This window comes from Melospiza melodia (genome assembly GCF_035770615.1).
Source record: "Melospiza melodia melodia isolate bMelMel2 chromosome 7 unlocalized genomic scaffold, bMelMel2.pri SUPER_7_unloc_1, whole genome shotgun sequence".
NCBI lineage: Eukaryota > Metazoa > Chordata > Aves > Passeriformes > Passerellidae > Melospiza > Melospiza melodia.
Window position 1 is genome coordinate 4,681,456 of NW_026948497.1, and position 121,255 is coordinate 4,802,710.

The 121,255-nt window shown below is 49.7% G+C and overlaps 1 protein-coding gene and 1 pseudogene across 2 annotated transcripts; one reads left to right on the forward strand and one right to left on the reverse strand.

Moving 5' to 3' along the window:
- Positions 1–7,145: 7,145 nt before the first annotated feature.
- On the reverse strand, positions 7,146–112,999 carry LOC134432724 (zinc finger protein 850-like; annotated as a pseudogene).
- On the forward strand, positions 100,734–103,021 carry LOC134432738 (zinc finger protein 391-like). Of its 2 annotated transcripts, none has more exons than XR_010031392.1 (3): positions 100,734–101,489; positions 101,643–102,659; positions 102,762–102,891. XR_010031392.1 is itself a non-coding variant. In XM_063181631.1 (3 exons), the coding sequence occupies exons 1-3, from the start codon at positions 101,381–101,383 to the stop codon at positions 102,946–102,948; spliced, it is 1,215 nt and encodes a 404-aa protein (XP_063037701.1). In that variant the 5' UTR covers positions 101,366–101,380; the 3' UTR covers positions 102,949–103,021. The 2 variants fall into 2 exon arrangements, 1 of the variants encoding a protein (XP_063037701.1); XM_063181631.1 differs by having other exon boundaries at positions 101,366–101,489; positions 101,643–102,561; positions 102,762–103,021.
- Positions 113,000–121,255: the final 8,256 nt, after the last annotated feature.

Below are 121,255 nucleotides of genomic sequence, written 5' to 3' on the forward strand. Positions count from 1 at the left end.
TGGTTCAGCAGCAGAACCCACAGATATTACAAATGTCCAGGTTCCAGCTGAACTGCAAAGGCAGACACAGCCAGAAGCAGTTGCCCCTGTAGAAACAAGGAGATCTAAGATGAAAGCAGAGCACTCAGATCAGGGAGGGTCCTCACAACCCTCAGGAGACCCAGAGGTTACAATCATCACCAAGTCCCTGACCTACAAAATCTCTGAAATCTGCACAAAGACATTGTATGAAGGGGATGTGAGACTTATACAACCTGGCTACTTTGCATCTGGGACCTTATGGGTACAGGTGTGCAACTGGATGGTGGTGAGGCAAGGAATTTGGGACCCCTGACCCAGGACTCAGGTATCAATCAGATTTTTGTAAGGGAGCCAGGGTCCCTTTCCCTCTGGGAGCAGCTTTTAATAAGTGTCAGAGAAAGGTTTGTCCACAGGGAGAGAATGCAGGACCAGCACCATAGAATGTGCTGAAAAACTCTTGAGGAAGGGATCCAACACCTGAGAGAAGTGGCAGTATTGGAGGGACTCTTTGGGAGGGATGGAGAGCATGAAAATGACCCCGACAAGTTCAGGTGCACAGGGCAAATGTTGTGGAGTCTGGCAAATCTGGGGCCATCCCAATACACCACCTTCATTGCAATGATTAATGCTGATACCAACCAAGAGACAGTGGGTTCTGTGGCCAAGAAGCTTAGGAATTATGAAAGTATGATCAGTGGCCCAATGTTGGCTCATGTCTCTTCCGTGGTCAAGGAACTCGAAGAGGAGATTTAGGGAGATGGTGAGGGAGGAGGAACAATTCCCACATCCCACCAGTGCAAGTCACAGGCCCCAGAGTCAGAGCTCAACGTCCCCCAGCTAGACAGAGAGGGTGCACCCCAGAGACTGACCTGTGGTTCTCCCTGCATGACCATGGGGAAGACATGGGAAGGTGGGATGGGAAACCCACTTCTGTCCTGGCATCATGGGTGCATCAACTCAAGGAGGGAAACACTAACCAAGGGAGTTCCACTAAAGTGAAGGTACCATTTATGCTCAGGAAAGAAATAATAACCAGAGTTAGGGGGGCCCTGCCTGTAGCCAGGAAGAGGCACAGTGTCATGGTTTGACACTGGCACAATGCCAGTGCCCCCATGAAAATACACTCTCCCTGGTGTCTGCTGTGAGATGTGACCAGGAATAAGCAAAGCAGGCTCCCACTTAGAAATAAAGAAGACTTTATTAGCTAAACTACAAGAAAATAACTACAAGTGAAGGGAAAAAAAAAAAAAAAAACCACACAAGGACAATAAAAACGTTACAAAAGCATTTTCCTCCTCCCCCCCCCCATGTTTCCAATACAATACATCTCCCAAATCACCAACTCTTGGTCCGGCACCACCCTTTAGAATACTCAATCCTCAGTTCATCAAGAGGAGGAATCCTTCTTTGTGCCATGGTGACCTCTTCCTTCATGTCCAGTGCTCTCACCACTGTGCATGGACCAGAGCTGCTTCCAGGATCGTCTTTCAAGGATGCCTCGTCCCACTCCAAAAAAGGCACAGTCTCGACTTTGGGACATCTGTCTCCCCCCATATTTTTTAACCCCCTGGGGCTAAGGGGTACCCACACTGAACCCTCCTGGCTCTGGGGCGTTGCCCTCCCTGGACACAGTCTCTGTATCACAGGAAACATGGCTTTGTCCATAGCTATACAAAAAAAGAGTCCACCAAAAATGCCACTCCACCTTCTCCATTGCTCCAACATCTCTCTTACTTGCCCAGACCTTCACCACTCGCCCATTTCCTTCTTCATCCTCTACTCTTATCTCTCCTTTAAGAAGGGTTAATGTTCTGTAAAGTTTACATTGTCCACAAAGGGTTAAAAGCTGCTACAAACTGCCAGGTGGGACAGCAGCCGACTCCTCACTGCACCTTGCCCCCCTCTTCCTCACAGGCCCAGCTGTGCCGACAGCACATGATATCAAGTTTCAAGATAACAGTCCCCAGCAGGGCTCTCTCCTCTCTCTCTCTCCGAGGGGGTTTACCTGGTACATGGCTATACAAATTCCCGGTGCTTCTCTCTCTCCTCCACCCTTGGGCCGGGCCCACCTCATGGCTATGTGGCTTCCCCTGCCCTGCCCAGCAGCAGACAGCTGGGCAGGGGAGGCTTGACCTGCTTCCGTCACTGAAATCCCAAGAGGGCTTCCCAGGGGAGCAGCTCTGCTTTTAACCCCTGTGTGTTCTCAGAGGCAGATCCAAATCCCAGTGGTCAAACCAGGTGCCAGTATTAAAATCTGAACACCTATTGGGCTGACCACAGCATCCCAGAAATCCCATTTCCTGTCAAACCACCATACACAGGAAAACCGGATTTTTGGACGGTGTAGATCCGATGGCCTGGTACATCAGAGCCACAAAAATACGACGCCTTAGTTGATTCTGGTGCACAGTGTACCCTGATACCATTGGGGCATGTGGGGGCAGAACCTGTTTCCATTGCCGAGGTGAGGGGGGATCCCAGCAATTGACCCCGTTGGAAGCTGAGGTGAGCCTGACTGGGAAAGAGTGGCAGAAACATCCTATTGTGACTGGCCTAGAGGCCCCGTGGATTCTGGGCATTGACTTCCTCTGGAAAAGCTTTACAAAGACCCAAAGGGACTCAGGTGGACTTTTGGAATAGCTGCTGCAGAGACAGAGAACATGAAGCAGTTGAACACTTTGCCTGGACTATCAGAAAACCCATCTGCAGTAGGACTTCTGAGGGTAGAACAGCAACAAATACCAATTGCCACCTCGACAGTGCACCTCTGGAAGTATCAGACAAATCGGGATGCCGTGATCCCCATCCACAAAATGATCTGCAAGCTGGACAGCCAAGAAGTAGTAATCAGCAAAACCCACTCACCCTTCAACAGTCCCATCTGGCCTGTGCACAAGTCTGACAGAGAATGGAGATTGACTGTGGACTATCGTGCATTGAATGAAGTGACTCCACTGCTGAGCTCTGCCGTGCCGGACATGCTGGAACTCCAGTACGAGCTGAAGTCCAAGGCAGCAAAGTGCTTTGCCACCATTGACATTGCTAACGCGTTTTTCTCCATTCCTCAGGCAGCAGAAGGCAGGCCTCAGTTTGCTTCACCTGGAGGGGAGTGCAGTACACCTGGAACCGACTGCCCCAGGGGTGGAAGCACAGCCCCACCATCTGCCAGGGACTGATCCAGGCTGCACTGGAAAAGGGTGAAGCTCCAGAACACCTGCAGTATATTGATGACATCATTGTGTGGGGGAACATGGCGATGGAAGTGTTTGAGAAAGGAGAGAAAATCACCCAGATTCTCCTGAAAGCCGGCTTCTCCATCAAGAAGAGCAAAGTAAAGGGACCTGCTCAAGAGATCCAGTTTCTGGGAGTGAAGTGGCAAGACGGATGGCGTCAGATTCCCACCAATGCTATCAAGAAGATCACAGCGATGTCTCCACCCACCAATAAGAAAGAAACACAAGATTTCCTAGGTGCCATAGGCTTTTGGAGAATGCACATTGCTGAGTACAGTCAGATCGTGAGCCCTCTTTACCTGGTCACCTGCAAGAAGAACGAGTTCCACTGGGGCCCTGAGCAGCAACAAGCCTTTGCCCAGATCAAGCAAGAGATTGCTCATGCAGTAGCCCTTGCCCAGTCAGGACAGGACCAGAGGTGAAGAACGTGCTCTACTCTGCAGCCGGGAACCATGGCTTGTCCTGGAGCCTTTGGCAGAAGGTGCCTGGGGAGACTCGAGGCCGACCACTGGGATTTTGGAGTCGAAGCTACAGAGGGTGAGAAGCCAACTACACTCCCACAGAGAAGGAAATCTTGGCTGCCTATGAAGGAGTCCAGGCTGCCTCAGAGGTGATTGGCACGGAAGCACAACTCCTCCTGGCACCCCGACTACCGGTGCTAGGGTGGATGTTCAAAGGAAAGGTTCCCACCCCCCACCACACCACTGACACTACATGGAGTAAACGGATTGCTCTTATCCCACAGTGCGCCCGTATTGGAAACCTGAATCGCCCTGGGATTTTGGAGATAATTACAAACTGGCCAGAAGGTGAGAACTTTGGTCTTACTGATGAAGAGCAACAAGAACCAGTGACATGGGCTGAAGAGGCTCCTCCCTATAACCAACTGCCCCCAGAGGAAACGCGCTACGCTCTTTTCACTGACAGTTCCTGTCACATCACAGGGATGGACCAGAAGTGGAAAGCAGCCGTACGGAGCCCCACACGACAGGTGGCAGAGGCTGCTGAAGGAGAAGGTGGATCAAGTCAACTTACAGAACTCAGAGATGTTCAGCTGGCCCTGGACAATGCTAAGGGAGAGAAATGGCCAAAGCTCTACCTCTACACTGATTCATGGATGGTAGCCAATGCTCTGTGGGGATGGCTGGAGAGGTGCAAAAAGGCCAACTGGCAGCGTAGGTGTCACGGTTGGATGCTGGCACAATGCCAGTGCCCCGATGAAAATACATTCTCCCTGGTGTCTGCTGTGAGATGTGACCAGGAATAAGCAAAGCAGGCCCCCACTCAGAAATAAAGAAAAGAAACCTTTATTAACTAAACTAAAACTCTAAGTAACAAGAAACACACAGGGAAAATGAAAACTTTCCAAAAACATTTCCTCCCCCTCCTATGAAATTTCCAATACATCTACCCCCAAATCTCCAACTCTCGGTCCATCACCACGCTTTAGGTAATCAATTCTCAGTTCATCAAGGGGAGAGGAATCCTTCTTGTGCCATAGGCTTCCCCAGGAAACACCGCTGAAACTTCGTGTGTTTCCATGTCACTTGTGGCACCACCTGGAGAACATCTGCCATTGTGACATCTTCCTTCCATGCCCAGTGCTCTCACCACTGCACATGGACCAGAGCTGCTTCTAGGGTTGTCCTTTTAAGGATGCTTTGTCCCGTTCCAAAATGAGCACAGTCTCGCACCTTTGGGACACCTGTGCCCCCCAAATTTCAACCCCTGGGGCCCCAGGGTACCAACACTGAACCCTCTTGGCTCTGAGCCATTGCCTCCCCCTGGATGCAGTCTCTGTGTCACAGGAAACATGGTTCTGTCCATGGCTACACAAGAAAAGTCCAGCTAAGGCCACTCCATCATCTCTTCCCACCTAAGATTATTCTCTACTCTCCCGACATCTTTCACTTGCCCAGACCTTCACACTTGCACATTTTCTTCCTCCATTTCATCTCTTATCTCTCTTCTAGGAAAGGTTAATGTTCTGCAAAGATTTCCTTGTCCAAAAAAGGGTTAAAAGCTCAGGCTCTACCCGCCCAAAGCTCTCACAGCTGCCGGACCCAGGCTGTGCTGCCAGCACAGGATATCAAATTTCACCGTGGCACAGGCGCTCTGTCTCCCTCTCTCTGTCTCCTTGGGGGGAGGTGTGGCTGCCCGATGCCTCTCGGGGCTCTTCCACCCTTCCATCCTCGGGCCAGGCCTACCTCACCCAGCCCCAAACCAGCCAGGAGCTGGGCAGGGGAGATCCGACCTGCTTCCCTCGCTGGAACTCAAGAGAGCTTCCCCCGGGAGTGCTCTGCTTTTTAACCCCTGTGTTCTCAGAGGCGTATCCAATGTCCCCAGTGGCCAAACCAGGTGCCAGTATTCAAATGTGAGCACCTATTGGCCTGACCACTTCATATCCCAGAAAACTAACTTCCTCTCAAACCACGACATCTATATAATCTCAGTCCAGTTTATCCCAGTCTGTAGGAACCCAGTCCATTTGATCCCAATCCATATTTGATCCCAGTCCATATTTAATCCCTGTCCATAGTTTATCCTAGTCCATATTTGATCCCAGTCCATAAAATCTGTCATATTTGATCCAGGCCATATTTGATTCCAGTCCAAATTGATCCGAGTCCAAAGTTGATCCCTGTCCTGATTTGATCCCAGTCCAGTTTATCCCAGTCCACAGTTGATTTTAGTCCATATTTGATACCAGTCCATTTTTATCCCAATTCATATTTGATCCCATCCCGTGTTTGATCTCAGTCTATATAAGCTCAGTCCAGTTTATCTCACACTGTAGGATTCCAATCAATACTTGAGCCCAGTCCATATTTGATCCCAGTCCATATTTGATCCAAGTCCATATTTGATCCCAGTCCCTATTTGATCCCAGTCCCTATTTGATCCCAACCCCTATTTGATCCTAGTCCATGTTTGATCCCAGTCCGTGTTGCCCTGCACACATTCCAAAAGTCTGCAATTCCATCTTCCAGCCAGGAAAAGATGTTCATGCCCTTGAAGGGAAATGGAGCAAAATTCTACAGAGACATTTCCCTGCCAGCCTTCAGGACTTCAGATCCTGGGACTGGGAATTGAAATAGTAATTGGGAAATAAAATAATAAATAATCAGGGGAGGGTCTGTGGGGACATCTAAATCAGGGCAGGGGTCAATTAAATCAGGCAAGGGGACAGCTAAATCAGGGCAGGGGTCAATTAAATCAGGAGAAGGGGAATTAAAACAGGGAAAGGCTAAATTAAATCAGGGGAGGCGTCAATTAAATCAGGAAAAGGTCAGCTAAATCAGGGGAGGGTCTTTGGTGGCAGGGGTCAAGTAAATCAGGGGAGGGGTCAATTTAATCAGGGGAGGGTCTTCGGTGGTCACTGGGGCAATTAAATATAGGGAGGGTCTCTGGTGGTCCATGGGTCCACCATGGAGACACTGAGAGAGAAACAGAGCAGGCAAAGAGAGGCAGGAGAGAAAAGGGACACAAAGACAATGAGCTGAAAAGGCGGCACTCTGCAAACAGAACTGCAACAGACTGAACATGAACGGGAGAGAAATCAGGAAGTCTCAGAGTTTTTTTTGCTGTCAAATACATCCCACACACCCAAACCCACACAATCTCCATCCCACCACTCTAATTGAGATCCCACAACTCTAAATCACTTCCCAACCTCATGTCAGCCTGATGGCTGCAGAATCGAGTGAGTTTGGCATGGGATTGAGTTTTTTTTAGGTGGGTTTGAGCTCTTTTTGGGGTAAGATTGAGCTGTTTTCACTGGGATTTGAGTGGTTTGGAGGTGACAGATCCATTCCTCTTGGCTTTTGCAGTGCAAAGAGATGGAGAATAGAAAAAATTAAGGTGAAATTAAAAGGAGAAGAAGCCAGGTGTGTTCCCAACATGGATCACAGGGAATGTGAGTGACCAGGGCTGTGCCCAAAGTGCCTCCTCCAGTGGGGGATGGAGCTGGAGCAGCGCACGAAGCTCTGCCCGCACTCGGGGCACTCACAGGGCTTCCCTTACCGGTGCCTCCGTTGGTGTTGGGTCAAGTTAGACCTCCAGGAGAAGCTCTTCCCACACTGGGGACACTCGTAGGGCCTCTCCCCAGTGTGGATGCGCCGGTGGATGATGAGGTCGGAGTTCCACTTGAATCCCTTCCCGCAGTTGGGGCATTGGAAGGGCCTCTCCTCTCTGTGAATCCAATAGTGCTTGAGGAGATGGGAGCTGGTCTTAAACCTCTTCCCACACTTGGAACACTCGTAGGGCCTCTCCTCAGTGTGGGTCCTCTGGTGCGTGACCAGGCTGGAGTTCTGGCTGAAGCACATCCCACACTCGGAACACTTGTACGGCCTTTCTCCAGTGTGGATCCTCTGGTGGCTGATCAGGTGGGAGCTCACGCTGAAGCTCTTCCCACACTTGGAACACTCATAGGACTTCTCTCCAGTGTGGATACTCTGGTGCCTCATCAGGTTGGAGCTCAACCTGAAGCTCTTCCCACACTCCCCACACTCGTAGGGCCGTTCCCCAGTGTGGGTCCTCTGGTGCACAATCAGGTCGCAGTTCCACCTGAAGCTCTTCCCACACTCCACACACGTGTGGGGCTTCTCCCCATCATGGAGCTGCTCACGGAGCACCAGCTCCGAGCTCTGGCTCCGTCTCCGGCCGCCTTCCCGGCCCAGGGTGGCTCTTTCCCCGTCAGATCCCTGCCAGCTGCGTTTGCAGCCCCTCCTTGTGCGGCATCTCCGGGGCTTTTCCTCCCCGTTGGCTTCCTGCGCTGTGGAGCCGCTCAAAACGGCCTCTTCCACCAGGTTCTGCCGCGGGCATTTGTCCTCCCTGCTCTCCATGCTCACCTCCTGCTCTGGGGGAGGAAGGACAAGGACAGGATGGGATTCGCCTCCGTGCCACAGGCAAGGGCAAGGAGATCCCCCCAGGGCTGAGCTGCAGCCGGGGCCGTGCTGGGCTGGGAGATGGAGCAGCACAGAGGGGAAAGGGGCACTGACTTCCTCCTCACCTGCCTCAGTGTCCCAGGGCATCTTCCTCTTCCTCGCAGCCTCCCTGGGGCTGGCAATGGGAAATCCTGGTTTGGGGAAAACAAGGGATGAGAGCGTTTGTAGGAGTGTCGGGGGGTAGGACGGTCGGGACAGACGGAGACGAGAGAGCTCTGCAGCCAGGTCGTGGAACTTGGGGTTTATTGCAAAGGGCCTGGGTGCAGGGCCCTGCTTGGAGCTGCCAGGCACAGCTCGGAGCAGGCTCGAGAGAAGAGAGGGGTAGAGAGGATGAGAGGGTAAGAGAGTAAGAGGAGAAGAGCATATGAGAGTAAGGGTCCCGTTACAATACAATAAATCTTCTTCTGTGTTGAATATTCTATTTCTCACTAGCCAATCAAGTACCAGATACAAATCCTATTGCCTTTACAAACAGCCTATAAAAATCATTACATCACCATACTGTGTTACATTTTACACACTAAAAACTCCTCTTTGGACCCTTTCTATTGAGCTAGTGGGGTCTGCACTGACCCTTGGACCTGTCTGCAAACAGAGGGAATTGTTTCATCAAAAGGGGAATTACCTTCAGTTTGGGACACCATTGTTTTCCAGTTGTTCACTAAATGAAGTATCTCAGAACTTGCTTTCATTTCAATCTTCCTTACACTTTTTATGTTCACAAAATCTTTTGCCAGACAATCGTATTTATAAGGCTTTCCTGTTTCATCTTCTCTAAAACACATCGAGTTTGAAGGTCCCTCCGCCCGAGTCCATCTCTACAAGTCACTGGCCATCTGGGCTCCAGAAAAACCTCCCAAACACCAAGTTTCAGCCCTGAAAAAGCCTCCCAGGAGTTCCCCAACCCTGGTCCCTCCCCTCTGGTGTTCGGGGGTTCCCTCATGTCCCAGCTGCTTGGGGTCACGCTTGGATTGGGGGTCCCCATTCTCCTCGGTGCCTGCCCTGCCCAGGCTGCTGGCAGTCCCAGCAATGTCAAAAGCTCCCCCTGCTTCACTCTCCCCATTTCAGGATGCCGGGGCTGTTTGGGCTCCCGAGCTCCCTTCTCCCCTCATTCTCTGCTCTGGGTTGTGAATGAGACGAGGGCTGGTTGTCCCAGACCTGCCAAGTGAGTGCTGGAGTCTCCCACGCTGCGTTTCCAACTTTCCTCGAGGGAAGCAGCCAGTAAAGAGACACAGCGAGTGATAAGAGGAGTGAGAGAATCCCCCGGGTAACTGGGACTGGGTCTCAGAGAGGGGCTGGACCCCTCGGAGAAGGGAGCAGAGGAGTTTCCGAGCCCAATCCACTAGGAAATGGGAGAAAAGGGAACCCTAAAAATTCTGTTGGTTTGAGGGATAAGAGAGCCCAAGAGCATCCAGAATTAAAACCTGCTGGGTTGAGGAATTAACATTCCAAGAGCATCCACGGTTGAGGAAAATTCTACCGGATTGAGGATATGCTCAAGAGCATCTGGGGTTGGACAGCACAGCTGGGTTGAGAGATATCCAAGAGCACCAGGACTGGCCAGAAACACCTAAATTTGTAATAGGTGATTTTAAAGTGTAGTATATGGTAGAGATAATTCATGCTAATAATGTATAAAATATTGTAAAATCCACACTATGTCTTTTCAACACAAGAGCAGTGTCTTATTCATATACATCCAGTTCCTGGACTTGGTTGAGATAAACATCGGGGTTTTTAATGAAAGAATAGAAGCTTCCAGGGCGATAATCGCTGGCTTCCCCGGGTCACAAGGTCCACCCAAGAGTGATTATTGCCTCCATGATTACATCTACCACAATGAGCCACAGCCCCACCCTGATGCATGTGAATGCTGACTTCCCTGGAGTCTACTGACAACACCAGACACTTGGACTGAGTCTTTGTCCACCTCTGCTCAGGTAAAGACACGGTTATGGATGGGAAGAGACACAAAGAACATTCGGTCATCTCTGCCTTGAGCAGAATAAATTGTAAAAGAACTCGCTGCGTCAGGCAGCATTTGTGAACAGGGGGAGACTGACATTCGGAGCTCAGATCCGTGTTCACCCAGCACTGAACCCGGGCTCGACGCTGACCCTTGGCTGTGGTGGTTTTGACGACCAAACTTCAGTCTCACAGACAAATTAATAAATCTTTGCTAAATTTTCCTATAGGTTTGGCTCTCAATTTGATCATTTATAACAAAAGGTACCTTATTGTTTTCTTGTTGTGTGTGAGAGTGAGTCACACACAAAATCAGCCTCAGCTTCCCGGGCGGGTGGGAAGGGGGGCTGTGGAAAGAGGAGTGTGTGAGCCACAAATAAGCCATTGTTGTCCTGGGTGTGTGGGGGCTGTGGCATAAGGTACAGGTGACCTGCAAACGGGCCATTGTCCCCAGGGCGTGTGAGGGGGCCGTGGCTAAAGAGTGTGAGTGACACACAAATCAGCCTCACAGGTGAACGGCACCGGAGGCAGCAGAGTCAGGGCCCTCCCAGGAGGCCCAGAGATACTGAGACCCAGAGGCCACCCCCAAGGTGAGGGGGGGCCACAGGGACCCGCGATTCTCTGTCAACAGGGATCCACTCTGTGTCCTGAGGGTGGGAAAGAATGTGTGGAAGAGAATGGGAAATAAAAGTGAGTGAATGCAGATGAATGAAAGTGTAGGCAATGTGGATTGTGCATTTTAAGCTTCACTATATCTCCTTGGAGGGAGGTGTATTGTACTGAAAGTAGTGTGAGAAAAAAGTTTTTTATTTTTCTGTGTGTAGTTGAAAGAAAAGTGGTATTTAGGTTGTTAGTGAATGTGAAAAACAGTGGCAGAAGATGAATAGATAAGATCTTGAAAAATGAGACAGAAAACCAGTAGGCTGGATACAGGGGAAAAAAAGAAAAAAAACCAGTCCTTTGGGAGTTATGTTAGCTAACAGAGATACAACTCCTTGCAAAAGGAGAAAATACAGGGTATGTAGTAGTCGATGGTAAAAACATGCAAACTATGGAAAAAGGGAAATTAACCTTAAACTAGTAAGCTCAAACTTGTGAATTATATACTTTAAAAAGAGCACTAGAATATTTAACACAAAATAAAAGGAACTATATATACTGATTCAAGGTATGCCTTTAGAGTAGTACATACCTGTAAAAAATTTGGAAAGGAAAAAGATTACTTAATTCAAGAAGAAAAGGACTAGGACATGAGGAACTTATTTTACAGGCATTACAATTACCTAAAAGAGACAGCTACAGTACATATTATGGAACTCTGAAAGGGAAAGAGCCCAGAAAGAAGCAGAAATATTTTGGCAGATCACAAGACTAAGGATGCAGCAGAATATGGAGCTGAGTGAGTTATGTTAATATTAACTCCAAACGAGGAAAAACTGGAAATTCCACAGTTTAGGGAAGTTGAGAAAAAAGAATTAAACAAGACAGGAAATGAACAAGATAAATCAGGGAAATGGAAATTTTTGATGGAAGACAATTATTTAAGAAAATGTACTTCTAGGAAAATATTAGAAGACATGCATCAGAAAACGTACTGGGGTAGTCAAGCTTTGTGTGATCATTTTTTAAGGAACTATGGGTGCAGTGGCATTTTTGGATTTAGGATGTATCTGTAATTTGCCAAAGGATAAATAAAAAAGTGATGAGAAAAACAACATTAGGAGGTTGTGAATTAGCCCATTGGCCATTTAAAAGTATCCAAGCAGAAGTTTAGTTCTGTTAGGTTCTGGGTTTATTTGTAAAAAAAACTCCATTTAATCCAGAAGAAAGGAATATGCCATATGTTAGAAAGGAGATTTCAGGAGAATAAAAATCTTTGAAGTATCAGAATGCCCCGAGAAAAAACAAGAAAAGAAAAAGGGGAAATGAAACGGAAGGGAACAAGAGGAAAAATCAGAGAGTGGGATCCTCTGCAGGTCTTGCCCCCTCCGTTCGCGGCCCAGGCGCCTGTCCCGGGTCCTGGCTCGCTGCCCGCCTCAGCTCCGCCTGCCCCGGTTTCCATCCCAGGTGCCGCCTCACTGCCCAGGGCAGCTCCACCTGCCCCGGCGCTGTCGCTCAATTTGTGTGCCCTGCTCCCACTGCCTGGCCCGCGGCCGCTCTGCCGGCCATGCTGGGGAAGATGGGGGTTGCTCTGTCCTGCCGCCTGCTCCGAGGTCACCGCGCCCATCGCACCCAGGGGGGGTCCCAGCCATCCCATCCCCGGCTGCCCTGCCCGTGCCACCTGCGCTGGGCACCGCCGCTGCTGCCGGGCTCTCCCACCTGCTTTTGCTCTGCCGGCAGCTGCCGGATCAGCCGCCATCAGCCATGTGGGGGCTACGCACGCTCCGGTTCGGGCTCCACGGGAAGATCCCCCTCTGCCGATTCCGGCAGCAGACCCTGCCCACACTCCCACCGACCCTCGGCGGGATATCCTCCCCTGACACCGTCCTGCTCTGAGTTACGGCCCCTTGGTAACCACAGCTCCGGCTGTTCAGGGAAACTCTCTCTCTCCACAGGAAGCACGTTATCGAAACACTAGGAGCTCAGTTAAAAGGCAGCCCTCTCCAAATTCTTTCTCAAAACACGGGAGAAAGGCTAGAGAAGGTAAAAAAGTGAAAGAGTTAGATGAAGGGATTGCTCTATTTCCGTTCAGAGAGGTTCCCATGGGAGGGATGCGCTGCCCCGCCCCGCGGGAGCCACCAGCGCCCCTGCCGGCCATGCCCGGAACTGCACCCAAGGGCAAAGCGCCGCAGCCCAAAGGCCGGGACTGGGTCCGGGCTCTGTTTGCTGTCAGTGCCGCAGCTGTTGGTGTTTGTTTGCTTTATTATACACACTAGTAAAGAACTGGTATTCCTATTCCCATATCTTTGCCTGAGAGCCCCTTGATTTCACTAGTCTAAAAATGAAGAGGGATGGGGCTTCCATTCTCCATTCCAAGAGAGGCCTTTTTCTGCCTTCCCGAGCAGACACCTCTCTTGTAAAGCAAGACAAGCACCCACAGGCACTGAGGGGGCTGCAGGAGGGGCACAAGAAGGCCCTGCAGCACTTGGGCACAAAGGCACAGCAGGTGAATGCAAGAAGGGAGCAGCAAAAGGCCAAGCTGAAGGCAAAGGCCAGGGCACAGTTCCTACAGCCCCTGAGAGATCAACCCCAGGGCCCAAGGGGGCCCCAGCACCCAGGGCACGGCTCGGCCACAAGCACCTGGCAGAGGCATTGCCCTCCTCGGCAGGGGAGAGCCCACCCAAACAGCCCCTGGCAAGGAACCAGGGCTCCAGCTGCAGGGCACAAGGACACTGCAAGCACAGACAGCAGCACCCTCAGCACCAGCAAGTCCACCCCTTGATGGACATGGATTGGCAGGGCTGTCACAGCTCCCATCACACCAGGGACCCTCCATACTGGAGCCCTTGAGAACATTCAGGGTGGGTCTGCACTGAGAGGAGGCATTTCCTGATGGACACAGGGGCCTCTCAATCCACTGTGAATCTTAGACCTAAGGGGGAAAATAGTAAAGGAATATTTTAATTGTTAAGGGAATGAGTGGGAAAGATGAGCAGGTATGATTTGTTCAACCACTATTAGAAGCTGTGGGGGATAGGTCAGAAATAAATGAATTGCTTTTTCTTCCTCCTGTGATTGTAATTAAATAGGAAGGAATTTGAGAGCTGGATTTTAATACTGTAAAAGGGATACAGAGGCCAGTTCTGTTCTGCCTTTGTGCCAAAATCGGACAAGGCCCATACTGAAGTGAACCCCAAAGTGTGGGCAGCCCCAGGGAAAGAGGGAAAATTAGATATGGAGCCTCTACAAATTACTTTAAAGCAACCAGGACAAGCAATACCCTGTTCCAAGAGAGGGAAGGAAGGGCTCACAGCCTGGTATTGAGTCCATGTTAAAGGCAGGGCTTTTGGAGCCAGGGATGTCTCCCTAGAACACTCCTATCCTGCCAGTCAACAAACTGGATGGATGGACAGGAGCAGGAAACACAGAATTTGCAAGTGTTAAAATGAAGATTAACTAAGGCGGCTGGCCTGGGCCTTCCAGACAGGGAAAAAGAATTTCAATTACAGGTGGATGTTAAACAGGGTCTTGCCTAAGGAATTCTTGTGCTAAAATGTTTAACCTTATACAGGACCTCCTAGAGATCAAGTCTGGCATCAAGTTAAAGGTCTGACAACCAAAAGAGCCTCTAAATGGATGAGCAGGGCTCGGTTATTACAGTATGAAACTTGTTCAATGGCACAGGAGGATTTAGAACTGAGGACAGGGAAAGGGTTTAACCCAGCCTCCTGTCTGAACAGCCTGGAGAGGGGCTGGCAAGGAACCCAAGACTGCACTCAAGGGACAGAGCTCCAGACCCAGGTTGGGACAGATTGATGATGGAACATTCCCTGGCCTGAGGGAGAAAATGTGTTTGTGGATGGCTCTGCAAGGGCAGCAGAAGGGAAAAGAGCTACAAGACAGGCTGTTATTAAGGAAGGGGAATCAGACACAGTGCAGGTCACCGCCCCATGCTCAGCTCAACCCGCGGAGCTGTGGGTGCCTGTGAGAGCCTGGCACTGAAATGCCCCGAGCAGGAAGGCTTCAATATCTTCTGCTGACACCATGGCACCTAACAGGGGGGCAAAAGCAATTCTCACTGCTTCAGCAACCACTGGAGCAGATATCAAGGCACATTCTCCCACAGGAAGATGTGCTGGCACTGAGCCTGCCCTGGCCCTTTGCTGCTGCCAACACCCAGCCAGGACATCGGCTCCTGCCCAAGGAGTGCAAAGCAGCACCACTGGTGGCCAAGGGGCCCATGCCAAGTGTCCCTGAGGCCAGAAACAGCCGCCAGCACAGCTCAACACAGGGGGACCCCTCAGCCTGGCCTCAAGGGCTCTGAAGCCCCAGAGATTTGCACTTCCCGTCCGCAGCAGGAGGATGGGAGGCCGCCCCTGAGCCTGCCCTGAAGGCAACGCAGCAGCAGCCAGGGCTCCACAGCGGGCCAAGCCCCTGCACCTGCCCACAGATCCTCGCCTGGAATCCTCTGCAATCCTGGCCACCCTCCTCTGCCATCTCCAGCCACTGGGGCCAAGCCTTGCTGCCACTGCTGCAGCTTCAGCGCTGGCTGGGCCTGCACTGCCACAGCTGCTGGGGAACACCACGGCACAATTCCACTCTGGGGCTCACTGACACCCACACTCTGGGCTGCCTGCCATTGCACTGCTGCAAAATGTACCAATTTTGCTCCTTTTAAATCTTATTTCTCTGCTCAGAAAGGTTTCTGTACACAAAGGTTTGCCTTTGGGAAAGGAATTTTAAAGGTTTTATTTAAGGAGTGTTACACCACTCAATAGAGATGAGTTTAACATCCCAACAGACTGGGAACAGCCCAAAAGACACCCACAGAGATAACGACCAGCAACAAAACATCAACATTGCCCAGCAGCAAACAGCAACCAACAGCTACCCCAGACACTGCCCCAGCAGAGCTGGAGACACCTGGGCTGGAACAGGCTGAGAAGGAAATCCAGGAGTGTGGAGACCGAATTCACATCAGAGTCAAAGAAATCCGGGTCCAAAAGGAAACCAAATACTAACAACTTACACAACTTGGAAGCAAGGAACATTAAAGCAGTGGATTTAGATTGGTTCTACATAAAGTTTAGGAAAAATCGAGTAAAACTCACATGGCATGGAATGATTTTCTCTGCACAGCCGTGCTATTTGGAATAAAATTAATTCTGTTGCACATCCAGGCCAGAACCAAGTAATGCCTTGACTCTCTAACACTAAAGAGATTCTTGCAGAGTTTTTGTTTTCCCTGCAGTTTCAGTGACAAAATTACAACATGAGAAAAAATTTTCATTACATTCCCACTTAATGTTGTCAGGTAGGTTTGGGACAGAAGTGTGAGAATCAAGTTTTGGTCAGGGTTTTCCATGTTCTCCTTTATGTAGCTGTTGCAAAATTGAAGAGCTTTACCCGTAATATTTTGAACTCATAAAAATTAATACTCCTTAAAAAAATCAGATTCTGGGGGGGCCACATGTGACTCACCAGATGGCTGCCCTGGAAGAGAAGCTCCATTCCAGGCAGCCTGCATAGGAGATTTAGAAATGCAAATGAACACTGCTGGGCAAAGGGTGGACAATGCACCTGGGTCTCTTGCCCGGGGCAGGAATTGGGCTGATTCCCTCTGCCCCTCACCCCAAGCTCTGCCTGCTGGCACTGATGGAATTTGCACAGCTCAAGGCAGAGCCCAGGGGGAGGATATCTGACCCTGCAACACAAACGGGTGAAGCTGCAAAGGGAAACAGCAAATGGAGAATGTTGGGAAAACTTCATATTAAATAATTGGGGGGAATCATCCCTCTGCCCACTCCAACATGTGCTGTCACTGTCTGTGTTATATAGGGTATATTAGAGCACTGGGGATTTTTTGCTACCAAAAATTCAGGAAAATCAGTTGGGAATCCAAGGATTTGATGATTTAATTAGACAAAAGCTGTCAATTGATGCAGCCCTGGCTGGAGAGAGCGGCCAAAAATGGAGAAAAGATGAACAGCCAGCAGAACAAATCCTACAACACCATGGACCAGCCCCTGGGAACTCGAACCAATTCATATCAGGAGCCACAGAACCCATTCCTCATTTCAATGGCATCATTAGATTACAAGCTGTCCTCGCAATAACCAACCAGACAGCTCCAGCTCCTGACCTTCCTGCCGACCAATCCACTGAAATGAGGAACACAACACTTAACCATGGGATGGGATCAGATCATCTGTTAGCAGAAAAAAGAGGAGTTTGTGGAAAAGTAAACGACTCAAGCTGCTGTTGGCAAATAGATGACAAAGGAAACGTGGAGAAACAGATAACAAAGGAAATAAGAAAGCAGCTCATGTACCAGTCCAAACGTGGAAAGGACAGGAATGGGACACGATTTTGTGGCTCCCTGGCAGACCATGGCTTAAAAGAATACTGCTTCTCCTCTGATGTGCTACAGGAACTCTCACCTTTTTACCATGCTCTACACCTTGAGAGTGCAGCTCATTCGGCAGCGGAGCGAGGGGACGCAGGTGGCAGCCAGGCCTCCTGATCCGGAAACGGCTACAGAAGGGCAGGGAATGAGGGCACTGAGAATAATCCAAAAACCAAAGAAGACTCGGTAATGAATATGAAAAAAAAAAAAAAAAAAAAAAAAAAAGAAAGAAAAAAGGAAAACATAAAAAAAATTCAGTGAGTGAATCTGCCTGGAGATTGGGTCTGCGACTCGTAGAGAAGGAAGGGAGAAACCATCAGTTTCAATAAACCTTACTAATTAACATGGACTGCTGCTCAGACAAAGTCCCGCTGAATTCATGTACTTCCAAAAGAACAATGACTTAACAGAGCCATGAATGTGGGCTGTTCTACAAAAGTGGGGATGCACATTAACGAGGACATGCAGTTGGCGGATCGGGAGGTCGGAACCTTCCAAGCACCTCAGCCAGTGGGCAAAGGGAGAGGGAGATGAAGCCGGGAAAATGAGGATAAAAAGGAGGCTGCGAACTACAACAATGGCAGAGAGCGCACGGCAAATGCCCCACGGCCTCTCCCTCTGCCCGGCAATAAAGTCACTTTTACAGGACTCCTCTGTCTCTTCCGGGCACAGAAACCTCCGGCCACGGCAATTTCCCCGCACAGCCCCGGGCACGGGGCAGCCCCCTCTGTCCCAGCCACAGCAACCGCGCCGAGCCAGCGCTGCTCCGGCAGCGGCTCCTGCCGAGGCAGCGGCCGCAAGGAGACCGCGGGCAGCCGCTCCCGCAGCGCCCTCACGCCAGCGGCAGCACGGGCAGGACACGGCACAACGAACCCGCCCGAGACCCCTGCCGCCCCCGAGGCCCGCAGCCAGCCCCGAGCCCCCGCACAACCCAGCGCGGCTCCCACCTGCGCTGCGGCCGCCTCCGAGCTCCGCCGCCGCCTCACCGCGCTCCGGCCGCTGCCGCCGCTCACGGCACCGCACACACGCTCCGACAATGGCGCCGCTGCCCAGCCACGGCCGCCCTCAGCCCGCCACCGGGGCCCTGCTCCGCCCCGCTCCCACCAATCAGCGCGCCACAACCACGACTGACGGCACCATCGCCCAATCCCAGCCAGGGGCGGGCTCTGCACACGGCACAGCCCCGCCCCGCGCTCTCACGGTCCCCGGGGCTGCGTGAGGGCAGAGCCGGAGCTGAGGAACAGCCCTGGAACGGGCCCGGGCCCGAGGGGATTGAGCTGAAAACACAAACAAACTTCTCCGCAGCGCCCGCCACGGCTTTCCCGGCACTGCGGCTCCGGTGGCTCCGGTTCAGCCGGAAGCCCTGGAGCCTGATTTCTCCTACCCCTAATTAGGAGCATCAGTGCATCGCTTTGATTTCCCCCAAAAAGAGAAAACCACCCCAAACCCTGTGGATGAGTGGGGGAGAGGAGAGATTTCTGACAGAAAACTCCAAAAACTCAGAGTAGGATAATGAGAAGTAAGTGAAGACTCTTAAATGCAGCTTTCCCCCGCGCCTCCCTCCTTCCAGCTGCACCTCCTGCCCCGGCAGTGCCGCAGACAGGGAATGGGGCCGGGCTCAGTTCATGCCCCGGGGCTTCTGCCTCTCCTCAGGGACAGGAGTCGTTCCCCTGCTGCACCCTGGGCTCTCTCCCACCGGAGTCTTCTCCAGGAACTTCTCCAAGCTGAGTCTATCCCACGGGGCACAGCCCCCTCCAAGTGCTGCAGCGTGGGTCACTGTGCCCCGGGGTCAGTCCTGCCAGGACAGGCTGCTCCAGCGGGGCCCTCTGGCCGCGGGGTCACAGCCTCCTCTCAGGCATCGCCGTGCTCAGCGTGGCTGCTCCGGGGGCTGCAGGGGGATCTGTGCATCCCCAGGGATCTGAAGGGGGATCTCTGCTGCCCTGTGGATCTCTGTATCTGGCACCGCCGGTTTTGGAGGCACCAGGAATAGGCTGAGCTCTGTCTGAAGCTCTTCTCACATTCCCCACACCCTTCCCAGCACAGGGAGGCTTTTACCTCCTCTCAGCTCCCCAGGCTGGGTTTGCAGCCCCTCCTCGTTGGGATCTCTGGGCCTTGTCCTCCCCGGTGGAGATGGGAAAGGAACGTGGATGGATGAAGGACAGAATGAGAAGAGGAAGGAGGGCAGACAAGGAGAAGATGGGATTTGCCTCCATGCCAGAGGGAAGGGGAAGGAGATCCCCCCAGTCCATCCCTGGCAGGATGGCGTTGGCAGTGAGGCTGTCCTGCAGCGATGCTGGGCTGGGAGATGGAGCAGCAGAGAGGGGAAAGGGGCAGTGATTCCTCCTGCCCTGCCTGGCTGTCCCAGCCTGGAGTGTCCTGGCGCTGCCGAGGCCCTTGGAGCGTCCGGCACTCCGGAGCCCGAAGCTCACGGCTGCTTTATAAAGCTGACAAAGTCGGCAGGATGGGTCTGGGTATGATCCGCAGCAAACTGGGTTTATTGGTACAGGAAGAGGGCACAGAGCTGAACAGGGCCCAGGGACAAAGACAGGGTGCAAGCTGAGGGCACAGGGGGTTTTTATATGGGGCAGTGAGGGTGGAGCTGAGGGTCAGGTCCAATGGATATGGGGGAAAATGGTGCCAAAGAGGGGTTAAGGGTGGGGTCAGCTAATAGGGAAACAGGGGCAGAGGAATGCAGGAAATTAGGGCCAATGGAGGGACAGAGAGGGAGAACATTCTAGGGACTAACCAAAGATGGGTAACAGGGGGTGAACTAGGGTATTTAGGCCAATGGGGTAACATAACTTTCCATAAATCAGCATGTGCCTGCAAAGGTCTATGGGAGAAGCAAATTTCTTGCCATAACCTTGACATCTATTCTTCTTATTGGGGACCAGTCCTCCACGGGTGGGAGATTGAGACTCCCATGGGCCTCCACACCAGTGCATCTTCCTTTTCCTCGCAGCCTTCTTCTCCTCCATCCAGACAAAGTTTAGGATTGACAAATCCTGGCTTTGGGGAAAGAACAAGGGGTGAGCACCTTGGGTTTTGTGAGAAAGGAGCCTCACTCTTTAGAATTTTTGAAAGTTTAATAAGGAATAATAAGGGGCAAATCAGTAACAGCACTGGGTGCTCGGCAATGGCCAGAGGCACACCAGTTAACCACAGCAACTCTTCTTGTCTCGTTTTCCCATTGTATTGTTCAAATTCATATTCATAATGATTATACATATTCAAACATTTCTTTGAAGTCGTTTACATGTTCCAGGAATTCTTTAGGTTGGTTTGACCCCCAACCTGTCTTTTTAGAGCACGTGCAGGAATCGTGGATTGCTGTTCTGGGGTTGTGTGTCACTCCCTCACAAGGGCCCCTGTTCTGTGGTTTCAGCAGGTGACAGTTATTGACAGTGGAAGGGTCAGTGGCAGGGCTCCTCATCACATCCCTTCCTTAAATGTTATCTGACCATGCAGATGGTTTTAGCTATTTCCACAAGTACTTGACATGAACATTAGCTATTTCACAAATATTTCTGAAGTGTTATTGTCAGTTATTTACAAAAATAAAAGCATTGATTATTATTTCACAACTACAGCTACTTCTGCAAAAGTTAACATTCTAATGTACAACACATGGCATCCACTGTAATATTTTTTAAAAGCCAAAACTATAATGTATGTTTTTCACACTCTCCACAAACTAAAATATCATCCATAAATGATGTTCTGAGGATATGAGCTACACAGGGGCCAGGGCATTGGCCAAAAAAAGCTGGCAAATTATACTATAGCAAAAGCAGTTAAAAGTGATTACAAACTGCACTCTATCAAAATCAGTGTGATTAAGAATAGATTGCAGAAGTCAATACATAATAGCAAAAGCCAACACTACCCAGTTATTTATAACAATCCCAGGGCAGGTTTTTCCCTTGCATGGAGCACTTGGGCCTTCCCCGGGCCCCTTCTGCCCTCGTGCAGAGCCGGTGGCATTTTCCAGCACACCCAGTTTGTAACCAAGAGCCGGGTGCAGCCGAGAAGGCTCCAAGCGCCTCCTTCCAGGCTGACTCTGCAGGGCCCGAGGCTGCTCTGGGCTCTGCCAGGGCTCTGCTGGGGCTCAGCTCTGGGCCAGGCTGGGCCCGCTCTCCCCTCACATTGCTCCGGGCAGCTGAGGCACAGCGGGAGAAGGAAGGGACACGGCAAGGCAGTTGAGGGTTAAGAGAGTTTTTATTCAAACAATTGCCATAACAAACAGGCTGTCCTAACTCCCATAACTAACTACCAGTGCTAACTACCCTAACCAACTACCAGTGCTAACTACCCCAACGAACTACCAGTGCTAACTACCACTGCTAACTAGCATAACTAACTAGTTGTCCTGACTACTGTAACAGAAAGCTGTCCTCAAGTGCTTCATCTCCTCCGCTGCTCCCTCAGTTGCTTTGCTGCAGTGATCAGAGGGGTCAGGCTGGAGAGAGGCTTGGCTGATGATAAAAATGGGTGCTGCCCAAAGGATACAAAGGAAAGAAATGAACTGTTACTTTCCAGAGTCAAGTTCCTCACAGGCTCTGTTGCAACAGGACAAAGGGAAATGCTTTCAAACTCAGGAGAGGGAAGCAGGCTCAGATTAGATCTAAGGAAGAATTTTTTAACCAGGAGAGTGGGGAAACACTGACAGAAGGTGCCCAGAGATGTGGGAGGTGCCTCCTCCCTGGAAACATCCAAGCTCAGGTCAGGCAGGGCTCTGGGCCCCCTGAGCTGCTCGAAGATGTCCCTGCTCGCTGTGGGGCACCAGGCCCAGATGAGCTCCAAAGGAGCCTGCCAAGCCACAGCAGGCGAGGATTCTGCTTGCTCTGCGTGTGGAACGCAGCCAGACTGGAGACTGTGGGAGGGGGCCCCACAAGAAAACCCCTCCCTGGCGCTGCTGCTTCCCCTGCAGCCCCTGGCCCTCAGCTGCAGCAGCTCCTGGGCAGCCCAGCGCCGCTCCTCGTCCGGCTCCAGGCTGCACTCGAGGCAGTCCCGCAGCAGAGCCGACAGGCGCCGGGGCTCCTGCAGCTGCGGGGTCCCGTTCTGCCGGATCAGAGCGCGAGCCTGCAGGGAAAGCAAACTCAGCGCTCTGCCAGCTCCCTTCACACCCACACGGGCTCACATCCACCCCGGGGCCTCAGCCCCAGCTCCAGGGGCACTTTCCTCCCTGCCACAGATGCTGCTCAGAGCTCATTTTGCTATGCCAGCCAAAAAACCCAAACCCTGGGGCTGCCACAGCCACGGCAACATCCAAATGATCTCGCCTTGAGAGCCAGTTTCATTGGCTGACTCTGTCAGTAGGAACCTCCTTCAGAAATAGCCCATTTTGCTTCTCCAAATGGGGACACCAGCTTTACAGGCCATTTTCCAGAGTCAGTGTGGTCTGCCTGTGTTATTTCAGAGGATTCTTACATCAAGTGCATCTCTGCAGTCCCACTGACACTCAGGTAAATGCATTCCTGATGCCCCATCCCAGACACTGCCAGGCAAGAAACAGGAGGTTTGTGATGCTGAAAGCTCAGGCTTGGTGACACAGAGAAAGTAGCTTGGACTAGGAAAGAAATATGTTAGACTATGGGGATGTTAAACAATCATCTTCAGATTTTAGACAAATTTCCCTGTGAGAAGAATCAGGGTGGAGATCAACTTGCAAAATGGCTTTTAGAAACTCCTGCAGAAAGCTTGTTTTTGGGACTGGGATTTGCGGGTGGTTTGGGGTTTTCTTGCAAGGTAACATTAGACCTGATGCTCTTGCTTCACATTTCCAGGTCATTCCCACAGCCAGATGAGCTGCAACAACATAAATCCCAAAGCAAATTGTTGCTGGAGACTGAGGAATATTCTCCTGTGTGGAGGCTGGAGTCCTCTGGGAATTCCCTTCCCATGTACAGAAATCTCCAGCTGCAGCTCCCAGTGCAGGGTCCCCCTGTGCTCACAGGCCTCTGCAGCCACTGCAGAATTTGCCTCTTACCATGGCCGCCGTTTCCCTGAAGTAAGGAGGTTCTCCTTCCACCATCCCGATGGTCACAATGCCAAAGGCCCAATGTCCACCTTGGGGCCATAAGGAGATCTGGTCACAACTTCTGGGGCCATCCAGTGAGCAGTGCCCACCATGGAGCTGCGCTGGTCCTGCTCAGGCCTGAGCTGAGCACAGAGGCCAAAATCAGCTGAGGACAGAAACAAACCCTGTCAAAGGCAGCTGGAATGAGGAAACCAAGCACCAAGATTCCCCACGCCCAGTCTGAGAGTGCAGTAGTGAAGTCAGCTGGAAAAGCCCTCAGGGCTGTAGCCAAGGAAAGATGGAACTGGACCCTTCAAGAAACCCTCAGCTTTCATGCAGTGGCATTTACTGATTCCCTTGGAGCTTTAGATTCCCACTGCAGCCCCTCTGGCAGGGCCATAGGCAGAGCAAAGGCACTGCTGGCACCCTGCTCCTCTGCTGAGCTCTCTGCAGGGGCAGCCGCTCTCAGCTGGCACCCGGGGCCGGGCAGTGCCCCCAGCAGCCCGTGTGGGGCTCTGGCCCTCCCTGGGAAGCAGCCCCACACCCGCAGCCCGGGAGCGCCGTGCCTGGCCAGGAACACCCACCCAGCCTGACAGAGCCGTCTGTGCCCAGGAGGATGTTGGAGCTCTTCAGATCCCTGTGGATCACCCGCTTGGAATGGAGGAAATCCAGGCCCTGCAGACACTGAGAGAGAACAATGTGATAAAGAGGTGTGATTCATGCTGATAAAATTGAAACAGTCATCAATATTGATACAGTAATTAATATTTGGAAATTATAAAACAGATAAAAGTTGTAATGCCAAAGAAGAAAGGGAGAGGAGGGGCTCCACCCCCTCTCCTGGCAGATGTTCAAGGATAGGAGGAAAAAGCAAGAGAGAACAGTTACTAAAAATTAACAGAGAGAAGGGAAAATCTGATTGGGTCCCAGGAAAATGCTCGCTATAAGAGATTTATTGCTTTGATGCTAAAATGTAGTAATATGTTAATTTTGGCTTACATTATACTGGCTTGGTGCACATGTGTAACCCAAAGGTGAATTAAAGGACAAAGAGGAAGAGGAGAGGTCTTCATCCAAAACGACCCCCAAAGACGGGTGCGACCACCAAACCGAGTGGTGGAGCATGCACGGTAAAGGTGGTGATGAGGGTGGAGGTAAAAATGTGATGAATTGAAAATGGGAGGAGATGGCATTGACACATGACATATAAGGGGGGAATCTTCACTTGGCAAGCTCGTACATGAGGTGGCAAGGGTCCAAGAGCCCTGCATTCCGTACCCCATGGTTATCTTTTACTTATGCGCTATTATTTGAACGAAATTATCCCTTATTTTTAATCAAATTATATTGTCGATATATATTTTCTAAACTATTCAATGAAAATTGTTGCTATCTCAAATATTGTTTGGTTTTTTTTATGATGGGATAATTGGGCAAACATAACAACAAGAAACACAAGGGCAAAACCAATGGCCAGAATATGTCACACAAGAAAGGACAGTTCAGAATTCTGCCAGCAGCAGCTTTGCTGTGACAGGCCAGGAGTGCAGTGCACACAAGCTCCAGGCAAACGGTTCAAGGCAAAGCTGAGAACAGCAAATCAAATCCAAAACAAAGAGTACCACAACAGCAGGAGAGAGAACAAGAACAGAGCAGAAGTGCAGTGATGCTGGCAGGCTGTTCACTGCAGAGGCTCTTTCTTCTCCAGCTCACAAAAACAACACAGAAACAAAGCCCTGAGCATGGAGCCACTCCTGTTCTCACGCCCTGTTTGGAAGGATCATCGTGTCTCAGCCATGGAGTGACAAGCAGGATACCTCACCTCCCGACTGACAGCTGCCATCTCTCCTTCAGCCATGCGTGTCTGTCTGACAACGTCCTGCAAAGTTCCTCCATCCATGTATTCCATCAGCCAGAGATCTCCATCAACAAGGAAGCTGGAAGAGGAAAGCAATGGCATGGAGATGAAAGAGCAGAGCTCAATTCCCCCATGGAAAAGCCTGGAGTGCAGTTTTGTTTCCAAGTCACTTGTCAGTGAGGACAGAATCAGAATCATCCCCTTCCACCATTCCCTCCAGAACAAGGACACGCGGTTGTCCGGTGGAGCTCCGTGCACCGCTCCAGGTCCATCCCCCGTGGGAGGATCCACGCTGGATAACCCCGGGCGGCCCCCAGGGTGAAAGCCCCCCGGCTTGAGAACACACCCGGCTGGGGGCTCCGCATCTTCCTCGCCCCCCCTGGAGACACCATGATGAAGGCCGGAGCATCCCCGCTACTTTTCTTGTTTCTGGTCCTCTCCTTATGTCCCCCCCTCCTCTCCCTCCCGCCTCTCCTTCCCCGGTTCAATCGCTCCTCCCGCTCCTCGTTCCTCATCCGCCTCCTTCCCCTCTTCTCTCTCACGACCCCCGCCCCTTCCTCCTCCTCCTCCCGCTCCCCCCGGGCCCAGCCCCCACCCTCTGTCCCCCTCCCTTTGCCCAAATCCGTCCCATCGGCCCCCCCCTCAAACCCCTCCCCATCGCCCCCCAATAAACGGGCCCGGGGCCAACTGGGAAGCTTTACTGGGAGCGCTGGGAGCAGGCACTGGGCGGGGGCAGAGCGCCAGCGGGGCTGGGGGGAACACGGGACCCCCCAAAATCAGCGGAGCGGGGACGGAGCGGGGGGTCCCGGCCGGGCCCGAGCCCACGGGGAGGGGCTGCGGCCGCCGCCGGCTCAGGAGCTCTGTGGGCAGAGAAAAGGGGGTGACACCGGGCTGGGGGCCCCGGCGGGAGCGCACACGCTCCGCCACGGCGGGGACGCCACCCCCGGCACCCGCCCTGACCTTCTTGCGCAGGGAGAAGCCGAGCCCCAGCGCCAGGAAGACGAAGCCCAGGATGAAGCCCCCGATGCCCGTCAGCATCTTGCTGCTGGCGGCGTCCGGCGGCATCTCTGGGGGGTCCGCAGGGCTCAGCACCCCCAAAACCTCGCACCGACACCCCGAGCCCCTCCCAGCGCCCTCCCTGTGGCCCCCAGCCCAGTCAGGGCCCCCTGAAACCTCCCCCCGATCCCTTTTTGGCCTGGCCAGGAGCCACCAAAGCCCCTCCCGTCCCTCTCAGCATCCCACAGCCCCCTCCCAGGTGCCCCCAGCGCCCCAGGACCCCCAAAGCCTCTCGCAGTCCCTTGGCAGCCCCAGCAGGACTCAGCCAGAGCCCTCCCAGGTTGTGCCGAGCACAACCGAGCTCATGGCGAGCCCCGCTTTGCCATCGCCGATCTCCTTCCAGCCCCTCGGGGCTCACTGCGATCCCTCCCAGTCACACCCAGCACCCCAAACTCCCTCCCAGTCACACCCAGCACCCCCAAACTCCCTCCCAGTGCCCACCAGGACCCCCCCAAGCCCATCCCACCCTCTCCAGCATCCCCCAAACCCATCCCACCCCTTGCCCAGCCCCTAGCCCCTCTCCCACTTCCAGCCCGGCTCTCTCCAGCTCCCTCCCAGTGGCTCCCAGCACAGCCCAGCGCCTCTGCCAGCGCCCCCAGGGGCTCCCCCGTACCCCAGTGCCGCCTCAGGGGCTGCTCCAGGCTGACGTGCTCCACCTGGCAGCTGTAGCTGAGCCCGCACCGGGGGGGGGCGGTTTCCAGCAGGACCAGCAGCTGGTAGGTGCAGTCCCCGTTGGGGACCACGTCGGTGGCCACCACGTGCTCCAAGAGCTCCTGCTGGCCCTGGAACCACCTCACCTGGATGGCAGCAGGGTAGAAATCCATCACGGAGCAGAGCAGGCGGCCGGGGCCGGGCTGGGAACTCGAGGGGGCACCAGCGAGATGGACATGCTGGGGGGCACTGGGAGAGACAGAGAAAGAGAGAGCGGGGACACACTGGGATCAGCTGCGGGGCGCTGGGAAAGAGAAGGCAAGGCTGGGATGGGCTGGAGAGAGACTGGGAACGGACTGAAATGGACTCGGAGTGACAGGGAATGGATTGGGGAATGTGGTGGGAGGGACTGGGAATGTGCTGGGAGGGAGTGGGAGAGACTGGGAGGGAGTTGGGTGACACAGAGAGATGGGAAGGAATGGGGGAACTGGGAGAGAGGGTGGAGGTCTGAGAGTGAACTGTGAATGAACTGGGAGGAGACTGGGAATGGACTGGGAGAGACTGGGGAGGAACTGGGCATGGTCTTGGAGGGACTGGAATGGCACTGGGAGGGATCTTGGTGGCACTGGGAGGAACTGGGAATGAAGTGCGCGGCACTGGGAGGTCGAGTCCGGCGCGAGGCGCTCGGCGATGCAGATCTGCCTGGCAACAGATGAGTCATGAACAGGATGCGATCTCATTGGTTGCCAAGCGTCAACTTTAGCGGTTGCTGAAATGGACGCGCAGGGGGGCACTGGGAGGGACTGGAAGGATCTGGAGACCCCGGGGGTGGGCACAAGAAGGGCTGAGGGCTCTGGGCCGATGCCCATGGAGATTTTGAGGGGCTCCAGGGTCACTGGCAGGGCAGGCCCCGAGGGTACACGCTCTGCCTCGCGCTCACCTCGGCGCTCCGTGATGAACGGGGTAAAATTCTTGTACCAGCACCAGCAGAACCAGTCCACCGCAGTCCGTCTGTCCTCCATGAATACCGCGTTGCTGTTCCAGCGCTTGGCCAACTTCTCCCCATAGGGAGTGAACCCCACAAAGTGCCTCACGTCGCTGTCGAACATTATGAACCGATCCCGGTTGTAGATGGATCTCTGGACGTACCTCACCTTCTCCGTGCCGTTAATGAAGTAACACTCGGACTTTGTCATCCTTTGGAACACCCCTGTGCAGAACATAGATTGGGGGGTGCCTCTCCAACACCCTCCCCCAGCACCCCCAGAGCTCCGGGGCCACCCCGGATCCCCACTCCGCACCCCCTGTGCCCCACGGTCGCCATGGGACCCGCCTGCCCGCGCTGCCGCTTCCTCTTTGCCGCCCTTCCCCCATTTCCCCTTCCACATCCTCTCCCCTCCCACCTCTGGCCGCTCCCCAAATCACTTTTGGGGTCCCATTTCCCCATTTTCCCAAAAATTCCCCAATCCCCAGTCCCCATTGCGATCAGTTTTGGGGTCCCCCCCTCCCCTTTTCCCCCCTTCCCCACCCTCTCCCACCCCTCCCTCCCCTTTCCTCCCCCCACCCCTCAGCCCCTCCCGTTCTCCCTTTCGGGGTCCCCTCCTCCTCCCCCTCCATTCCGGGCTCCCCCCTTCGCCCCCTTTTCCCCCTTCTCCCCCCTGTCCCAGCGCCTCCCGCCCCCCGCTCACCCGAGAGCTCCCCGCCCGCAGCCGGGGGGGCTCCCAGCATCACCAGTGCCACCAGCAGGGCCCCAGCTGCCGCCCCTCGCCCCATGGCCGGGGCCGGGCAGGGAGCTGATGCCGAATTTTGCCCCAAAAGGCGAGAATAACTGCTTGAGAGACTCAGTCTAAGTCAGATAAGCAGGAGGTATTTTATTGCGATGCGTCGGAGAAATCACAAAATGGATTTCTGAGCTATGCACAGCAAAAGCGGGTTTTTATACAATTTTAAACAAGGATAACATCATTTATTACATGCATATTCATAGGCAGGCGGAGTCTTCCGGGAATTCCTGGTCTTCCTTAGTTAAATTTTAAGCTTTTCCTAATTTGGACTTCTTCCTGCTATCCTTGGCATGTTTTTCCATGGCTTGGCTGAAGTTACTGTTGTACTTGGCTTGATTCTAACGGCTTGGCAGGTCACTTTAACTTATTGGCTTCCACTTCTGTTTCTTCAAATATTCTAATTCCAAAGTTTCTTCTGTGAGTGTATTTTGGATTACCTTATCTAAATATCTGATCAAAGTTCTTCCTGATAGTGTATTTTAGGTTATTTATTAACTTCTGCAATTCCCTTGATATACTTTTGAGTGTCTTTTAATTCTTTTATTTCTCAGAAGCTATTGTTCATTATAATAAATGGCTTCATTCCCCCCTTTTCTTATAACTTACGAATTCTTTCGTCAAATTCTAACCCTGTAGGGCGCTGATATGCTCGTACCATAGCCCAAATCATTTGGGTTCTTTTCATTATGATTCTTAGTCTCCACCACATACAAATATTTGTGAGAGTTAATAGTAACAGAACTACGATTATTATTAGCGTTGGGTGCACCAGGTAGTTAAAGACCTGTGTAGCTGTTGGGGAGTATCCTATAAAGATATCCCAACAATGATGCTGGCCTACTTGTTCTACTTCAGTCAGGACATTCTTTATTTTTTCTGAATTATGTTCTACCTGCCATACAATTCGTTTGGTTGTTTGATTCACCTTTTGTATCAATTCCTTTACTTTAGGATGTGTGAGCATTGCTTTAAGAACTTCGACGTCCATCCCTATTTGTAATTTCGATATCTCTTGATATAGGTCGAAATCTGCGTTAATTAGCTGTTGAGTAGTTATTGGGACAGTATAATGAAAATCACAACCTACTATCTTGGTGAAGTTGCATACACAGAAGTTAGTATTGTTAGTCTTTTCTTGGCAATTATCTATAGTGACGTTGTCACAAGCTGTCCTCACGCAAGCGCACCCATTCCCTATATAATAAACTTGTGATTGTGTTCTATTATGCGGAAGCATTTCAAAGGTACATACACTATTTTCGGCATCTAAGCATAGATCTTCTGCTTCTACTACAGCGTTTTCGCAGACATAGCCTAATTGTCCTCTAGGAATACATGCTTCTGTGCTAACCGATTGCCACCTATTATCATAACTAGCCCAGACATTATGGTCTATTGGCTTGACAATAACATCTTGATGTATTGTCCCTAGAGTGAGGATAGGAAAGATAGCTCTTTCCTCTGCTGCACTAATGGTGAGGACATAGGCTTCAATGTGTTCCTGTTGAGGCTCATAAGTGAAATTTACTAATTGCCACCAGGCTTGGTGGTCCTTCTCAAATTGTGTAGTATGATTGTCCTTTAATATTGTTTCTCTTATTTCTTGAGGTAATATACCTGACGTTCCTTCTCTCATTATTCCTGCCGCTACTGATTGTACCCATTGTTGTGTCTGAGGGCACTGGATAGCTAGTGCAATTTCTTTGCTAAGTTCCCCTGTATAGTTAGCGAACTTCAAAAAATCCTCTTCAGTGTGGTTTGCTACCATGGTTAGCAATTTTACTACTAGCGATTGTGTTTCTGCTAATGTAAGCATGGATGAACTGAGGGGCATTTTAAGCTTTCCTAAGTTCGACGTGACGGTACTTAATTTGTTCACTAATACTTCTTGATCTATCGTGTTTAATATACCAAATCCAGTGCCAATCCATCCACTTAAATCTCTTTGTGCTCTTCTATGATGAGACCTTGTTGCTAGCCATGCATTCCATCCCTTAAGGCTTTGCTGTATAAATGGTTGGCAATCCTTCTGCAAATACGTAATATCGGTGTGAAGGTTCATCTGCACCTTTTTCAGGGAATAAGTGGGGTCTAACAATAATTTTTGTTCATTAGATTTTCTTATCACCTGAGGCCCTATAAAGGTTAGGTTATGTACTACTTTACATACCACCGGTGGAGTGGTTTCTTGGGGCAAGTCTAGATCTGGATACAATGGAATCACGTCTTCCGGTAATGCCACCTTATATGCGACAGCACGCTTAGGGAAGCTAAAACCCAGTTCCAGCGCTTTCAGCTCCCTTTCACATGTGAACGTCATCGACTGATCCAATCTAAATGCCATCTCACACTGTGCTTTCCCTTCCTCAGGACCATTAGATGCTACAATCTTTCCCACAGAGAAGAGAAGAGGGTGAAAGTCAAGGGTTATGTTTTGAGGATGTAGTTCCCCAAGCGGATCTTCTGTATAAATTACTGAATTTCGGGGTTGTGATCCGGGTGGATCTTCCCTGAAGTCACTCCACTGACATGAAATTGGGCCCTTTTGCTGAATCCAGACAGTGGGCTTCCCCATTTTCACTGGACTAAAGGTAATTAGGTTGTGTTCAGAGGCTGCCATCAAGGGTTGAATTGTTAATACTAGCCACCTTGTTTTTCCTTCTACTGGGTCAAGCTCTCGACACCCAATTTGGATTTGGTCTCCCTCGTATGCTACCATGGAGGGGCTGATCCCATACTTTACTCGCGTATGGCTGATTGTTACGTAAGGCATAAACCTCAAAATAGGGCCCCTTCGGTCCCGTTTCCAACTCCGGGTGGATACACTGGTGTGCATTAGACCATGGGTCTATTGAGGCAGAGCCTTGGGGAAGAACTATACTTATCATTAGTCCAATGATCAGGGTTGTAAAGATCTGAGGTGGAGTCAGGATCATGATGTCTGCTCCTCTTGTTTATTCTCCGGAGCTTTCTTGACTCGTGAGTAATGGATCCACGTAGGTCGCTCCTTGATCCGAACCGCGGTGAAGGTAGTCAGCAGCACTTGGAAAGGTCCCTCCCACTTCTCTTGTAGGGGTTTTCCTAAAAGATTCTTAACATACACCCAATCACCGGGATTAAACGGATGCAATTTGCAATCAGGTTGTTTAGGTTGGTGCCCTATCACCACAGTAGCATTCTTATCGAACTGTTTCCCCACCATAATTACATAATCATAAATGTATTGATTACCGATTTGGTCTATAGCGTCCCCATTTACAACTTGCATAGCATAAGGTCTACCATACAAAATTTCAAATGGGCTTAACTTTTCTTTTGATCTTGGTTTGACTCTCAGCCTAAGCAGAGCAATAGGCAAAGCCTGATACCACTGCAAATTAGTCTCCTGGCATATTTTGGCAATTTGCTGTTTGATGAGATGATTCATCTTTTCCACTTGCCCACTGGCCTGTGGACGGTAAGGCGTGTGTAATTGCCATTTGATTTGTAATGCTTTGCTTATTGCTCTCACCACTTTTGCACAGAAATGTGTAGCCCTATCCAAAGAAATGCTTTTCGGTACCCCAAACCGTGGAATAATTTCATTCAACAGTACTTTAGTCACCTCTCTTTCCTTATTTGTCCTACAAGGGAATGCTTCAGGCCACCCAGAAAATGTATCAGTTAATACCAACAAATACTGAAACCCCCCTTTTCTTGGGAGTTCAGAAAAATCAATTTGCCAGACTTCACCTGGGAATTTACCTCGATTTATGGCTCCTTGGTGTACCTTGGTTCCCGTATTCGGGTTGTTTTTCAGACACCACTCGCACTGGGATGTAACGTGCTTTACAGTAGTAAATAATTTCGGTCCTGCTATCCTGGCTCGCAAATGTTGGTAAAGCGGATCTAGACCCCAATGGGCCTTTTCATGCTCCGTCTTTACAATCTGCCACATTAGGTTCCCTGGTATTACCAACTGTCCTGTCTCTAATTGTCCCCACCCACTGTCTAACAATTTACGTTTATTCCTTTGAATCCATCTATGATCTGATTCCTGATAATCTGGCTGGATATTGGTATCCAGCTCTCCTGGTATTAGGGCCACTATTTCCACTTCCCTAGTTCTTGTGGCAGCCAATTTAGCTTCTGTATCTGCCTTCCTGTTCCCTATTTCTGGAATAGTGTTACCTTTCAGATGTCCTTTACAATGCATTATGGCCACTTGTGCTGGGAGTTGGACCGCCTCTAGCAATCGCAGAATCTCTTCTGCATGTTTGACTGTTTTTCCTTGTGTAGTCAATAGTCCTCTTTCTTTCCAGATGGCCCCATGAGCATGTACAACGGAAAAGGCATATTTAGAGTCTGTCCATATATTAATTTGCATGTTTTCCACCAATTCCAGGGCTCGAGTCAGAGCTATCAGCTCTGCCTTTTGGGCTGAAGTCCCTGCAGGCAAGGGGTTCGACTCAATTACCCTTTCTGTAGTAGTGACTGCATAGCCAGCCATTCTTACTCCTCGCTTCACGAAGCTGCTGCCATCCGAGAACCAGTTGTCCGCATCTTCGAGCATCTCTTCTTTGAGATCTGGGTGACTGGAGTAGACGGCTTCAATTGTTTCCAGGCAGTCGTGTTCAATGGGTTCTGCTGGGGCTCTCCCTTCTAGAAATGAAGCTGGGTTCACAATGTTAGTTACCTGAATGGTTACGTCATCTGATTCAGCCAAGATGGCCTGGTATTTTAGGAATCTGGAAGGCGACAACCAATGGTTGCCTTTCTGTTCCAGCACAGCCGATACAGTGTGAGATACTAACACAGTCATCTTTTGGCCCAGCGTGAGCTTTCTGGCCTCTTCTATGTTAATTATCACTGCGGCCACTGCCCTCAGACAGCCTGGCCATCCTTTACTTACTTCATCCAATCGCTTGGAGAAGTAGGCCACAGCTCTCTTGTGTGGTCCCAACTGCTGTGCTAGGACTCCTAGGGCCATCCCTTGTCGTTCATGGGAGAACAGCCAGAATGGTTTTGATACATCTGGAAGACCCAAGGCCAGTGCTCTCATTAGCTCCAGCTTCAACTTCTTGAAGGCCCCTTCTGCCTCGGGAGTCCAAACTACAACATCCTTAGTTTCCTTCAACAAATCGTACAGTGGTTTAGCGAGTATCCCGTACTGGTAGATCCATAGCCGACACCAACCTGTCATCCCCAGAAAGGCGCGCAGATCTCTCACTGTCTCTGGTTTAGGCATCTGACAGATGGCCTCTTTTCTAGCTGCTCCCAGGGATCGCTGTCCTCTGGAGACTTTGTATCCCAGGTACACCACTTCTTTTTGCACCAGCTGTGCTTTCTGTTGAGAGACTCGATATCCACTTAAACCCAGGAAATTTAACAAGGAAATAGTCCATTCAATGCATTCTTCCTCTGTCACTGTTGCTATTAGGAGGTCGTCTACGTATTGCGGAAGGGTGCCGTCTCCCAGCGGCCTTTCCCACTGTTCTAATTCTTTGGCTAACTGATTCCCAAAAATCGTAGGAGAATTGCTCCATCCTTGGGGCAATACTGTCCAGGTAAGTTGGGTCTTTTTTCCTCTATCTACAGATTCCCATTCAAAGGCAAAAATCTTTTGATTCTTGGGAGCTAAGGGAAGGCAGAAGAATGCGTCTTTCAAGTCTAATACGGTGAACCAGGCCAAATTATCCTTCAGTCTAGTTAAAAGCGTGTATGGATTAGCAACTAACGGATGTAATGTCTTGGTTATTTCATTTACTGCTCTCAGATCCTGAACTAGTCTATAAGCTCCATTAGGTTTCTTTACTGGCAGGATTGGTGTATTAAAATCCGATTCACATTCTATCAATAACCCTAATTCTAAAAACCTTTTGATTATGGGTTCAATTCCCTTTCTATCTTCTAACCTCAGTGGGTATTGTTTCCTAACTACCGGCCTCGCTCCAGGTATAAGTTCAATAATGATAGGTGTTGCTTGTTTTGATTTCCCAGGTATATCGGTAGCCCATACTAATGGATATGTTTCACTCAGGATACGCTCAATATTGTGACTTTTAGGCTTCGGTTCTATACAGCTGATTGTTAGGCTTAGGGCTGTAATCAGTTGCTCTTCACTTACTTGAAATTCCAATTTGTCTTTGTTGAATTTTATTATGGCTCCCAAGTTCTCCAGTAAGTCTCTTCCTAGTAGAGGCTTTGGTGAATTTGGCAAATACAGAAACTGGTGAATTCCCATTTGTTTCCCAATTTTGTATTTGATAGGTTTCAAAAAGTAAGCTTTTTCTGGTTGGCCTGTTGCTCCCACAACTTGTACGAATTCATCACTCTTAGGTACCAATTCTTGATTTAAAACCGAAAAAGTTGCTCCCATATCAATCAAAAAGTCCAATTCCTTTTTACCTTCCCCTAGCTCCATTTTAACCAGTGGGTCTGCTAGGGTACGGCCCACCGGTCCCCCTCATTCACTGTCCTGATGTGCGATAGTAGTAGTGTCCATTGATCTTTCTCTTGATTGAGGGCACTCACATCTCCAGTGTCCCGTTTGGAAGCAATAGGCACACTGGTTTGGCCCTATTCTAGCTGGGTGGGGTTGGAACCTCCCTCCCCCTCTCACTGGGTAGCCTCTACCCCTACCCCTGGTATTAGGTCCCAAATGGTTTGTATTTTGAGCTGCTACTGCTACAGCCACTATTCGAGCTAGCCTCTTATCTTCCTTTTTCTTTTCCTCTATTTCTCTATTATTATATACCTTCCATGCCTCATTCAGCAACGCCTCCAGGTTTTTATTTGCTGGATGTTCAAGCTTTTGTAATTTCTTCCTGATGTCTGGGTTACTTTGTCCCATCATTAATCCTAACAGGTGTTGTTTCCCTTCTTCCGTTGCTGGGTCCAGGGGTGTGTATTGTCTCATGGCTGCCCTAAGTCTATCCAAAAACTCTGATGGGGTCTCATCCTTTCCCTGCCTGATGTCATATAGCATCGCCCAATTGATAGCCTTAGGGATCGCATTACGCAAGCCCATCGCTATCAGTTTTCTATACTGCACCAGTCGCCGATAGTGTTCTTCGTTGCCCAGGTCCCATTCTGGTTTACTGCTGGGGAAATTATCTTCTAGTCTCCCTGATAATACTTGAGCATGTCGTTTTCCTGTTTCCAATATGAGTTCCCTTTCTGTATCTGTCAATTCTGACAGCATCACCTCTATATCTTCCCAATCAATATCTAAATTCTTTGCCATTAATTCAAACCTCTTCGCTACTCCCTCTGGATTCCTCCTGAAGTTCCTTGCCTCATCCCTCCAATTGTTCAGGTCACTCGTGGAGAACAGCACCTTTACCCTAGTCCTTTCTCCTACCATTGGCATAAGTTGTCGGAGAGGAGCTATCGTATGGTTCCCTTCCTCTTTTTGCTTTGTTTCCCTCCATGCCACAGATCTGGTATAATACGAGTGACTGGTCCCCTCCCCGGGATCTTCTTCCTGTGCCTCAATGTCTTCCCTATTCTTTCTCTTCTCTTTTCTCTTTCCCTTTCCCTGTTCTTCATCTTCACCTTCTATTTCTGTTAACTCTTTTCCTACTACTCCCCTAGCATGGTTTACACAGTCCAACCGCCTCTCGCTCTGCATCTGTTGCCTTTCTTCCCGCATCTGCTGGCACCTATCCTGTTCCGGGCTACTGTCCTCATCTTCTGTTCCTCTTCCATCCCTCTTATCCTCTATCTGAATTACTATATTCAGCTTCTGTGAGTTGTTCTCTGCCTCCCTTTCACATGTCTCATTGTCATTCTTCTCACTATACTTCAACTTAGAGACGTCGCCTCCTAGTGAGTTACTTTTATCCCCAGTCCTCGGTGTGCTGGTTTCTATTCTACAGGTACCTGATTTCCTAAAACTTCCATTCCTGGGTGTGCTACTATCCCCATATGGACTTAGTTCGGGCAGGCTGCGTGTCTCCCCTCGACTCTCTGCTCCATGTGGACTGCCTTCTTCCCTCTCAGCTTCTAGTCTGGGTGGGTTGTCAGCATCCCTGTAGCTCCCCGACCCCTGTAGACTATCTGGTCCCTGTGGGCTGCTTTCCCTCTTGTCAATCCCCGATTTTAATGGACTATCCTCCTCCCAAGAGTTGTCTAGTTTCTGAGGGCTGTGCCCAAACTTAGATTTCCACCATCGTTCCAGCTCCTTTAATGGGCTAGGATCCCCTTGTTCCTCCTTTGGCCTGGGAAGAGGCCCTTCCCGTCCTGGGGCGAATGGATGGTATTCCCACAGGCTTATTTCGCTCTCCTTTCCACTATCCCTTCTTGTTAACTTAAGACATTGTTGCCCAATGCTACATGCATCACAGCAACGTTCTTTAGGCTTTGAACCTTTCTTATCTTTTTCCAGGGCTAGTACTAGGGGGTCCTGAGGTGCTACGTTTACCCTGCACTCTTTTTGCCTCTCCGGTTTATTTCTTAGGGTAAAGAACATGTCAGCATACATCACTTCGTCCCATTTATTAAGTCGGCGGAGGAAAAGCATCAGTTGTAAAATAGTGTTATAATTAGTTGTTCCCTCCGGCGGCCATTTCTCATTGTCATCTAACTTATACAACGGCCACCACTGTGTACAATATTTAAGGAGTGTCTTTTTACTTATGTTTCCCCCCAGGATCCCTCCCAAGTCCTTCCAGTGCTTTAGGATACATCCTAAGGGGGTTTTCATATTTACGTCCTTACTCTGTTGGCCTCCCATTGCTATTCCCTGTGTCTGTCTAACCAGATCAGTCTCTTTCTCACATGTACTGCATACCAATTTATTTTAACACTTCATACACACAATTTCCAATCGCTTTGTCCTTTTCCGACCTGGCTTCTCGCGAAGAACAGGAAATGCAGAGTGGGACTCCCTCTCGCTTCGCAGCGATGCTGCGTCTCATTCACTCTCACCCATACCCACACACCTTTATGAAATAGTTCCTACCTTAAAATCTATATCAGAACAGACTGTTTTACCAGGTTTGGTCACGAGAGGTCGCCTACAGACCGTGAGATACCGGTTTGCCAGACTCATGCAATCGCAACTGTAGACAGTATAACAATTGCAGGGGGTGACAAATTTCTTCCCAGACGTCTATCAACTTATTCTCTTCCAAAAGATTACAGAGAGAGCGACAAGATGTTTCCTGTAAGATTTTGCAACAGACACATAGAACAGACACAAGAAGATCACCGGCTGACAGACCTCTCAGAGAGCAATCTTAGTTCTTGATCCTTAATTCACAGTACTATAACATTAAACACAATGTTAAAAACAGTTTCTCACACAATAAAAACAAACCAAAGATACCAAGATAAACAAATACTCCTTCCAGCAGGACTTTATGCCAGGACTCTAACCCAGCAGCAGGACTTTAACCTGCGTTTCTATTACTGGGACTCTAACCCAGCTGGGATTCTTTACCGGGGCGTCCCCCAGCTTTCCCTCTGGGCGTCTGACCCCCGTTTCCCAACAAAGCGCTTTATCCCAAAACCAATAAACAATTAAAATACCTCTTAATTGGAGTAGGAGATGTAGGGAACCCTTCGTCCACCGAAAAGCTGTGGTCCGGGGGGGAGTCTCTTCTGACAAAAATTTGTCAGGGGCGCCCAGAGGATCCCGACCCCGGACTCGGCTCGGGAGGACCCCTCAGGGCCTGGATCTCCTGTCTGGTCCCATCTGGGTCGCCAGAAAATGATGCCGAATTTTGCCCCAAAAGGCGAGAATAACTGCTTAAGAGACTCAGTCTAAGTCAGATAAGCAGGAGGTATTTTATTGCGACACATCGGAGAAATCACAAAATGGATTTCTGAGCTATGCACAGCAAAAGCAGGTTTTTATACAATTTTAAACAAGGATTACATCATTTATTACATGCATATTCATAGGCAGGCGGAGTCTTCCGGGAATTCCTGGTCTTCCTTAGTTAAATTTTAAGCTTTTCCTAATTTGGACTTCTTCCTGTTATCCTTGGCATGTTTTTCCATGGCTTGGCTGAAGTTACTGTTGTACTTGGCTTGATTCTAACGGCTTGGCAGGTCACTTTAACTTATTGGCTTGATTCTAACGGCTTGGCAGGTCACTTTAACTTATTGGCTTCCACTTCTGTTTCTTCAAATATTCTAATTCCAAAGTTTCTTCTGTGAGTGTATTTTGGATTACCTTATCTAAATATCTGATCAAAGTCCTTCCTGATAGTGTATTTTAGGTTATTTATTAACTTCTGCAATTCCCTTGATATACTTTTGAGTGTCTTTTAATTCTTTTATTTCTCAGAAGCTATTGTTCATTATAATAAATGGCTTCAGAGCAGCAGCCCCAAAGCAGCCGCGCTGCGCTGGGAGCGCCAGTCCGGAGCAGGGCGGGCTCGGCAGCGCCGATTGGCTCCTGCCAATTGGCTCCTACAATCTTCCATCAGGAACCTGGCCTGATGAGTTTCGTGTGCAAGGAACAATGGTGGCGTTGGTGTTCGGGTGCCTGTGGTGCTGAGTGCCCGGCCGTCTGCTGGGGTTCTGAAATCCAGGTCACTCCTGCCCCGTCCCTCACTTCCCCCACTGCCCACTGGTGACTCCCTGCAGCAGCTCGTGGGATCCTGAACGTGGCTCTGGGAGACACACAGACATTGCTGAGGAGCAAAGATGGGAGGGCTGGACAGCTGGAGAGCTGACCCTGAGGGTTGGGGTGCACAGGACACGGGGTAGCAGGGAGGGTTAGGGTACACATGCCACCCTCATAGTGGGACAGCCCCAGAGCCCTCCCAGCAGGTGCAGGCAGTTACCCCAATTGGAAGGCAGAGATGAGGTTTGGAGGCCACAGAGTTACAGGTAGGAGTTGAACAGATGTTTAGGGGTTTTATTAGGGTTTTTTTCAGGATTTTTAAAGGATATTTTAGTGGGCTTTTTGCAGGAGTTTTTTAGGAATTCTCTGGGAATGTTTAGGAACCTTTAGGGCTTTTTCAGGACTTCTTTTAAAAGAACTTTTTAGGGCATTTTAAGGGCAGTCTTACTACTAATTGGAATTGTTAGGGGTGTTTTGGGATATTTTGGGGGTTTGTTTTAGGACTACTTAAAAGGTTTTAGGGCTTTTTGAGGAGTATTGAGGGTATATGGAGAACTTTTTTATAACTAGGGTATTTCTAGGGTTTTTGGGGGAATTTTTTCAGGCTTTTTTAGGGTCTTATAGGGCATTTTCAAGATTTTAGGGGTATTCTCAGAGCTCTTTAAAAAATCTCTAAGTAGTCCCAAAAGGTTCTTTGGGGATTTTCTAGGGGTGTTTTCAGGGCTTTTTAAAAGCAGGATGTATTACTGTGGCCTGATAAGGTCTTCAGGTGAGAGAAGGACGAGAATCTTGTTTGATGATCAGAAGGCTGGATTTATTGATATAAGATATATAATACATTATAACTATACTAAAAAGAATAGGGAGAGAAGTTGCAGAGGCTGCTAAGCTAAGAATAGAATAGAAAGAATGAATAACAAAGTTCTGTGTCCAGGGAATCTGTCCTCAAGCTTGGTCCCGTGATTGGCCCTTAATTGTAAACACGGAACATGAACCAATCACGGGGGCACCTGCTACATTTCACAGCAGCCGATAACAATTGTTTACATTCTTCTTCTGGGGCCTCAGCTTCCCAGAAGATGAACAAATCCCAAAGAAAGGATTTCTATGAAAAAATGTCTGCGACACAGGATGTTTTTAGTGTATTCTGATGCTATTTCTATGTTTTTGAGGGGTGTTTAGGACACTTTGAAAACTATGCCTATTTTAGGGAATTGAGAGGGGTTTTTTAGGGTCCTTTCAGGGCTGAGGGGCACCTTGAGGGATACTGTGGGGGCTGGAGGGTGGCAGAGGCTGGGAGCTGAGGGAGGAGCAGGGAGAGGGGAGAGTGGGTGACACACAGAGATGCTGAGGGTGGCAGGGGCAGCTGGAGGGTGACACTGAGAAGCTGGGGGCTGAGGGGCAAAGGAGAGGGATTAAGGGTGACACACAGGAGCTGAGGGGCAGCTGAGAGGGGCCTTGAGGGGCATAGGGGGGGCTCGAGGGTGACAGACAGAGCCTGAGGGGTTGAGGGAGGGCTTGAGCGGTCAAGAGAGAAGAATTGAGGGCTGCACAGTGCACTGGAGATCAGGGCTACAGGGAACAGTTTAGGAGGTAAGTTAGGGTACAGGTGCACCAGCCCTCAGCCCAGCCCTAAGCTCAGCCTAAGCAGCCCCCCTAACAACAGCACAGCCTTTTCCTCAACAGCAGCACAACACAGCAACCCTGACAGCAAGACCAGAGTGGAACCCTCCCGGTGGGACAGGACAGCAACCCTCACACCAGGACAAGGACAGAACTCTCAGAGGACAAGATCCACAGCAGAAAGGTATGCAAGGCATCTGAGGGTTAGAGGGATAGGTGGGGTGTCACAGACATCTTTTCATAAAAATCCTTTCTTTAGGATTTTTCTCCCTTCTGAGAAGCTGTGGCCTCAACAACAAAGTGTAAACAGTGGTTATCTGCCGCTGTGGAATGCAACAGGTGCATCCGTGATTGGTCTCCTGTGGATGTTTGGATTTACTGACCATTCCTGGCAGAGCTGCTCTCACTTTCTGCCGGGGCACAGACCTTTGTTATTCATTCTTTTCTATTCTTAGCTTAGCTAGCCTTCTGAGAACTTTTCCTTCTATTCTTTGTAGTATAGTAATAACGTAATATATATCAAAAAATAATAAATCAAGCCTTCTGAACATGAGGTCAACATTCTCGTCTCTCTTTACACCCTGAAGACCCATGTGACCACTGTGACAATTGGTGAACCCTGAGTGAGTGAGGAGGACAAAACCATCAATTGGTGACCCCTCGTCTGAAGAGCAAATTACTTGGAGAGACCCCCAGAGGAACAATTGCTGCACTGGGTAAACCCTGAATGTGTGGCATTGATGGTTGCTTCACAAGTGACCACAGAAGTGGATTCTAGCCAGGAGATGAAGAACTGAAGATCCTGATTTGGAGTTCACAGCAAGGCTGACCACAAAGAGAACCTTCTGAAAAGCCTCCAGGAAGATGTTCGGAAAGCACAGTAGCGCAATGGAGCTGGCCAGAGCATGCTGGACTCTTTCAAAAGGTACTGTTGGCTTTTCCCTTCCTGAAAATGCGGCCCTTTGTAGTTTGTGGCTGCTGATGTGGAGGGCTTCCCCCATAGAGGAGGAGGTTCGGTTCTCCCCTTCAGAGGAGAAGCTTATTGCCCTCAGTAAAAAATTAGATGAAGAGGACGGACTTTGCCTGTTGGAGACAGATTTCTGTGAGTTTTTTCGATGGGCAAAGCTTTTTGGGTTCTTTATGAATGTGCTCTGTGCACTTGATGCTTTCTTATGGGAGTGCATGGACTCCATTTTCCAATTCGTTTTGGACCGCGGGTTTGGATACCCCCAGATTTATCCAGCATTTAGGATGTTCTTTCCAGTTTTGAACCAGAGAGCAGCTGTTTTTCCCTGGATTGCCAACTGCAATGGGCTTGTCCCATTTCCTTTGACTCCAGCGGGAGAAGATCCTGTGGAGGGGGATGATCTGTTCCTTCCCACCCCCCCTGCATCCCGGCAGTGGGGGGAAGTTTCGCCAGGAGCCAAAGATTTTTCTACTGCGTCTTCGGAGCATGGTCAGAGGCAGCCATCCCTTCCCTCCTTCTCTCTCTCCGGGGGGATGGGAGTGGGCTGCACCGCCCCTTACAGCCCTGGCCGGCCTCCTGGTCCCTGCCCCGCTCAGAGATGGGGGCAGCACCGGTCTCCGAGGTCCCGCCTGCCAGGCCTGCAGGGCCTCCTCCTGGACCCGCCCCACGGCCGCCTTCCCGGGTGGTCCTGCCCGTGGCTTCACCGGCTTCCCCGCCTGCGCCTGAGAGCTCAGGAACACCGCTCCCTGCGGCTGCGTCGCTGTTGGTAGGAGACGCCCTCGGCGACAACAGCGACTCGGCACCGCCCCCCCGGCTGTCCTGCTGCGTCCACCAGCCCCCTCTCCGGCCCCGCCGCCTCAAACCGAGCCGGTGCCTGTTCAGGATGATGCTGAAGACGACGCTGAACCCACGGGACCCTCGGAGCAGCCCGCAGCTGCTCCTGCACCCAGCGTGGCTTCTCCCCCGAGTTTTTCGGGCTGTCCCGGGGCTGCCCCTGCGGGGGAAGCTGAGACAGGGGAAGAGGGCGCCGGCCTCCCTTTCCGTGGAGGAGGCATGGCCCGACAGCTGGCTGTGGGTGCAGCCCGTCTGCCTGCGTTCAAAATCAGCATTCTTGGCGGGCTGGGAGGTGTTTGGTCAGTTGCTTTCCCTTGGGGGGTGCGAATCTCTCTGCTGCCCCTCTCGCGCCCCAGCGGCGAGGGGCAGGTGGGTGCCGAGAGTTCTGCCTTTGGTCCCCAGCCCAGAGGGGGTGGTGCTGTGAGGCAGATGCGAGACACACCTGTTGCATTTGCATTGCAGAGGGCACAGCAGGAAGCGATCGTGGCTTGTTTGCTGTGGAGAAAAAACATTCCTAGACACGAGATGAGGGTTCTTGGGGCTTCTTCTATTTCCCTGCTGCTGGCATGCCTTGGTGATTTTGGGGAAAAGAAGCGTTTGGTCACCATTCCATTGGCAGCGTGGGGCCAGGCTGTGGGAAGGCAGAGCCCGCCTGCCATGTTGGGCCTGGGCTGTTGGGCTCGGGTCCCTGGGCCAGGGCCACCTCCCGGCCTCCTGATGGGTTCCACATGGGCCAGGGCCCCCCAGGGACTTTCTTTGGCTGCTCTGCTGGTGCTGCTCTTTTTGATCACCAAAAAAAAAAAAAAAAAAAAAAAGAGAAGCATTGAAATAGCTGGCAGCAGCTCTGAAGCATTGAAGGGCCTACAAAAATTAGCTTCAGCCCAAAGTTATTCAATAAAGGGCTGTGGCAGGACATTCCAGAAGTTGTCTCAAATTGTTTGAAATTGTTTGATGACTGTCAATGGCTTTTGATAACTATTGATGGACTTTTCTGCAGCAAGCCTGTTTCAGGACCAAAAGGGACTTTCAGAGATTGCAAAGAGGAACATCTTCAGTCCATGGACTTTTTCCTGAAACTCAGCTGTTTGGGCTTGAACTTTCTTTGCATTGTTTTTGCATTTTCTTATATTGTAAAATTGTTTTGGTGATTTGATAGAATTGTATGTTCTACAGGTGAAGAAATTCCCTGTTATTCCACACCAGCACTTGAGTGAAGTTTTGATTGGCAACAGATAACCACAATTTTCTCTGCTGTGCAGAGAAAATTACAAACACTTTTTCTTTTTATTTAAACTAAGTTTAAAAACTGACATGTCACAGACCTCTTTTCATTAAAATCCTTTCGTTAGGATTTTTCCTGCTGAAGCTCAGAAGTTTCAGCAACAAATGTAAACAATTGTTATCTGCTGCTGTGGAATGCAACAGGTGGATCCATGATTGGCCTCTGGTGGGTGTTTGGATTTACTGACTACTCACAGCAGAGCTGTTCTCACTTTCTGCCGGGACACAGCTCCTTTGTTATTCATTCCTTTTCTGTTCTTGGCTTAGCTAGCCTTCTGAGAACTCTCTTTCTATTCTTTTTAGTATAGTCATAATGTCATATTTATCATAAAATAATAAATCAAGCCTTCTGAACATGAGGTCAACATTCTCGCCTCTCTCTTCATCCTGCAACCCTTGTGACCACTGTCACACACCATTTCTCCCATACAAGCACTGAGCAAAGAAGCTGGGTTCCCAATGTTAGTTACCGCAATTTCTACATCATCCTGTTCCCCCATTATGGATTGGTATTTCAGGAATCTCTGTGGGGAGAGCCAATGTCCCTCCTTTACTTCCAGCACGGCAGACACTGTGTGGGACACCAGCACTGTCATCTTCGGGCCCAGGGTGAACTTGTGTGCTTCCTGGATGTTCACTGCCACTGCCACAACAGCTCTGGGGCGTCCTGGCCACCCCTTAGCCACTGCATCCAGCTGCTTAGAGAGGTAGGGTGTCACAATACTACACAAAATGAACGACACTCACACCCTGAGATGTCCAAGGCAAAAAAGGCACTATTTTTTCTGGACCTCGATATTTATAAAATTCCAAAAGCATCCATGGATTGGAGGATGAAATTGCCACCTCTCCAACCACACTGGTCAAACCAACAGTCCATCAATTTTCTCCTCCTCCAGAAAGGACTGCAAAACAATCATTATTTACATGGAAAGTGTGTAAGAAACTCCATTACAAAAATGTAAACATCAGAAGGCTTAGAAGAACCTTCAAAGAACAGGGTGACATCTCACCCTTTTTCCTTTAAAAAAAAAAAAAGAAAGAAATATGAACAATGTTAAAAGGAACAATGAACAATGTTCAGTGTCCACTCATGAAGGAATCATCGGAGTGATCACTCACACCATCTGTATCTGAGTCATCACTCAACGATTCATCCACTTGATGACTTTCAGTTTGGTCACGGTTTCCATTTTGCCCGTGTGCTGGATTCTGTCTCTGCAGTCGCAGGTCAGGATGAACACACTTCAAAGGTACCCAGCGTAGCCCAGTATCTGTGGATACACAAGCATACCCACGCCCTGAAGTGATAAGGTCACAGAGACCTTCCCACTGTTTGGTGACTAAATTCCACATCTGAACCTTTGCTTGAGGCTGACGTGTCTCGTCCAGAGCCTGCAACGAAAGGTGATGATTCAAAATGACAAGATTTTTTGAGTTCTGTGGCACAGTAAGATGATTGATGGTGTACAAAGCTGTTGCCAACTGACTGTGTGGGGTTTTACCCTACATTCCCCATTTTTGTTTCTGAAGAATCCGCTTCACAGTACCACAAGCATCTTCTACAATAGCCTGACCAGTCAGAGCATGAGGGATACCAAACCTGTGTGACACACCCCACAACTGCAGGAACTGCCACATCTTCTGTGATGCATAAGCAGGACCATTGTCTCCTTTCCACAAATCATACAGAGGAGACAGTTGTGTGTTGGTCAGTCCCAAGTACAGACTTGGGACTGATGATGACACCTACCAATTTCTGGGCATCATTCAGTGTCTTCACCAAATGTACAAATTGCACCTCCTGGTGTCGGATTGTCTATTCCAGAATTTTGACCCCCAAATACTTCCAAGGAGGTAGTTGTTGAACCTTTTCTGGAGCCACCTGCAGCCCATGAGAATACAAAGCATTGAGCAACTGAGGCTTAATCCTCAGCAGCTCGTCCTGGATGCAGCCACTAAAATGTCGTCCATATAATGATACAGATGTGCATCAGAAAACTGCTTGTGAACTCCAGACAAGACACAGGCCACATACCATTGGCATATGGCCGGAGAATTTTGCATTCCTTGGCGCAAAACTTTCCACTGATATCACTGTGTGGGCTCAGCATTGTTAATTGCTGGCACCAAGAAGGCAAATTTTGGTCTGTCATCAGGATGCAAAGAAATTGCAAAAAACAATCCTTCAGATCCACGATGAGGACTGGCCAATTTGTGGGAAGCATGGTAGGCGACGGCATGCCTGCCTGCAATGTTCCCATGCTTTCCATCATGGCATTGACCTTTCGGAGGCCTTGTAACAACTTCCATTTCCCGTATTTTTCTTGATGCAGAAGACAGGAGTGTTACAGGGACTGGTAGAAGTGTCCAGATGACCCTGGTCCAACTGCTCCTGGACCAGATTTTGAAGGTGTCCTAGGGTGACGTTATGATGCTTGTGTCCCCATTCATATGTTCTGTTAATGCTGGATATCATGTTCTGTTCCTTTAAGACTGGCTCTGAAGACTGAAAGTTTTGTTTGGGTATTCTTATCAGTCTGGCGGGACACAGAGAGACTGCGGTTCTTGATTTTGCTGCTTTTGCTTTTTGCTTCGCTCTCTCTCTCTCTGCTCTCGCTTCTGCTTGCTTTTGCTCCTGCTCATTAACTAGTTTAGCTAAACAGTCCAAATTCCTTCCTGGACTGTTTGTCCTCTCCTCTTTTTCGACCATCTCGAACCTGCTCCGGACTGGGACCTGGGAACACCGAAAGTTTGCACCTTGTGGCTGCAGCAGCTGCCCCAGCACCGGAGGGACTGAGAACAGAGCAACCACCCCCAAGAGAGACTTTCTGAATTTGTCACCTTTTTCAGAGTGGTGTCATCCGGTATTGTTCATTCTGTGGCTGGGGGTGCTGCGCCTGTTAAATAAACAGGTTCTTTCCACTTCTCTCTGAAGAATCCTTCCCAAACCGGTTGGGGGGAGGGGCCGTGTGGGTTTTGCTTTCTGGAGGGGCCCCCTTTGGAGATTCTCTACCAAATTTGCCCTAAACCAGGACAAAATTTGGCACCCAACACGTGGGGCTCGAGCGAGAGTGGAAAAACCCTGTTTTGAGTGCATTTTGGTTGCCATTACTCTGTGTTTGTATAAAGCAGCTAATAGCCATGCTTTTTGAATTCATAATGTCTGTTGGGGTGAAGGCTTGCATGCATTTCTGGTCCCTAAGGTTTTTTGAGATTTTAATACCTCTGTGGACCCTAGGTTTATTTTCTTACCCAGAAATAGCTTTAGTATTGTCCCTAATATGTAGTTTTTATAGCAGAGGGGCAGTGACCAGAATAGCTATCCTGCTGGGCTTGGTGGTAATCATGAATAAAAAGTTTATAAACATGCTGAGGTCTGCCCCAGGTATGAATGGTTCATGGCCATGGTTATGCATCCAGTTTATTAGAGGAGGAGCAGCAGGGGATCAGGCATTTCAGCCTTTGCTTTCCTTCTCCTATGAATCTGTTGCATCACTATTGCAACAGATGTTGAGTTGATGTTGAGTTTTCCCTGAACGTTAAAGACACCATCTTTCTGGTATTCAATCTGGTAACCTTCCTCTATACAGCCTGCTGCTTCTCTAGGATGAGGGCTGAGATTTCTAGACGGGCTGATGAGACTCCTGACTCAGGAGTTGACCCCGGTGTGGAAAATCCTAAGTGGTGTGGGAAATGGAAGGATATGGTCAAAATCCTGAAGGAATTCTCTGACCCTATAGTCTGGGATTTTCCCCATGAGCAAATTCAGAACCCAGCTGAGATGGGAAAATATCTGAAAGAGAAGTACCAGGATGAGCCTAAGGAGAGGAAGTCATTGCAGTGAGCTGGGCCCTGGCTTGTGCTCATCGCTCACTGCTAGATCCTGTTGGGCAGCAGACAGAGGCAGGGGGGCAGGGAGATAAATCAGCAGCTATCCTGGTGACTCAGGCTGCAGCCAACAGCCCAGGCTCGAAGCCAGCAGCCAAACCAGATAGTGAGCCTAAGCCAGCAGCTAAACCAGAAAATAAGCCTCAACCAATGGCTGTTGCTGCCACTACTAGAAGTGGGAAATGCATGGACAAGACCAATCGACCAGTGGATGACGAGGATGATGATGATGAAGGAGAAGGAATCTCAATGCCTCCTGACATAAAATCAGGAGTCAAAGCAGCAGGTGTAAGATCAGATGCAAATATTGAGTCCTTTTCCCTGAAGGACCTTCGTGGCTTATGGAAGGATTACATGTGGGGACGGGGTTTGTTTCTATTGCTGGTGTGACAGGGGGATCACAGGATTTTACTTTGGTGGAAGCTGAGGTGAGCCTGACTGGAAATGAGTGGAAGAAACACCCTATTGTGACTGGCCTAGAAGCCCCATGCATTTTAGGTATAGACTTCCTCCGAAGTGGCTATTTCAAAGACCCAAAGGGACTCAGATGGGCATTTGGAATAGCTGCTGTAGAGACAGAGGGTGTCAAGCAATTGAACAGCTTGCCTGGACTGTCAGAAAACCCATGTGCAGTAGGACTCCTGAAGGGAGAAGAGCAACAGGTGCCAATTGCCACTTCCATAGTGCATCAACGACAGTATAGAACCACTCGAGATGCTGTGATCCCCATCCAAAAGATGATCCAAGAGCTGGAGAGCCAAGGGGTGGTCAGCAAGACCCACTCACCCTTCAACAGCCCTATTTGGCCTGTGCGAAAATGTGAAGGAGAGTGGAGATTGACTGTGGACTATCGTGCATTGAATGAAGTGACTCCACCACTGAGCTCTGCCGTGCCAGACATATTAGAGCTCCAGTATGAGCTGGAGTCCAAGGCAGCAAAGTGCTTTGCCACTATAGACATTGCCAATACATTTTTCTCCAGTCCTCTGGCAGCACAATGCACCTCATTTTGCTTTCACATGGAGGGGAGTGCAGTACACCTGGAACCAACTGCCCCAGGGGTGGAAGCACAGCCCCACCATCTGCCATGGACTGATCCAGGCTGCACTGGAAAGGGGTGAGGCTCCAGAACATCTGCAGTATATTGATGACATCATTGTGTGAGGGGAACACAGCTGCAGAAGTGTTTGAGAAAGGGAAGGAAATCATCCAAATCCTCCTGGGAGCTGGTTTTGCCATGAAAAAGTCAAGGTAAAGGGACCAGCTCGTGAGATTCAGTTCCTGGGAGGGAAGTGGCAAGATCGACTGTAGTAAACCCCATACATTTAGCAAAAGCACCATGGAGAATCTAACAAAAGGAATGCTGACACAGCAGCAAGGAAGCTTCCTGACTCCATGGACATCTGCCCTATAAACTGTCTCTATAACCATGTAAGGCAATGCCGTGGTAGCCTTTACCTATCGGTCATTTTATGGTCCCCCTACTCCCTTGCCATTGGTCAAGTTTGGATACTTGCCAAGCCTATAAAAGTAGCATACTGTACCTACTAGCTCAGAAGAAGAAGAGCTGAGACCCTTTGCGGACCCCCAAATAAAGCCTTCTCTGTGGAACAGCTTCTGCCTTCTCCTTCTCCTCTCTCCGTCTGCTGCTGCCTCAAGCCCGGGGCTCCACTACCCAGCAAGCAAAGAGCTGAGGTCCTAAGAGCTGCTAATCACTATAGAGCTGAATATCACTAGGCTTGCTAGAAAGGTAGCCCCGCAGCATTGGCCTGAGCTGGCTTCGGGACCCGGTCCCGCCTCAGGGACTGAGATCCTGAGCACCAAGGCTCTGCTTCATGATAAGGCTGATCAGAGGCCTTATTAATGGACGGCATCAGATTCCTACAGACGTAATCAACAAGATCACAGCAATGTCTCCACCCACCAATAAGAAAGAAACACAAGCTTTCCTAGGTGCCATAGGCTTTTGGAGAATGCACATTCCTGAGTACAGTCAGATGGTGAGCCCTCTTTACCTGGTCACCTGCAAGAAGAACGAGTTCCACTGGGGCCCTGAGCAGCAACAAGCCATTGCCCAGATCAAGCAGGAGATTGTTCATGCAGTTGCCCTCAGCCCAGTCAGGACAGGACCAGAGGTGAAGAACGTGCTCTACTCTGCAGCCAGGAACCATGGCTTGTCCTGGAGCCTTTGGCAGAAGGTGCCTGGGGAGACTCGAGGCCGACCACTGGGATTTTGGAGTCGAAGCTACAGAGGGTGAGAAGCCAACTACACTCCCACAGAGAAGGAAATCTTGGCTGCCTATGAAGGAGTCCAGGCTGCCTCAGAGGTGATTGGCACAGAAGCACAACTCCTCCTGGCACCCCGACTACCGGTGCTGGGGTGGATGTTCAAAGGAAAGGTTCCCACCCCCCACCACACAACTGACGCTACATGGAGTAAACGGATTGCTCTTATCCCACAGTGCGCCAATATTGGAAACCTGAATCGCCCTGGGATTTTGGAGATAATTACAAACTGGCCAGATGGTGAGAACTTTGATCTTACTGATGAAGAGCCACAAGAACCAGTGACACGGGCTGAAGAGGCTCCTCCCTATAACCAACTGCCCCCAGAGGAAACGTGCTACGCTCTTTTCACTGACGGTTCCTGTCGCATTGCAGGGATGAACCAGAAGTGGAAAGCAGCCATATGGAGCCCCACACGACAGGTTGCAGAGGCTGCTGAAGGAGAAGGTGGATCAAGTCAACTTACAGAACTCAGAGATGTTCAGCTGGCCCTGGACATTGCTAAGGGAGAGAAATGGCCAAAGCTCTACCTCTACACTGATTCATGGATGGTAGCCAATGCTCTGTGGGGATGGCTGGAGTGGTGGAAAAAGGCCAACTGGCAGCGTAGGTGTCATGGTTTGATGCTGGCACAATGCCAGTGTCCCCATGAAAATATATGCTCCCTGGTGTCTGCTGTGAGATGTGACCAGGAATAAGCAAAGCAGGCCCCCACTTAGAAATAAAGAAAAGAAACCTTTATTAACTAAACTACAACTCTAAGTAACAAGAAACACACAGGGAAAATGAAAACTTTCCAAAAACATTTCCTCCCCCTCCTATGAAATTTCCAATACATCTACCCCCAAATCTCCAACTCTCGGTCCATCACCACGCTTTAGGTAATCAATTCTCAGTTCATCAAGAGGGGAGGAGTCCCTCTTGTGCCATAGGCTTCCCCAGGAAACACCGCTGAAACTTCGTGTGTTTCCACGTCACTTGTGGCACCACCTGGAGAACATCTGCCATTGTGACATCTTCCTTCCATGCCCAGTGCTCTCACCACTGCACATGGACCAGAGCTGCTTCTAGGGTTGTCCTTTTAAGGATGCTTTGTCCCGTTCCAAAAAGGGCACAGTCTCGCACCTTTGGGACACCTGTGCCCCCCAAATTTCACCCCTTGGGGCCGAGGGGTACCAACATTGAACCCTCTTGGCTCTGAGCCATTGCCTCCCCCTGGATGCAGTCTCTGTGTCACAGGAAACATGGTTCTGTCCATGGCCATACAGGAAAACTCCAGCTAAGGCCACTCCATCATCTCTTCCCACCTAAGATTCTTCTCTACTCTCCCGACATCTTTCACTTGCCCAGACCTTCACACTTGCACATTTCCTTCCTCCATTTCATCTCTTATCTCTCTTCTAGGAAAGGTTAATGTTCTGCAAAGATTTCCTTGTCCAAAAAAGGGTAAAAAGCTCGGGCTCTGCCCGCCCAAAGCTCCCACAGCTGCCGGACCCTTCTCCGCCAGCCGGGCTGTGCTGCCAGCACAGGATATCAAATTTCACAGTGGCACAGGCGCTCTGTCTCTCTCTGTCGCCTGGGGGAGGAGGTGTGGTTGCCCGATGCCTCTCGGTGCTCTTCCACCCTTCCATCCTCGGGCCAGGCCTACCTCACCCAGCCCCAAACCAGCCAGGAGCTGGGCAGGGGAGGTCCGACCTGCTTCCCTCGCTGGAACCCTAGAGAGCTTCCCTTGGGAGTGCTCTGCTTTTTAACCCCTGAGTTCTCAGAGGCGTATCCAATGTCCCCAGTGGCCAAACCAGGTGTCAGTATTCAAATGTGAGCCCAACTGGCCTGACCACTTCATATCCCAGAAAACTAACTTCCTCTCAAACCACGACATCTATATAATCTCAGTCCAGTTTATCCCAGTCTGTAGGAACCCAGTCCATTTGATCCCAATCCATATATTTGATCCCAGTCCATATTTGATCCCTGTCCATAGCTTATCCTAGTCCACATTTGATCCCAGTCCATAAAATCTGTCGTATTTGATCCAGGCCATATTTGATCCCAGTCCAAAGTTGATCGCAGCCCTGATTTGATCCCAGTCCAGTTTGTCCCAGTCCATAGTTGATTTTAGTCCATATTTGATCCCAGTCCATTTTTGATCCCAATTCATATTTGATCCCAGCCCGTATTTGATCTCAGTCTGTATAAGCTCAGTCCAGTTTATCTCACCCTGTAGGATTCCAATCAATAATTGATCCCAGTCCATATTTGATCCCAGTCCCTATTTGCTCCCAGTCGCTATTTGATCCAAGTCCCTGTTTGATCCTAGTCCATATTTGATCCCAACCCCTATTTGATCCTAGTCCATGTTTGATCCCAGTCCGTGTTGCCCTGCACACATTCCAAAAGTCTGCAATTCCAGCTCCCAGCCAGGAAAAGATGTTCCTGCCCTTGAAGGGAAATGGAGCAAAATCCTACAGAGACATTTCCCTGCCAGCCTTCAGGACTTCAGCTCCTGGGACTGGGAAATAAAATAATAATTGGGAAATAAATAATAAATAATCAGGGGAGGGTCTGTGGGGACAGAGGGGTCATCTATATCAGGGCAGGGGTCAATTAAATCAGGGGAGGGGTCAATTAAATCAGGGAAGGGGACAGCTAAATCACAGGAGGGGTCAATTAAATCATGGGAGGGTCTCTGGTGGTCCGTGGGTCCAGGGAGACACTGAGAGAGAAACAGAGCAGGCAAAGAGAGGCAGGAGAGAAAAGGGGACACAAAGACAATGAGCTGAGAAGGCGGCACTCTGCAAACAGAACTGCAACAGACTGAACATGAACGGGAGAGAAATCAGTAAGTCTCAGAGTTTTATTTGCTGTCAAATACATCCCACACACCCAGCCCCACACTATCTCCATCCCACCACTCTAATTGAGATCCCACGACTCTAAATCACTTCCCAACATAATCTCAGCCTGATGGCTGTGGAATCGAGTGAGTTTGGCATGGGATTGAGTTCTTTGAGGTGGGTTTGAGCTCTTTTTGGGGTAAGGTTGAGCTTTTTTCACTGGGATTTGAGTGGTTTGGAGGTGACAGATCCATTCCTCTTGGCTTTTGCAGTGCAAAGAGATGAAGAATAGAAAAAACTTGGGGTGAAATTAAAAGTAGAAGAAGCCAGGTGTGTTCTCAACATGGATCAAAGGGAATGTGGCTCACCTGGGCTGTGGCCAAAGTGCCTCCTCCAGTGGGGGATGGAGCTGGAGCAGCGCACAAAGCTCTGCCCGCACTCGGGGCACTCACAGGACTTCCCTTAGTGGTGCCTCCGTTGGTGTCGGGTCAAGTTAGAGTTCCTGGAGAAGCTCTTCCCACACTGGGGACACTTACAGGGCCTCTCCCCAGTGTAGGTGCGCCGGTGCGTGACGAGGGTGGAGTTGTGCCTGAATGCCTTCCCGCAGTCGGGGCATTGGAAGGGCCTCTACTCTGTATGAATCCGATAGTGGTGGAGCAGATGGCTGCTTGTCTTAAACCTCTTCCCACACTTGGAACACTCATGGGGCCTCTCCCCAGTGTGGGTCCTCTGGTGCGTGATCAGGCTGGAGCTCAGGCTGAAGCACATCCCACACTCTGAGCACTTGTACGGGTTCTCCCTAGTATGGGTCCTCTGGTGCACGATCAAGTGGGAGCTCAGGCTGAAGCTCTTCCCACACTCCCCACACTCGTAGGGCCGTTCCCCAGTGTGGGTCCTCTGGTGCACAATCAGGTTGGAGTTCCACCTGAAGCTCTTCCCACACTCCACGCACGTGTGGGGCTTCTCCCCATCATGGAGCTGCTCATGGAGCACCAGCTCCGAGCTCTGGCTCCGTCTCCGGCCGCCTTCCCGGCCCAGGCTGGCTCTTTCCCCCAGATCCCCGCCAACTGCATTTGCAGCCCCTCCTTGTGTGGCATCTCCGGGGCTTTTCCTTCCCGTTGGCTTCCTGTGCCGTGGAGCCGCTCAAAACGGCCTCTTCCACCAGGTTCTGCCGCGGGCATTTGTCTTCCCTGCTCTCCATGCTCAGCTCCTGCTCTGGGGGAGGAAGGACAAGGACAGGATGGGATTTGCCTCCGTGCCACAGGCAAGGGCAAGGAGATCCCCCCAGGGCTGAGCTGCAGCTGGGGCCGTGCTGGGCTGGGAGATGGAGCAGCACAGAGGGGAAAGGGGCACTGACTTCCTCCTCACCTGCCTCAGTGTCCCGGGGCATCTTCCTCATCCTCACAGCCTCCCCGGGGTTGGCAATGGGCAATCCTGGTTTGGTGAAAACAAGGGATGAGCGCGTTTGTAGGAGTGTCGGGGGATTGGATGGTTGGGACGGACAGAGACAAGAGATCTCTGCAGCCAGATCGTGGAACTTGCGGTTTATTGCAAAGCGCCTGGGTGCAGGGCCCAGCTTGGAGCTGCCAGGCACAGCTCGGAGCAGGCCCAAGAGAAGAGAGGGGTAGAGAGGGTGAGAGGGTAAAAGACAAAGACAGGCAAGAGCATAAGAGAGTAACGTTCCCATTACAACACAATAAATTTTCTTCTGTGTTAAATATTCTATTACTCACCAATCAATCTAGTACAAGATACAAATCCTACAGCATTTACATACAGCCTGTAAGAATCATTACATCACCATACTGTGTTACATTTTAAACCCTAAAAACTCCTCTTTGGAGTTTTTCTGCTGAGCTAGTAGGGTCTGGATCTGTCTGCGAGCAGAGGGAATTGTTTCATCAAAAGGGGATTACCTTCACTCAGGCCACACATTGTTTCCAGTTGTTCACTAACTAAGGTATCGTAAAGCTTGCTTTCATTTCAATCTTCCTTATTCTTACTATATTCTCAAAATCTTCTGCCAGACAATTGTATTTAAAAGGCTTTCCTGTTTCATCTTCCCCAGCACACATTGAGTTTGAAGGTCCCTCTGCCCAAGTCCATCTCTACAAGTCACTGGCCATGTGTGCTCCAGAAAAACCTCCCAAACACCAAGATTCAACCCTGAAAAAGCCTGCCATGAGTTCCCCATCCCCGGTCCCTCCCCTCTGGTGTTCTGGGGTTCCCTCCTGTCCCAGCTGCTGGGGGTCATGCTTAGATTGGGGGACCCCTTCTCCTCGGTGCCCGCCCTGCCCAGGCTGCTGGCAGTCCCAGCAATGCCAAAAGCTCCCCCTGCTTCGCTGTCCCCATTTCGGGATGCTGGGGCTTTTTGGGCTCCCGGGCTCCCTTCTCCCCTCATTCTCTGCTCTGGGCTGCAGCAGCTCCAAGGAGTCCCCCCTGCCCCTCTCCAGGCTCTTGAGGCTCCCGCCAATGGTGGCGCTCCCCCCTCTCTGGGCTCCCCCCTTTGGGCTCCTGGGGGACACAGGGCTCTGCTCCTCCAGGCTGCCTCTGCCGGCAGCCGCCACTGCCACCCCCCAATGTCCCCCTGAGGGGCCTTTTCTGCTTAGCCATGGCATTCTTCATTCTCCAGATATCGCCCCAAAACCCCAACCCAGGGAACCCCCGGGATATCTGGGTCAAGCTCCCCCACCCTGCTAACTGGTTCGATGGGGGGGCGATGATCCCACAGGTGGGGGCTGCGAATTCAGGCAGGGATCAACGGCTTGGTTCCCTCACCTCAGCCTTGATCCACCTTTGTAGCTCCTCTTCCTCTTCCTCCCACTCCTCCTTTTCCATCCCCTCTCCTCCTCCTCCTCTGTTATCTGTACTTCCTTCTCCTCTTCCATCCCTCCCCTTCCATCCCTTCTCCTCCTTCTTAGTAACCCCACCTCCTTCTCCTCCTTCCATCGCTGCTCTCCTCCTTCATCCCTCCTCTTCATCCCTCCTCCCCCTTCTCCTCCTCCCTAACCCCTCCTCCTCCTCCCCCTTCATCCCTGCCCTTCCCTCCCTTCTCCTTCTCCCCCAGCAGCAGCCACACCCTTGGTGCCCCCTTCCCGCAGCCCTCGCAGCCCGCGGCAGGAGCGGGGATGGAGCCGGGACAGGTTGGGATGGGCAGCGCGGGGCTCTCGGCTGCTCCCAGCCGCTGCAGGCAGGGGGAACCCGGCCCAGGCCAAAGGAAAGGCAAACTGGGCAAACTGGGGGCACATTACAAAGCTAAAGATGCAGCGGAAAATGGAGCTGAAAGAGTTATGTTAATATTAACTCAAAACAAGGAAAACCAGGAAATTCCAAAGTTTAGGGAAGCCGAGAAAAAAGAATGAAACAAGTTAGGAAGTGAACAAGATAAATCGGGGAAATGGAAATTCCTTGATGGAATACAATTACTTATTAAAATGTGCTTCTGGGAAAATATTAGAAGACATGCATCAGAACACCCACTGGGGTAGTCAAGCTTTGTGTGATCATTTTTAAGAAACTATGGGTGCACTGGGATTTTTGGAGTAGCAAAGTAAGTAACTCAAAGATGCTTAATTTGTCAAAAGATAAATAAAAAAGCGATGAGAAAAACAACATTAGGAGGTCGTGAGTTAGCTCGTTGACCATTTCAAAGTATCCAAGCAAAAGTTTAGATTTGTTAGGCTCTGGATTTATTGTAAAAAAATCCCATTTAATCTAGAAGAAAGAGAATATGCCGTATGTCAGACAGGAGATTTTAGGAGAATAAAATCTTTAAAATATCAGTAACACAAAATACAAAACAAGAAAAGAAAAAGGGGAAATGAAAGGGAAGGGAACAAGAGGAAAAATCAGAAAGAGAGTGTGATCCTTTGCAGGTATTGCCCCCTCCGTTTGCGGCCCAAGCTCCTGTCCCAGGTCCTGGCTCGCTGCCCGCCTCGGCTCCGCCTGCCCCGGTTTCCATCCCAGGTGTGGCCTCACTGCCCAGGGCAGCTCCACCTGCCCGGGCGCTGTCGCTCAATTTGTGTGCCCTGCTCCCACTGCCTGGCCCGCGGCCGCTCTGCCGGCCATGCTGGGGAAGATGGGCTTGCTCTGTCCTGCCTCGTGCTCTGAGGTCCCTGCGCCCACTGCACCCGGGGGGGTCGCAACCATCCCATCCCCGGCTGCCCTGCCCGTGCCACCTGCGCTGGGCACTGCCACTGCTGCCGGGCTCTCCCACCTGCCTTTGCTCTGCCGGGAGCTGCCAGATCAGCCACCATCAGCCATGTGGGGGCTACTCACGCTCCGCCTCGGGCTCCATGGGAAGATCCCCCTCTGGCGATTCCAGCAGCAGACCCTGCCCACACTCCGACCGAGCCTCAGCAGGATTTCCTCCCCTGACCCCGTCCTGCTCTGAGTTACGTCCCCTTGGTAACCACAGCTCCGGCTGTTCAGGAAACTCTCTCGCTCTTTATCAAAACACTAGGAGCTCAGTTAAAAGGCAGCCCTCTCCAAATTCTTTCCCAAAACACAGCAGAAAGGCTATAGAAGGTAAAAAAGTGAAAGAGTTAGCTGAAGGGATTGCTCTATTTCTGTTCAGAGAGGTTCCCATGGGAGGGATGCGCTGCCCCACCCTGCGGGAGACACCAGCGCCCCTGCCGGCCGTGCCCGGAACTGCACCCAAGGGCAAAGCGCCGCAGCCCAAAGGCCAGGACTGGGTCCGGGCTCTGTTTGCTGTCAGTGCCGCAGCTGTTGGTGGTTGTTTGCTTTATTATACACACTAGTAAAGAGCTGGTATTCCTACTCCCATGTCATTGCCTGAGAGCCCCTTGATTTCACTATTCTAAAAATTAAGAGGGACGGGGTTTGCATTCTCCATTTCAAGAGAGGCTTTTTCTGCCTTCCCGAGCAGACACCTCTCTTGTAAAGCAAGACAAGCACCCACAGGCACTGAGGGGCACTGCAGGAGGGGCACAAGAAGGCCCTGCAGCACTTGGGCACAAAGGCACAGCAGGTGAGTGCAAGAAGGGAGCAGCAAAAGGCCAAGCTGAAGGCAAAGGCCAGGGCACAGTTCCTACAGCCCCTAAGGGATCAACCCCAGGGCCCAAGGGGGCCCCAGCACCCAGGGCACGGGCTCAGTCACAAGCACCTGGCATTGCCCTGCTCGGCAGGGGAGAGCCCACCCAAACAGCCCCTGGCAAGGAACCAGGGCTCCAGCTGCAGGGCACAAGGACACTGCAAGCACAGACAGCAGCAACCTCAGGACCAGCAAGTCCACCCCTTGATGGACATGGATTGGCAAGGCTGTCATAGTTCCCATCACACCAGGGACCCTCCACACTGCAGCCCTTGAGAACATTCAGGATGGGTCTGTGTGAAAAATGCATGTATTTTATGATTGGCTTTTCGCAAATATTTAAATGAATATTATATGTGTTGTGTTAGAAAGTAATGCTGTATTAATTCTCTTAAGTACTGTGTTAAATATAGTTTTAGGTTATAAAAATTGTTAAAGTAGAAACTATGCTATGTAAGATGCTTTGTTTAAAAGAAAGGACTTGCAGCGAGATAGCAGCCGCAGGACACGTAGATCTTTCAGAGAAAAAGAATTTATTGCCTTCTTATTGGAAGGATCTAACTTCTTCTTGCCTTAAGGGTGCTTTTAGGGTTAGAGCGAAAAAGCTGATGAAGACCAGATGGAGTCCCGTATTTGAATGGAATTTATGCATCATTTGTTAAGAGTATGAATATGCAACGGGCTATTGTTCTTAAGGGTTCGTCCTTTGTTAGTGGTTGTCCTTTTTCGGGCTTGTGCTGCCCAGAAAAAGGTACCCGAACGTCTGTAACTCTTTGTTTTTATTGTCTCATATTGTCTTAATTCATTTTATCCAAATTGTTATTACTCTAATTGTGTTACTATTCTTTTTAACCATTTTATTTCTTTTAGACTTCTAAAAATGTTAAAAACAAGTGGTTGGCGTTTTTCACAATTTGGTAGCACAGGATGGTTACCAACACCTGTCTGCCGGTGCTTTAGGAGAGTCAGAGCGGGAAAGGCGCGCCCTGCTCTATTTGGCAGCCTCGCTCTATTTCCCCTGGAGTGACCGACAGACGACAGACGCAGGTTACGATCTGTGGACAAAAGGAGACAATAAAACAAGGAGAAGGGAAAAAGCCTCCCTACAACCGGGGTAATTGGCCCCCTAAGAGTAGTAATGGGCACAAAGACCCCAGGAAGGAAAAGGGATTGGTAAGTATTTCTCAGGGGGCAGGTACAGGGGATGAATGTGTGTGAATGAGAGGAGGGCTGGTTGTCCCAGACCTGCCAAGTGAGTGCTGGAGTCTCCCACGCTGCGTTTCCAACTTTCTGCGGTAAGTGGCCAGGAAAGAGAAGAAGTGAATGTTAACAGGAGTGAGAGAATCCCCCAGCGTAACTGGGACTGGGTCTCCAAGAGGGGTTGGACCCCTCAGAGGAACGGTGAGACAGAGTAAAGATCCATTCTGAATTAGGTGAAGTGCCTGGGAGAGGTGAGAGGTCTGTAGGGCCAAAGCTGAAGGAAAGGCCGCATTCCAGAGACAGCAAGGAGACAGAGAAAGGAAAACAGAAATTACCGCAAGGTCGATCTGCCCCAGACCTAGGAATTCCTCTGATAAAGAAGAACTAGTGCTAAATGTCACGCGGAATGAATATGTATGAACTTATTGTGAAACTGTATGCATATGCATTTGGGAGGGGGATAAAAGACGACCTGAGGTCTTCAGAGGTACGCATGCCTTGTTGGGGGACTTGCGTCCGGCGCGCCGTAAATAAACATACCGGGCTTTACAACTTTTATAAAGTTGTGAGGTTTCTTCTTTTCTCCGCAAAACATTATGGCGAGCCAGGCAGGAGTTCTCTGTCCCCGCAGGGGCAGGGGGGATAGACAGACCTCCAAGGCGCACCCTAGGATTTTTTCCTGGTGGGGCTCCGCTCGTCTCAACTTGCCACCTGCGAGGCCAGACAAGGACCTGCTGGCCTGCGGAGGAAGATACGGTATGTACTGAGGGGCCCCCGGGGGAGGGAAAGGAGAGCAAGGGAGTAAACCACCCGGAGACGTCTGGGTTCAGCTGATAGAGCAGCTGTATTAGAGACGGGGTTCATCGTTCTGATAGAGCAGAACCGCTAGAGGCTCTGGGGGTGAGCCGGGTGAACCCGTGTATGTGTGTTGGGGGTTCATAGTTCTGATAGAGCAGAACTGTTGAGCCCGTGTGTGCTTTGTTTGTGTGTGTGTGATGTCCGGACACTGTGCTGCTGTATGGTTAATGTGTGCATTGTGTGGTTGGTGCACTGTGTTTCTAATCGTGCAAGTGTATAAGTGTATGGTGTATAAAAGAGAATAAATCTACAGTGCGGGGGGGTCAGTACTACCCGTGTTTGAAGCAGCCGAGTGAGGCCTGAGGCGCCGGCTGCAGCAGGCTGCGGGGGCAGGGACAGAAGTGCCCCACAGAGAAACGAGTGGAAGAATGTCAGTGATGGTATTTATCGTGTTTAAATGTAGTGATTTGTGTAGATCTGGTACATTTTAACCGTGAGTATGAGTATGAGCTCAGAGAGTTCCTTTGCCTTGGATGTTTGATTTTGATTGTGTCCAAGAAAATTGATGTGAGTAAATGCTGAATTATGGTATGCTGTGTTGTGTTGAGAAAAGCAAGCACTTTGAGAGATATGCCCTTTCCCAGTGGTTTTGTGTGGTGATTTTCTTCCGCTGCATTGTGGTAATTTGATTCTCATTGTATAGTAGTGTTTGTGGAGATTTTAAGATTTTGTTGCAACAAGAGTGGCATTTTACATAGGAGAACTATAGTACAGTGATTTATGCTTAATTATGATAGAGTTAAAGGAATTCCAAGAATTCCCCCCCTCACAGCAATTCAAGCCTTGGCTCTAGCGAATTTGAGATAAAGGGGGGTGCGGGTGCGAGTGTTTGTGTCTGAGGGCATATCAGAATTTCGGCTGTGACTAGCACAGCCTTTTTGCAAGGCAGTAAAACAAGTGTAAGTAGACACCGGGCTTAATTAGATTGTGCAAGAAGAGAACTAGAAAAGACTGATATTTTGTTTGATCAGAATATAGTGTCTATATCACGTTTTTGATTAGCATGCTGTGTGAGGTGACAGTGGCTGTCCCCTGGGCACAGGGACAGCTCTGGCTGCCCCGTCTCCCCAGGGAACACGGGAATGGCCTGTGGGCAAAAGCTGGATGTGTAGTTATTATTGCAGTGCGGTGTTTATGAGAAACACTGGTTTTGCTGTTCTAATAAGTGTCAGGGCACATGTAAATTAGAGGTTTCTGGTCAAGCGGATTCAGAACCTAAGGTCTTAGAACTTGTGTGTGGGAACCACATCTGATACCTGCCACCTGGAGCTGTGTGTATAGGAGGAAAGTTGAGAAACTACTGTGAAGGTCTGTAAAAAGGTTTGAGTGGAAGCGAGATAGGGCAAGGAGAAATAAATAATGAGAACTGACCAGAGCAAAAAGGTTCCTAAATTAGCCCCTTTTGGGAGGGGCTCACTGGGAGAAGGCTGCCAGTAGGAGCAGCTCAGAAAATAAAAAGATTTATAATACTTCATTGCTGTTAGTACTGTTTTAAAATAGGAGGATAAATGGGATAGAGTTTTGTATGCTGAAATGTCTTTGTGTTTTAAGAAATCACCCAGATTTCTTGAAAAGGGAAAACAAGGCAAAGAGAAAGCAAATCAAACATGTTGTTCAGCATGCAGCATAAGATAGCAACATATGAAATCAGGCAAGGGTTATCGTGCTGAAATGCAAAGCAATCACAGTTCACAAAATGAGTACATATGATTTGCTAAAGGCTCCTCCCAAGGTAAGGGAGGAAGGGTAAAGATGACCTCCCCAAAAGGGAAGAATTTTGTTGACACAAGAGCCATATATTCAGTTTTAAATAAAGCTTTAGTACCTGTGGAGAATGTTTATGTTGCAGTGTGGGGAACAACTGAACAACTGGCCAGTCTGAGAAGGCATCCTGGCATCCTTGTGCAAACCTTTAAAGTAATATGTGTACTATGTGTACCTAAAAGCTTTTGTACAATTCGCTCAATTTGCTAAACATTCTCAAATGAGAAAGGTTACTCTGGAGGCAAATGATATAAAGATGTTAGGCTTAACATTAACAGACACTGAAATTAAGAAAGACATTAGTAAGGAGATATTAGAATAAGTAAACAAGTGTTTTCAAGGGTATGGGCCTCTGCTGTACCAGGGAGAGTGAAAGATGCTCCCCCATGAGCATCAAGTTTAAGGAAAGAATACAACTAGTGAGAACTGAGTAGTACCCTCAAAAGGAAGATAAGGAAGGAATCAGCCCAATAATTGATAGTACTGGACTAAGGGCTGTCAATAAGATAACACAGAATTTATACCCTGTGGTAGCAAATCCATATACCTTACTGACTTGTTTAACACCTGAGCTAACCTGGTTCACTGTTTTAGGCCTAAGAGATGCCTTCTTTTGCCTCCCTATCCACAAAGCCAGCCAGGAAATTTTTGCATTCAAACTCAAGCTCACATAGTCCATGTGCCTGAAAGCTTCAAGATTCCCCACTCCGATTTGAGAACAGCTTGCAAAGACCCAGAGTCCCAGGAAGCTCCACAAGAGGAAAGGAGGCTGTTGCAGTACGTGGACGATCTTCTAGTAGCCACTCGGATGAGGGAAGCGAGAGAAGCCTGGAAGGAATTGCCCAGGGAATACTGGCTCAGGACTTGGACCCTTACTGAAAGGCAGTTGCTTACTTCTCCAAGCAACTAGATGTAACAGCCAAAGGATGGCCAGGTTGCCTCAGAGCTATAGCAGCAGTTGTGCTGAATATTCAAGAGGCACGCAAGTTTACCCTGGGACAAAAATGACTGTGCTAGTGTCCCACACAGTGTCCGCAGCACTGGAAGTAAAGGGTGGCCACTGGCTCTCACCACAGAGGTTTCTGAAATACCAGGCCATCATGGTAGAGCAAGACGATGTAGAGATAGTGGTGACTAATATTGTCAACTCAGCTTCTTTTCTCAGTGGACACCAGAGTTGCCTAGAGACCACCGAAGCTACCTACTCCCGCCGCCCAGACTTAAGGGACACTCCTCCGGATGATGCAGAGACCTGGTTCACTGACAGGAAGGCGACATTGCAAAGTTCATGGTGACTACCTGCAGAGAGGTAATCGAGTCTGGACCCTTACCAACAGGTACCTCTGCGCAGAAGGCTGAGATAATTGCCCTGACCCGTGCCCTGGAAAGGGCAAAAGGGAGGAGAATAACCATCTACATAGACCCAAGGAATGCATTTGGAGTCATACATGCACATGGAGCCATCTGGAAAGAGAGGGGACTGCTGACCTCACAGGGAAAGAAGAGACAATCCAGCTGCTGGAAGCAGTTCAGCTACCTGAAAAGGCATATTAAGGCACACTAGAGAGTGAGCTTAAAATTGGAGGAAAGAAATGAGCTGGCGGATGGAGAGGCAAAGAAAGCAGCAAAGGGTGAGGTACAGATTTTCCTCGAAGGAAAGCCATAATACAATAATACTAACCAAAAGAGACGTACAACTGCGAGGGGTGGGCTACCATTGAAAGAGAGCTAGTAATCCCTTCCCATTTTCGTGGTTACTAGTGAAGGAAGGGCACTAGAAAACACACTAGGGCCTAACTACTTAGAAGCCTTTTATAGAGTGTGGCCCCTTTTTGAAATGACCAAGGCTGCGAGTGATACAGAGTGCATTGAAATGAAGTGTTGACTTTGAAGCAGTAATTTCCACAGGCTTTCTAGAACACACATCTGATTGAAACAATCGTATCGTTGTCAGGAATTTATATGCCACTATCACTCAGGTAAGCCGACAATGTGATCCTTGCCTCCAGACTAACCCCAAAATACCCCCCGGCCAAAACTCGGTCAGACTGGGAGAGGCCATGGGCCTGTACAGCAGTGGCAAATTAACTTTTCAGAACTCCCAAGGAAAGGGGGGTATCAGTATTTACTGGTATTGATAGATACATTTTCAGGGTGGCCAGAAACATTCCCCACCAGAACTGTCAAAGCTCAAGAGGTGACCAGATTATTTTTATAAGGAATAATACCACGCTTCAGAGTTCCAGCCACGATATCCTCAGATAAAGAATTACATTTCATTTCCAAAATAGTGCAACAGATTAGTAGCCATCTGGGCATAGATCAGGAACTTCACACCCCATACCGCCCCCAATCAAGCGGCCAGGGGGAGAGAATGAATCAGCAGCAAATTGATTAAGCAGCAAATCATAAGACTGGGGCAAGAAGTTAATCTACCCTAGCCCAAGCTCTTCCACTAGCACTATTGCAAATTCAAACTAAACCTTGAGCTAAAGGAATGCTGAGTCCTTTTGGAATGCCTTATAGAAGACCATATAGAATACAAGGGGAATGTCCAGAATGTCCACCTACATGGTGGCATTAAGCAAACAGTTCAGAGTAATTGAGAAACATGTGGCTGGAACTCGGAGCAGGGAGTTAGATAGCCTGGGGATGATGTAAATGTTAAGTCTCTTACAGAGAAGACTTCGGAACCACAGTGGGACAGACCACTGCGAGTACTTCTCACCACCTTCACTGCAATCAAAATCAAGGAGCAGAATGCCTGGATCCATCACTCTCGGGTGAAGAAGGCCCAGAAACCCCTTAAGGAGTGACACCAGGAGACAATGAACTGAGATTAAAACTTACTCGGGCAAAATGAGTATATTGCGGTCGGGAGTAGCTCATATTTTAGTTTGTAGAATTGTATTGTGTGTAATCATAACTAAAGTTTCAGAACTTGAGAGTACCTCTGTTCAAAATAATGCTAAATGGCCTTGGTCCCTGGCATTTAATCAGTATACTGGATCCATAGGTAAACCTTCTGAGATAAAAGATTTAAACATATCTACTGTAGTAATCCACGAGAATCAGATATGTGAGGAGCAAGAATAGCAAGAACAGGAACTGTGGACTCTTCAAGGAATCAGAGGAGAAGAAATCAAAGTAGGGTGCCAGGTCATCAATAGGGTAGCTTATGAGAGACCAGATGTAATTAGTGTCTGAACCTCCCTTGGTGTATATGAACACCAGGAAGTCTGTGATAGCCTAAGTGAATCAGACTGTTGGTGTAATTTCACCTTGATACAGCCTGTAGAAGTGACCTGCCTTTGAGCTCAAATTAAGAGGTAGAGAGAGACCCCCTCTCAGAGCTCAGCAGCAGGCTGTAGGATTTTGAGCATCACTTTTGTGCTGAGTGTTTCAAGTAGCAGAAACCTGATCCCAGTTTCTTTTGAGGCACTGCAATGAATTTAGGCTCTTCTCTTAGACTTCCCCTTCATTATTTACTTGAGGCTTGGACCTGAAGCTAGGGGCAAGGTGGGTGAGGTTTCGTAGACCAGGAGAGACATTCCTGCTGGCCACACATCTGGGAAATCAGGTGCTCTGGAGGGGGAAGGAGATTCCTGAGGTCTCTACATTTCAGAACAAACATCTGCCTCAAATATGATCTAAACCTCTGTCAGATACACTTGTGAAGTGTGTCTGAATTTGCAGTGTGAGCCCAGCACATCCCTCTGGCAGGGAGGGATGGTCATAAACAGAAAGCAGTTCCTGTTCCCCATAACAAACATCTAACTGGTATATTAGGGACAAAATTAGGAGTTTTAAATGGAACTGATTCAGAAATTCTGGTGAATAAACTGGCCACTGCAGCAGGTAGCCTAACAAAATTGAAGCAGCCTTTATAGTAATCTCTATTGGCATTAGGAACTAGCCAGTGACAGATTTCAAAAGTACTGCCAAAGTAAGGAAGTATGAAAAGGCCGGGGACCAAGACCACAAGTTGATAGTAGAAGCACTTAGTATAGTACAAGATAATGTGTCTTTAGCTTTCAGTTGTATACAAGCACAGTTATGGATACAAGCAACAGCAGCTCTGATCATATGGGAAAGGGGTGAAGGTAATTTTCCAGCTGAAATTCAAGAAATTGTGTTGGATAATGCAATTGATTTTGAAAGGAACTTTCAGTCCTGGCAGACTATGGTGAATTTCACCTGTGATCCTGTTTCTAATGTGGCAACTGCCTTTGTGCTTCCATACATAATGCCACTGTTTATGTTATCCATCCCATCATTGCCCTAGGATTAAACCATGAAAAAACAATACTCTATCCTTCAGAACATAGAGTGTGGGCACAAAAGATGAATGGAAAGTGGCAGACAGTAAACTTGGAATCCTGCATTACTAGAGAAAAGATGGGATTCATTTGTGAAAGCAATACTATTAATGCTCAGGATGTGTGTTTGGACACTGAACAGAGTATTTGTCACTTTGAAATTCATCCAGTCACTGACCAGAAAACTGTGCTCGTATATACTGGAAAAGGGTGTATGCTTGAGAACTGCTTGTGCTGCTGTACAAATTGATAGCAATGATGTTATTCTGTCTAGTAGAAACCATTCTAATCTCTGTATATGTAATTTTGTTAAGATTATTGGATGTGATCTTTGGGTGGTCACCAACTGCAAATGGAATCTTTAATAAGTTGTGCCACCCCATTGTAGTTTTACTACTATTAGTTGGGGTAAGCTTAGGATTATCTATTATATTGTTAATTTGGAACTGGAGAATGCTACAACGAATAGCTGAACTAACATCTTTGTCAAAAGCACATGGTGGAGCACTAAAAGACACTTACTGTTGTGAAGGTTTTCATTAAGTAAAAGAATTTACTTATTTCCTAGGAAAGGGGGGAATGAGACAGAGTAAAGATCCATTCTGAATTAGGTGAAGTGCCTGGGAGAGGTGAGAGGTCTGTAGGGCCAAAGCTGAAGGAAAGGCCGCATTCCAGAGACAGCAAGGAGACAGAGAAAGAAAAACAGAAATTACCGCAAGGTCGATCTGCCCCAGACCTAGGAATTCCTCTGATAAAGAAGAACTAGTGCTAAATGTCACGCGGAATGAATATGTATGAACTTATTGTGAAACTGTATGCATATGCATTTGGGAGGGGGATAAAAGACGACCTGAGGTCTTCAGAGGTACTTGGGGGACTTGCGTCAGGCGAGCCGTAAATAAACATACCGGGCTTTACAACTTTTATAAAGTTGTGAGGTTTCTTCTTTTCTCCGCAAAACAACGGAGTAATGTTTCCTAGCCCAACCCTCTGGGAAAGCGGACAGGAGGAGCCCCTAAAACCTGCTGGGTTGAGGGATTTATATTCCAAGAGCATCCAAGAGCAGGGTTGAGCAGAATTCTGTCGGAGTGAGGATATGCCCAAGAACACTCAGGGTGGGACAACACAGCTAGATTGAGGGATAAAAAATGCCCAAGAATATCCAGGTTTGGACAACACAGCAGAACAAATTAAATGCCCAGGAGCATCTGTAGTTGTACCACACCGCTGGGTTGAGGGACAGAAAATGCCCAAGAGCATCTGGGGTTGAACAAAACAGCTGGATTGAGGGAAAAATACCCAAGAGCATCTGGGGTTGGACAAAACAACAGGACCGAGGGAAAATTTCCCGAGAGCATCTGGGGTTGGACAACACGGCAGGATTGAGGGAAAAATTGCCCAAGAGCATTTGAGGTTGGATAACACAGCTGGGTTGAGGGATATCCAATAGCACCGGGACTGGCCAGTAACACCTAAACTTGTAATAGGTGATGTGAAAGTAAAAGGTACCTTATTGTTGTTTTGTGGTGTGTGAGAGTGAGACACACACAAAGTCAGCCTCAACTTCCTGGGCAGGTGGGAAGAGGGGGGGCGGTGGAAAGAGGAGTGAGTGACCTGCCCACCAAGCCGTAGCTCCCGAGTAGGTGGCAGCTTCTGGGCCAAAGGGTATGAGTTACCTACGCACCAGGCTGTAGCTCCCGGGTAGGTGGGGGCTTCTGGGCCGAAGAGGAGTGAGTGACCTGCAAACCAAGCTAGCGTTCCCTGGGCATGTGAGGAGCCGTAGCTGAAGAGTGTGAAAGACATGCAGCCTCACGGGTGAATGGGCACTGGAGGCAGCCAGAGTCAGGGCCCTTCTAGGGGGCCTGGTGACACTGCGACCTGGAGGTAAAGCCCAAAGCGAAAGAGGGGGCCACAAGGACCTGTGATTTTCTAGCAATAAGGATCCACTTTGTGTCTTGAGAGTGTGAAAGAATGTGTGAAAGTGAATGAGAAATAAAAGTGAGTGAATGTAGACGAATGAAAGTATAGGTAATGTAGATTGTGCATTTTAAGCCTTACCATATCTCCTTGGAGGGAGGTGGATTGTATTGAAAAGCAGTGTGAGAAGAAGGTTTTTTTTTTTTTGGGTGTAAGTAGTTGAAAGAAAAGTGGTATTTAAGTTGTTAGTAAAAAGTGAAAAATGGAAGCAGGGGATGAATAGATAGAAAATTGAAAAATGAGACAGAAATCCAGTAAGGTGGATACAAGAAAAGAAAAGCAAAAATATTACCAACAGAAATATCCCAAGGTAGCACTTTGGGAGTTATGTTAACAAACAGAAATACAACTCTCTGCAAAATACAGGGTATGCAGAAGTTGATGAGAAAAAACATGCAAACTTATGAATTATATACTTAAAAAGAGCATTAGAAAATTTAACACAAAAGAAAGGAGTTATATATTGATTCAGGGTATGCCTTTAGAGTAGCACATACCTTAAGAAAAATATGAAAAAGGAGATTACTTAATTAAAGAAGAAAAAGATTAGTACATGAGAAACTTATTTTCAGAATTTTAGAGGCATTAAAATTACCTAAGAAAGATAGCAATAATACATATTAAAGGACACCAAAAGGTAAAGACCCAGAAATAAGAAGAAATAATTGACAGATCAAGAAGCTAAAGATGCAGCAGAAAATAGAGCTGAAAAAGTTAATATTAACTCCAAATGAAGAAAAATTGGAAATTCCAAAGTTTAGAGAAGCAAAAAAAGGGAATTAAAACAAGATACATGGCGAACAAGATAAATCGGGGAAATAGAAACATCTTGATGGAAGACAATTAGATAATAAAATGCTTACCAGGGAATAGCAGAGGACACATATCAAAAAGCCCAGTGGGATACTCAGGCTTTGTATGATCATTTTTTTCAAAGAACTGTGGGTGCACTGAGACTTTTAGAGTAGAAAAACAAGTACCTGAAAGATGTATAATTTGCCAAAGGATAAATAAAAGGGTGATGAGAAAAACAATATGAGAAGGTCGTGAGTTAGCCCGTCGACCATTTCAAAGTATTCAAGCAGAAGTTTATATTTGTTATGCTCTGGATTTATTTGTAAAAACCGTTTAATCCAGAAGAAAAAGAGTATACCACATGCTGGGGAGGGGGGAGGCTGTAAGAAAATAACATTTTTGAAAGGCAATAAAAGCAAAACGGGGGAAGTATAAAGCTGAGAACAAATTACCTCATCCATTCCCATTCGTTCCCCCACTCGTTCGCACCACCCCTCCCAGCCCCTGTGGCAGCTCTGGCACAGTCCGTCTGTCCCAGTCCGGTCGCCTGGCCCGTGGCCGCTCCGCAGTTCGTGCCGGGGGTGGGGGTCTGTCCTGCCGTGTAGACCGTAGTTACCGTGCTGACCACACCGAGGGGGGGTCCTGTCTGTCCCATCCCCGGCTGCCCTGACTCTGTCGGCTCCCGCCGCTGCAGCCGGGGTTGTGGTAGATAGGGAAAAGGCGCTGCGGAAGATCACACGATGTCACGGAAAGCCAGGACCCTTTGTTCCTCTAAAATAAGAGATTACCCTAGGAATGTGGCCCCACTAACAGTAATGCCAGTAACTTTCCACTCCTTACCCAGTACTTTTCCATTCCCTACTAACCATAGATAAGAAGGACAAACCCCCTTTTGACGTAGAGACCCCTTAGACTATAAGATCCCACGAGAAGAAGTAATAAACGCCTTTTGACGTCCACCACATTGGTGTCTGTGTGTGTCATTGGCCCGAGCGGCTCTGGAGAGAGTGGGCCACCGTGCTGATCCTCAGAACCAGGTCACCTGCCTTGATCCAGAAGGCAACATTTGGTGCCGACACCCGGGAAGCAACTTGCGCCCGGGGAACAGGGATTCTCCTGGAAAGAGGACGGCGGCTGTGGCAGCAGGTCTGACCACAGCAGGAGGGACGCCTCCGGACCAGTGTGGACAATGGAAGCCATAGCGAAGGTCGTAACAGAGATGCATGCACAATGGGCTATAGAATGTAAACTTAGAGATTTAACTCTCGCATTGCCGAGATTGATTAAGCTTGGAGCTATTGAAAGCCCTGTGGACGTCCTACATTCCGACGTGTGGGATAATTGTACAAAAGCTCTGGCAGAGGACACTATGTCCTCGGGCACAGGGAAAGCCCTAAAATCATGGGGCAGAGTTGTCTAGGCTCTGCAAAAAGCTCGACAAGAGCAAGAAACCTGGAAAGCCGCGCGAGCTTGTTTATTAGCCGTGCCGCAGTTGGGGGTGGGTGCGGCGACACAAACCGTGGAGGTGCTTGACCCGGGCAGGCGCGCGGAGGCGCGAACGCCAGATCCCCCTCAGCAAGCAGACTCACCATCGGAGGGGGGGGAACACACGCGGGCGTTCTGGTGGGGGCTTGCGGAGGAGGAGCGGAACGTGGCCAGAATGTCGGACCCCGTAGGGATCGATAAAAACGCCTCCCCACCATATGCGTTTGAAAATGGTGCCGGACCGCGTGGTCAGGGCGGAAAGGAGGAGGCAGGGGGCGGAAACGCAGTCAGCCCGCTGAACAACGCATGTGCGGGCGAGCGGGGAGATGGGGCGGCCCCCACGGAGGTGCGTAAGACCAATCAGAGCGCTTTATTCAAATTAGGTCCTTGTAGGGCAAGGACCTCCCCCAGCAGGAGGCGGGGGGACCCCAGGGGGAGGGAACGGCCCGACCCCCACAGGAAGGGGCGGGGTCGGAGCCCGAGGAAAAGGCAGAGCAGCCCGGAAGCGTCTACTTACTCGACTTCCGGCTCGGCCTCGGACTCGAGCTCTGAGCCCGAGATAGGGTCGGAGGATTCCGACTCAGATTCTAGCTTTAACAGAGAGAGAGCAGCGGCATGTAAGGTCATTAGCCACAGCGCTCCCGCATGGGTGAAGGGGTTACCAGAGAAAAAGCGAACCCCGCTTACAAACTGGCAGAAAATAAAAATGGCTTGTGCAGAATGGACTCCGTCTGCCACACTGGTGTTCCTGGTCCATGTGGGGGGGGCAGGCGGAAACCAAAGGACTTATTCACCAGTCAATCCGAAAGATGTGCAGGCAATCGTTAAAGCGATTGCGGATAAGGGAATTAATTCTGCCATGGTTTGCACACTTATTGACAGCCTTTTTGGTGGGGACGATATGCTTCCCTTTGATATTAAGCAGACGTGTAGAATGATATTTGATGGTGCAGGGATGATAGATTTTAAACAAGAATGGGAGGATAATTGCATCAAACAGCTAGCCTTGGTAACAGGGGCAGACCACCCACTGCACGGCTCCAGCATACAGAGGCTAATGGGCACAGACCCCACTATGATCACCCCCCAGCTACAGGCCGAGGGCTTGCGAGCCCATGAGGTTATGACAACAACCCGTGCTGCCCGAGAAGCCATCCGTGACACTTCTAAAGTGGTAGCCAAACCATCTCCATGGTCTTCCATAAAACAGGGTGAGAGTGAGAGCTTCACTCAGTTTGTGGACAGGCTTCAGGCCGCATTAGATTCCTCTGCGTTACCCTCAGAGGCGAAGGGTCCCGTGCTGGCAGAATGCCTACGCCAGCAATGCAACTCAGTCACCAAGGACATTTTAAGGTCACTGCCGCAGGGGTCCAATGTAGCTGCCATGATCAGACACGTTGCAAAGGAGGAACATCTAGCTCCCATTCAAGCAGCAGTTCACACTGCAATAACCAGTGTGATGGCGTGCCTTAAGTGTGGCCAGGCGGGCCACTTGGCAGTAAACTGCCCCCAGCCAAGGCGCCTATCAGCAGCTGCTCCACCACGCCAAGGGGGAGGTAGAGGACCGTGCTGGGTGTGTGGAAGGAAGGGGCATTTAGCTAAGGAATGCAGATCCAGGCCCCAGGGAAACGGGAGAGGGAGGGGGCACCGTGGCCGCAGCCAGCCCCCTCCCACCTGGAATATGCAGTGGCCCAGCTACAGCAACCCCCAGTGGGGCAGGGGAGGTTCATACCCTATGCCCCCACAGGGAGCAGTCACCTTTGCGTCCCCTCCAGCAATACAATGGCAGAGTTGTGCAGCACCCTCAATACCTTCGCACCCCCCACCACCACAAGCCGCGCCGGAGTCACAGGAACAGCAGGGGACACCCCAGAGCGGAATCCCTGGGTGGCCTTGGTCATGAAAATAGGGAAGGAGCCCCTGATGGTGTGGGGGACATGCCGCCTTTACGGCAGCCAGGATCCCCATGTCGTAGGGTTTCAGTTCTGGACGGACACGGGATCAGACTGCACAATTTTTCTCCAAGCACATTGGCCTGGACATTGGCAAACAAGGAAGTCCCCCCAGTGAACGGAATGGGGGGGCAGTCCTGGGCATGGAAAAGCACCCAGCTGGTGGCTATAACACTTCACACGAAAAATGGACCAGAACTGACAGTAGCAGTCCACCCCTACATTTTGCAAAATTTTCCACTCCTGTTAGGAAGGGACGTCCTTTCCATGCTCGGATTTCGGATTACAAATTTATCATGAGGGCCACTGCCATACACCCTCCGCTGCCAATCAAATTGACTTGGAAATCATCAGACCCTGTATGGGTTGAGCAGTGGCCCCTGACAGAGCCTCGAATGGCAGCCTTGCTGGAACTGGTCGACCGCGAACTGCAAAAGGGTCCCATAGAACCCTCCACCAGCCCATGGAACACCCCTGTATTCGTGATCCCCAAGAGGTTCGGAGAAGGCTATCGCCTCATCCACGACCTGAGAGAGGTGAACAAGACGATCCGACCCCTGGGTCCAGTCCAGACACTGCTACCCGCGAACTCAGCCATCCCTGCAGGACAGCCATGCGCAGTACTGGATATCAAGGACTGTTTCTTTTCAATACCCCTGCACCCCGAGGACAGAGAACGATTCGCCTTTTCCGTGGCGTTTCAGAACGGCGAGCAGCCCAACCTTCGCTTCCAATGGAGAGTGCTTCCACAAGGCCTGGTCGACAGCCCGACCATATGCCAAATCACCGTGGACAAAGCACTGATGCCAGTCCGACACTCCAATCCCACCGCAACCATCATCCAGTACATGGACGACATCCTGGTCGCAGCACCATCGACAAGCCAAGTGGATGACCTGGTGTCCACAATCACGGAGACCCTTCAGGCCAACGGCTTCGAGATCGCGAGTGCAAAGATCAAGAGAGGACCCTGCGTGACGTTCCTGGGAGTAGGAATTACAAGCTCCTACGTGACACCCCCCGAGATGAAGGTCAACCGAGACGTCAAGACGCTCCACGACGTGCAACACCTGGTGGGATCGCTGCAGTGGCTTCGCAACATCGTCTTGATTCCTCCCGAGGTCATGGACCCTCTGTACGACCTCCTGAAAGAAAAGAACCCCTGGGAACCCAAGGAGCTGACGCTGCAAGCAACGAGCTCCCTCGACTTTATCGAAAACCAGATGTCCACTGGCACACTTGCCAGGTGGAACCCTGCCGTGCCACTGGACCTGTACGTCCACTTTACACCGAAGGGGGGAGTGGGAGCACTGGCCCAAGAACTCGCTGAAAAGGCCCAACCGATCCAATGGGTGGTCCTCGGAAGACCCGCTCGTGCATTTTCCCCAGGAATCAAATGCATCGCCAGCCTCATCATGAAAGGCAGGAGGCTCGCCTTGAAACACCTAGGAACCGAGCCGACAAGCATCCACCTTCCGTTTTGCAAGCAGCCGACCACGGAGTCAGCCACAATATCGGAGTATCTGGCCCTTGCTCTCTCCGGCTTCAGAGGAGAAATCTCCTACTCCTCCAAGCCACCCTGGACTAAGCTGCTGACCGTAGTCGACATGGACATGCCACCGAAGGTCAAGGACAGACCGCAGCCGGGACCAACGGTCTTCACAGACACTTCCTCCACGACTTCAACCGCAGCAGCAGTGTGGCAGGCAGGAGAGCAATGGCACTGCGTCAAAGCCTGTGACCCCACACTGTCAGTGCAAGAACTGGAGGCAGCAGCAGTGGTTTTGGCGTGCGGACTCTTCCAAGACGAACACCTCAATATCGTAACGGACTCTATATTCATGGAAAGGCTCTGCCTAGCCATGGCAGGACCAGGAGTGTCAACATCAGCAGCAGCCCTAATGCTGGAAGAAGCACTCTCCTCGCGACAGGGCACCGTGTCAGTCATCCACATCAACAGCCATGACCCAGTCAAAGGTTACTTCCAGATTGGCAACGACAAAGCGGACGCCGCAGCAAAAGGTGTTTGGACCTTGCAAAGAGCTCGTCAACTGCATGAGTCGCTCCACATCGGAGTCAAAGCACTGGCGAAGAGATGCGAAATCTTGACGGCGGACGCAAAACATGTGGTAGCCACCTGCCCTTACTGCCAGAAGTCACCCCTTTGGACCTACGGGGTCAACCCGAGAGGTCTCAAGCCCTCAGAAATCTGGCAGTCGGACTTCACCTGGTGCGAACTGCTGAAGCCCCGAGCATGGCTTGCAGTGACAGTGGACACTTATAGCGGAATGATCATAGCCACACAGCACACCCAAAACTAACTCCAAAACCACAATTCAACATTGGCTGACAGCCATGGCTTGGCTTGGTATCCCCAAGCAGATCAAAACGGACAACGGTTCCAATTTCACCTCCAAACAAGTACAGGAATTCGCCTCGAAATGGGGCATCACGTTAGTACAAGGCATCCCATACAACAGTACCGGGCAGGCCATAGTTGAGAGAGCAAACCAGACCCTGAAAACCAAGCTAGAAGTGTTGGCAAAAGCAGAGGGCTGTGCCAATGCCATTCCCCCAGGAGATCAGGCACATATGCTGGCAACCGCTTTGCTGGCACTGAATGAATTTCCTAGAGGAGATGAAACAAACAGTCCCGTCCAAAAACACTGGGCCACTCGAACGCTAGAAGAAGGCCCACAGGTAGTAATTAGAAATGAGCTAGGCGAGTGCGAACGGGGTTGGAGGTTGGTGCTCACGGGGTGAAGGAACGCAGCTGTCAAAAAGGACGGCAAAGTCAGGTGGTGTCCACTTAAGTCGATTAAACCGGACCTTCATAGCAAGCAGAATGAGACTGACGAGAATTGCGAGTCTTTGTTTACAGGACCTGCTTGTGGGACGTCCTCGTGACACGTACATCCGGGTTCCAGACGAAAGTGACAGACAACCAAGCCGTCAGGCTGTACCTGAGAGACCCGCACAGGTGAGATCCAAGCATCAACAGTGTTTCTGTGTGATTTTGCTGTTGGGGCTTGTTGCCAGAGGGCAAGCCAGCCCAGACCACTACCCCCATCGGCCCTTCAGGTGGGTCATGCAACACCTTAGTAGTGGCAAAGCTCTCAGAGAAATCACCATGCCAAACACCCCATCCTTCGTGCTCCGCATCACTGACCTGTTTCCAGGACAGCCAAGAGTAAACCCCTATTCCCCACACGTCACACACTCGTATCTATCCTACTGGTGCCCAGCTTCAAACCCTGGGAAAAGCTACTGCAATCACCCAGGGTGGGGATATTGTGGGCACTGGGGCTGTGAAACCATTGTTACAGATGCCAGACCGTCGTGGCCTGGGTGGGATCCACAAGAGCCAGACAAATTCTTACAGTTCACCTGGGCATCCATCGGCTGCAAAACACCCTTCTTCTCTCACGGAAACTTCCATCGAAACCAACATAAAATCCCTAGATTTCGGGCGTGCACTGATGACAACATGACGGTCTTGCAGCCAGAACACCCTAGCTGGGCCACAGGCAAATCTTGGACAGTGGTCCTTCAAGGATCAAAAGAGAGGGTGAATGTGCAAATTATCAGGTTTCAACCGTCAGCACCCCGAGCGGTCGGACCCAACAATGCGATTAAAAGCGTGCCGAAAGGGAGAAACGTAACCTACCCCAAAACCTTACCCACAGGGGTCAGCAACATCCCGACTGGTCAAGCGGAAACCTTTCAGATGAGCCGCTTAACCGGGTCAGACGCAGACCCAATCCTTCATATGTTAGAAGCTACCTTTGTATCCCTGAATGAATCCAACCCTAACCTAACTGAGTCCTGCTGGCTTTGCTACGATGTCAAACCCCCCTTTTATGAAGGAGTCGCTCTAAACACTCCCTTCAATTATTCCTCAGCCGACGCCCCTCACCAGTGCAGATGGGATACCCCTCGCAAAGGAATCACCCTGAGTCAAGTCACAGGCCGAGGCAGATGCTTTGGCAATGCAACCCTAGCTAGGCGGAAAGGCAACATCTGCACCAAAATTGTCAAGCCTAACAGGAAAAACAATAAATGGGTAGTCCCATCCGCATCGGGGATGTGGGTTTGCCAGCAATCCGGAGTGAGTCCTTATGTGTTCCTTCCCAAATTCAAGGACTCTAACGACTTCTGTGTCCAAGTTCTGATTGTTCCTAGAGTCCTGTACCACTCAGATGAAGAAATGTACCATCTTCTTGAGGGACCCAGCCGGATCCACAAAAGAGAAATAATGACAGGTATAACTATCACAATGCTGCTCGGCCTGGGAGCAGCCGGAACAGCCACGGGTGTCTCAGCCATAGCGACCCAGCACCAAGGACTGTCCCAGCTGCAACAGACCATTGATGAGGACCTGCAAAGGATTGAGAAATCCATTTCCTTTCTAGAGAAGTCGGTCTCCTCACTCTCAGAAGTGGTCTTGCAGAACAGGCGAGGCCTGGACCTCCTGTTCATGCAGCAAGGGGGCCTGTGTGCCGCCTTGAAAGAGGAGTGCTGTTTCTATGCAGACCACACGGGAGTCGTGAGAGACTCCATGGCGGAACTCCGGAACCGACTGGCTCAGAGACAGAAAGACAGGGAAGCCCAACAGGGCTGGTACGAGTCCTGGTTCAATCAATCACCTTGGCTAACCACTCTGATTTCTGCCCTGATAGGTCCATTGGCAATGCTGTTTCTAACAGTTACCTTCGGACCATGCCTGCTGAACAAGCTGGTTTTGTTCGTTCAGAGCCGTCTGGAACGGACCAACATTCAGTTCTTAGGCCGACGACAGTTGCTGTGAATTCAACCAGGGAACACTGCCAGTCACAAGATTTTCTGAACTTGTCTGGCAAAAGCTTACTCAGGTTTCCCAAAACCCCTTTCCCTTGTCAAGTTACAACCTTATACCTCATTTTAGTACCTATGTATATGACTACCTCATTCATTTGTGAAAAAGGGGGGGGAGATGTGGTAGATAGGGAAAGGCGCTGCGGAAGATCACGCGATGTCACGGAAAGCCAGGACCCTTTGTTCCTCTAAAATAAGAGATTACCCTAGGAATGTGGCCCCACTAACAGTAGGAATGTGGCCCCACTAACAGTAATGCCAGTAACTTTCCACTCCTTACCCAGTACTTTTCCATTCCCTACTAACCATAGATAAGAAGGACAAACCCCCTTTTGATGTAGAGACCCCTTAGACTATAAGACCCCACGAGAAGAAGTAATAAATGCCTTTTGAACCGTCCACCATATTGGTGTCTGCGTGTGTCACTGGCCCGAGCGGCCCTGGAGAGAGTGGGCCGCCGTGCTGATCCTCAGAACCAGGTCGCCTGCCTTGATCCAGAAGGCAACACGGGGTCAGTCCCGGCTTTGTCTCTGCCGGACCAGCCACCGTGAGCCGTGTGGGGGCAATCCACGCTGCAGCTCGGCCTGCACCGGAACAGCCCCTCGGGCGATCCCGGCTGCAGACTCCGCCTTTGGAGCCGCCAGACCCTGAGTTGTGCTGATCCCCTCGGGCCATCCCGGCTGCAGACCCCACCTTTGGAGGACCGGGACTCTTGAGCTGGGCCGAGTCTCCCCGTCCTGCCCTGAGCTCCGTTCCCTTGGTAACCACAGCTCCGGCTGCTCAGGGGAACTTTCTAAAGGAATCACTTTATCGAAACACTAAAAGTTCAGTTAAAAAAAAGCCCTCTCCTGATTCTTCCTAAAAATACGGGAGAAAGGCTATAGAATCTAAAAATCCAAAAAGAATAGGATAAAGGGATTGGTCTATTTCCGTTACAAAAGGTTCTCATAGGAGGAGATGGATCAGAGTTTGTAAATGCTCCTTTGACTTTGTCTGAGGTCTGAAATTTTAAGAAATAAATAAAAGGGATATTTGGAGGATCCATAGGCATAGCTGAACAATTAGACCAACTTTTAGGTCCAAACATTTATACTTGAGAAGAGATGCGGTCGGTAATGAAAATAATATTTTTCTCAAGAAGAAAGGCAATCAATTAGAGCAATTGAAATAAAAACTTAGGAAAAAGATTAATCCGCGGGGACCCCCAGAGAAGACAAACTGCCAACTGTACCTCCTGAGTGGGGTTAAAATAATGAGGAGGGGAGTAAACACATGAATAGTTATTGTAATTACATAACCAAGAGAATAAATGAGACAGCATATCAAAGGCAAAATGCGAAAACAAAAGATTTTTGAGGGACAGCTTTTAGAGGGGAAAGAAGAAACTCCAACTAAATAGATAAACAAAGTTGAGAGAAAAAGGAAAATGGTCCTAAGTAAGAGGAAGATCTGAAAATCTTTAAAGAAATGGGCACATAAAAAAAAAGTCATAGGTGAAATAAACAGGGCCAGGAGAGTTCTTCTCCTTTTTAATGCCTTTATTAAAAGTGATCAGCTCAGGATTGGGCGGCTCGGCGGGTCTGCAGCGTCCCGTCGTCTCCCAGGGCGACTCAGAGGAAGAGGATATGCACAGCTCTGTCCACCAGGGGCAGGGCTGGGGGAATCCGGTCCTCGTGGGAGCCTTTAGTGCGTGTGTCCCTGTCAGATGGTGCTTTGGTCCCGGTCTCGCTCCCTCCCAGACCTGGCCCGGGGGATCTCGAAGACAGGGTGAGGAACGATGAAGGTTTCCCGCATCTCTGCAGGCCCAGCACTCCGCTCCTCACATCCAGACATCACTCCACTCTCCCAACTCTTAGGTGGCTCGTTGTTTTTGTGGTTTCTCCGTGGGTTTGGAGTCGGGGGTCCCACAAAGCATTCTGGTCTTGGGAGTCATTTTGCATAACCCCCCCCACCCTCTCAGGTGTCTTCATTATTCTGGGAAAGGTACAACTTAGCCTCGGGAAGGTCCCCACCCAGGAGAAGGGCCATTAACTTGCCCCAGCCAGGGCTTTTACTAATACAAAAACAACCATTAACGACAACGACCCATGATTACAATAACAAAATGCTGAGAACTTGGGCAGGGCCAGTGATCTGGCTGCCTCTTTGTAACTTTTTCTCACAAAAAAAATATTAAATGAATTTTTGTTCATAACAGTCCCCCCTCTTTCTTTGATTGAGCTTAAATTCTAAGCTCGCATCAACTCACAATTTTTTTGTTTTGAATCTACTATAAATCTCTTGTGCACTTTGGTAATCATGGTTACTTAACCTTGTTACTGTTCTTGGTTTCTTCAGGTTGGTCTGCATGGCAAGTACTATTCTACTAAAACAGATAAATAAGCATAGTAAAAAGAGCAATCCTCCAAGTACACACACAGTGAGAAAAAATATTTTCCCATACATCCTTTTTGAAAATCTTTAGGTTCTCCCACCCACTGGGATCAAGTGTAGGAGTTTGTTCCTCATTATTTACACATGCTAACCTTTTTATTTCGTTTGAAATGTTCCTAAGAATTGAATTCTTTATTTTTAATACTGCCTGGAGCCGGATAACTTTGTTTAACATAGATATTGGAATCCGAATTTGGCTTTTACAATTTTGGATTTTCTCTATTTCTATTCCACTTTGCCTGTTCTGTTTAATTTCTCCCAAATCATTATATATAGGAACTCCCAAACTTGGTCCAGTTTCTTTGGGTAATAAGAAAATTGGTTTTATCACTCTAGTGGCACAGCTGCCAGACAAGATCAAATCTAGGGGTTTAAGGCTTCCCGAAATGTGTTCCAAAAGGAGTTTTTCTCTTTTCCAGTATACTCATATAGATACTTGTAACAAACAAATTTTCTTACCATTTTCACCATTTCTTTGCTTTTTACTAGATCTGCTGAGCTTGTTTCAGCAGCATCCCATTCAAAGCACAACCAGGCTTCCCCTATAGGGCGCTCTCCTAGAAGTGGCTGCCTAAAGTGGCAGTATTGTATACTATCCAATACACTCTCTTATTTTTCTGATAAAGGACCAATTGGGAGAGGTTAACACAATCAGGGTTAGAACTGATGTGGACTCTCCAAGGAGCTCACTTCCTCCTCATAGAGGGGTTGGTAGCATTCACTGCACGGCTCAGCTGGGCTCCCCTGAGCACCACCAGCCATCAGAGCCATCAGTACTACCCTTCCCAAGAGTTCGGTATGGGTCATCTCACACAGCCTGCCCACCCGGCCTTGCCTCTTGGGGAATTTTACTGAGGAAAAGCTTCCAAGCTCTTTAGAGTCCCTTCTACCCGTTTCTCTGGTTAAACCTCTCTTGCTCTGTTCCCTACCAATTTTGGCTTCCCCCAGGGGAGTGTTCTGTAGAGGATTAACCTGGAGTCTTTAGAAATAAATTGGGGAACTTAACCAGAATTACTTATTTACAGTCTTAAACTTTTTACCAACATAGTTTACACAGAACAGTCTTAAAACATTTTAAGCAATATTAGAACTCTGATACCAATTTTTTTTTCCACACAGTTCAGTCTTTTTGACCCTTCCTTCTGAGAGTCAGCTTTAAATCACAGTATACTCAGGTGAATTAACTTGTGAAGCAGATGAATCTTGTCCAGCGCCGGGGGGTGAGAGTGATGTGGACTCTGGTCCAATGCCAGAGGGAAAAACTGGGACTCTGGCCCAATGCCAGAAGGACAAAGGGGTGGAGTCCGGTCCAATGCCAGAGGGAGAATGGGGTGCAGTCCGGTCCAATGCCAGAATGCCAGAGGGAAAAAAACTGGTGTTGAATCTTGGTCTAATGCCAGGGGGTGAGAGTGATGTGAGTCTAACCTTTTCCTTTTGCTCTGCACAGTCGAGTTAGTAATGAAGAGTACCTGAAACGGGCTTTCAAACACAGACATTAGTGGTCTGCAATTTAATGATTTTATCAAAACTCACTTTCTCTGTTTAATGTTATTGGTTAATTTCTCTTTTTCCATAGCTTGCATGTTTCTCTCATCAACTTCTACATACTCTGTATTTTGCAAGGAGTTGTATTTCTCAGCTAACTTAACTCCCAAAGTATTTTTATTCCCCTATTTTTCTGTGTATTTAATTCACTGGTTTTTCTGTTCTATTTTTCAAGATCTTATCTATTTATCTCTTGCTTCTGTTTCTTACTTTCACTTACAGCTTAAATACTTCTTTCAACCCCTTACACTTAATTTTTTTTTTTACACCATTCTTCTACACAATACACTTCCCTCTAAGGAGATGTGGTAAAACTTATAATGCACAATCTACATTACCTCTATTCTAATTTGTCTATATTCATTCTCACACATTCCTTCACACCCTCAAGACACAAACTGGATCATTATTGCTAGAAAATCACTGTGGCTCCCCTCACCTTGGGGTTGGCCCACAGGTCTCAGTATCCCTGGGCCTCTTGGAAGGGCCCTGACTCTGGTTGCCTCTGGTGCACATTCACCTGTGAGGCTGTCTGCGTGTCACTCACGCTCTTACAGCTACGGCTCCCTCACACATCTGGGGAGCCCTAGTCTGGTTTGCAGGTCACACACACACACACACTTCAGCCACAGCCCCCACCCGCCCGGGGGACACAAGCCTGGATTGCAGGTCACACATACACACAGTTCCACTGCCCCCTTCCCACCTGCCCGGGAAGTTGAGGCTGACTTTGTGACTCACTCTCACGCACACAACAAGACAACAATAAGGTACCTTTTACTTTCACATCACTTATTACAAGTTAAGTATTACTGGCCAGTTTTGGTGCTATTGGATATCCTTTCTACCTAGCTGTTTTTGTCTAACTTCAGATGTTTTTCACTATACTATACTATACTATACTATACTATACTATACTATACTATACTATACTATACTTCTTAGTACTTTGTTGAGACAGGACTTATCTGCTCCTGTATCTACTCAAAAATTCTAATTCTTCGTTTAAGGGTCCCACTTCAAAGTTTACCAAGGGCTCTTCTAGATGTTACATCGGGTCCCCTATAGTGTAAAGCCCCTGACCCTCTAATCGTCACCTTTAAGGATCTTCCCTAAATTATCTTGTTCCCTGGCTATTGCCTCATCAAGACTGAGTTTTCTACAAAACCTCCTGACGTGTCCTGCCTTTCCACAGTAAGAGCAATGTCGCTCTCTCAAAGGGCCTTGAGGTGTCTCCATCCCTCTTGTACCTGACAGTACTGACCTATCCTTGCCTCCTCCTGGTGGTGGACCTGCCCACCCTGCACTTTCTCTAGCTACAGCAACCATGATCTTAGCCTTGGCCTTTGCTTTATCTTCCTCCCTCCTTAAATACACCTTCAATGCCTCTCTTAATAACTCATTTATGTCCTTCTCTTGCCAATCTTCCATCTTTTCCAGTTTTCTCCTTATATCAGGCCAAGATTTGGTAACAAATTGGACTTTTAGCAGCATTTGACCTTCTGGGGTGTCTGAGTCTATTCTAGAGTACAACTGGAAGTTCTGCTTTAGGCGGTTAAGCCAGGCAGCAGGAGCTTCATCCTTCTCTTGTGTACCCTCAAATGCCCATTGGGTGTTAGTTCCTTTGGGAACTGACTCTTTGATCCCCCGTATTATCAAAGACCTATATTCCCTCATGGCCTTCCTCCCCTCTTCCTGGTTAGGGTTCCAGCTGGGAACCGTTAGTGGCAATTTCTGTTCACCTGATGGCACCTGGGGTCCTGGACTGTTATCTTTCTCCCATATTCTTATGCCAGCCGCCCTTATCATCTGGACCTCTTCTGGGGAAAATAATATACTTGTTGGAAAAGAAATGAAATTTAGCAAAATATTTAATTATAGTGAATTGTGTGTGAACTGGTTTGTTAAAAAGTAGTTTTGTAGCCGTTGAAAGTGTGTGTTGGGTTTTGTGTGTTACTTAGCAGGTAGTCTTAGAGATTTAATAAATAATTAAGCTAGTGCAAGAAAGTAAGAATGCTAACCTGTCTGGAGGCAGCATACAATGTTCTTAGAATGAGATAAGCAGAGGATTAATGATCTTGTTTGTGAACCAAGGAATGTATCACAAGGGGTCTGTGACCAGGCAAGGGGAACGGAGGACTGTTTCTTGGAGGCTAGGCAAGGGGAACGGGGAAACTGTTCCTTGGAGACTTTGTTGTGAATCTCATGTATAAGAGGGAAGCACCCATACGTGAATTTGGGGGCTCGGACTTTGGGACGTGAGTCCCCCAGTTCCCCGGGCCCTTAATAAAGCACCCACAAAACTTATCCGAGTTTTGTGTCATTTATCAATCGGGCAACATACTCAGGATGAAATTCATCTCCCCCCAAGTGTAGATATTTGGACCTAGAAATTGATCCACTTGGTTGGCTATGCCCACTGGGTCCTCAACTAAATGCCCCAACTCTTTCTTGAGTCCTCTCACCTCAGAAGCAGTTAGGGGAACATTCACAAAGCCAACACCTCCCGCTACTCCTCCCATAGGAACCTCTCTGAGGGGAAAGAGTCTCTCTGCCTTGGAAGTCTTGGATTTGGTGCCACAGTAAGGCCCATCTTCAGATGCCAAACTACTTTGAGGGTTCTCTGGGTTACCCTGAACTCTCTGCCCATCAGCAGGTGTATTTTCTGATAGCTGTTTATCGGGCGAGGAGGCATTTGTGTCCCAGGTAGAAGGAGGTAAAGGGACAGCAATAGGAGGGGGAGAAGAGCCTGAGTAGATATTAAGCGGAGCTGGAGAAGGGGTGGAGAATGCAGCAAGTGGAGTAGGCACTTGTGGTGGTGCAGAAGGAACTGGAGGAGATACTGGGTTTATCATAGCTGAAGCTGAAGAGGTAGAAGGAGGAATTTGAGCAGGTGGTAATGAGATGGCAGCCGGGAGAGGAACTGGACCTGCCATTTGAGGTGCTTGAAGAAGAGGATTATAAGGTGGAGGGACAGAAGGAGGCAAATAATCCAGGGGGTCCCATCTTTTACTAGTTCTATCATCCCCTCCTTCATTCCCCTCTTTCTTCCTCTGTACCTTACAAATTCGCACCACTTCATCCCCAACAGCGCTCTTTAACCAGCAAGCCACATACAATAATTGCTCAGTATCTCTTTGAGCTGTCAGATAATTATTTAATTGTTGGCACATCCACTTATCCTTTGTCCCACACCAAGGCCATCCTCCTTGCAACTCCAGTTCTGACCACGCTTCCATACAATAATGGATCATTTTGACTTTATCTAATCCCTCCGTGGCCTCTATAGAATCCCATTTTACTAACAGTTCTCCTAAGGGACTACTGGGAGGTATATCTCTCAGTCTCTTGCCGGTCTTTTTACTATTACAACCTCCCATTTTTCAGGTCTCAATAAAAAATCCCGAAGGTGCCTCTACTGACCGGGAATTTCAAAAAACCTTGTTTGAGGAGTTTCAACCTCCTCCACTGAACTTCAAATTTCTGCCTGATGCTCAGGACTTTATACTGAAACAACTGCCCGATCTCTTGATTGCCCAACTTCCCAACGTCAGGTCTTACATCTATCGGGACTTGAACACACAAAGTGTCGTCCAAGAATCCGGATCGTGCCTGACTCCCTCAGTCAGGAAAAACAACTGCCTGATTTTTTAGTTCGTCTCCCACTCCCGCCACCGGATTTCTCACCAGTCCAGTGCTCCAGTGCTCCTCTGCGTCGCTGTCCTGAGCCGATCTCTCTGGTCCTGGTATCCAGCTGTCCTCTGAAGATCCAAGATGGCCAGTCCTGAGTCCTCTTGCGGCGTGGCTATTCCGGACGAGAGCCCCCAGCTGAAATAAACAGGGCCAGGAGACTTCTTCTCCTTTTTAATGCCTTTATTAAAAGTGATCAGCTCAGGATTGGGCGGCTCGGCGGGTCTGCAGCGTCCCGTCATCTTCCAGGACGACTCAGAGGAGGAGGATATGCGCAGCTCTGTCCACCAGGGGCAGGGCTGGGGGAATCCAGTCCTCGTGGGAGCCTTTAGAGCGTGATGTCCCCGTCAGATGGTGCTTCGGTCCCGGTCCCGGTCTCGCTCCCTCCCAGACCTGGCCCGGGGGATCTCGAAGACAGGGCGAGGGACGATGAAGGTTTCCTGCATCTCTGCAGGCCCAGCACTCCGCTCCTCACATCCAGACATCACTCCAGTCTCTCAACTCTTAGGCGGCTCGTTGTTTTTGTGGTTTCCCCGTGGGTTTGGAGTCGGGGGTCCCACAAAGCATTCTGGTCTTGGGAGTCACTTTGCATAACCCCCCCCACCCTCTCAGGTGTTTTCACTATTCTGGGAAAGGTACAACTTAGCCTCGGGAAGGTCCCCACCCAGGAGAAGGGCCATTAACTCGCCCCAGCCAGGGCTTTTACTAATACAAAAACAACCATTAACGACAACGACCCATGATTACAATAACAAAACTCTCAGAACTTGGGCAGGGCCAGTGATCTGGCTGCCTCTTTGTAACTTTTTCTCACAAAAAAAATATTAACCGAATTTTTGTTCATAACAATAGGCTCTAATTTTTTTGGGGGGACAAATACCATCTGGAGCCTGTGATAACTTTAAAAAGTGGGTCCCCAAGAAGAAGAATTGGAATTTGTAATAGACACAGGGGCAGAGAGAACCTGCCTGTTAAATGTTCCAAAAAGTTATAGTGTAAGCAAACATATAGTGAAAGTAACAGGGGCAAAAATAGAAAGTTTTACATTTCCAGTCATTAAAGATGTGGTAATTGAAGGAAGAAACTAAAATTTAGATGGGAGATGTGTTATTGGTCCCAGGGGTGAAATAAACGGCGCCAAGAGACTTCTTCTCCTTTTTAATGCCTTTATTATAAGTGATCAGCTCAGGATTGGGCGGCTCGGCGGGTCTGCAGCGTCCCGTCGTCTCCCAGGGCGACTCAGAGGAGGAGGATATGCACAGCTCTGTCCACCAGGGGCAGGGCTGGGGGAATCCGGTCCTCGTGGGAGCCTTTAGGGCGTAATGATCCCTTCGTTGTTTTTGGGGTTCTTCCTGCACGTTTGGAGTAGGGGTCCCACACAGCATGCTGGTCCTTAGAGTTATTTTGCATATCCCTCCCCTCCAAAGTCTTTTCTCTTCACTGTTCGGGAGGTACTGCACCCTTCACTGTCTGAGAGAAGCGCCATTAACTCGCCCCAGCCAGGGCTTTTACCGATACAAAAACAACTATTAACAACAACGACCCATAATTACCATAACACAGGCAGCAGCCCAACAGTAGTGGTAACCTTTTTCTCACAGAAAAAAATCAACTGAATTTTTGTTCATAACAGGGGCAGGTAGCAATTTATTGGGAAGAGTCTTACAAGTGCAATTAAGAGTAAGAGTTATATCAGAAAATGGGAAAATGACAGCTAGAGTTTTGAAATTAGGCCAAGGCGACGAAGAAAAAAAAATATCAACAAAGAAGTTTGGGCTGGAGAAAAAAATAGGGGAAGATTAGATATCGACCCCATAAAGGTTACAATTGAGAGAGAACAAAGAGAGAAGTTGAAGCAGAGAGGCAGTTGAGAAACTCTGAGATGTTAGAATGTGAAGTGATGACATCTTGGTGCTAGAAGAGAGCAGAAGTGTGAATGAAGGTTTTTTGCATGAAAGGCAGAGAAGTATTTTAACACATGCTTGTTAGGAGGTTATTCAATGCCACACTGAGGTCCAGAAAGGCCTTAGAAGAACGAGCCCTGCTTGAAGAGAAAAGAGGATAAGTTGCCTAGAGAAAGAAAAATAATGTCAGGAGCACCTGGGGATGCCAAGTTTGGGGTTGTCAAGGTTGGGAGGTGTCTGAGCGCTCCCTACGATCGGCGGGGTCTCGGGTGCTGTGGCAGGGACCAATCCATGGAGGTGACCCGTGGCAGTGCTGGCAGCAGAGGACACAGGTTTGCGGCCAGGAGCGGGCTGGCTCCGTGGTGGAACTGCCGGGAGGCTCCCGAGACTGTCGGGGTGCCGAGCCCAGGATGGCAGCGTCGGCCCAGTAAGTGAGCCGAGAGAGAGAAGGAAAGAGAGAGAGAGAAGAAGAGAGAGACAAGGAAAGAGAAAGAGAGAGGAGAGAGAGAGAGAGAGAGCATGGGGACCCAAGGCAGCCCCCAGGGTCCCCATGCCCGGGGCTGCTCTCCCCTGCTCCGGCCCTGCAGCCAAGGGGCAGCAGCGGGGGAAGGGCGAAGAACAGCACTGACAGTAAGGCTGTGGAGAGGGGGGGAGAGGGGCTAGCACTAAAAGATAAAATCAAAGCAGATTGCTGACTCTCCAAACCCCACAAAGCAGTTTGTTTTTCTTAAGTAAGAAGGTTTTTTGGGGTTTTTTTTGTGTGTGTTTTGTTTGCTGTTAAAGAGGTTTTTTTCCTGAAGAATGGGTTTGTAAGGCTAAAACAATTAAATGCTGCCCCAAAAGTAAAAAGCAATAGATGTGATACATCTCGTGTTAAAATTGGTCTAGCTTTTCTTATTTAACTAACTGTAACTCACAGAAACAAGAATTTGCCTCTGCAGCTATTAGCGCAGCTGGATAGAAGAAGAGGCTGCTGTGGAGAAAGCTTTTAGCTTAACCTAGAAAGTTACGAAAAAAAGCGAATAGTAAAAGTTAATGCAGTATTATCTTTCTTTTTTTACTATGCTATTAAGAAGTCCTTTCCAGGTACTACTGAAGCAACAATCAGAATCATTGTTGCAGGGGGTGAATTCATGCCAGCAGAATCAACAGACTTGTGAAGAAACCTGAGGAATGGACTATCACATTTAAACTGGGGGATATCGAAGTGACTTTCCAATGGGACTGAGTGGCAATAGTTTGGGAAAACCCAAATGATCCAAGAAATGTACAAAGATTAACACTGAATTAAGAAATAAGATAATGCTTATATCACTGGTTTCGAGCACTGCCTGAATAAAACCTCTCCTTGGGGGAGGAAAACTTCAGATAGAAAGATCAAGACTGCTTTTGTATTCTGACCTTAGCCTGAGAATTGAACAGGGGAGAAGGGGAATTGCCATTTCCATTAGTAAACTTTATTTGATTCATTCCAATACTGGACACGCTATCTGGGTTATAAGTAAATGCTTAAATTGTGAGAGTAATTAGTATTGTAATTCACAAAATTTATGCTCTTGTTGCAAAAAGAGTGTTAAAGTAATAACTTGGTTTTGTGGATTGGAATTATTAGTGCCTGTTGAATGAGAGATACCTGAGGAACAGTAAGAGACCACAGTTAAAGAGTATCAAAAACAATTTGCCTAGAAATTAGTTAAGAGAAGGTGACAAGAAAATAGAGGGCAAGACCAGATTGGCCTCTGCATTTTGCCACCGAGAAGATCAAATAAACCTGCTGTGGGTTGCAACCTCACAGGCATGGGAGGTGGGAGTATAAGCCATACTGGACCTCTTTTATTCCTGTTTCCAGCACTCATTTGTTGTCTTTTCCCTTTCGGGATATCAGCAAGATTGTGTCACAAATGCTACAGAAAGCATCACATGCAAAGAAACCAAAGTTCCTCTTTTATTACACACACCCATGTCAACAGCCACTGTTATAACCCATCCAAATTAAAAACCTGTAGGCAAAATAGAGTAAATTATTAGATTACAAGAAACTTAAGAAAAAGTGGCAATAGATTTAGAACTGAATGTCCAAAAGGAGAGAGATGGATTTGTTTTAAATTTAATCTTGAAGATATGGTTCAAGATTTGGTAAAAAAACAAATAATAAATGAAAAGGTAAAACCAGGACAGCCATCTAACTCTGTATTGACTCCAAATTATCTGTTGTATTGTATTACAAGACTCCAAGCAGTTATAGAAATGATAGCAAATAAGGCTACCCAGGCATTAGAGTTAATATTAAGCCAGCTAAGCCAAACGAAAACTGTAGGGTATTAGAATAGGTTGGCTTTAGACTATTTATTAGCCAGAGAAGGAGGTGTTTGTGGAAAGTTCAATATATCAGATCATTGAAAATTGATGACCACAGAAAAGTGATTCTAGCAAAAGCAAAAGAAATCAAAAAGAAAAATATATATGCATATAATAACCCAGGTACCAGTCCAAAAATTAGAAAACAATGTTAAAATCTAGCTGGTGGCGTAATGTATTAGAAGAAATTAAGATCTTTCATTTTGTGTTACGACTGTTTTTATATTTCTTACTTGTGTAATCCCCTGTTTTATTTCACTAGCATAGTCCAGAAGATACAAGTAGAAAAAAATATTGCTCAAGCCAAATTATTTACAGAGAATAAGAGTGGGGATTGTGCAAAATGCATGTATTTTATGATTGGTTTTTCACAAATATTAAAATGAATATTATAAGTGTTGTGTTAGAAAATAATGCTGTATTAATTTTCTTAAGTAATGTGTTAAATATAGTTTTAGGTTATAAAAATAGAAACTATGCTATGTAAGATGCTTTGTTTAACAGAAAGGGCTTGCAGTGAGATAGCAGCCACAGGACACCTAGATCTTTCAGAGAAAGGGAATTTTTTGCGTTCTTATCAGAAGAAACTAACTTCTTCCCGCCTTGGAGGCACTGTTAGGATTAGAAGGAAGAAGTTGACACTGACCAGACTGAATCCTGTATTTGAATGGGATTTATCCATCATGTATGAAGTGTGTGAATATGCAACAGTTCTTAAGGGCTAATCCTTTGTTAACGCGGTTTTTTTTCGGGCTCCTGCTGGCCACAAAAGATACCCGGACATCCGTAACACTTTCTTTTTATTGTCTCATATTGTCTAAATTCAATTTGTCCAAATTGTTATTACTCTAATTGTGTTACTATTTTTATAACCATTTTATTACTATTAAACTTTAAAAATTTTAAAAACAAGTGATTGGCATTTTTCACAGAGGCAAATCCCATCTTTTCCTTGTCCGCCCTCCTTCCTCTCCTCATTCTGTCCTATATCCATCCATGTTTCTTTCCCATCTCCTTCCTCCCTTGTTCCCTCTTGTTCCTTCCTCTCCTCCTGCCTTTTCCTTTTCCCTTCTCCCTGTTTCTTCCTCTCCTTGTCCTTCCTCCACCAGGCACTGTGCTGCAGACAGAGACCAGGGAGAAAAAAATCCCTGCCACAGAATCTCATGGAAGAGGCCATTTGGAACGGCTCCACGGCTCAGGAATGCAATGCGGAGGAAAAGCCCCAGAGATCCCACACGAGGAGGGGCTGCTCTGGAGAGTCAGGGACAAGCGTGCGGAAGAATTCGGGCTGTACGGTCAGTCAGGACACCCCCCACCCGGCGGTCAGACCTTTGCTCCGTGCCTGGGCGCACCCAGCCGGACGTGAGCAGAAGGAAATGACACTGACTGCCCAAGCCATAAAAACCCGTGTAACCCAGCAATCAATGCCATTTGCTGTCCACCACATTCGTGTCAAGAGCATATGGACCGAATGACCCTGGGCTTTGCGCCATCGTGCCAGAATAAGAACCAGGTCGCCACGCCTTGAGAAGGCAACAGGCTGCAAAACCAGCCCGGGGAGCTGTGAGGAGGTAAAAGCCTCCGTGTGCTAGGAAGGGTGAGGGGAATGTGAGAAGAGCTTCAGGCAGAGCTCAGCCTATTCCTGGTGCCTCCAAAAACGGCGGTGCCGGATGCAGAGATCCCCCTGTAGATCCATCGGGCTGCGGAGATCCCCCTGCAGATCCACGGGGATGCAGAGATCCCCCCACAGATCCATGGGTGTGCCGAGAACCCCCCGCAGCCCCCGGAGCAGCCACGCTGAGCACGGCGATGCCTGAGAGGAGGCTGTGACCCCGCGGCCAGAGGGCCCCGCTGGAGCAGCCTGTCCTGGCAGGACTGACCCCGGGGCACAGTGACCCACGCTGCAGCACTTGGAGGGGGCTGTGCCCCATGGGAATGGACTCAGCTTGGAGAAGTTCCTGGAGAAGTCTCCGGTGGGAGAGAGCCCAGGGTGCAGCAGGGGAACGACTCCTGTCCCTGAGCAGAGGGAGAAGCCCCGGGGCATGAACTGAGCCCGGCCCCATTCCCTGTCTGCGGCACTGGCGGGGTAGGAGGTGCAGCTGGAAGGAGGGAGGCGCGGGTGAAAGCTGCATTTAAGGGTCTTCACTTATTTCTCATTATCCTGCTCTGAGATTTTGGAGTTCTCTGTCAAAAATCTCTCCCCTCCCCGACTTATACACAGGAGTTTGGGGCGGTTTTCCCTTTTTGGGGGAAATCAAAGCGATGCACTGATGTTCCTAATTAGGGGTAGGAGAAGTGAGGATCCAGGGCTTCCCGCTGAGCCGGAGATACCGAAGCGACAGTGCCGGGAAAGCCATGGCGGGAGGTGCGGAGAAGTTTGTTTGTGTTTTCAGCTCAATCCCCCTCGGGCCCGGGCACATTCCAGGGCTGTTCCTCAGCTCCGGCTCTGCCCTCACGCAGCCCGGGGGAACCTGAGAGCGCGGGGCGGGGCTGTGCCGTGTGCAGAGCCCGCCCCTGGCTGCGATTGGGGGATGGTGCCGTCAGTCGTGGTTCCCTGGCTGCGATTGGGGGATGGTGCCGTCAGTCGTGGTTGTGGCGCGCTGATTGGTGGGAGCGGGGCGGAGCAGGGCCCCGGTGGCGGGCTGAGGGCGGCCGTGGCTGGGCAGCGGCGCCATTGTCGGAGCGTGTGTGCGGGCCCGTGAGCGGCGGCAGCGGCCGGAGCGCGGTGAGGCGGCGGCGGAGCTCGGAGGCGGCCGCAGCGCAGGTGGGAGCCGCGCTGGGTTGTGCGGGGGCTCGGGGCTGGCTGCGGGCCTCGGGGGCGGCAGGGGGCTCGGGCGGGTTCGTTGTGCCGTGTCCGGCCCGTGCTGCCGCTGGCGTGAGGGCGCTGCGGGAGCGGCTGCCCGCGGTCTCCTTGCGGCCGCTGCCTCGGCAGGAGCCGCAGCCGGAGCAGCGCTGGCTCGGCCCGGTTCGTGTGGCTGGGACAGAGGGGGCTGCCCCGTGCCCGGGGCTTTGCGGGGAAATTCCCGTGGCCGGAGGTTTCTGTGCCCAGAGGAGTCCTGTAAAAGTGACTTTATTGCCGGGCAGAGGGAGAGGCCGTGGGGCATTTGCCGTGCGCTCTCTGCCATTGTTGTAGTTCGCAGCCTCCTTTTTATCCTCATTTTCCCGGCTTCATCTCCCTCTCCCTTTGCCCACTGGCTGAGGTACTTAGAAGGTTCATAGCTCCCGATCCAGGAACTGCATGTCCGTGTTAATGTGCACCCCCACTTTTGTATAACAGCCGATATTCATGGCTCTGTAAAGGATTTGTTCTTCTGGAAGTTCCGGAATTTAGCGGGACTTTCTGTGAGAAGCAGTCCATGTTAATTAGGAACATTTATTGTAGCTGATGGTTTCGCCCGTTGCTTCCTGATCTACAAATCCCTGGCCCCTCGCTCAGCTGCTGAATGAGCTGCACTCTCAAGGTGTGGAGCACGGTAAAAAGATGAGAGTTGCTGTAGCACATCAGAGGAGAAACAGCATTCATTTAACCCATGGTTTGCCACGGAGCCACAAAACCGTGTCCCATTCCCATCCTTTCCACGCTTGGGCTGGAACATGAGGTGCTTTCTTACTTCCTTTGTTATCTGTTTCACCACTTTTCCTTTGTCATCTCTTTGCCAACAGCAGTTTGAGTCATTTAATTTTCCACAAACTCCTCTTTTTTCTGCTAACAGATGATCTGATCCCATCCCATAGTTAAGTGTTGTGTTCCTCATTTCAGTGGGTTGGTCAGCAGGAAGGTCAGGAGCTTGAGCTGTCTGGTTGGTTATTATAGCGAGGGCAGCTTGTAATCTAATGATGCCATTGAAATGAGAAATGGGTTCTCCGGCTCCTGATATGAATTGGTTCGGGTTTCCAGGGGCTGATCCATGGTGTTGTAGGATTTGTTCTGCTGGCCGTTCATCTTTTCCCCATTTTTGGCTGCTCTCTCTAGCCAGGGCTACATCAATTGACTGCTTTGCTCTAATTAAATCAGCCAATAGTTGTAATCACAACTGATTTCCCTGAATTTATGGTAGCAAAAAATCCCCAGTGCTCTAATATAACCTATATAACTTAGAATGTGACAGGACATGTTGGAGTGGGCAGAGGGGTGATTCCTCCCCCCTTATTTATAGTGAAGTTTTCCCAACATTCCACATTTGCTGTTTCCCTTTGCAGCTTCACCCGTTTGTGTTGCAGGGTCAGATATCCTCCCCCTGGGCTCTGCCTTGAGCTGTGCAAATTCCATCTCTGCAAGCCGGCAGAGCTTGGGGTGAGGGGCACAGGGAATCAGCCCAATTCCTGCCCCGGGCAAGAGACCCAGGTGCATTGTCCACCCTTTGCCCAGCAGTGTTCATTTGCATTTCTAAAGCTCCTCTGCAGGCTGCCTGTAATGAAGCTTCTCTTCCAGGGCAGCCATCTGGTGAGGCACATGTGGCCCCCCAAGAATCTGCTGTGTTTTAAAAAAAAAATATTAACTATTTACAAGTTCAAACTATTACGGTTAAAGCTCTTCAGTTCTACAAATGCCCCATAAAGGAGAACTTGGAAAAACCCAGACCAAAAATTGATTCTCACACTTCTGCCCCAAACCCACCTGACAATATAAAGTGGGAATTATTATGAAAAATTATTATCATGTTGTTATCTTATCACTGAAACTTCAGGGAAAACAAAAACTCTCCAAGAATCTCTTTAGTGTTAGAGAGTTAAGGCATTCCTTGGTTCTGGCCAGGATGTGCAACAGAAATAATTTCTTTCACAAATAGCCCGGCTGTGCAGAGAAAATCATTCCATGCCATGTGAGTTTTACTAGATTTTCCTAAACTTTATGTAGTCTGAAGCAGTCTAAATCCAATGCTTTAATGTTCATTGCTTCCAAATTGTGTAAGTTTTTAGTATTTGGTTTCCTGTTGGATGCCGTTTTCTTCCCCTCTGTGAATTCGGTCTCCACACTCCTGGATTTCCTTCTCAGCCTTTTCCAGCCCAGGTGTCTCCAGCTCTGCCGCGGGCAGTGTCTGGGGTAGCTGTTGGTTGCTGTTTGCTGCTGGGCAATGTTGATGTTTTGTTGCTGGTTGTTATCTCTGTGGGTGTCTTTTGGGCTGTTCCCAGTGTGTTCAGATGTTAAACTCATCTGCATTGAGTGGTGTAACATCCCTTAAATAAAACCTTTAAAATTCCTTTCCCAAAGGCAAACCTTTGTGTACAGAAACCTTTCTGAGCAGAGAAATAAGATTTGAAAGAACCGAAATCGGTACATTTTGCAGCAGTGCAATGGCAGGCAGCCCAGAGTGTGGGTGTCAGTGAGCCCCAGAGTGGAATTGTGCCGTGGTGTTCCCCAGCAGCTGTGGCAGTGCAGGCCCAGCCAGCGCTGAAGCTGCAGCAGTGGCAGCAAGGCTTGGCCCCAGTGGCTGGAGATGGCAGAGGAGGGTGGCCAGGATTGCAGAGGATTCCAGGCGAGGATCTGTGGGCAGGCGCAGGGGCTTGGCCCGCTGTGGAGCCCTGGCTGCTGCTGCGTTGCCTTCAGGGCAGGCTCAGGGGCGGCCTCCCATCCTCCTGCTGCGGGCGGGAAGTGCAAATCTCTGGGGCTTCAGAGCCCTTGAGGCCAGGCTGAGGGGTCCCCCAGTGTTGAGCTGTGCTGGCGGCTGTTTCTGGCCTCAGGGACACTTGGCATGGGCCCCTTGGCCACCAGTGGTGCTGCTTTGCACTCCTTAGGCAGGAGCCGATGTCCTGGCTGGGTGTTGGCAGCAGCAAAGTGCCAGGGCAGGCTGTGTGCCAGCCCAGCTTCCTGTGGGAGAATGTGCCTTGATATCTGCTCCAGTGGTTGCTGAAGCAGTGAGAATTGCTTTTGCCCCCCTGTTAGGTGCCATGGTGTCAGCAGAAGATGTTGAAGCCTTCCTGCTCAGGGCATTTCAGTGCCAGGCTCTCACAGGCACCCACAGCTCCGCGGGTTGAGCTGAGCATGGGTCGGTGACCTGTGCTGTGTCTGATTCCCCTTCCTTAATAACAGCCTGTCTTGTAGCTCTTTTCCCTTCTGCTGCCCTTGCAGAGCCATCCACAAACACATTTTCTCCCTCAGGCCAGGGAATGTGCCATCATCAATCTCTCCCAGCCTGGGTCTGGAGCTCTGTCCCTTGAGTGCAGTCGTGGGTTCCTTGCCAGCCCCTCTCCAGGCTGTTCACACAGGAGGCTGGGTTAAACCCTTTCCCTGTCCTCAGTTCTAAATCCTCCTGTGCCATTGAACAAGTTTCATACTGTAATAACTGAGCCCTGCTCATCTATTTAGAGGCTGTTTAGGTTGTCAAACCTTTACCTTGATGCCAGACTTGAACTATAGGAGATCCTCCTGTTGTCATCACTTTTCAGGCGAGGCCACTCTCTGGCCACTGGGTTAAACATTTTAGCACAAGAATTCCTTTGACTAGACCCTGTTTAAAATCCACCTATAATTCAAATTCATTTTCCTTTTTGGAAGGCCCAGGAAAACTGCCTCATTTTATCTTCATTTTAACACTTGAAAATTCTGTGTTTCCTCCTGCTGTCCATCTATCCAGTTTGTTGACTGGCTGGATAGGAGTGTTGTAGGGAGACATCCTTGGCTCCAAAAGCCCTGCCTTTAACAGGGACTCAATACCAGGCTGTAAGCCCTTTCTTCTCTCTCTTGGAACAAGGTATTGCTTGTCCTAGTTGCTTTAAAGTAATTTGTAGAGGCTCCATATCAAATTTTCCCTCTTTCCCTGTGTCTGCCCGCACTTCTGGGTTCACTTCAGCATGGGCCTTTTCCATCTTGTCACACGAAGGTAGAACAGAACTGGCCTCTGCAACCCGTTTTACAGTATTAAAATCCAGCTCTCAAATTCCTTCCTATTTAATTACAATCACAGGATGAAGAAAAAGAAATTAATTTTATTCAAACCTATGCCCCACAACTTCCAATAGTAGTTGAACAAGTCATACCTGCTCATCTTTCCCACTCATTCCCTTAAAAATAAAATATTCCTTTACTCTTTCCCCCCTTCAGTCTAAGATTCAGAGTGGATTGAGAGGCCCTTGTGTCCATCAGAAAATGCCTCCTCTCAATGCAGACCCTGCCTGAATGTTCTCAAGGGCTGCAGTGTGGAGGGTCCCTGGTGTGATGGGAGCTGTGACAGCCCTGCCAATCCATGTCCATCAAGGGGTGGACTTGCTGGTGCTGAGGGTGCTGCTGTCTGTGCTTGCAGTGTCCTTGTGCCCTGCAGCTGGAGCCCTGGTTCCTTGCCAGGGGCTGTTTGGGTGGGCTCTCCCCTGCCAAGGAGGGCAATGCCTCTGCCAGGTGCTTGTGGCCGAGCCGTGCCCTGGGTGCTGGGGCCCCCTTGGGTCCTGGGGTTGATCCCTCAGGGGCTGTAGGAGCTGTGCCCTGGCCTTTGCCTTCAGCTTGGCCTTTTGCTGCTCCCTTCTTGCATTCACGTGCTGTGCCTTTGTGCCCAAGTGCTGCAGGGCCTTCTTGTGCCCCTCCTGCAGCCCCCTCAGTGCCTGTGGGTGCTTGTCTTGCTTTACAAGAGAGGTGTCTGCTCGGGAAGGCAGAAAAAGCCTCTCTTGGAATGGCGAATGCAAACCCCCTCGCTCTTAATTTTTAGACCAGTGAAATCAAGGTGCTCTCAGGCAAAGATATGGGAATAGGAATACCAGTTATTTACTAGTGTGTATAATAAAGCAAACAAACACCAACAGCTGCGGCACTGACAGCAAACAGAGCCCGGACCCAGTCCCGGCCTTTGGGCTGCGGCGCTTTGCCCTTGGGTGCAGTTCCGGGCACGGCCGGCAGGGGCGCTGGTGGCTCCCGCGGGGCGGGGCAGCGCATCCCTCCCATGGGAACCTCTCTGAACGGAAATAGAGCAATCCCTTCATCTAACTCTTTCACTTTTTTACCTTCTATAGCCTTTCTCCTGTGTTTTGAGAAAGAATTTGGAGAGGGCTGCCTTTTAACTGAGCTCCTAGTGTTTTGATAAGGTGCTTCCTCTAGAGAGAGACAGAGTTTCCTTGAACAGCCGGAGCTGTGGTTACCAAGGGGACGTAACTCAGAGCAGGACGGGGTCAGGGGAGGATATCCCGCTGAGGCTCGGTGGGAGTGTGGGCAGGGTCTGCTGCCGGAATCGCCAGAGGGGGATCTTCCCATGGAGCCCGAGGCGGAGCGTGGGTAGCCCCCACCTGGCTGATGGCGGCTGATCCGGCAGCTGCCGGCAGAGCAAAGGCAGGTGGGAGAGCCCGGCAGCAGCGGCGGTGCCCAGCGCAGGTGGCACGGGCAGGGCAGCCGGGGATGGGATGGCTGGGACCCCCCCTGGGTGCGGTGGGCGCGGTGACCTCGGAGCAGGCGGCAGGACAGAGCAACCCCCATCTTCCCCAGCATGGCCGGCAGAGCGGCCGCGGGCCAGGCAGTGGGAGCAGGGCACACAAATTGAGCGACAGCGCCGGGGCAGGTGGAGCTGCCCTGGGCAGTGAGGCCGCACCTGGGATGGAAACCGGGGCAGGCGGAGCTGAGGCGGGCAGCGAGCCGGGACCTGGGACAGGCGCCTGGGCCGCGAACAGAGGGGGCAAGACCTGCAGAGGATCCCGCTCTCTTTCTGATTTTTCCTCCTGCTCCCCTCCCTCTCACTTCCTCTTTTCCTTTTCTTGTTTTTTCTCAGATGTTTTTGATAATTTATAAGATTTGTATTCGCCTGAAATCTCCTGTTTAACATATGGCATATTCTCTTTCTTCTATATTAAATGGGGGTTTTTTTACAAATAAATCCAGAGCCTAGCGAATCTAAACTTCTGCTTTGATACTTTGAAATGGTTGATGAGCTAACTCACAATCTCCTAATGTTGTTTTTCTCATCACCTTGTTATTTATCCTTTGGCAAATTAAGCATCTTTCAATTACTTGCTTTGCTACTCCAAAATTGCAGTACACCCATAGTTCCTTAAAAAATGGTCACACAAAGCTTGAGTACCCCAGTGGGTTTTCTGATGCATGTCTTCTAATATTTTTCTAATAAGCACATTTTATTAAGTAATTGTCTTCCATAATGAAGTTTCCATTTCCCTGATTTATCTTGTTCATTTCCTGCCTTGTTTAATTCTTTTTTCTCAGCTTCCCTAAACTTTGGAATTTCCAGTTTTTCCTGGTTTGGTGTTAATATTAACATAACTCTTTCACCTCCATTTTCTGCTGCATCCTTAGCTTCATGATCTGCCAAATTATTTCCTCTTCTTTCTGGGGTCTTTTCCTTTTGGAGTTCCCTAATATGTACTATAGCTATCTCTTTTAGGTAATTGTAGTGCCTCTGAAAGAAGTTACTCATGTACTAGTCCTTTTCTTCTTGAATTAAGTAATCTTTTTCCTTTCCAAATTTTTTACAGGTATGTACTACTCTAAAGGCATACCTTGAATCAGTATGTATAGTTCCTTTATTTTGTGTTAAATATTCTAGTGCTCTTTTTAAAGCATATAATTCACAAGTTTGAGCTTACTAGTTTAAGGTTAATTTCCCTTTTTCCACAGTTTGCACATTTTTCCCATCAACTTCCACATACCGTGTATTTTCTCCTTTTGCAAGGAGTTGTATCTCTGTTAGCTAACATAACTCCCAAAGGACTATTTTTTTTCCTTTTTTTCCCCTGTATCCAACTTACTGGTTTTCTGTGTCGTTTTTCAAGATCTTATCTATTCATCTTCTTCCTCTGTTTTTCCCTTTCTCTAACAACCTAAATACCGCTTTTCTTTCAACTACACACACAGAAATAAAAAACTTTTTTCTCCCACTACTTTCAGTACAATACACCTCCCTCCAAGGAGATATAGTGAAGCTTAAAATGCAGAATCCACATTACCTATACTTTCATTCGTCTACATTCACTCACTTTTATTTCTCACTCACTTCCACACATTCTTTCCCACCCTCAGGACACAGAGTGGATCCCTGTTGACAGAGAATCGCGGGTCCCTGTGGCCCCCCTCACCTTGGGGTGGCCTCTGGGTCTCAGTATCTCCGGGCCTCCTGGGAGGGCCCTGACTCTGCTGCCTCCGGCGCCGTTCACCTGTGAGGCTGATTTGTGTGTCACTCACACTCTTTAGCCACGGCCCCCTCACACGCCCTGGGGACAATGGCCCGTTTGCAGGTCACCTGTACCTTATGCCACAGCCCCCACACCCAGGAGAACAATGGCTTATCTGTGGGTCACACACTCCTCTTTGCACAGCCCCCCTTCCCACCCACCCGGGAAGCTGAGGCTGATTTTGTGTGTGACTCACTCTCACACACAAGACAACAATAAGGTACCTTCTGTTATAAATTATCAAATCGAGAGCCAAACCTATAGGAAAATTTAGCAAAGATTTATTAATTTGTCTGTGCGACTGAAGGTCGGTTGTCAAAACCACCACAGCCAAGGGTCAGCGTCGAGCCTGGGTTCGGTGCTGGGTGAACACGGATCTGAGCTCCGAATGTCAGAGTCTCCCCCTGTTCACAAATGCTGCCTGACGCAGCGAGTTCTTTTACAGTTTATTCTGCTCGAGGCAGAGATGACCGAATGTTCTTTGTGTCTCTTCCCATCCATAACCGTGTCTTTACCTGTGCAGAGGTGGACAAAGACTCAGTCCAGGTGTCTGATGTTGTCAGTAGACTCCAGGGAAGTCAGCATTCACATGCATCAGGGTGGGGCTGTGGATCATCTTGGTAGCTGTAATCCTCGAGGTGTTAATCACTCTTGGCTGGACCTGGTGACTCAGGGAAGCCAGCGATTATCGCCCTGGAAGCTTCTATTCTTTCATTAAAAACCACGGTGTTTATCTCAACCAAGTCCAGGAACTAGATGTATATGAATAAGATGCTGTTCCCTGCCAGGATGGTTAAAAGACATAGTGTGGATTTTACAATATTTTATACATTAATAGCATGAATTATCTCTACCATATACTACACTTTCACATCACCTATTACAAGTTTAGGTGTTCCTTGACAGTCCCCGTGCTCTTGGATATCCCTCAACCCAGCTGTGTTGTCCAACCCCAGATGCTCTTGAGCATATCCTCTATCTGTCAGAATTTGGCTCAACCGTGGATGCTCTTGCAATGTTAATTCCTCAATCCAGCAGGTTTTCATTCTGGATGCTCTTGGGCTCTCTTATCCCTCAAAGCAGCAGAATTTTTAGGGTTCCCTTTTGTCCCATTTCCTAGTGGATTGGGCTCGGAAACTGCTCTGCTCCCTTCCTCCGAGGGGTCCAGCCCCTCTCTGAGACCCAGTTACCCGGGGGATTCTCTCACTCCTCTTATCACTCGCTGTGTCTCTTTACTGGCTGCTTCCCTCGAGGAAAGTTGGAAACGCAGCGTGGGAGACTCCAGCACTCACTTGGCAGGTCTGGGACAAGCAGCCCTTGTCTCATTCACAGCCCAGAGCAGAGAATGAGGGGAGAAGGGAGCTCGGGAGCCCAAACAGCCCCGGCATCCTGAAATGGGGAGAGTGAAGCAGGGGGAGCTTTTGGCATTGCTGGGACTGCCAGCAGCCTGGGCAGGGCGGGCACCAGGCACAAGGGGGACCCCCAATCCAAGCAATACCCCAGAAGCTGGGACAGGGGGAACCCCCTGAACACCAGAGGGGAGGGACCAGGGATGGGGAACTCCTGGGAGGCTTTTTCAGGCCTGAATCTGGGTGTTTGGGAGGTTTTTCTGGAGCCCTGATGGCCAGTGACTTGTAGAGATGGATTTGGGCAGAGGGACCTTCAAACTCAATGTGTGTTGGGGAAGATGAAACAGAAAAGCCTTATAAATATGATTGTCTGGCAAAAGATTTTGTGAACATAAAAAGTATAAGGAAGATTGAAATGAAAGCAAGCTCTGAGATACCGCAGTTAGTGAACAACTGGAAAACAATGGTGTGGCCCAACTGAAGGTAATCCCCTTTTGATGAAACAATTCCCTCTGCTTGCAGACAGATCCAAGGGTCAGAGCAGACTCTACTAGCTCAATAGAAGGGGTCCAAGGAGGAGATTTTAGGGTTTAAAATGTAACACAGTATGGTGATGTAATGATTTTTACAGGCTGTATGTAAATGCTGTAGGATTTGTATCTTGTACTAGATCGGTTAGTGAAAAATCAAATACTCAACACAGAAGAAGATTGATTGTATTGTAACAGGAACCTTACTGTCATACGCTCTTCTCCTCTTACTCTCTTACCCTCTCACCCTCTCTACCCCTCTCTTATCTCTGGCCTGCTCCGAGCTGTGCCTGGCAGCTCCCAGCAGGGCCCTGCACCCAGGCCCTTTGCAATAAACTGCAAGTTCCACGACCTGGCTGCAGAGCTCTCTCATCTCCGTCCGTCCCGACCGACCTACCCCCCGATGCTCCTACAAACGCGCTCATCCCTTGTTTTCCCCAAACCAGGATTTCCCATTGCCAAGGCTTGGGAGGCTGCGAGGAAGAGGAAGATGCCCCGGGACACTGAGGCAGGTGAGGAGGAAGTCAGTGCCCCTTTCCCCTCTGTGCTGCTCCATCTCCCAGGCCAACACGGCCCCGGCTGCAGCTCAGCCCTGGGGGGATCTCCTTGCCCTTGCCTGTGGCACGGAGGCAAATCCCATCCTGTCCTTGTCCTTCCTCCCCCAGAGCAGGAGCTGAGCATGGAGAGCAGGGAGGGCAAATGCCCGCGGCAGAACCTGGTGGAAGAGGCCGTTTTGAGCGGCTCCACGGCGCAGGAAGCCAACGGGGAGGAAAAGCCGTGGAGATGCCACACGAGGAGGGGCTGCAAACGCAGCCGGCGGGGATCTGAGGGGGAAAGAGCCAGCCTGGGCCGGGAAGGTGGCCGGAGATGGAGCCAGAGCTCGGAGCTGGTGCTCCATGAGCAGCTCCCTGGTGGGGAGAAGCCCCACACGTGCGTGGAGTGTGGGAAGAGCTTCAGGTGGAGCTCTGACCTGATCAGGCACCAGAGGATCCACACTGGAGAGAAGCCCTATGAGTGTGAGGAGTGTGGGAAGAGCTTCAGCCGGAGCTCCCACTTGATGAAGCACCAGAGGATCCACACTGAAGAGAGGCCATACAAATGTTCCGAGTGTGGGATGTGCTTCAGAGAGAGCTCCAGCCTGTCCCAGCACCAGAGGACCCACACTGGGGAGAGGCCCTATGAGTGTTCAAAGTGTCGGAAGAGGTTTAAGACAAGAGCCCATCTCCTCCGGCACTATCTGAGTCACACAGAGGAGAGGCCCTTCCAATGCCCCGACTGCGGGAAGGGATTCAAGCACAACTCCGACCTCATCACCCACCAGCGCATCCACACTGGGGAGAGGCTCTATGAGTGTGATAAATGCAGGAAGAGGTTTCAGACCAGCTCTGTTCTCCTCCTGCACTATTGGATTCACACAGAGGAGAGGCCCTTCCGCTGCCCCGACTGCGGGAAGGGATTCAAGCACAACTCCAACCTCATCAGGCACCGGCGCATCCACACTGGGGAGAGGCCCTACGAGTGTCCCCAGTGTGGGAAGAGCTTCTCCAGGAGCTCTCACTTGACCCGACACCAACAGAGGCACCGGTAAGGGAAGCCCTGTGAGTGCCCCGAGTGCGGGCAGAGCTTCGTGCGATGCTCCAGCTCCATCCCCCACTGGAGGAGGCACTTTGGGCACAGCCCAGGTGAGCCACATTCCCTGTGATCCATGTTGAGAACACACCTGGCTGTTTCTACTTTTAATTTCACCTTAATTTTTTTCTATTCTCCATCTCTTTACACTGCAGAAGCCAAGAGGAATGGATCTATCACCTCCAAATCACTCAAATCTCAGTGAAAACAGCTCAATCTTACCCCAAAAAGAGCTCAAACCCACCTCAACAAACTCAGTCCCACGCCAAACTCACTCGATTCCGCAGCCACCAGGCTGACATGAGGTTGGGAAGTGATTTAGAGTCGTGGGGTCTCAATTAGAGCGGTGGGATGGAGATTGTGTGGGGCTGGGTGTGTGGGATGTATTTGACAGCAAATAAAACTCTGAGACTTACTGATTTCTCTCCCGTTCATGTTCAGTCTGTTGCAGTTCTGTTTGCAGAGTGCCGCCTTCTCAGCTCATTGTCTCTGTGTCCCTTTTCTCTCCTGTCTCTCTTTGCCTGCTCTGTTTCTCACTCAGTGTCTCCCTGGATCCATGGACCACCAGAGACCCTGCCCTGATTTAATTGACCCAGGCACCACCAGAGACCCTCCCTATATTTAATTGCCTCAGGACCACCCACAACCCTCCCCTGATTTATTGCCCCAGGGACCACCCAATACCCTCCCCTGATTTAATTGACCCCTCCCCTGTTTTAATTGACCCCTGCCTCCAAAGACCCTCCCCTGATTTAGTTGACCTTTCCCTGTTTTAATTCCCCTTCCCCTGATTTAATTGACCCCTGCCCTGAATAATTTGACCCTGCCCTGATTTTGCTGTCCCCTGCCCTGATTTAGATGACCCCTCTGTCCCCACAGACCCTCCCCTGATTATTTATTACTTTATTTCCCAATTACTTTTTAAGTTCCCAGTCCAGGGTGCTGAAGTCCTGAAGGCTGGCAGGGAAATGTCTCTGTAGGATTTTGCTCCATTTCCCTTCAAGGGCAGGAACATCTTTTCCTGGCTGGAAGCTGGAATTGCAGACTTTTGGAATATATGCAGGGCAACATGGACTGGGATCAAACATGGACTAGGATCAGATAGGGGTTGGGATCAAATATGGACTAGGATCAAACAGGGTGAAGCCCTAAAGCAGATAGCCTTCCAGAAATAATGGGTTAAAACATGGAATGAGAGGCATGTAAAGAAGGGCCTAGCACTAGAACACACGGAGAAAGCACAGCACTAGGAAAACAGAGCAACAAATTAGATAAGAGGTAGAGCATCATGACAGGGGAAGAGATAGGTATAGGAGAAACTAATGGGCTAAGCAGGTTTAGAGCCAGCAATGTTGAAACGACCCTAAGGGTTTTGCCAAGCCACGGGATCTAAGCCAAATACACCGGGAATTGACCAAATTAGGAAAGGAGTTCAAAAGTTTAAAGAGGAAGACTCATCGGAAAGACCCCGTCTAGGATGAAGGCAACAGGAACGACCACCTGAGAATCCCCCAAAAGAGATGTCTCCACCTACGCTCCGCCCACGCTCCGCCTACATCACGCCCCATATGAATATGCATGATTATGTATCTGATCTGATGTAATCCTATACCCAAAATTGTATATAAGGCTTGCTTTTGCTATGTGAACTCAGAAATCCATTTTGTGATTTCTCCGACGCGTCGCTAATAAAAATACCTCCTGCTTAATTGACTTAAGCTGAGTCTGATTAGGCAGTCACTCTGCCTGTTTGGGGCAAAATTCGGCATCAAGGGACTTGGATCAAATAGGGACTGGGATGAAATATGGACTGGGATCAAATAGGGACTGGGATCAACTATTCACTGGGATCAACTTTGGCCTGGGATCAAATATGGCCTGGATCTAATATGACAGATTTCATGGACTGGGATCAAATGTGGACTAGTGTTGTAGTGTGTTGTAATAGCCTGTTTTAAACTTCCGGGTCCCTTCCCCAGGTGTGCCAATACCCCTCTTTCAGATCTAAAACAGTAAACTAGGGTAGCTCAGGTGCCAAACATGTTAGTAGGGTGTATGGGTTTGCCACAAGTTGTACTGCCTGACCTTAGCCCGTTGTTTTCCTTAACTTGGTTAAGGAGAGGTGCATTCTCTGCCCTCCCTGCTGTGTTAGAGGCCCATACCCCAGGAAACATTGGATCCATTACTTTCTTGTAAATTTCATCCTTATTTTCAATTTCAGTTTCACTAATTGTTAAAATTAAGCTCAATATATCTCCATATTCTTGATCCTTTACCTCTAAAATAATCTCTCCATCTTTAAATGTGATCTTTGCTTCCAGCTGCTTCAACAAGTCCCTACTCAACAGGGCCTTTGGAGAGTTGGGCACATACAAAAAAACTATGACTATTTTGATGGTTTGCAAAATATGATTTTTCAGATTGGCCAGTTGCCCCCTTACCATAACATCTGTTACAGGCATCGAGGCTTTATTTAACACTGAGTTTGCTGCCCCCGTGTCTACTAAAAATTCCATTTTCTTAGCTCCCATCTTTCTACCCCATCCCAGCCTTTTGCCTTAATTCAAAGTCTTGGGGTATAAAATAAGCTGAACGCACTCAGCTTTAATTATTTCTGCTGGGTTTCTTAAATTACACGAAACTCTCTTTTCTAATAATTCAAACATCCTGTTACTTCTTTGCTTCTCATGACTGGTTGCTACTAAATTCCTTAGAGCTCTCTGAGTAGCCTTGGCTTCCTTAGAATAACATAAAGTGCCTGTCTTGGTCTCTTCCACCTAAACTCTGCTTTACAAAATCTCATTCTTTCCCAGTTCTCTTCCCGCACAATCTAATTCAAGCATTGTTTCTACTGACACTCACTTTGCTGTCTTGCAAAAAGCTGTGCCTGTTACAGCAAAAAATCTGATATGCCCACAAACACAGACACAGACACACACCCTGCATCTCAAATTCACGAGAGTCAGGGCTTAGGTTGCTGTGGGAGGGGAATTCCTCGCATTCCTTTAATTTGTTTTATCACAGTTAAACATAAATCACCATACTGCAGTTTTTCCATGTAAAATGCTACACTTGTTGCAAACAAAATCCTAAAATCTCCACAAACACAAGCCTACAATACCAAGAATCAAATTACCACAATGTGGGGAAAGAACCACACAAACTCACTGGGAAAGGGGTATCTCTTAAGAGTGCCCACTATTCTCAACACAACCCAACATGCAACACTTCATCATCTACCCACATCAGCTTATCCAGCCTCTTCTGGTCCTCACACACTCTGGACACAATCAAAATAACAGCACACAGTAAAATTCCAGGGACCAAGTCCAAACTGCGGGGGCAGAAGAATCCCCTGAGTTCATCTAGCCACAGTTAAAACATGCACAATCTACACAAATCACACATCACCACCTTTAAACACAGTAAATGACTAAATGTCCTCACCCACGTTTCTCCACTTGTTCCACTACTCCACGGGGTGTTCCTGCCCTCACAGACTGCCCCAGCCAGCGCTCCGGGTCTCACCTGGCTGCTTCAGACACGGGTAGAACTGCCCCTGCACGCCGTGGGTACACTCACTCACTCACTCGGTCTGTTTGATACACCACGCACTCACACGATTACAAACACGCCAACATTAACCACACAATGCATTAGCCATACAATGTCTGGACACCACAAGCACACAAAGTTCGGGTTCACTCGGCTCACCTCAGAGTCGCTAGCGGCTGCTCCATTGAACAATGAACCCGTTCCCAGTTGCGCTATCAACCGGGAACCTCTGCCGCTGACCGTGCTCTTGGTCGATGGCTGCCTGCAAGCACAGGGACGAGGCTGTGCACTCAGACATCTCTGAGTGACTTATCAGCAGCCCTATCTCCCCAGGCCCTTTGACAGACGTACTGTCTATCTGCACATCAGCAGGTCATTGTCTGTATCTGCAGGAGGCAAGCCGAGATGGAGCAGAGCTCCTCCAGGAAAATCCCAGGGAGCACCCAGGAGTCCGTCCTCCCTTCCGCCCCTGCAGGGACAGACAATCGCCTGGCTGGCTCGCCAAAATGATTAGTGGAAAAAAAAGAGAAACTCCACAACTTTGTAAAAAGTTGTAAAGCCGGTATGTTTAGTGCTGGACACATGTGGGAATTGTTCTCCCTAAAGGACACGCGCACCCCTGGGAATTCCCCCTTGCTTATACATATGCATATAGTCTCATTCATATTCATTCTACTGATTTCACGTTACAGGTTGCAATTAGTTTTTATCAGTCCTTGCCTTTTGCGCAGAGAGCTCTCTGGACAGCCTCATCCTTTGCCCCCAACAAAGGGGCCTCCATTTATCTTGGGAATTTGAATTCCTTCTCTTGGTCGAGACCATTCTGTGAGCACAAGATTTTTTCTTTGTTTTTTTTCCTCTCTTGTGAGAACAGGGAGTCTTAAGCACAGATAAACAAGTTACAGGCTCAGAACAGCACTTTTCACCTCAATCCAAAAATGCATTTCTATCCTGTTAAATTTCTACTTTGTCTCACCCATCCAAGAAATTATGTGCTCTGACTCCATGATTTTAAAGGCTGAACAGATGCTTTATTCTATACTATATTATACTACATTACACTATTTCTATACTAAATCTATACTAAATTACATACTAAAGAAAAACCTCCGACCCTTTCCAGACAGTCACGACCCAGCTTTGACCTAATTGGTCAATCAGTCCAAACAACCATCACCAGTGTCCAATTAACAAATCACTCTGGGTAAACAATCTCCATAACACATTCCACATGTGCCAAACAACCGGTGCAGCAAATGAGATAAGAATTGTTTTCTTCGTTTCTGAGCTTTCTCAGCTTCCCAGGAAAAATCCTGTGAGAGAGAATTGTCTCTATTCAAAGAAATGTGCATACCACAGGGATTTGTTCTCCCCGGTCTCCATCTGCTGCTCAGTGCCTGGGGTAAGGAAAGAAAAGGAGAGGAAGGAATGAGGAAGGAAGGACAGAAAGAGAAAAGGAAGGAGCTGTGGACAAGGAGAGGATGGGATTTGCCTCTGTGCTAGAGGGAAGGGGAAGGGATCCCACCAGTTCATCCCTGGCAGGATGGTGTCAGCAGTGGGGCTGTCCTGCAGCCAGGGGCAATGCTGGGCTGAGACATGGAGCAGAGGAGAGGGGCAAAGGGGCAGTGACTTCCTCCTCGCCTGCCTCAGTGTCCCAGGCCATCTTCCTTTTCCTGGCAGCCTCCTCCAGCTCCATCCAGACAAAGATTGGGATTTACAAATCCTGGCTTGGGGGAAAAACAATGGGTGAGCCCTTGGTCCTGCTGCCCAAGTACAGCTCCAGAAGTAACAGCCCTGTCCACAGTCAGGCAGGCCCAGACCCTGCTCATCTCCAGCCTCCCCCACCCCTCCAGGCTGCCAGAATTGGCCTTTGCTGCTCTCCCCACTCTGATGCCAATGTCCCCCCACAACTGGTACCACCTCCCTAGCCAGTTTGCCACCAGAACCCTCCACAAGTGTCCAAAGGGGCATCTGTATCTCACCCTTGGGGACCTGCAAGATTCAAAGATTCCCTCCCCAGAAACAAACCCTTCCAGAGATTCCCTGATGGATTTGGGGTCAGTTCCCCCTCCCCGCTCACCTGTGGGATCTGGGGGATCGATGCTGCCAGGGGAGCTGCAGACTCAGCAGGCAGGCGGGAAAAGCGTGGTTCTGCTGGGGCTCCTCCTCTTGCTCCTCCTGTTCCTGCTCCTCCTCCTCCCCATCCTCCTCCTCCTCTCCCTCCTCTTCCTATTGCTCTTCCTTCCCTGCCCAATCCAGATCCCACATCTCCCCCATGGCTGCAGCATCACCAGCATTTGGGTGGAGGGAACCCCCCATGAGCCCCCCAGGGATGGGCAGGGGGCTTGGGGACCCACCCAGTGCGGATCCATTCCCCTCCAGAGACTCAGGGAATTACTCCAGGAATCAAATGATGGGGACACAATGGGATCCCCATGGAACCGCTCTTTTTCTGTTCCATCCCCACCGTTCCCTTCCCTCACTCATCATTCCTCCAACCCAAAGACCCCTCCCAACTCAGTTTGGGGGTGTCATCCCTCTTGCGCTCTGAATCCTCTTTTCCCCTGCTCTTCCACCCCTTCCCCATTGTGCCCCCAGCCCCAGCCCTCACCCCTGTGTTTGGTTTTGGGGGATGCAGGCCCCTCCTGCTCAGTCTGGAGAGTCACATCTCCCCTTTCCCTCTATTCTGGCAGCTCCTGGCTGCTTTTTCCTGGGAGGAATCCCTCAGTTTTGGGACTTTTGGGGTTTAGCTTATAAGTGTGACAGCTCTGTCTGGCTCTCTGCTCCCTGCTGTGGCCTCTCAGCTGCCCCTGACACCCTGGGGGCGCTGGGATTTCCCTCCTGGGGACAAGGATGTTCATCCCCTTCCAGGAGCCCAATGCCTGGCTGGGGCTCCAGGTCAGGGGGTCCTTGAGCAGCTGCCCCAGAACCTCCCCCAGGGTCTCCCAGCACAGCTGGAGCTGCTCAGCCTGGGGTCCCCAGAGGCCTCAGCAAGACCCAAGTCCCTCCCAGGAAACCTCAACTCCCTCAAACCCTGCATCCCCCACATCCCCTGCAAGTTCCCCCATGGCACTGGCCATGGCCATGTCCCCACATGTCACTGTCCATGTCCCACCATGTCCTCACCCATGGCTGTCTCCCCACCATGTTTCCATCCCTGTCATTGTCCCCCATATCTCCATCCATGCCCATGTCCCCCATGTCCCCACAAATGGCCCCTTCTCTGTTAATATCCATGCATCCCCAAGTCTCTCTCCATGTGTCCATGTGTCCTACCATGACCACATCCAAGTCTTACTTCAATGTCTGTTTTTACCTCAATATTGGATATTTTAAAGGGATAAAGAGAAATTAAAACAAAATTGAGGCAAAAGAAAGGGATTTCCTTGTCCATACCAGCTGAGGATCCACAGCTTAGGTGGAAGGGAAGCACATTTTTTGGTGGAATTTCTATCCCACTGTCTCCAAAATCTTGGCCTTTTCCCCAGTTTTTCACCATTTGGCTGCAGAAGACACCCTTGGGCAACAGGAAATCAAAACTGTGGAATCACTGAAGTTGGAAAAGACCTTGTCCTGGTTCAGGGCAAATTTGGGAGAGAACTCCCAAAGGAGTTCCTCTGGACAGCAGATTCAATCGGCCCCTCCCCCAACTGGTTCAGGAAAAATAAAAGACCTCCTTGGAGAAAAGTGGAAAAACCTGTTTATTACACAATAAAACCTAAACAATATTAAACAATAAAACCTCTTGTTGCTCTAAAAGAGAGACAAACTCACTAAGTCCCTCTGTGGCTGTAGCTCAGCTCACTCAGTCTCTTATCAATCCCTCTGGTGCTGGAAATGCCGCAGCCCAGGCCCAGCCCGGTGGGCCACAGGTGTGAGCTGCCCGTGCTCTTCTGGTGTTCAGGCCAGAGCAGGTTTGAACAGGTCCAAAGAGAAGGGAAAAAACCCCACAGTTCAGGGAACTTTGGTTCAGTTAGCTAAAACTAACTAAAAGGAAAGGAGAGCTCTGTCCCGCTGTCTGTCCATCCGCAGACAACACAGTGCAGGAACATGAATGTGGAGGAGTGAGTGCAGTGTCTAAAACAAACTCCGTGCTTCTTCTCTCCCCCCTTCACTCTCAGGACAAGTCTTGAAGGTGCAAAACTTCTTATTCAGCACAAACAGAACAGACTGGGGACACAAGCATCTTATAGTCGACACAGAATATACCTCAGGGACCATTCAGTACTCCCTAATGTCACCAGAAGACAGGACTGAATGCAAAAGATTTTATGGGGTTGAAATGACAAATCTCTTCTCTCCAAGGAATTCCCATTGTAGGTCTGCGTCCCGATGGATGTTCCTGCCACTGGGTTTATCTAGGTGCCCTCAGGGAATCAGGAAGATGTGGAATCTCCCAGCCAGATGCCTTCCAACTTGGATCACCAGGACCACAGATCACCAGGGCTCGGCCCAACAGGGGTCACTGGGGATCATCCAACGTGGATCCTCCAATGGGGGATGGAGCTGGAGCAGCACACAAAGCTCTTCCCACACTTGGGGCACTCACAGGGCTTCCCTTATTGGCGCCTCCATTGGTGTCGGGTAAAAGTTGAGCTCGATGAGAATCTCATCCCACACTCCCCACACTTGTAGGGCCTCTCCCCCGTGTGGATGCACCGGTGCAGGGTGAGGTGGGAGTTTAGCTTGAAGCCCTTCCCGCAGTCGGGGCAGCGGAAGGGCCTCTCCTCCCTGTGACTCCGCTCATGTTTGAGGAGATCGGAGCTCCTGTGAAACCTCTTCCCACACTGGGGACACTTGTAGGGCTTCTCCCCAGAGTGAACACGCTGGTGGTGTTTTCTCAGGTCAGTGTGCCACCCATAGCTCTTCCCACATTCCAAGCAGGTGTACGGCCGTTCCCCCGTGTGGATCACCTGGTGCCGAATCAGGGCCGAGCTTTCTCTGAAGCTCCTCCCACATTCCCCACACTTGTAGGGCTTTTCCCCAGCGTGGATCTTCTGGTGTTCCGTCAGCTTGCATTTCATGCTGAAGCTCTTCCCACACTCCCCACACTCATAGGGCTTTTCCCCAGTGTGGATCATCTCGTGTTTCCTCAGGCCAGAGCTGTATCTAAAGCTCTTCCCACATTCCACACATTCATAGGGCTTTGCCCCAGTGTGGATCCTCTGGTGTTGAATCAGGCTCCCCTTCTGGCTGAAGCTCATCCCACATTCCCCACACTCGTAAGGCCGGTCCCCGCTGTGGATCATCTGGTGTTGCATCAGGCTCCCCCTCTGCCTGAAGCTCTTCCCACATTCCCCACACTCAAAGGGCTTTTCCCCAGTGTGGATCCTCTGGTGTTGGATCAGGACAGAGTTCTGGCTGAAGCTCTTCCCACACTCCTCACACTCAAAGGGCCTCTCCCCAGTGTGGATCCTCTGGTGCCGCGTCAGGCTGGAGCTCCAGCTGAAACTCTTCCCACATTCCTCATACTCGCAGGGCTGTTCCCCAGTGTGGATCACCTGGTGCTCGATCAGGTCCAAGCTCCGACTAAAACCCTTCCCACTTGTGTGGCTTCTCTCTGCCATGGGGCTTCTCCACCAGCTCTGAGCTCTGGCTGCATCTCCGGCCGCCTTCCCGGCTCAGGGGGGCTCTTTCCTCCCCGCAGCTCCCTGGGCTGGGTTTGCTGCCCCTCCTCGTGCGGAATCTCCAGGGCTTTTCCTCCTGCTCCATTCACACACGTCCTAGGAATGAAAAATCCTGGTATGGGTAAAAAACAAAATGAGAGTGTCTTGGACTGGGAGTTCCTACTTGCTCAAGTTTATCTCAGGAAGTCATTGGGAATCTTGTATATGTAAGAACCTCCAAAACACCAAGAGTCAGCACAAAATCCTCCAAACATCAAGACACAGATCAAAAACTTCCCAAACATCAAGATTCAACAAAGCCCCCTCCAAAATACAAAGATTCAGCCCCCACAAAAAAACAAAGCACCAACAATTAGGCCAATAAAGCTCAGAAACACCAAGATTCACCCCGGGAAAATCGTGGATCCCAATCCCTGGTCACCTGCTGCATGTGGAGGGGGGGAAACGCTCCTGGGGCTGGGATTGGAGGCTGCAGATAGAGGGAGAGTGGAACTTTGTGCTACTTCCTCTTCTGTTCCTCCTCCTGTGTCGCTACTCTTCCTCCCACTCCTCTTCCTCCTGCTATTCCTCCTTCTCCTGCACAATCCCACCTTCTCCTCTCACGTGCATCGTTTGACCCTTTTGTTCCTCAACCCTGCTTCTCCTTCCCTTCTCCTCCTGCCCCAGGCCCAGCACCCACTGCCGGCTCCCTCTTCCCCCCAAACCCACAGCATCCCACGGCAGGGGCAGGGATGGAGCTGGGGCAGGTCGGGCTGGGGCAGCGCTGGGCTCTCGGCCGCTCCCGCCCGCACTCGGTCCCCACTGCAGCCGCTCCCGCCGGGACAGCGCGGGGGGGCCCGGCCTTGGCGCTGCCCCACTCCCACCTCCCCAAATTCCCCTCGCATTTGGACAACAGGGCATGGATGGTGTTGGTGTGCTGCAAAGGGATTGCGTGAAGGGGAGTGTGCAGCAATATGGTTAAGGCAAGAAGCTGCAGCAGGAATCTATGTGGAAAGGAAAAGGATGATGGAAAAGCGGAGGAAGAGAAAAATACTGAGGATTGGGATGTTTATCAGCAGGGCCTTAGCCTCAAAACTTGTCAGCTGATTCAGATCTTTTGTATCCCCGGTTTCCAGACCAGGAAATCAAGGAGGTCAGGGTTTCAGGGGGTTTCTCTGTGGGAAGCAGCGGCAGCACCGGGCGCAGAGCTGCGGCACCGGGAGCACGGGCTGGGGGCCTGTGGGGAGCTGCGGGGCCGGGCCGGGGCTGTGGGGCAGCCGGGGCTCAGCGCCGGGCGCTGCCTGACCCCACCAGCCCCGGGCAGGGCCGGCAGCGGCCCCCGGCCCCCAGGAGGCTGCGGGACGCCCCGGCCGCTGCCCGGCCCCGTGGAGCTGCCGGCCCTGCCCGCCGGGGGCGCCTTTGGACACTGCGGCAGGACAGGGAGCGGCTCTGGGATACGGGCTGGGGAGGGCACCCTGAGCACAGGGAGGAGGAGCAAGGAACATCTGGGAAAGGCGGATTGTACATTTTAGCAAGGAGATTATCTTTTAAGGCTTTTGTTAGGGTTACTGGAGATACAAATGATTTTGCAGAAAGCTCAGCAGCTGTCAGAGGATGAGCACCTACAGGCACTGAGGGGGCTGCAGAAGGGGCAGAAGAAGGCCCTGCAGCACTTGGGCACAAAGGCACAGCAGGTGAATGCAAGAAGGGAGCAGCAAAAGGCCAAGCTGAAGGCAAAGGCCAGGGCACAGTTCCTACAGCCCCTGAGGGATCAACCCCAGGGCCCAAGGGGCCCCCAGCACCCAGGGTACGGGCTTGGCCACAAGCACCTGGCAGAGGCATTGCCCTCCTCGGCAGGGGAGAGCCCACCCAAACAGCCCCTGGCAAGGAACCAGGGCTCCAGCTGCAGGGCACAAGGACACTGCAAGCACAGACAGCAGCACCCTCAGCACCAGCAAGTCCATCCCTTGATGCACATGGATTGGCAGGGCTGTCACAGCTCCCATCACACCAGGGACCCTCCACACTGCAGCCCTTGAGAACATTCAGGGTGGATCTGCATTGAGAGGAGGCATTTTCTGATGGACACAAGGGCCTCTCAATCCACTCTGAATCTTAGACCGAATGGGGGAAAATGATAAAAATATGTTTGATTAGTGAGGAGATGGGTGGGAAACATGTATGGTTTTATTCAACCACTATTAGTAGATCTACGAGATGGGTTTGAAATGCATGAAATTTTATTTGCTCCTAATTGTTATCATGATTTACTGGGAAGGGATTTGATCGCTAAACTCGTAACACAAATTAATATTATAAAAAGGGATACAGAGGCTGGTTCTGTTGTACCTCTGTGTCAAATGTCTGGCCAAGCCTATGCTGAAGTGAACCCAGAAGTGTGGGCAGCCCCAGGGAAAGAGGGAAATTTAGATATGGAGTCTCTCCAAAGCACTCAGAAGCAACCAGGAGAAGTGGTGTCTAACAGCAACACCCTGTTCCAGGGGAGGGAAGGAAGGGGAATCAGACACAGTGCAGGTCACTGCCCCATGCTCAGCTCAACCCGCGCAGCTGTGGGTGCTTGTGAGAGCCTGGCACTGAAATGCCCTGAGCAGGAAGGCTTCAATATCTTCTGCTGACACCATGGCACCTAACAGGGGGGCAAAAGCAATTCTCACTGCTTCAGCAACCACTGGAGCAGATATCAAGGCACATTTTCCCACAGGAAGCTGGGCTGGCACACAGCCTGTCCTGGCACTTTGCTGCTGCCAACACCCAGCCAGGACATCGGCTCCTGCCTAAGGAGTGCAAAGCAGCACCACTGGTGGCCAAGGGGCCCATGCCAAGTGTCCCTGAGGCCAGAAACAGCCGCCAGCACAGCTCAACACGGGGGGGACCCCTCAGCCTGGCCTCAAGGGCTCTGAAGCCCCGGAGATTTGCACTTCCCGCCGGCAGCAGGAGGATGGGAGGCCGCCCCTGAGCCTGCCCTGAAGGCAACGCAGCAGCAGCCACCGCTCCACAGTGGGCCAAGCCCCTGCGCCTGCCCACAGATCCTCGGCTGGAATCCTCTGCAATCCTGGCCACCCTCCTCTGCCATCTCCAGCCCCTGGGGCCAAGCCTTGCTGCCACTGCTGCAGCTTCAGCGCTGGCTGGGCCTGCACTGCCACAGCTGCTGGGGAACACCACGGCACAATTCCACTCTGGGGCTCACTGACACCCACACTCTGGGCTGCCTGCCACTGCACTGCTGCAAAATGTACCGATTTCGGTTCTTTCAAATCTTATTTCTCTGCTCAGGCTTGGTTTGTCTTTGCCTTTGGGAAAGGAATTTTCAAGGTTTTATTTAAGGGGTGTTACACCACTCAATGGAGATGAGTTTAACACCTGAACAGATTGGGAACAGTCCAAAAGATACCTACAGAGATAACGACCAGCAACAAAACTAGAAGAGATTTAAAGGTCACGCTTTAACTCATAAACAGTTAACAGAATACTGTTTAAAAACAAGAAAAAAAAAGGTATCAAAAAAAAGCAAGGGAAGGTGGGTGGGAAAGGAACAGGGGAGTCATCAGATTACTGCCAGGGAAGAGAAGCTTTGGTTCTAGTCAGGCTGGAGAGGAGCTTTAGAAATGCAAATGAACACTGCTGGGCAAAGTGTGGACAATGCACCTGGATCTCTTGCCTGGGGCAGGAATTGGGCTGATTCCCTCTGCCCCTCACCCCAAGCTCTGCCTGCTGGCACTGATGGAATTTGCACAGCTCAAGGCAGAGCCCAGGGGGAGGATATCTGACCCTGCAACACAAACGGGTGAAGCTTCAAAGGGAAACAGCACATGGAGAATGTTGGGAAAACTTCACTATAAATAAATGGGGGGGAATCATCCCTCTGCCCACTCCAACATGTGCTGTCAATGTCTGTTCTATATACGGTACATTAGAGCACTGGGCTGTTTCTGCTACTCCAACTTCAGTGAAATCAGCTGAGAATCCAAGTTTAAATTGATGTTTAAATTACAGAAAATCGGCCATTGATGCAGCCCTGGCTCTTCAGGCAGTGCAAACAATTGCAAAAACATAAACGTCTACCAGAACAAATCCTACAACATCATGGACCAGCCCCTGGGAACCCGAACCAATTCATATCAGGAGCCACAGAACCCATTTCTCATTTCAATGGCATCATTAGATTACAAGCTCTCCTCGGAATAACCAACCAGACAGCTCCAGCTCCTGACCTTCCTGCCGACCAATCCACTGAAATGAGGAACACAACACTTAACCATGGGATGGGATCAGATCATCTGTTAGCAGACAAAGGAGGAGTTTGTGGAAAATTAAATGACGCAAACTGCTGTTGGCAAATAGATGACAAAGGAAAAGTGGTGAAAAAAAAAAAAAACCAACGGAAACAAAAAAGCAGTTCATGTATTGGTCCAAATGTGGAAAGGATGGGAAGGGGCCATGGTTTCGTGGCTCCCGGACAGACCATGGGTTAAACGAATGTTGTTTTTCCTCTGACGTGCTACAGCAACTCTCATCTTTTTACCATGCTCCACACCTTGAGAGTGCAGCTCATTCAGCAGCTGAGTGAGGGCATGCAGGTGGCAGCCAGGCCTCCTGATCCAGAAACGGCTACAGAAGGACAGGGAATGAGGGCACTGCGAATAATCCCAAAACCAAAGAAGATTCAGTAAGGAAAAAAAAAAAAAAAAAGGAAAAGAAAAAAAAAATCACTGAGTGAATCTGCCTAGAGATTGGGTCAGGGACTGGTACATAAGGAAGGGAAAAAACATCAGTTTCAAAAACTGTTATTAATTTACATGGACCGCGTCTCAGACAAAGTCCCGCTGAATTCCTGAACTTCCAGAAGAACAAAGACTTAACAGAGCCGTGAATATCGGCAGTTTTACAAAAGTGGGGGTGCACATTAACGAGGACATGCAGTTGGCGGACCGGGAAGTCTGAACCTTCCAAGTACCTCAGCCAGGGGGCAAAGGGAGAGGGAGATGAGGCCGGGAAAATGAGGATAAAAAGGAGGCTGCGAACTACAACAATGGCAGAGAGCGCACGGCAAATGCCCCACGGCCTCTCCCTCTGCTCAGCAATAAAGTCACTTTTACAGGACTCCTCTGTCTCCTCTAGACACAGAAATCTCCGGCCACGGCAATTTCCCCGCACAGCCCCGGGCACGGGGCAGCCCCCTCTGTCCCAGCCACAGCAACCGGGCCGAGCCAGCGCTGCTCCGGCAGCGGCTCCTGCCGAGGCAGCGGCCGCAAGGAGACCGCGGGCAGCCGCTCCCGCAGCGCCCTCACGCCAGCGGCAACACGGGCCGGACACGGCACAACGAACCCGCCCGAGCCCCCTGCCGCCCCCGAGGCCCGCAGCCAGCCCCGAGCCCCCGCACAACCCAGCGCGGCTCCCACCTGCGCTGCGGCCGCCTCCGAGCTCCGCCGCCGCCTCACCGCGCTCCGCCGCTGCCGCCGCTCACGGCACCGCACACACGCTCCCACAATGGCGCCGCTGCCCAGCCAGGGCCGCCCTCAGCCCGCCACGGGGGCCCTGCTCCGCCCCGCTCCCACCAATCAGCGCGCCACAACCTCGACTGACGGCACCATTGCCCAATCGCAGCCAGGGGCGGGCTCTGCACACGGCACAGCCCCGCCCCGCGCTCTCAGGGCGCCCCGGGCTGCGTGAGGGCAGAGCCGGAGCTGAGGAACAGCCCTGGAACGGGCCCGGGCCCGAGGGGATTGAGCTGAAAACACAAACAAACTTCTCCGCAGCTCCCGCCACGGCTTTCCCGGCACTGCCGCTCCGGTGGCTCCGGCTCCGAGGAAAGCCCTCAGTTTTCCTACCCCTAATTAGGCGCATTAGTGCACCGCTTTAATTTACCGCAAGAAAAGGAAAACTGCCCAAAGCTCTGTGGATGAATGGGGGAAGGGAGCGATTTCTGACAAAAAACTCCAAAATCGCAGACCAGAATAATGAGAACTAAGTGAAGACCCTTAAATCCACTTTTCCTCCCATGCCTCCATTGTGAAAAACACCCATCAATTTAAAAAAAATAAAGTTTAATAGTAATAAAATGGTCATAAAAATAGCAATATAATTAGAGTAATAAAAATTTGAACAATTGAGATTAAGACAATACGAGACAATAAGAAGAAAGTTACAGAGGACCGGGTTCATTTTCTGGGCAAAATAAACCCGAAAAAGGACACCCATTAACAGAGGATTAACCCTTAAAAGCAATAGCCTGTTGCATATTCATACTCTTCATACATGATGCATAAATGCCATTCAAACAAAGGATTTTGTCTGTTCAGTGTCAGCTTCTGCCTCCTAATCCTCAGCGGAGTCTTCATGGCTGAGCAAGGCGGGAAGAAGTTCGTTTCTTCTGATAAGAGAGCAGTAAATTGTCTTTCTCTGAAAGATTTAGGTGTCCTGTGGCTGCTATCTGGTGCAAGTACCTCATTCATTTCTTTAAAAAGTATCCCACATACATAGTTCCTACCTTAACTAGAAAACTGAATTTACCATACTGTTAAAATGTTGATACTGCCCTATTAATCACTACAACAAAATACATATAGTATTTTATATCTGCATAGAGACATATAATATGCACTTTTCACACTGCCAAGGTAAAGGGATTCCTTTAATCTGTCAAATCACAAATAAAATAAATAAAAAAGCTGTCCCTGTTACAGCAAAAAATCTGATATGCCCACAAACACCACAAATGGGGGCGAGGGAGGGGATTTCCTGGAATTCTTTTAATTTGGTTTAATGCCCATAAATCACCACACTAGTTTTTCCACATAAAATGCTGCACTTGTTGCAAACAAAATCTTAAAATCTCACATGCAGAATTATACAGTCCCAAGAATCAAATTACCACAATGCAGGGGAAAAAACCCACACAACTTCCCTGTACCTCAAGTCTTGGGAATCAATTTATAACAAGCTGTCTCTATTACAGCTCAGACAGCCCACAAACACCGGTTCAAGTTAAAACCCTATAAAAGGGTGGCTTAACCCTTTTGACTCTGGCTCAAGCTTAATACACAGCTTAACCTAGATGACACACAACAAAAATTACCAGCTTGTTACGATTATAACTTTTACACAATAGTCAGCAAAATCTCACACTACACCAGATGAATCCAAAGTTGCATCTTTGCAAACTCCACAAGGACAGGGACCACAAAGGCACCGTGTTACAGCGTTTGATCCTCACCTCCCAGGTCCCACAGGCAAAGGATTGGTTAACACCTGAACACAAAGCCTTATAAAGACTGGTTAAACTCAAACACCAGGTGTCACAGCGAATGCTGCTCCCCAAAACTAGAAAGTTCACACACACAAACCCACTGTGAAAGGGGTATTTCTTTCCACACACACCAACTCAGCTATAACAACCTTAGACCAGCATTTGCCCTTACGACTGCTAGCCCCAGTTGGTGGCAAACTGAGCTCTCTATGGTGAAACAAATGGCAGCACCAAAAGCCCAAGCTCAGTACAACAGTTCAACAACTCTTTCTGCTGGCAACCAGATTTCAACTGCGACTTCAGCTTGCAAGCACACTACAGAGGCACAAGCTGCTCATGGGACATCTCCCACGACTTACCAAAGGGCCTCTCCTGACCACGCCTTACCGGTCACTGTTTAAAACTGTTTCAATTTTTAAACATACCATTTTGTCTGGAGTTTTAGTAGTCAGGGGTCCTTGTCTGCTGCTGGATTAACAGTCTGTGCAGCAGAGCCCACTCTTCCAGGAATATCCTGGGGGTGCACCAAGGGGGTCCATGACCTGAGCTGGTCTCACAGCCCAGCAGAGTCTCCTCCTGGCTGGCTTGCTAACGGAATCATTAAAACTGAAGATCATGGACAAAGACTCTAACTAGTCAAAAATTAGAAAGTTTTATGTTTATTACACCGGTGGGCAGCATGGGGGAGTCATTCTTGAAATGTGTGACTGTCGCAAACATCTTTTGTGGAAATTCCTTTCCTTAAGATATTTCCTCCTGAGAAGCTGAGAGGCCTCAGGAACAAAATGTAAACATTGATTATCTGCTGCTGGGGAATGCAACAGGTGCATCTTTGACTGGCCCATGTTGGATGTTTGTAATTAATGGCCAATCACAGTCCAGCTGGCTCAGACACGGAGCCCGGGCCACAAACCTTTGTTATCATTTTTTCCTATTCTATTCTTAGCTGGCCTTCTGATGAAATCCTTTCTTCTATTCTTTAAGTATAGTTTCAACGTTATATATTTTATAAAATAATAAATCAAGCCTTCTGAAACATGGAATCAGATCTTCATCTCTTCCCTCATCCAAGAACCCCTGTGAGCACAATCACAGGTGGTGACCCTCGACTGAGGAAGAAATCATCACTGGTGAGACCCCAGACGAGCATTGCTACACTGGGTAAACCCCAAGTGTGTGGCATTGATGGTCACCTCACAGGTGACCACAGAAGTGGATTCTAGCCAGGAGCTGAAGAACTGAAGATCCTGAATTTGGATAGAGTTCACAGCCAGGACTGACCACAAAGAGAACCTTTTGAAAATCCTCCAGAGAAGATGTCCTGAAAGCCTAGCAGCACAGAGCAGCGCCCTGGAGCCTGGAGGACACTGTCACAAGGTACTGTTAACTCTTCCCTTCCTGACGATGCTGCCTTTCACAGAATGTGGCTGCACATGTGGGCGGGGGTGCCCATGGAGGCAGAGGTTCCTTTCTCCCCCTCAGAGGAGAAACTTACTGGCCTCTGGCAAAAATGGGGTCATGAGGACAAAGTTCCTACGGTGAAGAGACATTTCTATGAATTTTTCCGGTGGGTAAAGTTCCACGTACTAGTTAGTTCCTTGTACTAATCAAGGGCATGGAGCACATTTTCACGAATGTGCTCTATGCCCTTGATTAGTACATATGGGAATGCATGGAATTCATTATTATGGCTCAGTGTCAGGATTTTGGATACCCTCGGATCTATCCGTCATTCAAAACGCTCTTCCCAGTTGTGAAACGGAAAGCAGCTCCATTTCAGTGGATTGCCAACTGCATGGGGCAAGCCCCGTTCCCGGATGAGGACCCTCTGCAGAAAGACGACCTGCTGCTTCCCAGTCCCCCTGAATCGCAGCAGGGGGAGGGCGAGGTTTTTCCCGAAGCCGAAGAAGTTTTTTTCCTGCATTTTCGGGGCACGCTCAGACGGAGCCGCTTTTTCTCCCCCCTTGTTGCTCTCAGAGGCGGTTTGAGTGGGCTGCGCCGCCCCTGGCATCCCCGCCCGCAACTCCGCCGGCTTCTGCGCCTCCGCGGCCGTGCCGGAGTTGCTGGGCAACGCACTCGGCGACAACAGCGACCCGGCGCCGCCCCCGCCGCCTCCCGTGCGGACTGCGCCGCCTTCTCTGACTGCGCTTCCGTGGCCGACCCCAGAGCCAGGGGCAGGAGACGCTGCCGACCCCGTGCCGCCCCCGCCAGCCCTTCCCGC

Bases quoted from the DNA above. Each gene is read 5' to 3' on its own strand.
- LOC134432738 (XM_063181631.1), top strand. From the start codon at position 101,381: ATGCTCCTACAAACGCGCTCATCCCTTGTTTTCCCCAAACCAGGATTT. The intron at 101,490-101,642 runs GTGAGGAGGAAG...TTCCTCCCCCAG, and splicing joins GCCCCGGGACACTGAGGCAG to AGCAGGAGCTGAGCATGGAG. The intron at 102,562-102,761 runs GTAAGGGAAGCC...TTTACACTGCAG, and splicing joins CGACACCAACAGAGGCACCG to AAGCCAAGAGGAATGGATCT.